At 42.2% G+C, this 144,179-nt stretch overlaps 1 protein-coding gene across 6 annotated transcripts; it reads right to left on the reverse strand.

Moving 5' to 3' along the window:
• Window positions 1-29,419: 29,419 nt before the first annotated feature.
• On the reverse strand, window positions 29,420-108,666 carry Tnrc6a (trinucleotide repeat containing adaptor 6A). 6 transcript variants are annotated; one of them, XR_004769087.1, is made up of 25 exons: window positions 108,320-108,662; window positions 107,940-107,987; window positions 89,701-89,788; window positions 82,367-82,388; window positions 67,357-67,749; window positions 54,417-56,999; window positions 53,025-53,201; window positions 51,901-52,076; window positions 50,780-50,812; window positions 49,252-49,332; window positions 48,686-48,737; window positions 45,040-45,182; window positions 44,225-44,362; window positions 43,449-43,577; window positions 42,908-42,988; window positions 42,413-42,620; window positions 40,411-40,542; window positions 37,196-37,354; window positions 36,586-36,726; window positions 35,234-35,341; window positions 33,867-34,088; window positions 32,639-32,709; window positions 31,981-32,120; window positions 29,778-31,679; window positions 29,420-29,630 (listed from the first exon to the last, which is right to left on the reverse strand). XR_004769087.1 is itself a non-coding variant. In XM_027410289.2 (25 exons), exons 1-25 carry the CDS (start codon window positions 108,322-108,324, stop codon window positions 31,304-31,306), a joined length of 5,853 nt encoding a protein of 1,950 aa, XP_027266090.1. In that variant the 5' UTR covers window positions 108,325-108,666; the 3' UTR covers window positions 29,660-31,303. The 6 variants fall into 6 exon arrangements, 5 of the variants coding, with proteins under 5 accessions (XP_027266090.1, XP_035298136.1, XP_035298134.1 ...); XM_027410289.2 differs by lacking the exon at window positions 29,420-29,630 and adding an exon at window positions 44,518-44,664 and having other exon boundaries at window positions 29,660-31,679; window positions 108,320-108,666; XM_035442245.1 differs by lacking the exon at window positions 29,420-29,630 and having other exon boundaries at window positions 29,660-31,403; window positions 31,445-31,679; window positions 108,320-108,663.
• Between the last annotated feature and the right edge of the window lie 35,513 nt (window positions 108,667-144,179).

Genomic DNA, 144,179 nt, shown 5'->3' on the forward strand with positions numbered 1-144,179 from the left:
CCACCCTCACCTCTCCTCTTCTTTCCCTCAACTTTCCCCTTTCAGTTTGCCTGTCACATATAAAAATCTTGATTCCTTATGAAAGAAAAGGTGTGACATCTGCCTTTCTTCCCCCATTACCCTCTCTTGTTTTCTTCCCCCTTTTGCCAGGATACCCCTAGGCAAATGCTAGTCTATCAGCTGTCCTAGAAGATGAAAATCCCCTCACCCCAACCCCTGCTATGATAAAAACTCCACCTCAACTGGGCTCGGTGTTCTCTGATTGAACTGCTGTGTCAGAATGGACAGAGAGAGAGCCCAAACTTGAGCTTAAATAAAGGCTTTTTCCTTTTGCATATGGATTCCTGGTAGTCTTTGTGGGAAATCTGGACTTGGGTGTAACACTCTCTAGTGGTTTTCTTTGCTTTGCAGAAGCTTTTTAGTTTCACACAGCCCCACTCATGACTCCTGCTGTATAATCTCACAGTTCACTCACTGACTCCTGCTATACAGCCTGCTCTGTGGAGTGCTTTTGAAGCTGCCTGCTCCTACCTCTTGGGGTGTTTTCCAACAGCACAGTCAGAGCTTCATGCCTTACAATCATGTCTTTGACCCATTATTAAACTGATTTTTTTGTCTAAGGTAAGAAATAGATAAGGCTCTTGTTTGACCATGAAGTTATTTTGGATGTCATAGGTATTATGGGATGCTGAGCAGCATCTCTGGTCTGTATGCCCTACACTCCAGGAGCAACCCCCAAGGTGTGAGAACCAAAATGGTCCCTCAATCATAGGCTCATCTTTGAGAACCTGGCGTGGACCACATGGGGACCATTGCTGTTTGACAAAGTTCCAGCATTTCAACATTGCAAACCACACTTCTCCAGCACCTTTTTGCTTTCATTTTTAATGATTCTCACTATTAAGGCCTTTCCCTTTGGGAAATTTTGTGTAGGATTTGGTAAAGGATAAAAATGTGTACAATGGTAGCTTCTCTAAACAAAATAATTCTTTGGGGGGGAAAATTGCCACCACTATGGAACCAGGAATCGCACTGTGCCCTCCTAATTACAACAAGAACAGGGAAGTTAAAAGATTTACTAGACACACCTGATCCCAAGGATGAAATGCCTACAATTCAGATCCAGAGCCTGAGGCCATTAAGGGCAAGCATTCAATTACTAAGTGTAGAGAAATCAGAATGGTACGGTCTGATGGAAAAGAGTAAGACATCAGGACCTTCCCCTTTGGGAGCATTATGAGGGGAGCAGGCCTGTGTAGTAAGACTAAGAAACTGTAGTATGGTGTCTGCTGCCCAGAAGTCATTTTCCCAAGGTCAAGCATTTAGATAAGGGTCTCTATTCCCTTGGGGGCTTGTGGGAAGTTTGTGCTGATAAAAACAGGTATTCTTCTTATCTCTAGCAATAGGAATTTGTGGCCCTCCATTAACACACTACTGGTGCCTATTGTCAAGGTCAATGCTGGATTCTTCAACTCCTGATCTCAAGCTACACCCCAGCTCACATGACCCTTGTCTCCCTCCTGTTCAATGCTCTATGTGCAACTAGAGAGCATAAAAGGTGTAGTCTTTTCAACTAAACGCTACTGGCAGCCATCCTAGTTCTCCCTCAGATCATGTCCTCTGTCTCCTCCTCCTCCTGAACCACCGACTTCACATATCCTCTTTAGGACTTGAACCCCCAACCTCCCTACCTCCCCACCACCACCAAAGCAGGTCTCAGGCAAGAATCCATAGAGGAGATGCTCTCTCCAGAGTGTTCTAGGCCCTGCAAGGCCCTCTTCACCAGCCTTGACTGTTGACTTTGCTTTTAGTTCTGATGCAGTGATGTTCCCAGCTTTCCAGACCAGCAACTGGAGGCCCTCTCCAAGTAAGAAAACAGGGCCTGCTGGGTGTTGGTGGTGCACGCCTTTAATTCCAGCAGAGGCAGAGGCAGGCGGACCTCTGTGAGTTTGAGGCCAGCCTGGTCTCCAGAGCGAGTGCCAGGATAGGCTCCAAAGCTACACAGAGAGAGAGAAGACAGGGTCAAGCACTGATATAAGGTCTGTGGTGAAGATGGAAGCAAAGAGGGGAGGAAGAAAGGCCACTGGAAAGAGGGGCATTGTGTCTCATGTCCTAACACAGAAAGAGTAGGTAAACATCGAGCCAGCTCTGCCCTCACCAGAGGCCCAGCCAGGTCAGGAATTTATGATTCCTGGCTGCTGTAGAATGGGATGATGATACCTGGGCTGCTGTATTATGTGATCCAGGGACAGGTTTAGAGTTGGGGTGGAGTTTGTAGGTTCCAGCTCTTAAAGACTGGAGGCTTAGGGAGGAGGGAACTAGCTCCATGGACTTTGGGTGCTGTCTCAAGGGTTAAAACCCCACTGGGGAAAATGTTCTCATTGCCTTTAAAGGTGAGGAAGTTGTGGGTCCTGTAGTATCCTGTCTGAAGTCACACAGCCAATAAGTGGACCTGGACCAGCTCGCCTGACCCACTGCTTCAGAAACAGGGAACCCTGGGTAAGCACAGGATGCAACTTCAGGTAGGGATAGTTGCTGTACCTGAGAAAAGTATAGATGGATCTAGAAAATCAAAGGTCTGGAAAAGAAGGGAAGCAAGAAGTAAGGAGAGACAGCAGGCTTCTGCTCTGGGCCCTCAAGGCCATCAGTGTCTCCAGCCCCACCCCCCAGGCCCCTTCCTGCCCCATTGCCTGCCAGGCACTGAGGGGGCCTGCAGATAAACAAGTCTTTCATCACTGCAGGGGAGGCTGGCACAGTGTCTATGTGATTCAGAGACCTTGGAGCTAGGAGGCTGCATCTTCATGGTTGGGACGGGTGATGGACCACAGAGCCTGCTTCTCTACACCTTTCTTGACATTGGACACACAGTACAGCTGTAACCTCACTGTGACTAGCATAGGTGCAAAGTATGTTGTGCACTCTCTGTCATCTCATTTCATCCTCCCGGTCACACCTTCAGCTCACAGGTGAGAAACAAGACATCACAACGCCAAAGGAAGCTGGATCAGACCCTGGGTGTGCCACAGTGATAGGATGGAAGGTCATTGGGTCTCCATGCAGCTGTCTGTCTTGCTCTCCCCACACCCACCTTTCTCTCCTCTCCCCCCCTTCCCTCCCTTTAACTCTGCTCCTTTCCCACAAACACTCATTAGGTACCACTGTGTCTCTTATTTGTGTTAGGACTTGAGACTCAGTAAAATATTTATTAGACACCAGCTATGTGGCAAGCTCCATGCTATGCCCTGGACATGCAGTAAGACATTTAAAGTGGCTGGGCGGTGGTGGCGCACGCCTTTAATCCCAGCACTCGGGAGGCAGAGGCAGGCGGATCTCTGTTAGTTTGAGACCAGCCTGGTCTACAAGAGCTAGTTCCAGGACAGCCTCCAAAGCCACAGAGAAACCCTGTCTCGGAAAAAAGAAAAAAAAAAGACATTTAAAGGTTTTTATTTACTTTATTTTTGTGTGTGTGCATGCCTGTATGTATGTGCATATGTGTACCATGTATGTGCATGAAGTCAGAAAAGAGTGCTGGATCCTCTGGCACTAGGGATGTTATGAGCTGCTGTGAGGCACCAGGAACCAAACCCATGACCTCTGGAAGAGCAGCAAGTACTCTTAACCACTACACCATCTCTCCAGCCCCTCGGTAAGACTTCTTGTGGGTACCAGCTGTGTGCCAGGCTCTGTGCTAGGCCCTGCAAGTTCAATGGAGCATTCATTAGATATTATCTGTGTGCCAGGCTCTACATAGGGAGCTCTATCAGACTTGGGGGTGCAGCAGAACAAGTAGTTATTAGGTACTAGCTGTGTGCCAAGTAACTCTCAACATTTAGGGAGGCAGCCTTGCTCCCATCCCTGTGGGTTTTACCGCAGTCCCTTGCCATGCTGTGGTTACCCAGAACCTCTGAGTAAACTGACCTCCACCCAGCACCTTCTGCCCAGAGCATCATGGCTATTTGATCCCAGCCTGCCTTAGGGGGCCAAGTGATGGTTGGGCCCTGAGGTCCTCTTCTCAGAGCCCCTGCCAGCTCACTTCCTGAGGGTGGGGTGAGGGCAGTGAGTCCTGACAAAGGCTTTCTTTGCAAGCAGAACAGGCTGCCCTTGAGGTTGCCTAGGGGCCAGAGCACAAAAGGAAGCTCAGTTAAACAGGGACAGCTCTCACCCTTCCCTTCAGGCCTTTTACACAGTGTGCTATGGGAGATGTGAAAATTTTCCACACCGCAGTGCAAGAGCAAACAAAACCAAACCAGGAAACCAGGCTAACAGGTCAGGCCACAGCTAGCCAACTGTTTTCGCTCCTTTTTTTTTTTTTTTTTTTTTTTTTTTTTTTTTTTTTTTTTTGGTCTTAGCCTGCCCTCTCTGTGTGCCTGCTGAGGAGGGGAGGAGTGTCACACTTTTTAAATTTATAACTTGTGTGTGTTTCAAACTTTAAAAAAATGGGTGGAAAAGAACTGTTACCCATGTCCCAGTGCTCAAAGCCTTCCCTCTATGTCAGAGACACGCCTGACATGAAGTGTCAAGCTTGATACTTTTGCCAAGATACTGGCAAGATTCCCAGAAAGAAAGGGAAAAAAAAGCACAAACAAAAACATGAGGCAAGCCAGAAAGTGGTTCCCTTGCATCAAGGAAAAAAAAAAAAAAAAAAAGATGACAACTACCATCTAATTACAAATGGGCAATGAAGTCCCTGGGAAATAGATGTGTCATTGTAAACCAATTGTGCAGACTTCTGAACCTCAGTCCCTGGCTCAGATCTCACCTCTGCCTCCTCTAACTGTGATCTAGAGCAATAAACTCTCCAAGGCTATTTCCCCAACTATAAAATGGGAACAACAGTCAGGTGTCCATCACAGTAAACAAGTGAGCTGTGCCACATGGTTTGGAAGAGGATGTCTGATTGCTCACAGCCTTCACATACAAGCAGTAGGGAAGAAAGAAGAGTGTGGACTTTGTGGTCAGGGAGACCTGGCCACTTATGAGTGAATCTCATTTGCAACTCAGCATTACAAGGTCAGGCCCCCGATTAACCCCCACTGACCAGGTAGAGCCAAGGGTTGACCCATGGCCATGCCGCTGGAAAATGACTGAACTAGGATCCAGCCTGGATTTAACTCCTCACTCCTACCCACCATAAGACAGGAACCCATGGCAGGAGAATCCCAGATGTGACACCAAGCCTCGATCTGAAGTCATTCACACCCTCCCTCACTGGCCTTTGTAGCTTCTGGCCTCTTGATGCTTGGCATAGGAGTATAGAAAGGGCTGATGGGTAGAGTCTGAGACATTTCTTGTCATGAGGGAAGAATTTCTAAGCATGGCAGAGCAAGACAATTTTTCCTAATGGGCCTCAGAGGATAATAGATGGGAGTGTAGGGGAACTAGATGAGTCTTCTCCATCCACCTATCCCATTAAGGAATGGCCCTATCCTGAAATAACCAGAGTAGAAGTCACAAGATTATCTATTTAAGCCAGATGTGTTCATTCAAATGCCAACATGGCATCTCTCACAGATGCCTACAGATATCCAAAGTTAGCATGTACAGGCCAAAGACCAAACTCTTCATCACGGATGCAGATGCCTCAGCTACTCTGGCCATGTCACTAACACCTGAAGCCCAAAGCATCCCTAAGCCATGTCCACCCATGGATCCAGCCATCCACCCATCTATTCATCCATCTTTCATGTGTCTACCCACCCAAGAATCTGACCATCCATCCAATCACACACGCACCCACCTACCCATCCATCCATCTGTCCACACATCCATGGCAGAACATACAACAACAAACCAAGAACAAGCCAATGCAGACTCACAATGTCAGCAGTGAATTTCAAAAACAAAAGAGCACACACCTGATATCCCAATGACAGTGATACCCCATGCATCATCCATCTATACATCTAGCCAGCCATCCAACAAGTGACTTATGAGTATCTTGGTATGCCAAGAACTGTGTAAAGAACCAAAGAGGTCATTGCATACAAATACCCATCAAATAATTTATCATGCCTTTCTCAACTTCTGAAATCTATTCAACTCTAGCTTTATTCTCTTCTACTTCCAAAACATACCTTGAATCTGTTGTTTCCCTTAAATTACTATCATCCCAGCCACCTTCACTCATGTCCAGCCCAGAGAAAGGAATTACTCTTTTCCTACCCATGCTAATTTAGGTTCCTTTCTCCCTTCTATGGAATCCAAAGAGGTATTTGAACACAAATCAGATCACTTGCTTTCTTCTGTCTATTCCTTGAAAGCTATCTATGACCTCAGGGTCCTTGGCTTCCATTCTCTGTCTTCCATTCCCCAAACACTCAATGTTATTTAGGTGCCAACTGACATATATCCCATCTACTTTCTTCTGGCCTCAGCCTCTGTCAGGTCCCCAAGTCATTTCCTTTCATATTAAATGTGATTTTGCTCTGTGGTTTAATGAAGCCTGGCATACTATTTGTAGAACTCTACAATAGAAACTCCTTATCTCACAACACCAGGAAAGCAGGGGTAATTTGTCTCTCTCATCTTGTGCCCCCAAAGCAGATACTTCATAAACTCTGGTCTTGCAAACAAATATCCCAACAAGGGCAGCGTTTCTCAAAGTCGGAGGTCCAGATTTGCCTGTCAGCCATTCCCCATAGCTGATGAGCTCATAACCATCAGCTGGGACTGGGCTGGGACTCAGCTTTTCCCTATGCTCTGTTAACTTTAGCATGTTATTCAATAGCCTTAGGGTACGTCTTTGTACACTCACACACACCCCCCCCCCGCAGCTGTGCAGCTGGACGAGATCCCAGAAGTGCAGGTGGGCCATGCAGGTGGGCCATGCAGGTGGGCCATGCAGGTAGGCCATGGCTTTGCCTTGCTCATTAGCAGCAGTAGTGCATCCTTCCAGCTTCCTGTGGCCCCAGCAGCTCCTTTCCCCTTCCTTAGTTCTGAGGAGCCTGATCTGCCACACCTGGGGGCTGGGCCAGGCTGACCTCCAAATCCTCATCTGACAGATAAGGAACCAGAGGCTGCCGTCCCTCAATGTCCCTGAACTGAGACCCTCTGGCTTGTGCTATTAGCTGCTGACACCCCCAGACCACACTCTAGACCAGGAGCAAATGAACGTTCTCTGACTCCCATGAAGTTCACAGATGGGACCTCTGTCAGAGTGGTTGTCCAGTCCTTGGACCCAAAAGGCTTCCTAGTGTGGAGAGTGGGTATCTTGGAGAGGAGGGATCTTACCTTCTTCTGGATGCAGATTCTATCGCCCTAGGCTCTCGGGGACTTCAGAGGCAGAAGGCGGTGGCTGTGAGAAGGGAGACCCCTGGGATTTCCTGTCCTTTGCGGCAGAGGAGAGCAGTGGCCCTGCCTCCTTGCCTGCTGCTGAGAAAGGTTTCACACAGGTCAAACTCCAAACTCCAGCCTCAGCTGCCCCAGCAGTTTAAAGGAAGCCTGGATGATCTCCCCAGAACCCTTGAACTCTGAGCAGGCCCCTGCGAGGAAAGGGGCCTGCCCTGCTCTCACTGGGCCTTGGCCAGTGCCCTCACCTGGCAGGGGGCCCATGACCTGAAAAGGCAGGGGAGACTAGAGCCTGGGCACTGGGCTGCCTTTTTCATCCACTCTCCCGCCTCCGGTCCACTCTGGGAGTAGGCAGCTGGAGGAGCAGGGGGAGGAGGGGGGTGCAGGAGATAAAAGGGACATGCCCAGAAGGACTTTTCCAGCCCCAACCACTGACAGTAGCAGCCAGTGCAGCAGTAACTGCGCCTTTTCATCTCTTCAGACAAAAGCAGGGCAGACACGCGGCATCCAGACAGACCATCAGGAGGTACTGAGCATGGACAAGCTCACATAGCAGGCAGTACTCCAGGGTAGTCAGGGGAAGAGACTCAGGGCTTCCAGCTGCTCAGGGCTGCAAACACTTTCATTTTGATTACTGGCATTTGCAGACTGCTATGCTTAATCTCACAGTCAGTGTTCCCTGGATTAAAAACCACCTAGGAGACACCTGTCAGTGTGTCTGCCTGGATGTTTGCAGACAGGTGTAACCAGGGAAACCTAGCCTGAATGTGGGCAGCACCATCCTATGGGATGATTTCAAAAGAAAGCAGGAGAGGAGGGCCACGCAAGCACACAGACCTGAGTTTGGATCCCCAGTTTCCAAGTAAAGAACTGGAATCCCGGCCTGGGTTGGTGGCACACGCCTTTAATCCCAGCACTCGGGAGGCAGAGGCAGGCGGATCTCTGTGAGTTCGAGGCCAACCTGGTCTCCAGAGTGAGTGCCAAGATAGGCTCCAAAGCTACACAGAGAAACCCTGTCTCAAAAAAAAAAAAAGAACTGGAATTCCTGACTTCAACCTCTGGCTTCCACACTTGTACAAAAGTGAGTGCACCCACATGCATTGCACAACACACACATACACAAGTGAACTGAGCACATTCATTCATCCCTCTTTGCCTCCTGACTGTGTGCAACATGACTAGTGCCTCGTGCTAGTGCTGCTTTGTAGCTAGACTTACTTCACCTGCTTTTGTCACTGCAACCCAAAACAAAACACAGCTGGAGACTCCATCCTGAGTTTCCCACCTTTCTAGAGTAATACAAAGAGCTGGCCACAGCAGGCATACATCGCAAGACAGCCACAGCTGGAGTGTAGTTGTGGTTACATTCTCTCTCTGACCCTGCCTCAGATTGGAGTAGCCTGCAGGCAAGAGAATCACAAGTGACACTCAAGCCTGTGTCTGTCTGCACCAGGTTCTGTTCTGAGGGCTTGCTGTGTATGTGCACGCACGCGCACATTTAAATCTATGTTCTACATATAAGAAGAAACCTGTGTGCGGTACCTGTCTTTCTTTGCCTCCATCACCCACTCTTGCTCTTCCTTACCACTTGTCTGTAGAATGTCTGTGTCCATACCCCTGATGGCACCTTCTACTTCCTTGTCATATACATAGGCTCATATATGTTTTCAATCTGAATTCCACTTACGGAAAAAAAAATAAGCTATTTTTCTTTCTGAGTCTGGCTTATTATACTTAACATAATGTCCAGGTATGTTGCCTACAGAACTGTCCAGATGTCCTTCACAGGTGAACTTATCGTCTGTGATACAGCCATTCCACCCCAGATACCCAAGAGGAATGAAAACTAGCCTCCCGAAAACAGTCACACACAACAGTCCCAAAGCAGAAATAGAGACAAATGTCCTGGGAGGGGGATCCAGCTGGGCTGGGTGGAGCCCATGTACCAGGAACTGCACTCCATCCCCAGCACAGCAAAACAAACACAAGGAACAAGATCAAGCCATTGCAGACTTACAGCGTCAGCATTGAGTTTCAAAAACAAAGGAGCACACACCTGATACCCCAGTGACAGGAAGTTGAGTGGCTAGACAGACCACACTGCAGTGGGATGGAAGATGACAGGAGAATGGGAGTGGCTGAAAGCAGAACTCAGTGCACTTTCTCCACTGATGGAGGAGACAGAGGGTGTGACACTGTGCGTGTTTGTGTGTCTGTGTGTGTGTGTGTGTGTGTGTGTGTTCCTCACGTGTTTTCCTCAGTTATTCTCCATCTTACTTTTGAGACAGGGTCTGTATTAGTTGAGTTCTCTAGAGTCACAGAACTTCTGGATATAAGAGATAGATAGATAGATAGATAGATAGATAGATAGATACATACATACATACATACATACATACATACATAGATTCATTCCATAAGTTGTATGACTTTTCTGAAGGAAATATTAGATAAATAGATAGATAGATAGATAGATAGATAGATAGATAGATAGATAGATAGATAGATAGATAGGAATTTATTGTATTTATTGGAATGACTTACAGTCTGCAGTCCAACAATGGCTAGTTGTGAATGGAAAGTCCAAGGATCTGTAGTTGCTCAGTCCCACGAGGCTGGGTGTCTCAGCTGGAATGGATGTTCTGTTCTGACAAAGTGAAGGCAAGCAGGTAAAGAACAAACCCTTCCTTCTACCACTGTCCTTATATATGCTTCCAGCAGAAGGTGTGGCCCCTCCCCTGATCCCCGCCTCAAGGTCTTTTTAAAGGTGTGTGTCATCCAGCCTCAAGATCAAGATCAAAGGTATGTTGTCTTCTTGTCTCAAGATCCAGGTCACAAGTGTGCCCTCCATTTCTGGATTATAGTTCATTCCAGATATAGTCAAGTTGACAACCAAGAATAGCCATCACAGGGTCTCCCTCAGTGAGCCAGGAACTTACCAGTTTGGCTGGCTGGCTGGCCATCAAACTCCAGGGATCCACCTATTCCTGGGCCTCACCCCACCGAGGGTTCAGATGCATTCCACCATTAAAAACCATTGAATAGTCGGGCAGTGGTGGCACACGCCTTTAATCCCAGCACTTGGGAGGCAGAGGCAGGCAGATCTCTGATCGACAAGAGCTAGTTCCAGGGCAGCCTCCAAAGCCACAAAGGAAAACAAAAATGGGAGCAAGGCTGGAGAGATGACTCAGTGCTTAAGAGCATAGACTGCTTTTCTAGAGGACCAGAGTTTGGTTCTCAGCACCCACCTCAAGCTTCCCACAACCACCTGGAACCCTGGCTCCATGAGGATCTGATCCCTTGGTCTCTGTGGTAACCTGCCTATACACATGCATGGGCACAGACACACATCACTAAAGACATTACAAGTTTTTGGGTGGAAACAACTGTGTGAATAAGCTAGGCCAGTGTGATTCTGTTACCAGGAAGGTGACAGCTCAGGTCCTTTTCCAGCTATTTCTTCCCAAGTTGTGATGATATTTTGATCACCACACCAAGTATTTGTTACAACCTAAGAACATGGGTCTCGAGTGACCAGAGTTCCTGATTTTTCAAGAGAAATCCCAAAGTCTAGATCAGTGGTTCTCAAACTTCTTACTGCTTCGCCCCTTTATTTATTTTTTTATTTATTTACTTCTTTTGGTTTTTCGAGACAGGGTTTCTCTGTGTAGCTTTGGAGCCTATCCTGGCACTTGCTCTGGAGACCAGGCTGGCCTCAAACTCACAGAGATCCGCCTGCCTCTGCCTCCCAAGTGCTGGGAATAAAGGCGTGCGCCACCAACGCTCGGCCCTGCTGCGACCCTTTAATACAGTTATCTCATTGCTACTTCATAACTGTAACTTTGCTCTTGCTATGAATTGTAATGTAAATATCTGATATGTGATTCCAGTGGGGTCGAGAGCCACAGGTTGAGAACCATTGGTCTGGGTTTTGTTTGTTTTTTTCTTTTTTTCTATGGACTCTCTTCATTGATTAGGTTTGGTGTCTAATTCAAAGTTAAAACAATGTGCTTGTCACGGGTATGCTGGCTTTCCCTGAGCTCTGCATAAGCTTGTGTTTCCTTCCCAAAATATCTGAAGCTTCCATGTCATCTTCTTTCTCTGCTTCTTCTTCTGATGCTGAGGTGATGGGGGAATGTCCTTCTGTATGAATATATGTTTCTCCTATTGGTTTAGTAAAATGCTGTTGGCTAGTAGCCAGCCAGGCAGTATAGATGGAGCTACCAGACTAGGAGAACTCTGGGAAGAGGAATGCAAAGAGTGAGTCACCAGAGAAATGCCAGATAGCTACTGGGAAGGTAGGACACCCGGGCATTCTCTGGTAAGCTAAGACCACACGGAGAAACATAGATGAATAGAAATGAGTTAATAATTAAGAGAGAGCTAGCCAATAAGAAACCTGAGCCATGGGCTGGAGAGATGGCTCAGAGGTTAAGAGCACTGACTGCTCTTCCAGAGGTCCTGAGTTCAATTCCCAGCAACCACAAGGTGGCTCGCAACCATCCGTTATGAGATCTGGTGCCCTCTTCTGGTGTGCAGATATACATGGAAGCAGAATGTTGAATACATAATAAATAAATAAAATCTTTAAACAAAGAAACCTGAGCCATTGGCCAAACAGTTTACAATTAATATAAATCTCTATGTCTTTATTTGGGACTAAAAGGCTGCAGAACTGGGAGGCAGAAACTCAGTCTACATTGGGGATAGAACCCAGGACCACGTGCACGCTGAGAAAGCATTCTATTCATAGCATCCTGGGCTATGGAAATGGCCCATCTACAATCTTTAAAAATAGTTTCACTGGGCTGAGAGATGGTTCAATGTGTACAGTTGCTTACGGTGCAAGTATGAGGGCCGAGTTCAAATCCCCAACACCTATGTCAAAGCTGGGCATAGCTGCATGTATCTGTAATTCCAGGTGGATCCCGAGAGCACATTAGCCATCCAGGCTAGTGGAAATGGTGACTTTCCAGTTTAATGAGAGACTCTGTCTCAAGGGATTAAGGTGAAGAGCAGTGGAGAAAGATTTCCACATCTTCCTCTGCACCTCCACGTGTGCACACTCAGGTGCAGGCAAGTATACACACATACACGAGAAAGAAAGAAAAATCCACTGTCAACCATTCCACAGTACTTTCTCTAAACATTGCTGTCTCTTGCAGCTGGAAGAGCCAGCCAATTTGAAACAGATCAACTTCCCTAGATATCAGGCAAACCTGAGAGAAAGAGACCCAGATGGAAGTAAAAATGGGACATTTTTCAGCTTAGTAACCATGAGCTCCACTGACCAGTTTCATGGAACACATGCTCAGGACTTTACAGGTACAGTCTCCTAAACACCCCCTTGCAAACAGGTGTCCACAGCTCAGCAGGTGTCCAAAGGAAAGATAATGGTTTAAAAGATGCTACATGTGAAGAGCTAGACTGTCAAAGGGCGAGCCTTTGCTCTCTCATTCTCCTGAATGGCCAGGAGATGCCTGTGCACCAAGAATTCCAAGCCTTGTTCTTTCTCTTTACAATGGCATCAAAGACAGAAGACCACACTCTTCTCTTTCAGATTTTTAAAAAATGACTTATTTATTTGCATTGGTGCATCTGTGTAAAGGGTGTTGGATCACCTGGAACTAAAGTTACAGACAATTGTGAGCTGCCGTGTGGGTGCTTTCAAGGTCTCACAGACCTGGTGCCTTCATCTATAATGACTACAGGTGAATACAGAGCTTAAGAGCAAATGCCTTAAGCAGTGTTTTCTCATATGAAAGCTGTATGATAATAATACCTAGATGTTTCATCAGGTAGACTCCATGAGATGCTGCCTATAACATTCTTCCCAGCCCCAAGGGGTCATTTCCTTTTTATCTAATTAGCCCGGGAGTATTCCATGGAGTTCTGTAAGTGAAGTTTTCCACAGCCACAGTCAAATAATCACTCAGAGACTCAATATCAATTACAAATGCTCAGCCAATAACTCAGGTTCTTAAAGGATCCCTGCCTCTGCTGGTCACCAGCAAACAGAGCCCACCTGAGAAAATGCTGCTACCAAGAAACTGTTCTTGCCTCTGTTCTTTTGTGTATTTAAAATCCTTTTTTAAACTCTCTCGGGTTTTGTGTGGATATACATGGCCCCAGGCTGGGCACCATATGTAGGCAGAATTTCCTGTCTTTCAGTCACTCTCAAACAATCACTCCGAGTTATAATATTAATTACAAATGCTCAGCCAGTAGCTCAGGCTTATTATTAGATAACGCTTACATTTAAATTAACCCATATTTCTTATCTGTGCTCTGCCACACGGTTCAAGGCTTGTTACCTCATTTTCCACATGTCCTCGGCAGATGGCTGGAGTCTCCCTGGCTCCACCCTTCTTCCTCCCATCATTCTCCTAGTTTGGTTGTCCTGCCTATAATTCCTGCCTGGCTACCAGCCAATCGGCTTTTTATTAAACCCATCCAGGCGAAAAATCTTCACAGTGTACAGAAAGATTATTCCACAGCAGAGTTCTCCAGTGGCAGACAGAGCACAGAAGAAGCTATGAGAATGCAGGTATCACATGGTGGCTCACAACCATCTGTAATGAGATCTGGTGCCCCTCTTCTTGCATGCACTGTATACATGATAAATAAATAAATCTTTAAAGGTCGGGCGTTGGTGGCACATGTCTTTAATCCCAGCACTTGGGAGGCAGAGGCAGTCGGATCTCTGTGAGTTCGAGGCTAGCCTGGTCTCCAGAGCGAGTGCCAGGATAGGCTCCAAAGCTACACACAGAGAGACCCTGTCTCGAAAAACCAGAGAGAGAGAGAAAGAGAGAGAGAGAGAGAGAGAGAGAGAGAGAGAGAGAGAGAGAGAGAGAGAGAGAGAGAATGCAGGTATCTTCTATGAAGTCAAGCCTTAAGGAAATTTACAGAGTTCAATGTTGTTGTCACTCTTGTTATTGCACTATGAGGGGTGCTGGGGGCGGGGGGGCTTCAGATGTTCAAAGCCAGTTTGGGTTACATAATAACATAAAAGCAAAAAAGGAAAGAAAGATAGATAGAAAATTTGCAAACACTAAGGACAGACAGTAACACTTTCTTTGTTGAGACTTTGGGGAAACAGAACTGATTTGAACAAACATGCAGGGAGTTTACTGTTCTCTTAGGATCAATAAATATTTGAAATGCTTTCTCTCTCTTTCTTTTCTTTTTTTTTCTTTTTTTTTCTTTTTTCTTTTTTTTTTTTTTTTTTTTTTTTTTTTTTTTTTTTTTTTTTTTTTTCAAGACAGGGTTTTTCTCTGTAGCTTTGGAGGCTGTCCTGGAACTCACTCTGTAGACCAGGCTAGCCTTGAATTTACAGGGATCCGCCTGCCTCTGTCTCCTGCATGCTGGGATCAAAGACGTGTGCCACCACTGCCTGGCTTGAAATGACTTTTTAAGTGTCTAATAAACTCTGGAAATAGTCTACCTAACAAAACCTCTGTATATAAGGGTCACTCAGGACTAGAACATTTGAATGCAAAAGCTCTTTGATGTCTTTCCAAGTGAGGTGTTCCCCAGGCCAAAAGGTCTGAGAACCACTGCACCCATGTAACTGGCCCAAGCCTGCACCTGTCCTGCGCATATGGAGAAGCATCCTGCCTAAACCCAGAACTACGTGGTAAGTGTGCAAAAGTGGTGCAGCTCAGTCTGTGAAGTACTTGCCATGTGAGTACCAGAAAGAACTTGCTCACCAGCACCCACATACTGCCAGTGGCAGTAGTGAGCGCTTATAATTCCTGTACTGGAGGGCGGGACAGAGACCGAAGGATGCAGGGTTCTTGCTTGCTAGCCAGTGTATCCAAATTGGCAAGCTCCTGGTCTAGCGGGAGACCCTGTCTCAAAGAGTAAGGTGAAAGCCGGGCGGTGGTGGTGCATGCCTTTAATCCCAGCACTTGGGAGGCAGAGGCAGGTGGATCTCTATGAGTTCGAGATCAGCCTGGTCTACAAGAGCGAATTCCAAGACAGACAGGGATACACAGAGAAACCTGTCTTGAAAAAAAAAAAAAACAAGAAGAAAGAAAAATGAAAAGGAAAAGAAATACGGTGGCACTCACGTACACACAAACAAGTGTCTTTTGACAAGGGCAGAACACTTGTAAAGGTTGTAGGCGCTGCATCAATAAAAGTGTTGGTATCTCAGTAAACCAGGAAGGCCTGTGCAGAGACAGTCTCTGTTGAAAAACCCCTGTGACTCAGCTTATGTATGGCCTGAAGAAGTCATTTCACCCTCTGAGACTTGCTGCACATCTGTAAAAGCAGGATATACCAACACATGAGGGGCTGAGGCTTCAAGAGAATCAAAGCCAATTGCTGAGCTTTGCTCTGTGAGAAACAAACTTGTTTTTTGTTGTTGTTGTTTATTAAATTACTTTCATGACCATTTTTAGTGCTATTGGTGTTCTTGGCTCATAACTAGGTTCCTCCCCCGAACCTCTCAGGTACAATCGTAACAACTCAAAACATTAGGCTCCAGGCCTGTTTCCACACCCCATAGGAAGTTGGGTTCAGGCTGAGAAAGCAGCTATGGGATTCTCAACCACACTCTGGGAGCGTCACTTGCCTGGTGGTGCCTGTTGACACGACAGTCATACAGTGTGTGCCTTCTCTACCCTTGGCTGGAAGAAGCAGATTGTTGCAAATATTCGTAGGTCATAAGTTATACCATAGCCCTCTAATGTTAGTTTTATGACAGTCTCATTAAGTTGCCCAGTCCAGCCTGGAGCTTGCAATGTTGCCTAAGCTGACCTTGATCATGTCATCCTCCTGGCTTAGCCTCCTGATGACAAGTGTACATCACCACACCAGTGCCAGTGCCCTCTGAATGCTACAATCCTCACCATTGCAACAGCCTACATCTATAACAAGCAGTAAGAAGTAGATTCTCAATGGCTCTCCCCTTGCTGACAGCAGAAGGCAGGGCCACCCTGGCTTTCATTCTGCCTCCCCAAGTTCTGCTAGTGGCTTTAGTCCTCTGTGGTTGCAGCTTCCCCAGACTCCAACAAACTACTTCTTTCTGAAAATGCCAAGCTGTAGGTGGGTCACTAGCCATTGGCTAACCCTTCTTGGACCTCAGTGGAGAGGGCCCATCTGTGCATATACTCCATCTCTCCCCCACCCTACCCCCAGAAAAAAAAAATCATTACTGGAGTTCTTTGGTGTGTGACACCACTTTTTTGCTGGAATTTGTCTCAAGTGGTCTCCTGCTTCCTGCAGGAGGAACCACACATGGCCACGCTGTGAGGTTACTCTCCCACAGGTACAATTCTACTTTTGAGCAGTAAAAAGTTAATGTATTTCTAAGATAAAAGAGTACTGGGTCTAGCAGTCTGCTCTTTCAAAAAAGTTTAAAAAAAAAAAAAACAACAGTAGCATTGTTTTGCCCCCAGTCACCAGGGGTATTGCAGCAGTGTCCTAAGTGTCTTTATTAGTTGGCACAGGCGAGTGAGCCAGTCCGTTCAAACTAGTTTGAGCAAAAGAGGCTGGCTCATGCATCTCCAAATCCAAAGCTTCAGGTCTGGCAGACTCCAATCACTCACATGGCCTCCTCGGTGTCATTTCTCAGGCTGAGCTTCGTCTTATCTTTACTTTCTAGCAAACATCAGGATCTTGAAAAGCTGGGGAGACTTCTTCAAAAGTTCAAGGACAATAGGGAGCAGAGATTCCTTAACAGAGTTGACCACAGGCCTAACTTCCTTGGCCAGACTTTCATTGGTTCCCATTGGGACATACGCTCAATTATGCACTAATCAAAGTGAAGGAACTGACCGTGCATTTGTTGTTCCTAGAAGGAAACCAATTTGAAGTTTCTAGAAATGGGAGAGTGTGCTATATAGACAAGTCAACAGACCCACAGCCTCTCCTCATTGCCTTGGATAAGCATTAGCTGGAAAGAGCGTGGTTGGGTGTGGCTTTAACCTGCTCCCCATGTGGATCCCTCCTTCTGACCCCTGACATCAGATACCCTGAGTCCCTTCTGAAGCAGGCACTGCAGTTTGTCCCTTATCATCTTACCTGGATCCCTTTCCAACTACACAACCCTGCCCGAAGACCAAACTGCACCTGTCAGCACCCCTCCCCCTGCACCCCCAGTATGCTTTCTAAGATTCTGTCATTGGAGGGACAGTGTGACTCATTGATAATACTTCCCCCCCCCAAATACAAAATAGAACTTTACTGTCATCTCCATAGATGTACTTTACTGGTGGCTGAGCATTCCAGTTTCTGGCAGCAAGCTGTGCTGGAATGATTCTTTGGGCAGTGCCCTCTTCTCCAGTAACAGAGCTAGGGACATGGTAGTCACAACAAGGACAGTAAGGCATAGCCTCACTGTTTGTGGGACACTTTGCCCAGTGGAATGCAGTCACAATTGGTGTGGGCTTTGGAGCCAAGGCTATACAGCACCCCAGTGACTCCCTCCCAACCCCTGGTTGTGATGGGGAGTGACAAAGTGATACCTTGGTCCCAGTAGATGAAGCAAACCCTCTAGAATGGAGAGTGAGTTTCCAACGGATCTCATTGTGGACCACTTACAATGGGCAACCAGAGACAGAGTTGCAGCAGTCCAGGTTGCTGTGGTTGAATCCACTCCTCTTGAAGATTCCGATGGTGACCTACACCCTAAGCTTGTGCTCCAGCCCATAGCGGTGACATCCTCTGGCCATATGAGTCCATGGACATTAAAGGAGAGAGGTGAACCGCTTTCTTGAGCTACAGTGTGTGTCAGCTGGGTCAAAGATGTGAGATTGTTGTGCTCTCCAGTGTGGCAATTTATGAGTGTCGTCAAATTGGGTCACGTGGGAAAGCCCACACATCTCTCTCTCCTCCTCCGCAAGGTTGCTGGGTTTTTTCCTCCTGAAAAACAGCATCTCGGTGCGCCCCCCAGTGGCTGCTTCCTCTACTTACAGGCAATGCGGGTCCCAGAGGGAAAAATTTTGCTACTGTTTCCTTAGTCACAGGAGAGCACACCACCACACTTCACGCACTTCACGACAGAAAGAGCCACCTGCATTCACCCATGCTCACACACATATCCATCAGTGAGTACACCATTTCAAGGTAAAACAATAAAAATGAAGGCTCCTGCCACCAAGCCTGATGAGCTGAGCTCCATCCCCTAACCCTATGTGGAAGCAGAAGACTGATTTGCTCAAGCCGTCCCAAGTCACTCAGACACAATAAATAGATAAATAAATAAGTTAATTAATTAACTGGCTAATTAAGAGTGCTAAATGAAATAATAAATACATGGTTCTCTGGAGGCTGACAATGACACACACTGAAAATTCAAGTCTGGAGGATTCATGTACTTACAAAACCATCATCACCACAAGATAACAGCCATTGAACCTTCTAGTGTCCGAATGCTGGCCTCCTTCCCAAGCCTCACCCCCCAGACAACCCCTGATCCACAAGCACAAAGCAGAGAGAGCTTTGGGATAGTGTGGGCTTTTGAAACTTCAATTCTGCCCCAGTGACACTCCTCTTCCAACAAGGCCATACCTCCTAGTCTTTCCAAATAGTTCCAACTGGAGACCAAGTATTCAAATAAATGAGCCTATGGGGAGAAACTTAATGTGATTCCCCTTAAATCAGGAACAAGACAAGGCTGTCCACTCCCTCCATACCTCTTCAATATTGTCCTTGAAGGTCTAGCTAGAACAATAAGACAACAAAAGGAGATCAAGGGGATACAAATTGGAAAGGAAGAAGTCAAGCTTTCACTATTTGCAGATGATATGATAGTCTACATAAGTGACCCGAAAAACTCTACCAGGGAACTCCTACAGCTGACAAACACCCTCAGCAAAGTGGCAGGATACAAGATTAACTAAAAAAAAAATCAGTAGTCCTACTATATACATATGATAAACTCGCTAAGAAAGAAATCAGAGAAACATCACCCTTTACAATTGCCACAAACAACATAAAATACCTTGGAGTAATGCTAACCAAGAAAGTGTAAGACCTGTATCATAAGAATTTTGAGTCTTTAAAGAAAGAAATTAAAGAAGATACCAGAAAATGGAAAGATCTTCCATGTTCTTGGATAGGTAGGATCAACATGGTAAAAATGGCAATCTTGCCAAAAGCAATCTACAGATTCAATGCAATCCCCATCAAAATCCCAGCACAATTCTTCACAAACCTTGAAAGAATAATTCTCAACTTTATATGGAAAAACAAAAGACGCAGGATAGCCAAAACAACCCTGTATAATAAAAGAATGTCTGGAGACTTTACCATCCTTGACTTCAAGTTCTATTACAGAGCTATAGCCTAAAAACAGCTTGGTATTTGCACAAAAATAGGCAAGTAGACCAATGGAATCAAATTAAAAACCCTGATACTAACCCACACACCTATGAACACCTGATTTTCGACAAAGAAGCTAAAGTTATACAATGGAATAAGAAAGTATCTTCAACAAATGGTGCTGGCATAACTGGATGCTGGCATGTAGAAGACTGCAGATAGACCCATATCTATTGCCATGCACAAAACTTAAGTCCAAATGGATCAAAGACCTCAACATAAATCATTAAAGCATTTTTAATGTTGTGTATCTAATATGTACAAGTATGCATCCTTGGGCCCGTGCACATGTCTTCCACAAGGTGTCTCACTGAACCTGGAGTTTGATGTTATCAACAAGGCTGGTGGCCACTGAATCTGGTCAGCCTCCTATCTCCATGCCCTGTGGCACTGGGGTTCCAGTTGCATGTGGTCATGCCTGGCTTTGTTTACAGAGTTTCTGGGGATTTGAATGTGGGTCCTCATGCTTGCACAGCAAGCTCTCTTCCCCACTGTTGGGCTGTGGTTTGGTGATAGAATTCAGCATGTGTAAAGCCCTGAGCTACACCCTCAGCACCTAAAAAAATAACAATACCTTCACAGACACTCTACCAAGTCAATTTTCTACCCCATGGGTTGAACACAAATTTATCAAAAAGCCTTTGGTTCAGAGCTTTAGAATGGTACACAAGTGGGCTCACACCACATATCTCCGGTGGAAGAAGCAGAGACTTAGAACAATGGAGTGACCACCACAATGTCACACACGTGCTGTGCCTCTGTTTGCAATCGCAGGTACTGGGAGGTGGGGTGAAGAACAGACCCCTGCCCTTCTCTTGGAAAGCTGATGTTTCACACAAAACTACACGCGAATATTTACAGAAGCTCCTCCTTAACAGCTCCTTAACAGCTCCAGAGGGGAAGGAACTGAAATGCCAACACGGATGGATGGATGGATGGATGGATGACTGTATTGTGCTGAAGAGTACTAGTAGGGCATGAAAAAGAATGGGGTACCAGTGCTGCAACTGGATGAACTCCTTGAAAGAAGCCAGACCTAGCCACCTACATACTAGAAGATTCCAGTTATAGAAACATCCAGAGTAGGCAGGCGAAGTGACCCACCCCTGACAACACTCAGTAGGGAGAGTCAGGAGGATCAAGCCCAGGACACACAGTGACACCTTTGTCTGAAGAAGGAGAATGTTGGGGTGGGTCAGTGCTACATCACTTACTGACCTGCATGCTCATGGCTCAGGGTCCTGCTCCAGCCCTACACCCAGCCAAATGGTGGTTGCCTAGAGCTGGGAAGGACCATTTGTGGGGGAAATGGGGAGATCTGCTGAATCGGCTATAAACTTGTCAGTGATGCCAGCTGGATTTGGAGCACACTCAACGCTTTGTTTTTACGGTGCTGGCAATCAAACCTGGAAGCTGGCGCCACTGGGCACAATCAGCAGCCTCTGACCTGTGCATGGTAAGCAGATGAATTATGGGACATAAACTCTGCCACAGCAATGGTTAGGGTGTTTTGATTTATTTGTTTGTTTGTTTGTTTGTTTGTTTATCGAGACGGGGCTTCTCTGTGTAGCTTTGGAGCCTATCCTGGAACTCTGTAGACCATGCTGGCCTCGAACTCACAGAGATCCTCCTGCCTCTGTATCCCAAGTGCTGCAGTTAAAGGCATGCACTACCACAGTCCAGTTAAGGTCTTTCTAATAAGTAAATGTTCTTGGAGTAGGGTGCTGGGCTTTTTGTTTGTTGTTATTGTTTGTTTGTTTTGGATTTTTGAGACAGGGTTTCTTTGTGTAGCCCTGAATGTCCTGGAACTAGCTCTATAGACCAGGCTGGCCTCAAACTCAAAGAAATCTACCTGCTCCTGTCTCCCCAGTGCTGGGATTAAAGGCATGCACCACCACCACCCAGCTAGGCTTCTTTTTTTTTTAATACCTCAATCTTTTTTGTAAGCTTGTGTTATTTATTGATTGGTTTCTTTTACTTTTCTTTCTTTCTTTCTTTTCTTTCTTTCTTTTTTTTTTTCAAGACAGGTTTTCTCTGTGTAGCTTTGGAGCCTGTCCTGGCACTCACTCAATCTGGAGATCAGGCTGGCCTCAAACTCACAGAGATCCGCCTGCCTCTGCCTCCCAAGTGCTGGGATTAAAGGCATGTGCCACCAATGCCTGGCTGTGATTGGTTTCTTTTGTTAAATTTCTCTCTCTCTCTCTCTCTCTCTCTCTCTCTCTCTCTCTCTCTCTGTGTCTCTCTCTCTGTGTGTGTGTGTGTGTGTGTGTGTGTGTGTGTGTGTGTGCGCGCGCGCGCGCGTGTATGTATGTTGGGGATTGGGAGGGAGGTGTCTTCCTGTTGGCCTTGAGGAATAGGCTGATGTGCTCATAGAGGTTGGTAAGTGTGAAATTTGCAGGTAGACTATGGGCAGGCTGGTGATCCTGGGAAAGCTGATTGCCATTAAGGATTTTGTGACGCCCACCCACATTGTGGAGCACACTCCTCAGTTTTAAATGTTCATCAGACCCAAGCATAGCCTCACAGAAGCATCCAGAATAATGATCAAGTATTTGCATACCATAATCCCACCCAGTTGACATACAAAATTAGCCTTGGAAAATTCTCTCCGTGACTTTCAAATTCCTTTTCCTTGACAGGAAGCTTCCTGCCTCCACCTCCTTCCCTTGACTTTGGCCTTTCAGAACTCTGGTCTGGTCTTTTCCCAGCCCAGCTACTCTGCTCCTGTTGGAGGGTGGGCTCTGAATGGTCTAGCTGCTTCTTTCAGGGCATGCAGGAGCACTGGTGCAGTTTCTGGCCCCGACTCTTTCCCTACTGTCTTCATTCACACAGTCCATTGCCCTCCCACCTAGCTTCCTCATGTAACTCCACCCCAGAGCTCACAACAGAAGGGAGGCTTTCTGCCCTTGCGTGGCATAGTCCAGCCTCCCAGCTCTTCTCGTTCCCTGTCTCTCCCTGCTTGTCGGCTGCATTCGTCTATTTTCTGTTGCTGCCACAAAATATCTGAAGCTGTGTAATTTATAAAGAAATAGAGGTTTATTTAGCTCATGGTTCTGGAGTCTGAGAATTCCAAGAGCATGGTGCTGACTTGTATTTAGCATCTGACAAGGGTCTTCTTGCTGTGTCTTAACACAGTGGAGACAGAGAAAGCTTTCTGGAGAGAGCTTGCATTTATAACATAGCCACCCTCCACAGCCCATTAATCCATTAGTCCATGGATGGATTGGTTTTCTTCACCATCCAAAGGAACTTTCTCCAAGTACCATTAACAAGGATCAAGTTTCTAACATGTGAATTGGAAGGAACAAGAGGTACCCCAGCAGAGGTGGGTACCCACCTTTTTATACCCAGTTCATTGAGTGGTCTCTAACCAGAGCAGTGGTGCATTCCCGTAATCCCAGCACTGAGGTTAGCCTGGGACTACACAGTAAGAACCTTTCTTAAAAGTACAAAAGGAAAACAAACAAACAAAAGTCTCTGACCTTCTCCCTTTAATTTCCTGTCTCCTGTGTCCTTTCTGGAATGTGCATGCAGGTTACCTTGTGAGTGGGTACCTCTAAAATCTTGCTGGCTGTAGCTCCCCCAGGTTTCTTACACAGGGAGCTGTGTTGGGGCCAGGAAAGTTGCCAGGAAACCTGAAGCCAAACAGAGACAGAAAAAAGGGCTAGGAGGCCTGAGGGCATGAACACGTGGCCAAGCAGTCAGTGGTCCACTATAGGAGCAGATCGCACAGGACCTCCATGCCATGGTAAAATCAGGGCACATCTGGAAGGCTTGGCAGCTGGGAGTCCCACGCCCATTCTCATTGCATTTGGAGCTGATGGATGTCATAGTGGCCTGTCAGGGATGCAGAGAGCTGGTGATGGCTGGGCCGCTGCTGCCGTCCTCAACACTGTGGGCTGTCTTGGAGGCTGCCTGATGCATGCTAAGTTTAGCAACATTTAGGTTCTCATTGTTGGTGGGGAAGGGGACTCACTCCTCTCCATTAACAGGGTCTACACATGTGGCCAAATGTCCCAGAAAGATGGGGACAAAACTACTCTAGTTGAGAGGAATATTGCACTGGAGTCCCACGAAGGGTTCCCTAAGGAAGCACCTGGGCCTGTGGTGGGGTCAGGAGGCAGCCAGCTGTGCGTTTGGGATTAGAGTGGTCCAGGCAAGAAAAGCAATGTCCTGTGGCAGGAGGGAGAGATTGCTGTAGATGCCAGGAGACAACCTCGGGAGGTCTGGCTTCTGAGCTGGAGTGAGGGATGGGTTCTCCCCCTTTGCCGAAGAAAGTCAGATGCCATCTTGACTGGTGGCAGCTCTGTGGGCAAGGGAGCAAGCCTCTATGTCTGAATCCATGTCCTTAGTTCTGGCAACTTACTGTATATGAAAATTGTTTATAAAAATGCAAGAAGCTGAGTGTTAACACAGAAACAGAGGGTTGTTGTGTCAGAGGATTGGTGGCACAGGGGCAGAGAGGATGTTGTAGGGTGGGCATGGTGGGATGCTGACATGGCCCTGTCAGAAACTCAAGAGAGGAAAACAGGATTTACGATGCTGCAAAAGGGCCAGGGCTGAGTTGTGCAAGTGGCCTGCTGAGATTGTCACCCCAGGTAGTTTCATCTCCAGAGCCTCATTGGCCAAGAGCCAGAGGCAGCTCCCAAGACCAGGAACTGGTGTATGGTGAGAGCTCCTCCCTGGCCTCCTCCCTCACTATGGAGACTCAGAGTTGTACCTAAGAGCTTTTATTTATTTTTAAGATTTACTCTTATTTATGGGTGTGTGTGTGTGAGAGTGCCTGTGTGTATGTACATGCACCATGTGCTCGCCTGCTGCCCTCAGAGGCCAGAAGTGAATGTGTGTTCCCCTGGGACTGTCGTCACAGATGGTTGTGAGCTGCCAGGTGGGTGTTGGGAACTGATCCTGGCTGGGTCTTTCGCCAGAGCAGTCAATTCTCTTAACTGCTAAGCCATTGCTCCAGCCCTACTTAAGAGGTTTCTAAAATTTGGTTTGCCTCAAAAGCAAGACCTAATTTAAGAATATTTATTTGGGGGCTGAAGAGATGGGTCAGTGGTTAAGAACACTTGCTGTTTTTCCAAAGGACCTAGGTTCAATTACCAGCATCCTCATGGCAGCTCCTAGGCACCTGTGACTTTAGTCCCCTCTTTTGGCCTCCTTGGGCACTGCTTGCATGTGTTGCATATGCACACAGGCAGGCAAAACACCCATATATATTAAATTAAAATAATGTTACAGAGCAGAGAGAGTGAGGAGGCTGTGTCTGGCTCCTGTTCTCACAGACATTGCAGTACATTGAGCTCCATAGAGACAGTGCCAGGGCAAAGTCGAGCCCAACAGGCACTGGGCAACTGTGTCTCGCAGATGAAAATCAATTAAACATAGGCAAAGGAGATCCTAAGAAGACAAGAGGCAAAATGTCCTCATATGCATTTTTTGTGCAAACTTGCTGGGAGGAACCCAAGAAGAAGCACCTGGATGCTTCTGTCAACTTCTCAGAGTTTTCCAAGGAGTGCTCAGAAAGGTGGAAGACCATGTCTGCTAAAGATAAGGGGAAATCTGAAGGCATGGCAAAGGCTGACAAGGCTCGTTATGAAAGAGAAATGAAAACCTACATCTCCCCCACAAAGAGGATACCAAAAAGAAGTTCAAGGGCCCCAATGCACCCAAGAGGCCTCCTTGTTCTGTTCCAAGTATCACCCAAAAATCAAAGGAGAATACCCAGGCTTGTCCATTAGTGATTTTGCAAAGAAACTGGGAGTGTGTGTGTGTGTGTGTGTGTGTGTGTGTGTGTGTGTGGTGTGAATGTGTGGTTGGTGATGTGTGTGTGTGTTGTATGAGTGTGTGTGTTGTATGAGTGTGTGGTATATGTGTGGGGTGTATGAGTATGTGTGTGTGGGTGTATGAGTGTGTGGTATATGTGTGGGGTGTATGAGTATGTGTGTGTGGGTGTATGAGTGTGTGTGGTGTATGTGTGTTTTTGGTGTATGAATGTGTGTTATAAGAGTGTGTGGGGTGTATGAGTGTGTGTGTGTGGGGGGGGGCTCTGAAGCTGAGGTTAACTTTTGGTGTCTCCCTCCATCATTAGCTTCTTTCATCTATTATTTTTTGTGTGTGGATAAGGTGGGGGTGGGGCACTTGTGTGGAGGTCAGAAAACTGCATTGTGGCCTTGGTTGCCTCCTTACATCTTTATGTGGTCTCCAAAAACTGAACAACTCAGGCCATCAGGTTTTGTAAGAGCTTTTCTTTTACTTGATATATATATATATATATATATATATATATATATATATATATATATATATATATAGAGAGAGAGAGAGAGAGAGAGAGAGAGAGAGAACCATTTGCCAGCCTCCTTTCTCCTATTTCTTGAGAAAGTCTCTCACTGATCTGGAGCTTACTAATTCTGCTAGACTGGATGACTGGCCAAGTTCCTAGGATCCCCTGTCTGTCAATCAGTGCTGGGATTACTGGAGCTCACAGACCCAGCCAAGTTTTTAGGTGGGTGCTGGGGAACTGAACTAAGCTCTTCATGACTACACAGCAAGCAACTTACCCACTAAGCCATCTCTCATTCCCAGTTTACACTTGTTAAAAAGTATTTATTTATTATATATACAGTATTCTTTCTGCATGATCTCTGCATGCCAGAAGAGGGCACCAGATCTCATTACAGATGGTTTTGAGTCACCTTGTGGTTGCTGGGAATTGAACTCAGGACCTCTGGAAGAGCAGTCAGTCAGTGCTCTTAACCTCTGAGCCATCTCTCCAGCCCTCTAGTTTACATTTTTAATTGAAATTTTTATCTGTAGGTCCACATGCAGCTGGAAAAAATAAAGAATCTTAATGACTCTCAAGTTTTCCTCGATGGTGACATCCATAACTCTACAATGTCACTAGAAGTTGCATCCAGCCAGTCTGCTGACCTTATCCAAATGTTTAAAGGTGTGCGTGTACATCCCCACAGTTGATGTGACCATCTCATTTGTGTACACTGTATTATCAACTAAAGCACTCAAGACATCAAGCATTCTATTACTACCAGGATCTGTCATGTACCAACAATCGGGCAGCTGATGGCATGCCAGTAATATGGGGATTAAGGCTGGGCCTGGGGAATACACCTGCAGGAAGCAGCAGACAGAAAGCTGGAACCTAGGTGACTAGCCTGTAGAGCTAATAAGAGCTTTGAAACCTTGTGCCCTATGAAATGAGACATGGGAATAGCACACAGGTGCTTCTTACAGGAAGGCAGGACAGAGAAGTATGGCTCCTGCCTCAGAGCCCTGGCCCAGTCAGGTATCATCAGTTTATCAGTTTTCCTTTGCAAAGAAGTTTTTTTTTTTTTTTTTTTTTTTTTTTTTTTTTTTTTTTTTTTTTTTTTTTCTCAAATTCATTAAAACCTAGGTGACTGGGACTGGAACTGTGTGGCTCAACAGTTAAGAGAACTGACTCTTGTAGAGGACCTCGTTTCAATCCCCAGAACCCACACACCCAGCACCCACCCGGTGTCTCCGAACCATGTTTTAACTCCAGTTCCAAGAGATCCAACACTCTCTTCTAGACTCCGCAGGCACCAGAGATGTGTGCACATACGTGGTGCACACATACACATACAGGCAAAACACCTACACACAAAATAGTACGTTTAAAAACCAAGCAAAACCAAAAACCTGGATGAGTTGGGGAAACAACGCAGAGGTCCACACACAGCAAGCATGGCTACACGTCTCCATCCAAGCCCATCTGGATAGGGTTGTAAGCAAAATTTGCCTTTCCTGTCCTGAGTGTCTCTTCACATGGCCACCCTGCCTGTGGATCAGCTCCACTAGCTAGAACAAGACATCCTGGGCTTGGGCAGAGCAGCAAGCACAAGGCTGTCAGCCCCTGAACTGTCCTGGCAGTTTTGGTTTTTTTCTGAGGGTCTCCCTAGGTAGCCCTGGCTATCCTCTATGTAGATCTGGCTGACCTCACTCAGAAATCCACCTGCCTTTGCCTCCCAAGTGGGATTAAAGGTGTGTATCACCACTCCCAGTCAGCCTCTTAAAGTGAGGCATAAGGGACCCGGCAGCACCCCTGCTCGGGACCTTTGAAAGAAAGTAGCGTTAACTGCCTACTTAAAGTGGTATTTTCAGATGGGAACACCAGCAGAATTCCACATCTATATGCAGGTGAACTAAAATTAAAGCTTAACTGGGGCTGGGGTAGATAAGCACATGCTGTGCACCCAACAGGACTTGAGGCCAGTTGCCTCGTGCCCATGTGAAAGACAGGCATGTCTTGTGAGGATAACATGGGGAGTGATGGAGGAACACACCCAACATCTTCCTCAGGCGTCCACGTGAAAGCATGGGCGAGTGCATACACATTAATTAAATAAAAGCTTAAGAAGTCAGTGGAGCCTGGACCCAGAACACAGTGGAACTGGGAAGTGGTGCATTCTTCCTCTACCTAACTGCGGAGACAATCTACTGGAGGACAATCTGAGAAACACAGCTCTTTAGGGCAGAGGTGCTTTGAGGCTGAGCAGCTGCTCTCAGAAGTGAGAGCACACGTATACAGTGCCTTACATGGAGAGAATCCCCCATATATGGCGACCCTTCCACTGAATCTTTTAAATGCTACCCAGAATCCCATTGGGGTCCAGATCCTAGTCATGTCAGGGCCTCTCAGATTTTTTTGGGTTCTAGATCTAAGAAGCACTCTCTGTAATGTCCCAGGATTTAGCAATCAGCAAGAACATAGTGGAACTTTGCTGAAAGTCACCAGTCTTGCCCTGCACCACCGCCATTAATCATCAGAGGCACAACCCCATCTTCATATTGCATGCCTACATGCGGTCTGACTTGCCAAGGTCTCAGATATCTGGGCTTCCGTTGCCTTCCAATGTCAACAAGTACTGACATCTGATAAGGTAAGTCAGAGGTGAGCTCAGTGGATGCTTTGGGGTCTGATCTGGTATCTGCACAATGATCAATGACACATTTTGGTCCTGTAGCAAGCAGACACATGAGGGGACTGCTTTACTGGGGACAAATAAGCACTGGGAAGATGGCCTGGTCTGAGGAAGCATAGGGCAGCTCAGGATGGTTGGGGCTGAGAGCACAGCTGGATAGGCAGGAGCACACTCCACAAGGCCTGAGCATGCTGACTCCCAAAGGCCACAAGGAGCTTGAGGTCATCTGTCAGCCAGGTCTGTGGGAAGTGTTGGCCAAGAATAAGGTACTGGTAACTTGTGAGGGATTCAGAAAGATTCAAGAATGACAAGGGAATAGAGCAGTTGTTAAGAATGAGGTAAATATCAAAACCACTGAATTTTTTTTTTTAAAATCAAACACTTTATTTCCACATAACAAGCGCAAAAAACTCCCAAACACTTTTAACAATACAATTAACGAAGTTATGAAGTCAGTTATATACTACTCAAAGCCCCAAAAGGTCACTCAGCTTAATGTTCCAAACATCTCCACACATGGTTTTTCAAAGCTACCTTTGGTTTTTGGAAAAACCAGTATGGACGTCAATACACACCGAATGCACTGAACATTTGCTTAGGTTACGGTGTCCGACATGAGCTTACAGCTGGCAAGCTGGAGCGTGATTTGAAGTCATACACTGGAATACAGACACAGTTCTGCCCTAGAGCTCCTGCAGTGAGGAGCGAGGGGCACGGCGGTGGCATCCCCACTGTGTGAGAGGTATGAGGTTAACACTAGGATGCTGTCAAGTCACTAAGCTTCATGTTCCGAATGGTCCCGCTGAGGCTTGAGATGGGCACAGATGGTGGGGGAGGTGAAGCCACAGAAGAGCTTTGAGCAACAAGATCCCAAAGATGCTCGGGGGAGGAGGGAGCAAGCTACAGCTTCCACTGTTCTCACATTATCTCAGGGTGCTTGTGGAGAAGTTCAGGTAAATGTTCAAACATTTGCTTACATTTTTAATCTGCTGCTCTATGAGAAGAATGCTCATGTGCAGCAACTTTGTAACTTTCATTATAAAAAAGAGCCTACAAATAAATTCACAAAAAAGAGACAATTAATGTTGAGCAGCCAAAAAAGTCATGGTTTATTATCTGAAGATTTCATAATTCAAACACAACCAAACTGTACATTTACAATCACATCCTATTTGTAAACAGTTAAAAGCCACTGACCTCTTTTGCATCTTAGGACACAAACAGTTAGAATCAAGGCAATGAAATGATGGCATATTCTGTACTGTTAAAAGTTTACCCTTGTTTAGTCTCTCTTCTTTGACTAAGCAAGCATTATAATACCATTTGTGGGCAAAAAAACAGGAGCTGGGGAGGAAAGAAATTTTAAAATGGTGTAACTCGTTAGTTTGCAACAACATTTAAAATTTTTTTTTTTTATACAACAAACAACTCTGTAAGCCCAATGTCTTGGTTACAGTATGCATAGTTACTGATCTCGGCTTTAAGGTACAACAGTTAAACATGAACACGGTCACAAGAGAGCAGAGACATGAGAGCCACTGATGGGGTTACAAAAAGTCACCTAGCGATCGATTATCAGCAAACCATCATCACTCACTAATAAAGGACAGCATCTGAAAGCAGACGGCAACTCCAGCTCAAAGCGTTTTTTTTTTTTTCTTCTTTTTTTCTTTTTTTTCTTTTTTTTGGCAGAGAAAATTCTTGAACAGAGCAATACGTAATATCAGTGCTAAAAGTTGGGGTTTTCTTTTTCCTATAAGAAACTACAAGATTTTTTTTGACGGGGAACTGGTTTCCTGAGAACCATGCTCTTTGATTTAGGACAGGGGTAGAAAACAGAAGAACATGGCCAAATGCTGCTCTTTTTCCCAGAGATAGAAAGCTTCTTTTAAACCACCCTCCTCTTTTTTTTTTGTCTTTTAAATTTTTTTTAAATGATGGAAGAGTAAACATTTTTTTTTTCTCAAAAAACAAACAAAAAATCTGTAAACAAGAAGGTTCACCGTGGGAACCTCCAAAACAACATGGAAAGCCTGTTCAAAGTGCAGGGCCCGTCCTGGGCAGCAGGCGGGCTGCAGGTCACAGCGGTGGCCACAGTTTCTCAAACTGTAGAGCGAAAATTCTTTAGTTTTACAACATGAAAAAACTGGTGCAATACTTTCATTAAGAATCCTACGTCAGTATCTTAACTTGATCTTTTAAACTCCACGATACCACAATAAGGTAGGCAACATGAGGCATAGTAGAGAGTGCTCGCCTTTAAGAACATCCTTGAGTAAACATTTACACTGGAACAGCTGCCCCCCCCATATTGCCGATTAGACGGAGAGAACATCACTCAGTGCAAAGGTAAAAGCTCATACATCAGCCCAAAAACTGGTTTTGCAAAAAAATACAAATAAAAATAAAAGGTGGGGATGGGGGATGGAAATGAAGGAAAGAAGGAATCCGAAGGCTAAACATGATGAATACACAAGTGAGCTCATTCCACACGGTTAGCTGTATGGCGCTATTTGGGAGTGTAAATAGATAGATACCCTTTCACATTATAATATTGGCCTGCATGATTCAAGTATTCAAACTGATATGTTCTGGGGAAAACAAAGTGGAAAATGTGCAGAAATAGCTGTTCCCACAGGTGGCCCTGCTGCAGGCGGCGAGCCCAACTTAGTGCTCCTTTCCTTCTCATCTTGAGGTCACAGTTTGCGTCTATACCTATGTGGTTACATGGACTCTCCACCCCCACCCAGGTGGTCAACAGAAAGAAAAGCATTAATAGGGGATGGGCTGCTAATTCCCCGGGGGTCGCTGCTGCTTGGGGGACCCCACAGGCTTGTGGAATAATGTGGGGTCCCCCAGAGGGAAGTGCCGTGAAGGTCTCCACAGTTAGTTCCCGACAGCCCAGCACCATTCCAGTGATTGAGATCGGTCCGGCTGGAGAATGAGTGGGAACAGTCAAGGGAGCCTAGCCGGCTCTGGCTGGTCCCAAGAGACTGCCAGCCAGGAGAAGGGGTCAGAGACTGACTTTGTGCAAAGAAGCGACTGATCTCCTCTTCACTGGCAAACTCAGCGAGAATAGTAGTGTTCCCCAGCACACACCTAGAGGAAGAGGGCACAACATGAGAAGGCCTTCTGGCTGCATGGCTTCACAGCTCAATTAGCAGTGGGACCTGCTCTGAGAAGAAACCAAGGAGGTGCAGAAGGAACCTGGCCTACCCCATGCCCACAGTGAAGGTCCCAGAAAGAGTCATGGGGTGTCTAGACCACAGGGTCTTGTTGTATTTCTTGGACTGGCCTCCAGCTCCTGGGCTCAAGTGATCCCTCCATCTAAGTGTCTCCAGGGCCATGCTTCTACTCACAGCTCCCCCAGACCTCCCCAAAGGAGTCTTGGGCAACTTACATGTGCAGAGACTTTTGTGCCTTCACTACCTCTTCTTTTGAACTGTAACGGACCAGAGCATTTCCATGTTGGAGGTTCAGATGGAATGTAATCAGTGGGCCATGCTGCATGCACAGGGTGCGCAGAGTTGAGCCATCAATCTAGACAGAGAAGGCCGAGGTTAGGGACTCCATTGTAAGGGCCATCAGGGTACCTACTGGTCCTTCTCATGCCAAGTTCGGTATCCCTTTCTTACATCCACTGGGCCTCGAGCTATGTGACAAGCCACCACACACTGTGATTTCATGTCTTTTCTTCCCCTGCTCCAGAACAGGACCTGAAGGCACTGCTCCATAGGGAGTGGGAAGTCTGCCCGAGAGCCAAGAAAATGCTCAGATATAAAAGGGCAGGCCAAGGTTTTTGGAGGTGCAGCACAATCCCACAAACATGCCTGCAAAACCCAGGCCAGCACTACTCAGTCAGCATTTTGTGAGATGGAGGCATCTACATTTTTGTGGCTCCCCTAAATATAACATCATGAGAACCATGGGATCAACCCCAAAGCACTGAGTATCATCCTCTGCCCAGCCTTGATGACCACTGACAGGCCCTGTCTTGGAACAACAAAGTGTTCCATGCTCCCTTGCTCACCATGTACATGAAGGAGGCACCACCTTACCTGAGGTGTGAGGTTTTTCAAAACAAGCCAATTCGTTATTCTCCCTGAGCTGCTCTCTCCCCAGCTGGAACCTAAACAAAGAAAAAGGACAGTCCAAATTCTATCATTGTGACTTGAATGACTGTTTAGGACAAAGACGGTCCAATCAAATGACAGTTAATTCCTGTTTAGGACAAAGACAGTCCAATCAAATGACAGTTAATTCCAGTCATGAGGAATCAGGACTCCCATCCCCTTTGCCTACTTTCCCCTAGTCTAACAAATAGGTGTGGGACATCAGCTCACTCCAGTCTGGACCAGGCACTGACCCCTACTGCAGGTGGCTCTGTTTGGGACACAGATAAACCATAATGTTCCACTTCTCTGGCATCTTTTCTTCCAAATGTTGCCCCTAGGGGCAGGCCTCAGGGAACTCCCTGCACGTACCCTAAGATGTGAAGTTTTAGGGGGACTGAACCCTTTAGCATCAACCAGACATCCTTTGATTCTGTCTGGGGTACCATGTGAGTCCCCACCTAGCCTTCCTGGTGGCCCCATGGCAATCAATTTCCTTCTAGCAAAGGAACTTTTGAACACAATCAAGAACACCTGTCCCCCATGATTATTTACAGGTATTTCACAACTATGTCACTGTAGTTTTCCTGGGATATCTGACCCACGTCTGCTTGAGCTTAAGGATCAATGGCATCCCTTCCGCTCTCAAACGTTTGCTTAAACAGTAAACTTCACGGCCAGTCATTCTTGGAATAGGCCAAGCCATGATGACCCAAATAAGCCCACTCTCCAAGGCTCAGCTGGGCTGTCCTCCACACATTGCCTCCAGCCTCATGTTCTACATGCAGCCTTGCTCTGCAAGCCTGCCACAGTAGGAAACCAGCAGACTCTTAAGATGCCTTTCCAAGGAACTTCTGAAAAGAGACCACTCCACTAACATTACTACTGACGGAAGTATCCTTGGATAAGCCTTATTTAGACAGGGTCTCATATACAGATGATACCAACTTCTTCATACTTAATGTTCCTGTCCTCACTTCCCTGGGGCTAAGATTTCTGACATGCACCACCATACAAGTTTGGGTAAACATTCTTAAGGAAACCAGTCAAGACTCCTAACCAGGAATCCTGTTCAAGCTCATTCTACCTTTCCAGGTAACAGTGTTGGCCATGCTAACCTGGTCAGAACTCAGCAAACAGCTCATAATAAAGCACCATAGATACTGTGTCCTACCTGGGGTATATCTGGCATCAGAATTTCCCCATCCTCCACCTACACGAAGGGGAGAATTATCCCACGTAGACAAGGGTGGCTTCTGACCAGTCAGCCCTGGAGGTGGGCGGGACGGAGCAGTGATGTTTTTAGGTGGCAAAGGGACTTTCCACAGCTCATGAGCCAGAGAGGTGTTTGTAACTGAACCAGGAGACCACGTCAATTTGGAATCACTATTTCTGGCTATTCAGGGAAGAAAGGGGGAAAAAATAAGAAAAACTGAAGAAGGTAGGATAATGTTAGAAAGAGAAAATTTACACAATAATAGCCACTGTCCCAGAAAAGTGAGTCAAACAAATGGAAACTATCAAAAACCCTAAATGCAACTAAAGGCCTAAAGGAAAAAAACAAAAAGCCCAAAGGCATAGATTTCTCCCTCAGGACCTATGCCCTCATTTGTTACTGTCTTGAGACTGTGCAAGCACAGAACTACTCTCTGAGATCATAACATAGACTAGAAAAGTCCACATCTGTGAGCTCCTAGACCAACAGGTCTACTCAAGAGAGATACAAGGCAGAAGATACATTTTAAGCTCATCATTTACTCATAAGAGAAAAGCTATAGCAGTTACACCAATTCAGGAAGGTGGTATGGCAAATACTCAGTGGCTGCTTGCAGGGTGCCAGGCTCTTAGTGTCCTATCCTGACAACATAGCCAACATCAGAAAGGTAAACCATTTACACAGCTAGGATGCAAATGTAGGCCCTTTCTAGCTTAAAACAGAATGAGGAGGGGCGATTGATTCTTGCCCCACTCTTATTGGCTCAGAGCAGTGATGGGACAGAGAGATAATTATGCCAAACACAACACTAAAAGACAGGAATGGGAAAAACTTCAACAACTGTTGAGAATTCAGACCTGAGTTATTACAAAGTGCATGGCCATTAGGCCAAGGCTCCTCTAAGTATGGTGACAGGAAGCATGGCCACAGCACAGTTTACTTGAGCAGTAGCAGATGCATCTGAAAACCCAGAGCCACAGCTATTTAGCTCAATGCAGAGCCTAATTCTCCAGGGCACAGGCATTCTGGCAGTGCCTATAAATTCCTGCTTCCTGCATTTTGCACAACTGTCAGCCTGTGAAGGACTGAAAATGAAATAAATGAATGCAGATGGCTTTCAGTAGTACTTTACCACAAGGCTGAGGTGACTCAGATGGTAGAGCTGTGGGGTAGACACAGACTGTTTTACTTGACTGCTGAATGCATACTTAAAAGGGGAGAAATGACAGTTGTAACACACTCCCCTAGGATCACAAACACTCCCTAACTACCCGAGAGGACAACAGAAGACAAGCAACAATCTGGCTGTTCCTGATAGAACCCACCTGAAGTGCTTTGTGCTGTACTGCTGAGGGGAACATTGTAGTTGGAGGCACGAATGGATGACCAGGCACTAGTTGAAGGCAGCGTGGTGTTCAAGGATGAGGATGACCCTACAGAAAAGAGTCCAATTAGCTACCAGAGCAGAGTATGGTGTCTGGGAAGTGGCAGGGTCACAGCACATCCCAAGACAGGATTTAAGAAGATAGGGCCCAAGGCAGAAGCTTCCTTCCTGCTGATTGTTTCAGTCCTGGCTCAAAGTAGGCATTTCCTTCTTGTTTCCTAAGAACAGAGCAGTGGCTAGGAGACCCAGGCTCTCCTCCAGCACTGGAACTGTGAAGAGGCTGTTCTTGTTGCTCCTAGGCCCTGACTCTGAAGGGCAATGACTTTCTACTGGAAAGACAGGCCACCAGCCTGCTCCACATCTGGGCTCTGTAGTCTTTCTTCCCCATGTTCAACATAGCCTCTTCCTCTAGTTTAGCTCTTGATCTGACCATCACCTGGTCACTAGGACAGTCCCCTGACCAACCTCCCACAGAGTCCCTGCCACACCCCATTTAGATACACAGACCCTATACTTTTAGTGGTGGCTCTTCCTTTAATACCAAATTTAGTCTTTCCTCTCCACTTTTGGAACACTCTACTCACAAAGAAACAGTTTCTATAAGTAACCAATTCTTTTGTAACTCCCTCTAAACCCAGCCTTGTGTTTCACTATCTTCTGCTGAACTGGCTCTTGCTACCTCTACACAGCTGTTTGGTAGAGTCTGCCATTTCAGAATGATAGGATTCTTCACTTAGCACTATGATGTGGCAAATACTTACTACCTTTATAAACTACATATCAGAATAAACTGTTGGCTCTTTTGTTTTCTTTGTAAATTACTAAAAGGGATAGAAATGATTTTAGTGCTTCATTAACTCATTTCATTATTTTTCCTTCTAGTGCAAAAATAATGGACAAAATATTCATATATACCTAACGTGAAAAACAGCCCTGTGATAGTTACAGGGTAATTTCACCTGACAACCATTTAGAAAATACATGAGTTCCACTGTTTGAAGCCTTGAAAGCTCAGGCTGTTTCTCCTGCGGAAAGCATGTCAACATTGTTAAGTATAAATTAACTGTGTGCCTGGCAGTTGCTGACAGCATTATCAGAAAGTAAATGTTTGCATGTCCTTGGTGCTCACTTACTCAAGCCACAAATCCTCATTATTTTAAAAGTGGCCACAGTTAATTCCCATAGATGTGAGGAATGGAAGGAATCCTGCGTAAGGTCTCACCAGCCACCCTGAGATGTTCTTATCCTAAGCTGTTGCACAACATTCTCACACCAACTCATGCAGGTACGTACCACTGTTCCTGTCCCTGAGGTGATCAACTTCCCGCACAGTATTAATTGAAAGACTGTTTATGACACTGCCAGGAGTGACGTAAGGGTCAGTTTCAGGGTCAATGTTTGGATAACCTTTCCATGGTTCACCAGGGCGAAATTCTGAAAACAGACATTCAAAAGTAATGCATGGCTTTAAAATCCAAACTAAATATCCAAACATGCATTCCTAAATCCTGTGTGACAACACCTTCTAAAAGGGCAGGATGCTAATAGGAATATACACCCCTATATAAACTTGTGTTTTTATATAACTGAAACCATTTCTCTAAGTTTCTATCTTTACAGCAACTCAGGTAGGCCAGAGATGCACTTCCAGTGAGCCTCAGTGCCAAGTGAATCCTTGGACACAGCCAGAGAGCAACCACTGACTACGAAGGAGTTCGTATGACTCCCACACAGGTCAGTGAACTTATCCCATGATCACTACTTGGAGCAGAGGAAGTGGAGCATACAGACCATGACCCAACTTCATGCTTGCCTTTTCACTGCACCACATCTACTTCTGATTACAGGACCAAGTTAAACTCTGGTGAGGCCAGACATCACAGACAGATTATGAGCTCCTTACCTGGTGGCCAGTTAACACTGCTAGAGCCGTTAGGCGATTTGGCACGTGGCCAGCCATCTCCTATTGAACCTGGAGGACTGGCTGGTGAAGTACTGCTATTCATAAAGTCATAGGGAACAAATGGAGTTTCTTCCAGCCTAAAACCACTTGAAATAGCACCTACAATGAAAAATATGATAGTGAAATGTAAGCAAGCTACATTATCACAGTCACTTCTTACTGTCTCAAATAAAGTAAAGCTTTTCATTAGGGATGTAGGTGAAGATGCAAGACAAAAGGAGCACTCTGTGCTCTATGACAAACAGCATGCCAGGATTTTGACACAGCACAAGAGTGTGTGGAAAAAACCTTAGTGGCTCCAGGATTTTTCCTGTTGTTTCCTTTTTCTGTGCTCCTCTGCTTACGACTTCATTCTAATGAAGACAAAAATCTTTCTCCGGAGTGCTAGATCTTTTTTTTTTTTTAAAAGATTTATTTATTTATTTGTTTATTTAGTATGCAATGTTCTGTCTGCATGCCAGAAGAGGGCACCATACCTCATTACATGGTTGTAAGCCACCATGTGGTTGCTGGGAATTGAACTCAGGACCTCTGGAAAAGCAGCCAGTGCTCTGAGCCATCTCTCCAGCCCCTCTACTAATTTTTTTTTTTCCAAGTTTTTATTTTTATTTGTGTGAAAATCTGTGTATGTATGTGTTCATGGAGGCCAGAACAGAGTGTCTGATTTCCTTGGGCTGGAGTTAAAGTTAACTGTGAATTTTCCAACCTGATGCTGGAAACTAAACTGAGGTCCTCTTCACCAAATGGAAAACTGATCTTGACCACTGTACTGTCTCTCCAGCCCCACCCCATTATGGCCTAAAAGTTTTCCTCCATATCTACTACCCTGCCTTCTGCCTCCTCTCTGGCTTGAGCCAGGCTTTATCAGGCTGTTCTCTTCAGCTGCCCTTCCTGCAGCCGAGTAGTAGTTATCAGTTTAAGATTTGATGTTTGACTCTTCATATGGCCTCTTCAGACTCAGCACACCCAGGCATTCCTGTGGAGCACTGTCTCAGACTTCTAAAATAGCTCCACGTGCCACCAATGCCTATTATACTGTACTGATGGTGTCCAAGTGTTTACTTCAACTAACAATGACCTTCTCTAGGGCAAGTGTGTGCAGAGACATCTATAATACACAGGTTCAATTGTGTGTCCACCAGTACTTATTCATCTGTGTATTCTAGGTGATGAGAAAAGTCCCAGGAAGGCACAAGAAATTCCATTAACTTTTGGAAACAAATGAGCAATAATCCTAAGATAAATCTGATTATTTCTAAAAGAACTTCAAGTAGCTGCTAAAAAAATAATTACTAAACCTAAAATTTTTATATTGCAAGAAGGTATATGTATATACATCAATATATACCTATAAAAACTTTGAGTTCAAAGTCATCCTGGACTACAAAAAGTAAGATTCAACAGAAAATTGCAGTATTGGCATTTAATGCCACACTATGAACAAACCAAGTTAAACTCGGTGAATATTCAAAAATAGACTATAAGGACAATACAATCACTTGGAGGGGGATATCTCCTGAATGATCATCAAAAAGGGAATCAATGCTAGATGTGGTAGTGTACTCCTTTAACCCCAGCACTTGGCAAGCGGAGGTAGGTAAATCTCTATGCATTCCAGGTCAGTTGGTCTACATAGCAAGACCCTATCTTTGAAAGCGGGAAGGGGGATGAGTGGAAAGAGAAGGCTTGAGAATATTATTCTGGAAATAGATAGAGAAACAAATAGACTCCTAATGACATTTTGCTATACTCATAGGTCAGTATACCGCTCAGTTCTCATTACAGAAGCTTCTTGCAGTAGCTGGCGATTAACACAAAGACCCATAACTGGTCAATATGCAGAGATTACTACACACCTGAATGTCCAGCTAGTCCTACATGGATGTCTATATCATATCCTGCCCCAAGGCTCAGGGATCTATGCAGAAGAAAGCGCAGAAAGATTGTAAGAGCCAGAAGCAGTAGATAATGTCAAGGAAATGATATTTTCATGACACAACAGGGCAGAGGCAAATATAAATTCAGAGACTGTGAGAGTGAGCATGCACAAGACCTGTGCACATTCAAGTCAGATAAAATCCCAGCATCAAAGGAAGGGACAAGGACACAAAGTCTCATGCCTAGCCAAGGAACAACTGGCACTGACTGCTTCTGGGAGAAGGGTGAGTCAGTTTTCTTCAATGGAGTGACATGACATCAACCACTCCAGGGCAGGTCCCAGGAATACTCTGTCAACACAAACTGGCCTCTAGTTTGGTTGTTGTTTGTACACACACACACACACACACACACACACACACACACACACACACACACACACACACACACCACTAGGGGTGGGAGGAGGAGGAGAATGAACGTAAAGTTGGGTGGGTAGAGAGATAGGGGAAGATCTGGGAGGAGTTGGATAGCTATCATAAAAATACATTACAGGAAATTCTCATAGAATAGACAAAAACATTGAAGAGAAACTGGGATGTTTAAAAAATATGCATCTGTGTCATGCATCTTCAGATTGCTCTTCTGTGTCGTCTGTAGCACAGCACAATTGAAGTAAATTTGCATTCTACTTCAAAGTCTCTTAAATAAGAAGATAAAGCTCCACTTTTGTGGCTATGGTTGGTTGTATGTTTTTTTTTCAGACAAGAGCTCATATGCAGAGGAGGCTGGTCACTATAAGTTCATTACACAGCTGAGTGCCCTTGAACTGAGCGTTCCATCTTCACCTCAAGTTCAGAGATTGCATGTGTGTGTCACAATGCCTGGCTATTTTTACAAAAAAAAATTTAAGAGTAAAAGATTTGTTTTGGTTCACCGGAAGCATATTTTTGCAATGGTCTAAGATTAACTTGGCTTTCAAATATATACACAAAAGATGACAAAGGGCAAAATTCAGTGTTACTCAGGTTGTTTACTTCGTTCATTTTATGTGTATGTGTCTCTCTGTGTGTATACAATCATGTTTATGTACAATGTATATGAAGGTCAGAGGACAAGTTGGAGGAGTAGGTAGGCTCTCTTCTTATCATGTGGTCTTAGATTTGAACTTTGGCTGTCCAACTTGGTGGTAAACACACTCAACCAATAAGCAAACTTACCTCCATACCCACCCCACATTTTTTTTTTCAAGAGAAACCAAAGAGTATAATTGATACCATGTTTGCTGGAGTTTTGATCCAAAGATGTGTTCACAGAAATGCTGTCCACTGTAGTCCACTTCCTTAGTCTTGACTGTGGCTCTTTAATACTGTTCATGTCCATATTTACATTCAAGTTTGAGTTCAAGCCTTGAAAATAAAATTTAAATCTTATAAAACAGGACATTTTCCTTCTATTAGCAAATTTCTACTTTCCAAAAATCATATGAAGCTACTGTTTTCAATGCTACCTAATGTCCCTCAACAAAGGCAAATATGTAGTCAGATCATAGGTGCCTGACTTGGTAGGTACTCTAATGCTTCACAGTAGTATGTTTTCAAACCAGAAGGGCTAGTGCTGTTACAGGTGGAAAACAAACTTAGTCATTTAAAAACCCCACACAATAGGAGAAAAAGTTTTAAGGGGACCATATAAAATTTGTGATTCTACCCCAAGTTTAGCCATTTTCCCAGAGTGCCAGGTGTAATGTATGATTACTCTCAATTGCCATTTCTTGATTTCAAGTTGATTAAAATATGTTATATAAAAGTAACAGCTGAGTAGCCAAAAGATGTTATTTAAAAGTAACAGCTCCTAACTCCAACAATGACACCTTAGAGAAAGACTCCCATATCTGAAGGCACATTTATTTGAGTCTTACTGACCAAGCATGTCATCAGATATTCTCTTGAACTAAGAACAGATGATTCTGTTTTATATACTGCTGTTAGAAAATGATAACAAGACAGTGCTTTTAAAGCACGATCCTGGCACTATCAGCACTAGAATGACTTCAAATATTTGTCATGAAACGAAAGTCTGAACATTCTGGTATTTAAATCATTCTTAGTTCCATTTTTGCAGAAAACAAACAAATTTTTGCTCTCAGACCTATCAATGAGACCAAGAATTTGTAATATTCTGTATAAAGTTTCAAAAGGTAGCTTGGAGAATATACGGGCAACATAGCCTTCCCTATGTCACTATGCAATAGAAGCCACAGACAATATGTTAAAGAAATAACATAGTTCTGTTCTGATAAATCTTTGTGAAACTGGACAGTGGGCCAAATTTTGCTCACAGGCTATCATATCATGTAGTATCTACATAGATGAAACAGAATGGAAAGGCCATCTGGGGAGGGCACCCTGCATTGCAACTTGCTTTCCACAACTCCCTATTTGCCAAGTGCAATCACTTCCCTTCATCATCAGTGCCTTCTGGAGTATTTAGCCACATTGATAACTGACATGGAAATTCTTTCTGCTAACAATCCCAAGGACTTGTGCCCTAGCATAGAGTCTATATGTAATATTAGAAGAAAAAAAATAGAAACCTCCCAATCAGAGACAATTACCAGCAGGACCAACACATATTCCAATCACTCTCTATAGCTCAGAATATGCTAGGAGAACTAAGGTCTTCAACAGAGCTGAGGTAACAACCACATGGCTCATTTACATGAAACTATTGTTCAACTGGGGGAAGAGATTTAAAAAAAAAAAAAAAAAAAGAATGAGGTATGCTTAACTAAGAATCAAAACATAATCAGGAACCTGGGAAAGAGAAAACATAGAAGCCTTGAATTTCCTTGGTGAGTTTAAAGAGCCTAAAGAGTTTAAAGGAGGAAAATAAGACACAATTCTTCCTCATATCCATTTTCTTAACCCAAGTGCAAACCTAATGAGGCCCAGTCCCAGTATTTTCCACAAGTAGCACCTGCTTACTACCTACTCTTCCCAATAACACCATCATCAGCCTTTCTGCCCCTGCACATCCTACAGAGGGAATCTGAAAACAAGTGTGTCCTTTATCTATGCCTCTCTCAACAGGTGTACAGCTTTCTGAAATATTGTGGTTTTTGAGAGCAGACAGACACCATTCCTAAAGCATGAAGATGGGCACAGGAGAAAGCAGTCACTCTGCAATAAGTAGCATCGTAAAGCCAGCACTGTGCTGAAGAACAGAGCTGCAAAGGCAGTGGAGGTGCATGTGTGTAGAGGCCAAGCAGGTACTCACCTATAGGAAAGTTGCTGAAAGCATTTACTGGCGATGGCCCTTTCTGCAGCTCGGGTGTAGTGTGGGGCATGACATTATCAAGGAAGGACTTCATGGCTGGCTGATGAAGCGGCTGCTGAGAAGGCGGAGTCTGCTGCTTCACCAGCAGGCTTGGATCAAGTTGACGAGACTGTTGCATCATCTGCTGCTGTACACTAAGAGGTCGACCCTTCAAAGAAAATGATGGAGGAAGATTGTGAGGGTATGTCTTTACATGTACACACTCTTCATTTCTGAACTCACCCCCTTCTCAGAAGGAAGGACACCAAACAAAGTTCTATAGTTACTATGACTTCTGGACAAACAGCAGACTAAAAAGCATACTTCATTCGATTTTATGTTTTTGGTTGTGAGCCTAGCCTTTAACGGCTGAGCCATCTCTCCAGCCCATATTTCATTCAATTTTAATGAAAATCTTTCATTAACCAGTGGCGGTTTTTTTTTTTTTTTTTTTACCTGCTGATCTTGCTGCTGTCTGTTAGCAGAAGGCACACTTCTCTGACTCTGCTGCACCCTCTGCTGCTGAGCTAACAATCGCTGAAAGAATATGGAAAAAGGTTGTCACTGTTTAGCTGTTACAGATTAGAATGCTTAAGAATGACTATGGTCAGTGGACCTATAGAACTATACTACATACCCAAGTCCTGCCTCATGCAGTAAAACCTCTTCCTTGGAATGTTGATCTAGTTACCAAAAATTCTGCAAAAACCTGTCTTTAGTTCAATCTAACTTTTGCAATGCTGTGAATAAAACATGACTTTACATATGTTAAACTCTACCAATGAAACACCCCTGCAACCCCCAGATTTCACTTTAACAGCAACCCCCCAATCATGCTTCCCTTCCAATATTCCTTTCCTGGATCTCCCCTGAAAACATCTTAAACTACATGTAGGCTCACTCTTCATCTTTCCTGACAGGCTATGCAATACCTCTGTTTACTGCAGTGCCTGATGTAGAACCCCCACTGTATACCAAGCAGATAATAAATACTTACCTGTAACTGGGAGATCTGAGAAAGCTGGTTTAGTTGGGATAGCTGGTTCAGCATGGCTACCTGTTGAGGGCCAAAGAGCGGGTTCAGGCCACCGTTGTTTGGTGCATACTTCAGCAATGAAACTGGAACCTTAAGATCACAATGGTAAGTTAATAATGTTGCTGTAATATCCCAGACTAGCTAAGCATACTATGCAATTTAATTATCAATTGGGAAGTAAAAAGCAGTGGGCTGTTCCATGAGAGGTCACAGCCACTCAAAGTGTGTATTCCTTACTAAGAAACAGTTCACATACACTCCTTCTTAGAGTAGGTCAAAACGACAAAGATAAATCCTAATCATCCTATTTGCCTTTGTTGCTGCTCTCCTAAAGATGTTTTACAGGAAAAAAAAAGTACATTTTAGATTTAAATAACCATTCTTTATCCTTCTCTTATACTTTTGCAATAATAGCTAATCAGCCTTTGCAGTATCTCAAGATGTCAATAATTATTATGATGCCTACTAGTCATCTCAAACATAAATATTTAATTTATTTGTATAAATGTTTTGCCTGCGTGTTTTTGGTAAACCATATGTATGCCTGATTCCCAAAGAGGCCAGAAGAGGGCATCAGATTCCCCAGGAATAGAGTTACAGAGAGTTGGGAGCTGCCATGTAGGTGAGAATCAAACTGGGTCTTCTGGAGGAGCAGCCATCTATTGCTCCAGGTCCCCCCAAAAAACCTATTCAAGGTTTTTCCCCAGGAAAGTGGAGAGAAGCAGGAGCTTGTTTACCTGAGGGGAGAGTAATGGAGGAGGCACTTGAGCACGGAGATTAGGCTGAGATGAACTGAGAGGTTGTGCTGGAGGCTGCTGCATGCCCCGGGGTTGTGCTGCTGTGTTTCCAACACCAAACATACTAGGATTGCCATTCTAGAAAACAACCAACAAAATAAAAGTGATTCTTCAGGGAAAGACACTCATTGCCATATGATACTACTGTTTAAACACAGTAACTACAACAAGAGAGACATTACTACTAAGACAGTTCATTCAAGAGAAAGCCTACAATGCACATCTGGACTTACCTGTCTAACAGAATTCAAGTTTTGCGTACCCAGCCCTGCTATGGAGCCAAGGGCCTGGTTAGGTAGTGCACTATTTGAAGGGGGAAGCTTCATGCTTTGACTGGACATAAACTGCATGTTTTGGGATTCATCTGCTACAATGCCATCCTGATTGGACAGACAGAAAGATGTGTAACACCAGCCAAGCAAACAAGTAGAAGGGAGAAATCATTGCAGGAACAGAGGAGAAGTCACATGACATTCCAGCACCAACAGGAAACAGGTAGAAAACAGAAGAGATCAGATTAGTGTTAATTCTAGAGCACATAAAAAGAGCCAAACACATATTTCAGGGACTAAGGAAAATATACACATAACCTCTATCCTAAACTGAGATATAAATGAAACAATAAACTAAAAACCCATTAATAGGAGAGGCACTTGATTATATTTTTTATGTTACAGACAATTTTTCCTAAATACTATGCTATTAAGGGTACGGCTGATTAGTCTCAGAGATTAAAAAACAAAGAAAGATTGTACCTTATCAAAGTAAGGATTGCGCTCCATGGAAGACTCTTTGGAAATCTGAGGCCGAGAACCAGGACCTTTCCCGACCGTGCGATTGTAATCACCAATATTTAGGCTATGTTTATCTATCTCCATTCGCTTGTCTTGTAACATTCCTAATAAATGCAAGAAACTATTATTAGTAGGAAGAGAACAATTTACTTCATTGAGAAAAATTTACATAGAAAGCAAAATGCCCACTTTCCAAAATGAAACAATTCCTGATTCAACAAACACATGTAAAAACTACATTTCTATTGCATAAATTCTGCACCTCACATGTAACATTTTAAACAGACAGTACTATCTTAGGAACCATTTAACTTGAAAAGGGGCTGGTAAGCAGGAGGAAGCTAACAATCTCATCTTAAAGACTTCTTAAGCAACCTAAGACATCTTACATCATCTCTAATCTACTTAACACTTACTTTCATTCAAGACCTTGGACTCTGTCTTGCTATCAAACCTCTATTACAGCACTGTTAGTAATGGCCAGCTACTGGCATGCTCTTTCATTGTTCCAAATTCACTTTTTTTGATTGTTCTATGAAAGCATATCTAGATCTATTTATCCATTTCTTTTGACAGTCAGCACTGGGGCTTTGCCAGAAGATGTTCCTAGGTCAGTGAGGAGTGAAAAGTGTGGCTTAAAGGGGTCCATCGTTGGTCGGCAAAACTCCCTGGTCAGCTCCTCATATACCTTTAAACAGCACTGTAACAGTATTTGGTGAACTTCCTGTGTATTTGTAGCATTACTCAGCAAGTTCCACAACTATGACATCATAACTTTCCTGCCTTTCAGCAAGCCATGGTGGTGGCAGATTTGCCTTCATGGGGATAGACACAGCTTCTGCATATGAGTTGTTCTTGTCTACAAAGCTTCTTTCTGCTATCAAGTCACAGAGAATACCTTCTTCACTGTTGTGGAATACCTCACTGAACTGTGCCATGCCATCAGTTCCTTCAGAGCAAAAGAGGTGTGGTGACAGGCTCAGGATACAGAATTATCTGTTATTGCCACACAGGATATCACCTGAAAGTTATCAGCCAACTGGGTAGAAAAGCTTATTGAAGATTTCAGAAATAATGCCAGTTGGGAGACAAGATCCCAAATATAAATTCTGTTCTCCAGGACATGGCCTATGGGGCTCAACACACAGGACAGCACAGGTCTGAGGTAGTGGCTCTCAGTGGTGCTTTCAGGCCACCTCCAGAACTCCTGGTTCTGCTCCAGTAACTCTGCTGTTTAGACCTTGGTCCTGGGCAAGGCTTCCAAAAAGACAAATCTGGTTCCAATGATATGCACAATGAAGCCAGCCACCTGAAGAGTCTGTGCCCCCAATGATGTAAGCAAACAGGCAGGCACATAACCAGTTTTTGGGCTGGAGGAAACAGCTTTGCATATGGAGTGGGAAATGGTGTTCTGACAATGAGTGAAGGCAGTTTCTATATTCAGGAACCCAGGAAATTCTCTTGCTACTTCTCTGCTTAATAAAGGGCCATGAAAACTTACAATAGTAAAAACAGGCATTATTTCTGAGGATGAAAATCTCTGGGATATAGGTTTGAATGAGCCCACTAGTTAACCCAGGATAGCTGTGGTTCAGTTAAAGGGTAGGAAAAGAGTAAGAAATGCAAGAAGGAACCACCAATGCAAACGATGAGCTGTGACCAACTAGAGAAAAAAACGAGGCACAGGCTTGGCAGCCCCAGCTTGAAAACCCGAAACTTTCTGTGTACTTAGAGTATAGGTTTTGGGTTATAGATGTTCAACTGGTGGTCTGTACAAATATTCTCAAATCCAAAATTTCAATATTTGAAATGCTTCTTGTCCCACCTGAAACCACCTGCAGTGTGTCTCATGTTTACAATTGGTTGTTCAAAGTGTGTTCATTTGTATGGGCCAATCATTTCCTTTCTCTTTCCCATTCTGCTTTATTCAAAAGTTATTGATAGTTAACTCTAATTTAGTCTTTAGACAAGAACCTGGCTTGAGGGTCATTTCTTCAGTGACACAATGGCTCTTGCAGATAGTACACCCTGTCTTCCTCACAAGCTGTTGGGCAATGAGTCTGAGATGAGAATGGAGTCGTTTTACCACTATGCTCAAGTTCAAGGGTCAAAGGGTTGGGGTGAATGGTACTGTTTCATTTACTGCCTCTCAGTATCCACCCCCTACAGCCAACATTTTGGGCTGGCTCTCTCTATAAGGCAAGGGGGGTGGGAGAGACGATGCATTTTTGTCCTTTATATTATTGTTCTCTTTGCTAGCTGGCACCAAAGCTACATTGAGTAAATAGTGCAGGAGAAACACTGCAAGAAGAAATGGCTGGCCCCCAGTTCTGGTATGCTGTCACTTTCTTCTGTAGCCCAGGATGCAGGGCTCACCTATCAGAAGCTAGCAGCTACCAACTGGCCCTGCACAGCAGTGCAGTGTGTTTCTAGCATAACATTTTTCATGAGTGGTCCTTCCTCTTTTCCTGAGGGAGGAATTCACGCAATCACACTGGGGTGCTACCACAGCACACCTGCTGGTACAAGGCCAAGATCTCTGTACAAGGTATGGGTGCTCTTCTGGGCACCATTCCAGTCTCTTTGCCACTTACAGGGAATCTACTGCTACTCTAATTCCTTGTTAGTTAATGATAAGCTCATCTTTCCTTATGCATTTTACTGTACTCTCTTCTCTGACTGTACTACCATCTAGTAACCTGTAAGGGCAAAGCAGACTCAAATTTTATCACAATATCTCCTTTGCCTCCCAGAGCCAACTGTTTATAATTATCAATTTCTCCTAAGCCTAATCCTACTCTCCACTGAATCAATCTAATCATTCCATTGTCTTTCTCATTGTATGGGGGTGGGGTGGGGGGTGGGAGGTGGGGAAAGCAGAGGGGCACTATTTGAGGAAAGGACCAGTGGGAAGGGGGAAAAAGAACAGAAGCAACAGGAAATCATAGATATTTGTGAAAATACTACAATACACATTTACAAGAAGCCCTCTTTAACCCCTTATTTCAGAGAGAAGTAAAAATACCCAGACTCTTAATTAGCACCAACTACCCCAAACCAGCCTTCCTTCAACTACCATCTTTACATTTTTTTTTCCCTCTCAGTCATGGACAGCTTGGTATTTCTAACTATGGCTTGGGATGAATCTTTCATTTACTTTATTTGTTTGTTACTTCATTTATTTTCTCAGTGTAACAAGCCCTGGCTGTCCCAGAACTCACTCTGTAGACCAGGCTAGCCTTGACCTCACAGAGATCCACCTGACTCTGCCTCCTGAGTGCAAGTGCTGGGATTAAAGGTGTGCACCACTACTGTCGGAGGACTAAATCTTCCACCTGAACAACCCTCTCTTGATCGGACATTGAGACAACATAGACTGACAGACACTAGCACTACCTGAGAAGTGCAATGATGTGCCCCTTAAAGGAACATCAAAACTCACTTTACTCAAGTGTGCTCACACTGTGCAGCAACAAGGAGTCTGCAGTTAGGAGCCAGGGCTGCAGACTTGAACTGGGGGAGGGCTCTTCGAACAAGATCTTAACTACTCAGGTAGGCTTGTTTACCAGTGATAAACACCAACTCAAAATGATTTATTTTCTCTTACCTCCAGAAAGATCCATCTTATTGCTCTGTACATTTTCTTCTGGTGAGTCTCTCTGAAGTAGGAAAAAGCAATGTGTTAGCAGACTTTACCAAGGAAAATAAAAAGTGAAAAAATTTCCTATATTTCATCATCTGAAATGCAAGGAGATCACATATTTTTTTTCTCTTTTAAATTTGACTGTATTATGTGTGTTTGGCACATGTGTGCAAGTGCCTGCAGAGGCCAGAATAGAGTTTCAGATGCCCTGGATCTAGAGTAAAAGTAGTTGTAAATCACCCCCCAAGAAGTGATGGGAACAAAACCCTGGCGCTCTGAAGAGGAGCAAATGCTCTTAACCATGAAACTGTCTCTCCAGTCCCATGTTTTTTTTTTTTTTTTTTTTATGTTTTAGTATATTTTTAATGTGCAGGAAATTATAAAATTTCAGAATTAAAGTTTGGCTAACTTTACTCATATTTTAAAGACTACTTACTGATGAGGAATAATTTTTAAGAAAGATAATAAATCTGGGATAAATTATGAACCACCACTACAGAGGGTGGAGGCTGCTAAGAAAACATACTCACCGAAAAACTGATATTTGAAAACTGTTTAACAAATGGATTTATCCATGCGTCTTCTTGTTTGTTTCCACCTTTCATCATTGCCTTTGTAAAATAAAAGAGTAGAAAAGATGCCATGGCCATCTCTAATTATCTGAACATAGTGATGGACTAATTAACCTCAAGACAATTCCCAACTCTCATTTTTAGCCAATATTTTCTTCAATCAACTCTTACCAGAGTTGTTAGCAATTAAATAAATAAACTCATTTGATTTTCAACTTCCTTTGCTCCAGTCCTCTGGTATAGCTGTAATGTATAGAGAAATCTCTAAAGGCAAGCAGTCAGAAGGAAAAGACACTAGCAAAGGGCCTTACTGACCCGTGAAGAGAAAAACGGGCCTCTGTATAATGGAGGACTAAAGGGATGCTCCCACTTCACAAATGGACCATATATCATTTGGATTTTTGGAATTCTTATACCAAAGTAAAAAAATAGTAAGTAGGTTCTCAAGTTAGTCTTAACAAAACAATTTAATCCACAATTTAATCATGATATGAGCATTCTACCGAAAAAAATAAAAGACCCCCAAACAACCATTATACATGATAATGTCTTTAAAATTTTCAATTTGTGTTGCTAAGAACACAGTATTGTGAGCAGCAGCTAAGCTGCTTTGGTGGGCTGGACAGTACAGATATTACATTGAGAACCAAGGAGCTATGACTGGCAGCAGTCACAGAGGGAAGCTGGAAGCCACAGAGACCTAGGCCTCACACTGATGTGATGACCAAAGGGCCTTCTCTGTGTATTAAGGTCCCTTTCCCATTGCTACTACCTGTTCCTTCTGACTGTGAAACAGCACAGCTTCTTAACTCCCCACAAAGGCAGATCTCTAAAGCAAGCACCTAACTCTCTCCAAAGATTCTGAAGATATCTCTGGTCCCTGTTCCCCCTCCACTGCCTCCCATGGTCTGAACAATTGTCAGCCTCTGCCCCTTCCATTCTTAAATAAATGCATTTCTAACTGTTTCTCCTTTCTGGCTAGGATGTTGTAGTAGCCTCCTGAGATCCCTACAACTGGCACTCCAAATGGTATTACACACAAACATTACACAGCTCTTTTTAAAATAAGTTTTAAAAAAGCCACTGAAGTTGTTTTCTACAAAATTTCACTGGCTCCATACTTAGTAAAGAATGAAGTTCAAGTTTTTTGGAATTATAATACTTTAACTCTCTATCTTTCCTCTAACTACAGAGCCAGCTTTCTTTGTCACTTCTTTTTAGAAATCTACCTTTCAGTTCTATCAGGCCACCCCAGGAATCTTCCACATCCCAGCACACACTTGTGTGGAGCTCGATAGCCCATGAAGCTTGCCTGATGCCCCACCAGAGACTAGGGGCCCCTGAAGGGGATGCTCTTCAGTGTATTGGAACCCCAGCACCAAGCACAGTACCTGGCACACAGCAGAAGCTAAATAAGAGTTTGCAGTTGCTTTCTAAAGATTTTTACTAGTAGAGACAAAGGAGAAAGAGTAAAAAGGCTACACACCCTTTCCCTTCTCCTTTTTTTGCCACTCAGACCCTGTAAGGAAAGACAAAGTCACAAAACAGCATGGTCCAGTGGGAAGAACAAGGTTTTGAATCTCAAGACCTAAACTTAAGTCCTTGCTTTGTCACTTACTAGTTATGCAACTTTGGGCAAGTCACCACTTTTTCCAGTCTCAACTTCCTCCTCAGTATCCTATCTCAGAAGATTATGAGGATCAAATGACTCATGTAAAACATGTAAAAGCACATCATAAGCTACATGGCCAGGCATCAATAGGCAAATCCAGCCAAATGAGAAAAATTATAAAATGAAAATGGCAGGTCCTAGACTTTTGAATCCCAGGATTAAAAGGGAATAGCCTTGGCGTTGAGCTAGGCCAGTTACCCAGTATATGACTTATCAAGGTCCCCAAAAGATATTTTAGAGTCACTTCTGAGAATGGGCACTATTCTGAAAGATGTCCCAGGAGACTCTGCCTCCACCCAACCTCAATACTACTTCCCAGGACCCAATGGTTCTTAAACCTGGCTCTACATTAAACATATTTGGTGAGGTGGTACAATTTCCAAAACTTCAGAAGACCTTGGGATATAGTCTTGAACAAATACAATCATTTCTCATGTAAAGCCAGGTATAGGAACACAATCTGCAACTCGGCCCCTTCCTAGGGATTTTCATCACAGGACCTTGGGGGTGAGGAAGGGACAATGATTATCAATGAATAAAGAGAATGGTGAATCTGGGTAAGGGGAAAACTGGGACTCTGAGTGAGGAGGTAAAATGGAAGATGGACATGAACTGGCAATGAAATGGAGAGTCAACATGGAGATTTGCCCTTCTCTTCATCCTCACCACTGCTGGTATCACCTGGGGCTGGGGTTGCCCCAAGCAGTACTGGTGGAGCTGAGGAGGAGAGAAATCCCGAGCTGTAGCAGTGGGGAGAAAGGAAGTTCCCGTGGTCTTATGTTTTTCTAGGTAGCTGCCCATTCAAGAGGCTATACCTAAGTTGGGGGCTGCCTGGACTGTACTGACTGCCATAAATGGGCAGAATAGATTAATTTTCTGTGGGTAAACTACCTTTGAGATTAAAGTTTCAAGAGCAATGCTCTTGAAATGTTTACCTTTGATGACATTTTCTTGGTATATGGTGGCCAATTTAAAGATGAGTTAAGCTCTTGAGATGAGTTACTGTTCCACATTCCAATCTCCACATCCTCCTCCTCTTCCCAGCCAGTGGGGCGACTTCCAGGCAATGGCATATCATCACCACACCAGCCATCTTGCATAGATTTGGGCCCTGATTTGTAGATTTGTGATAAAAAGACAGACTTTAACAGAACAATTCTTCCAAGAGGTCAAGCATATAGCAAAGTACAGGGACATTGGAGCTAAACAAAACACACCTTTACTTCTCAAATACATGTAATAGAATAGGTATGCTCTATGCTGCATTGAAAGTTCACTGGAAAGAATTAAAACATCAAATGAAACTTTCCATGTTTTCACAAATCAGAGGGTTTCTTTTCTTTTCGTTCTTTGAGATAGGGTTTTTCTGGGTAGCTTTGGAGCCTGTCCTGGAACTTGCTCTGTAGACCAGATTGGCCATGAACTCACTGAGACCTGTCTACCTCTGCCTTGTGTGCTGGGACTAAAGGTGTGTGCCCTCCACCCCCACCTGGTCAATCAGAGGTTTACTAAACACAGGCAATGGTAGCTTCTTGTATGTACCCATTTGAATTTTAAAATAACACAAAAGACAGAGAGGACAAATGAGGCTCAAATGAATCAGTTTTATATATTTCTACAAAATTGGTCAAAGAATACTGAAGTCACAGGTAGCAAGCAATTAATCACTACAGACACACATACAGCCTTTGGGGTTGCTACAAGCTGTTCTGTGGTAAACAAACAACATTCATCTGCATCTCAGGGTCCTTCCCATTTAAGATTTGATGGTTTGAACATCTGCCCCATGTTATACTATTTAGTCTCTCACATTGAATAGCATGAGAGCTGTTCACAGTTTTAAATAATCCAATGAGGTGAGAGAGAAACTAGATTTAGTGGAGGATGTTAGTCATTAGTAGTTTTAAGGAAAATGTATTGAACCTCATATAGAATACTCGAGATCATATAGCTACATCAGTGACAATTTAGGAGCACTAGCTTATTCTTTAAATGTAGTGAAATGAGTTCATCATCAGCACCACTACAAAATGGCTACTAAAGATCAAGGATGACTTACCAGATTTGCTTAATGACTGTGGACCAACAGAGCTGGAGCCCCAGGTGGATGTGTTGGATGCCGCACTAATGGGTTCTCCCCAGCTGGGACCACTGTCTGTGGGTTTACCCCAGGCTGAAGTACCATTATCCACAGTCGTGGCAGGAGTAGAAGGCTCTCCCCAGGGCTCACCCCAGCCTTTAGGAAGTGTGGGAAAAGAAGTCATCAGCATGCATATAAGGAAACACAGCAAATAAGGAAGTATTTAGTAAACCAAATGAAGAACTTCACATTCATATACTGAATAATGACGCTGTGACAAGCATGAGGCATAAATTATTCTGCACTAATATAATTTAACTGTATAATGTTTAACCTTTTCTTTCAAAACTGCCTTCTGATGCTAGGGCAGATTCTTTTGAATAATTCAATTACTACGGCAAATTATCTTCCTTTGAGGATGAAGTTAGTATCTAAAAATACAAGTTCTTCTGAACCTGAGCAGGCGTGGGGTGAAGGGTTCTACTAGGCACACCTTACTGAAAGGACACCCTTCCCACAGCACTGTAATGGAGAACAACTGACTATACAACTACCAACAGGCAAGCAACCTACTCTATACACACTGGATAATGTTCATTTAAATGTACCCAGGAAAAAAGGTGTACACAATTACATTGAGGATGTCTAAACGTTCCCCCCACCATGCAAAAAGCCACAAAAAAATTTGTTTAAAGAATGAAAACAAAGATGCCTGCCCTAAAAGTTAAACATAAATCAACAGCCTAGACTCATATTTAAAAAACAAACCACAATTAAGTACCAAAAGAATTCATCAAAACATTGCCACTTCTCTGTCCAATGAAACATTACTCAACAAAACTCCCATTAACAAAGGAAATATTAGCCTGTAACATTTACAGAAAATGTTGTCGTATCAATTTACACAGAAAAGAATTTGCTCAGTATAGGAGAGGACTATACTGGAAAGATACAGTGCACTGTTTTAGGCACACACACTATATCCACTGTTATCTGAGTAGATGTGGACTTCTAATCTAGAATTTAGATGTCTAATTTAGAAAAATCCTCTAAAGTCAAAGACCAAATATCTACCAGTACTGTATTCAGGCACTTGGCTTCACTGTATTTCAGTAATAAAACCAAACAGTTAAGTCTTGACTCAGAATAACTGAAAGACGTATGTAATATTGCCACCTAACCCCGTCTACATTCCTAACAGAGTACTAAGATTCACAGCAACACTGCCTGGTGAAAACAACCGACTCTCGGAGCACAGCTGAAAGGCCTCCATGTGCATATCCAAGTGCTCTGCTAAACAAATCCTATGACAGCATGTCAACACAAAGCTTGCTTCCAGAGTACTACTGGACTCCAAAGATGAACACTTACCAGAGCCACTGCTTGCCTCCTTGCTTGAGACAGTGTTTGCAGATGGCAGCAACCGATGCATCTGTGCTTGCTGGTCTGAGCGGCTGCTGCCATCTGGGATGTTTTTATTCCACATGTTCACATTTTTGTAGTTGTATTTGCTCGGATCTCCCCAAGCTGAAGTTCCATCGTCAATCTCCATTTTTCGTCGTATAGATTCTGGGGATGGCTCCTCCCAGCCTGTGGGTTCTTCCTCCTTTGTTGGAGCTGGAATAGGTCCTCCTAGCCAGCCTGTACCAGGAGGCTTGCCAGTGGCTGGTGGGATTCCCCACGATCCAACAATGTCTTGTTGCTTGTTCCAATCTGGAGAACTAACTGGTTTTGATGAATCTCCCCAACCGAGAGACTGATTACACTTTGGAGGGTCTCCCCATCCCTGGGAAGAATTAGGTTTAGAAGAGTCATCCCATCCTGATGAATTATTTGGATTTATATTATTTCCCCAAGTAAAAGAACTAGTTTTACCAAGTTCATTCCAACCAGAAATGGACCTGTCACTGTCACTACCTCCTGAGCTGGATTTCTTATTAGTCTCACCCCAATGGTTACTCCTGGAAGTTTCTCCCCAGTTATCACTGGCAGAAATGGACCAACCTTGGTTTGACTTTTGTCCATCACCCCACCCTTGTTTGTTCTTTTGCGAATCATTCCATGCAGACTTCTCTTCTTTGCAATTCCCCCACTGATTGCTCTTGATCATTCCTGTAGCAGCAGAATCATCTTCCCACCCCCCCTGGCAGTTTGAGCCTTTGGAATCTCCCCACCTCAGAGTAGGTTTGGGATCACCCCACCCTGATACAGATGAGGTATCATTACTATTAGGGCTAGTCTTATCTATACATGCCCCTGAGTTAAAAGTCTGTGTTGCAGAGCTTCCCCAGGCCTCTGTCCCATTGTCAGTCTTTCTTTCCCCTCTTGGTGATGTCTCTGTATCCCAGGCAGTATTCTGCTTAATAGGAGTCTGTCCCCAACCAGAGTTGGATAGGACACGTGGATCTAAGTCAGTTCTGTTTACAATGCTTTGGAGTAATGTGTGCTGATCAATTTTTCTTCTATCTCTACTCTGACTTTCCCCAGTTACTTTTTCATCAAGGCGTCCAGTGCTCTCGGTACTACCATCACTCTCCACTGTGCCTCCTGTTTTGGCCCACACACTGTTTTGCTCATTTGTCTGAGACGTGGCAGAACCCTGATCCTCTTCCTCAGTAGATTTCCATCCATTTGTAAACTTCTTACCATTGCCATTTGCACTATCATTGGAATGCTGATTGCTAGGCAGTTTGTTCCATTCAACACTGGGTAGACTAGTGCCAGTGTTCTGTGCAGGACTTCCCCATCCTCTTCGACTTCCTCCAGAATTCGCACCATTTCCACTTCCCCATGGTGAACTCTGGGAATTTGTTGTCCCAGGCTCCCATACACCTCCCCCTTTATTTGTGTTAATTTGAAAGTTAGTGCCCATAGGCCCATTTATGCCAGGCTGCATTAGAGTTGCATTCACAGTGTCACCATTGGCTTGGCCATTAGGGCCTGCACATTTGTCGCCAGAGTAATTAGAACCATAGGCACCCCATGTAGTACCGTAGGAGCCTCCAGTTTTTGACTCTCCATTGCTAAGGTGAGAAAGGGAAGTGCCATTCATAACTGACGGAGCCTGTATCTGAGGATGATTCATTGTGCTCACACGCCAGGCCCCTGGATTACTAGTAGGCAGTTCATTATTCTGTACTGAACCGGAGTTTGGTAAACTAGAGGTCATAAAGTTAGTAGTGTTATTTGGTCCAGTTGTTTCAGTGGTGATATTCTGAGGTTGACCACTGAACGAAACCTTCTGTGTACCACTTACTTCAGGGTCACAAGTTTCCTGAAGGCTGCCCCAGGTACCATGGGTAGAAGAGCCACTGACTTTAGAGTTGATACTCTGATTGTTAGGCATCTGGCCTATGGTACTACACTGAATATTGATGCCAGAACTCCCACTCCCTACAGGCCCTTTTAGGGCAAGTCCATTGTTTTCTAATACTGGCCAGGCACCATGGTTGCTAGCTGAATTCAAAGTGCTTGGATTTAACCCTCCATTTGATGAAGAACTTACAGTGCCCCAAGCATTCATTCTATTGTTACTACTTTCTGATTTGCTTTCAGGAGCATCCACAGAGACCTGACATGTGCTTATTATGGCTCCATGGGGGAAGCCCCATGGCCCAGTACTACTTCCATGGCCTACATTATTGCTGCTGCTACCAACCACAAACTTGCTTTGAGAACTGAGTCCAGTGCTATTCCGAAGGCCATCTTTTTCACCACCTGTGTTCCCTGAAGCCATGACAGTGATGTTTCTCTCTGACTCAGAACTGGAGGCAGAATCAGCATCCATACATTCTGAAGCCAACTCAGGGTCACTGCCAGGGACTGAGGGCCATGCTTCTTTTTCCAACAAGTCCTTTACAGCATTCTTACAGCTTGTGCTACAGTCACTTGTAGAAGACACAGGTCCCCGCTGGCAATTTTCATAATGGGATCCTGAAGTATTATGATTTATATCTAGAATAAAGGAGAAATACAACACTTTATAAATTGTTAACCATTTCCAAAAAATACTATGTAGGCTGAGAAAAGTGAGGATCCATTACAAATACATGTAGCTCCTCAACATTAGCAGGATGCTCCACAGTATGGCTGAGGTACTGGTTATCTTCCGGCCACCAACTCTCCATGTTCAGTAATTTCACAGGCAGAATTACGTTGCTTTGTTCAACACCCTACAGTACTGAGAGGAACTGAAAGCCCCATAGGCATAACTGATAAATGTATGAATTGGTAAAATCCCAACAAATCAAGAATTTTGAAGTAAGGAAGACTGGGCAGTAGTGATGAATTACAGCAATCCAGGCTCAGAGACTTGACTTGGGAGAAAATGAACTAGGGAGTAAAGAGCCCAAAACGATCTAGTTTCCTAAAATAGCTTTCTACACAACTTTGGGTGTTATTAACAATTCTGTAAAACTCCCAAAGACTTTGCACTGTATTTCTATTTTATTAGTGTATACATTCAAATACAGTGTTACAAGCAAGAATAGTAATTTTTAGGAAAAATTACTAATCTACTTTCAAGGTCATGTTTATTAAGGGACAACAGGGAAAAATTATGATTAGTAACTCAGCAGCTGATACTGTAGGCCATAAGGGAACAATCATACAACCCAGTCTTAGACTTACTGCCATATAACTAACATCTTTTTTTTTTTTTTTTTTTTTTTTTCCTCTACAGACTGTTGCTGTGTGTTTTTGCTAGTTCTTGGTCTATCTTGTTTGGTTTAAGGGTCTGGTGGGTAGAAATGTATCTGCCACAATAGCTTCATAAGGTATCTGCATTTAGGATGTCTTGAGGAGTAACTTACAATACACTTCTCAGTGGTGCAAGTCTAGAAATAAATCAAAGTCACACTGGTAGTATGATTTGCTACTATGGAAAATGATTCTGCTTTTACTACTTTCAAAGCACAGATGCTAAGGAGCAAATGATGAAACAGTTACAAATGGTAAGAAAAGTAACTAGAGATTACCTGCAAGTGAGCATAATTCAAGTAAGTACCACAGAGTTCACAGACTACTGCTCCATTTTAGAATTATTTTATCAAAAAGCTTTCGGAAGCTGGGTGTGGTGACACCTTTAGTCCTTTTGTCTTCTAGTCTCCCTGAGAAGAAATAATTCTGCACTGCAACACACAGCAGCGGCACCACCAACCCATGGCCAGCATTTATTGCTACACAGCAGCAGCTCTGCAAAAATTTGCACAAAGTTCTTGAGACAATTATAGAGCACAGCTATTGCCCTCACTTTGCAGGAGAGAAATCAAGGGACAGAAGTTAGAAAACTTATAGAAACTGAATGAATGAAGAAATATGTGCTGGATAGTTCCATGTCAACTTGACACAAGCTAAGTCATGAGAGAAGGCAACTTCAAATAAGAAAATGCCTCTAAGCAGGGTGTGGTGGTACAAGCCTTTAATCCCAGACTCAGGCCAGCCTTGTCTACACATAGAAACCCTTTCTAGAACAGCACCAAACAACAACAAAAATGCCTCCATAAAGTTAGGCTGTAGGCAAGTCTGTAGGGCATTTTCTTACTTAATGACTGATAGGAGAGGGCCTACCCCATTGTGGATGGTGTCATCCCTGTGCTGGTGGTCCTAAGCTCTATAAGAAGGCAGGCTGAGCAAGCCATCGAGGGCAAGTCAGTAAGCAGCTCCCCTCCATGGCCATTGCATCAGCTCCTACTTCCAGGTTCCTGCCCTTGTTTGAGTTCCTGTCCTGACTTCCTTTGATGATAAATAGCGATACGGAAGTGTAAGCCAAATAAACCCTTTTCTCCCCAACTTGATTTTGTTTCATTACAGCAATGACAACCCTAACTAAGACACAAGGCAAGTTAGAGTCCTCCAAAAAAGCAAAGTAGCTAAGAATCTGTGACTGGCATACCAGCAACAACAGGACTCAAACTTGGATTCTTCAGAGTGGCTAGAGGACAACAACCTGAGGTTATGTCATTTTCATTTGAGGGTAGCAAGTGCTGGAAACTGAACCCTTTTCATATTGGGCAAGTGTTTTACCACTGAACTTTGCTTCTGTTCCTTTGTTGAGATTTCTGTGTAGCCCAGGCTGGCCTCAAATTTGTGAACAATCATTCAGCATTAGCCATAAGAATGTTGAGATTACAAGCATGTGCTACCAGAACCAGAAAGAGAGGGTATTTTTTAATAAATTTGGTTGTTTGATTAACCACAGCTACTTTACACAAAGTGTTCAATTACTGCTGTCAGTAGTAGTTGAGAATTGAATTAAAGGTTGGGCATAGTAGCCATGTCTTTAATCCCAGCACTTAGGAGGCAGAGGCAGGAGGCTCTGAGTCTGAGGCCAGCTTAGTCTACACAGTTCCAGAATAACCAACATTATGTAGAGGAACCCTGTCTCCAACCAACCAAACAAAAACCCACCAAATAAACCAAAAAACATTGTACCACTTTATCCAGCTTATGAGACCAGACAGAACCTTCTCTTCCAATGCCCTAGATTCTTCATCTAGATAATAGGGAGTTAATCTTAGACAACTGCTATAAGGATTAAATAATTAACAACTAAAGGTACTTTGAACTGTATCTGATCCATGTAAGGCACTAAATACAGGGCATCACCATCATAAATGAATGCACACTCATAATTATTCTTCTATTCTATCCCCCAAACATATTTTCATTTATCATAACACCCTAATTAAGAACAAAATGACAACACATACTAAAGCTAGTGTAGTCTCTGCTTTATTGTAAATAAATGTTAACTGCTACACTCACACACCTACAATGCCTCCTTCTGGGAAATATGTGAGGTGAAGCATAAAACTTCTTTACTAATTTCCCACAACTCAGTATTTTTCCTATTTAAAAAAAAATTTATTTGTATTTACATGTCTATGTATTTGTGATTGGTGTGTGTGTGTGTGTGTGTGTGTGTGTGTGTGTGTGTGTGTGTGTGTGTGTGTGTTTTCCTGGAGGCCAGAAGAGGGCACTGGATTCTCTGGAGTTGGAGTCACAGGCAGCTGTGCCTGACCTGATTTGGGTGTTGTGAAGACACTTGGTCTTCTCAAAGAGCAGCAAGACTTCTAACTGCTAGCTAAGACCCATGCCTCAGCCCTTACTCTTCCCTGTACACAATAAACCAAAACCATCATCCATTGCTAGTTGCAAACCTTCCCTCCAAATCTAGAGCATGAATCAATTTTCATCACTATCCCGCACCTTGAATCACTGCATTATGTCTCTGCTACCATTACCTGCATGCATGCATTGTCACGTTCATAAGCAGGAATAAGAAAAAAACACTGGGCATCTACAACAAAACTACCCACATCGAAAATAAGAGAATAGACTTGGAATTTAACAATGAAGATAGCCAAAGCATTCCCACTGCAAACTGAACAAAAGAACACAAGTTAACAACACTACTATTCAATCCTGTGCTGGAAGGACTACTTGAGAAATTACAACCCAAAGATAAATAAACAAGGACACAAAAAGATCAACATCAAGATCAAAAACAAAAACAAAACCACCAACCAATCAAGACATAGTTAGTTGGTGGAGTACTTGTCTAGCATACACAAAGCCCTGGGTTCAGTTCCTAGCACTGCAGAAACTGGGCTTGGTAATACAAGTCTCTGATCCCAGCAGTGGAGAGATGTGGTGGTAGAGGTAGGAGGATCAGAAGTTCAAGGCATCCTCAGCTGCTAGATGCCAGACTGAGCTATACAACAGATCCTGTCAAAAAGAAAACTTACCAAGAAAAATTATTTTTCTATATAACAGGAATCTCAATTCCCCCCCCCCATCTCTATCTCAATGGGGGTAAAAGATCTCGATGTTCAAAAGTCATAAAATCACTTACAAAATAACTAACAAAAATACTTAGATGTCCTATATAATTATAATTAGCCTTTCTTGCAGTCCATGCGGGGAGGCGGGGAGAGACTTGCTACAGAAACTCAATCCTGGATGAAATGAAGCAGCAAGACTCTAGGCCTAACCAGAGTATATAACAGGATTAAAAGTGACTTAGACATGCTTGTGTAAGAGGTGCAAGAACTGCCCCAGTCTCAAACAGAGGGTGCTTGCAGGATTCACAACTGACAACAGCAGTGCACCGAAGGACTGAATAAGCACTACAGCTAAAACTGAAGCCAACTTAGGTACTGACCAAGTATATGCCAAAGATAGAGCAAAGGTAAACATTTTAAATTTCCAGGAGAAAAGGAATATTCAGTACTTGGGGAAAAAGTTTTTTAAGAGACAATAAATCAAAATCACCAAATAATTAAAATTGTAAGAATAAGGAGGAGGGCTGAAGAGATGGCCCAGAGGTTAAGAGCACTGGCTGCTCTTCCAGAGGTCTTGAGTTCAATTCCCAGGAACCACATGATGGCTCAACCATCTGTTATGAGATCTGGTGCCCTCTTCTGGCCTGCAGGGATACATGCAGACAGGATACTGTATCCAAAATAAATAAATAAATATTAAAAAAGAAAAAGGAGGAAAACAAGATGCCAACAAAGAGAATTTATTATTCAAAAAAGAAAAAAGCCAGGTAGTAGTGGTACACGCCTGTAATCCCAGCACTTGGGAAGCAGAGGCAGGCAGGTCTTGTGAGTTCGAGGCCAGCCTGGTCTGCAGAGCGAGTTCCAGGATAGCCAGGGCTATTACGCAGAGAAAGCCTGTCTTGGAAAAAAGAGAGACAGCTATAGAGAGATAGAGATAGAGATAGAGATAGAGATAGAGAGATAGATAGATAGATAGATAGATAGATAGATAGATAGATAGATAGATAGAAAGAACCAGGATGGCCATTGGTGAATCTCTGTGAGTTTGAAGCTAACCTGATCTACAGAACAAGTTCCAGGACAACTGGATATACATAGAGAGACCCCTATCTCAAAAGAAAGGAACAAGGAAAAGCCAGAAGTACTAATACTGCAGCTGTGATCCCAGCACTCAGGAGGCTGGTACAGGAGCATGGAGTTCCAGGCCAGACTGGGTCACAAAATGAGCCTTTGTCTAAACCTCCCACCCTCACCCCCACCAAAAAAGAAAAAAAAATCGTAAAACCATAATATCAATTATTTGATCTCTTACAAAGCATGAAAAATAGCAGCAGCAGGATGACACCTGCTACCAAAAGTGTTCTCCGATTCTGGCCTTGACATCTGGAGATGTTAATGGTAATCGAATGGCTTGCTGTTGTTGTATTGTTTTCTTACTTAGGTTAGGAAAATAGGGAGAAGTATCTTCAGTAATTATGACCTAAAACTCCATTTTAAAACTGTAACATACTTGATACCTTCAATAAATCCTAACAGAGAAATTGTTTTAAAGTGGGTTATTACAGGTAACTCTCAAGGCATTTTTGATCATGAAAATGCTACAGTGTAGAGGGAAATGGTGGAAAAAGGAAATGGCAACTCAGGAATCAGAGTCAGAGTCAGAGGCTGATCAGACATGAAAGTCCAGTAGAACAAAGAAGCCAAAACCCATTATCTAGGCAATGTGGAGGCCAAACATTCAGGCTTCTTTTGGGGGGAGGGGCAGTTTTGAGGCAGGGTTTCTTTGTGGCTTTGGAGGCTGTCCTGGAACTAACTCTTATTATAGACCAGACTGGTCTCAAACTCACAGAGATCTGCCTGCCTCTGCCTCCCGAATGCTGGGATTAACGGGCCACCACTGCCCAGCCAAGAAACTTTTGAAGTTTAAAAAAAAAAAAAAAAGGAGCCCACATTTTAATATTTTCAATAGCCTGCATCCGACATCCTGGTATCAATGGCTCTCATTAGTGGGCAAAAGCAGATTACAGAGAACTATAGCAGTGTATGAAAAGACAGTAAACAAGCCATTCCTTTAAGATCTCTAAAACTAGGAGGACAAAAGTTCTCTAAGCGTCTCAGGGTATAGAGGCTTAGGGGAATTCAAAGCAAGTAGAGATTACAGTGTGTTTACAGGTGAAAGGAAGGACAAGTGAATGCTAGCATAAGTTATACAAGCTACCTTGGAAGAGACCAATGGAAGGGCAGGATGCATTTCAATCTACAAACATTTTCAGAAATCTTTTGTTTTTCGAGACAGGGATTCTCTGTAGCTTTGGAGGTTGTCCTGGAACTTGCTTAGTACACCAGGCTGGCCTCAAACCCACAGAGATCCACCTGCCTCTGTCTCCCAAGTGCTGGCATTAAAGGTGTGTGCCACCACCACCTGGCAATTTTGAACTTCCTTTAAAAAAGAAAAGGTGGGGGGGGGGAGGAAATGTTTCAAATATAGGAAAGTTGATAAAGAATAATTTAAGAATGCTCTGCCACACTGCCTTAATAAATATACTACAGTAAAGCACTGGGGGAAGACTCCTTGTATTCTTTCCCTATTTTATGTCTACTTTGCCAGTACATAAATAAAACCTTTACATCTTACGTTTGAATTCATCCCTGAACAATATGGTATTGTCTTACAAGCTTTTTAAAAATATTTTATACCACGAACAAACAATCCAAGATACCTTGAAATGCCTAATACATCAAGTATTAGAAGACACTGCTGAATTGTTGATAGTCCTGCAGACAGGGGTAATAAATGACAGTGTCAAAACTGGAGAAAAGACTACCCTTAGCTTCAGAGCACTAAACATGAAATACCATGAGGTTCCCCATTTCACTTTCAAGTGGTTTAACCATGATGAACATGTGCATAAACATGTACCTATGTGTGTGATAGAAAAAAACCAAAACAAAAGAGTGAGTCAACTAAGAATGCTGTCAGCCCTTGGGCTTGAGGGGATGGACATTCATTGTTCTAGTCTTTACAACTGTATCATGTGGATTATGTCACATGGAAGGACAGATCAGAGCATTTTGGCCACAAGAACAGTAGTTTGTCAGGGCTGTTATTATCACCACTAGTCTTCCAAGGGCTTCTGAGCAAGAGCAGGAACTGTCCCAGCTATAGGAATCAAGTGCAAAGAAGCACTCTGAAACTTTGTGTGTTTACTATTCCTACTGTGTGAATTATGCAAGTGTGCACAACTTTATGGTGTCAGTTCTTGCCTATCAACTTTACATGGATTCTCAAGATTAAACTCATTAGGCTTTTCATTGTAAGTGTTTTTACCTGATGAGTCACCTTGCCAGCCCTCATCAATCACAAAGACCGGATAATGACAGGCCAGGCCTTAAAGGTATGGCACAGGATCCTAACATAAATGGAAGTGCAGAGCTGCTTGAGGAGAGAACCCAATATTATTTATATCCCATACCTGCTAGCCCAAGGGTGATTTCCCATCTCATCTAAGTATTCTTTTTACTCTTTGCACAGAATATACTAGGATAAGGGAACCACCCTTTTCTTCTTGATCATGAAAATTATATTTGAATTTCCAGGTATTGTATCATGCCAAATCTACTCCCTAACCTAAAAAAGGCTAAAAACAGACAATTCTAAACCTCATTTACACAACCAGAGTGCCTCTGAGTGACTGACTGACCATGCTACTTACGTTGCCCAATACCCTGTCATCACTAACTAGCTGGCTGTTTCCCAATGTGTAAAACATATATGATACTACCTGATATGTGAAAGGAGAATAAGCTCCCTCACTAGTGTACAGTCATGACACACACCCTGTGAAGAGCAGTCCTGCAATTGTCACACCATTGTCATTAGCACTGCAGGATCTGATTCTTAAAAGGAGCCTTTTCTGGCTCACTGACTACCCATGTCTGTTTTATAGCTAAAGTTTCAGCTACCACTATAAACAGAAAACAGAGATACACTAATGTAAGTACATGAAATGTGCTTGCAAGAGGAGATTCACAAATACCTTTTAAAGACAAAAGGTACCAGGGCTAGAAAGCTGGTTGAGTGTTTAAGAGCACTTACTGTTCTTGCAGGGGACCCAGACTCACTCAGTTCCTAGCATCTATATGGGGCTTATAGCTGCCTGGATCTCCAGTTTCAGGAGATAAGATACCCTCTTCTGGCCTCTGTGGGTTCCTGCACACACATAGTACATATATACCCATGCATGAGCACATATAAACATGTATTAAAAAAATTTGAAATAAATCTTTAAAGGCAAAAGTGCCAAGCTTATTCTTCAGAGTGTTTCAGTTCCATAGTGTACACTCCCTAAAGGCTTTGGGATTTAATACTTCCAAATAAATGTGGTTCCCTGCTTGTCAAGCTCTTCTAAAATAGGCAGGGGGATCTTCATCACTTTCTTTGAAGGCTTTTTCTTATACTTACACATGATAACTTCTCATCAGAATGAGCATCTACAAAACTTGTCTCCAATCTTATTTTTTTCAGACAAGGTCTGTCATAGAACCCAGAGAGGGCCAATTTGGCTAGATTGACTAGCCAGTAAGTCCCAAGGATCCTCCCTTACTCTGTCTTCCCTGTGCTGGGATTACAAAGTCACTCTATTTGACTTTCTTTTTTAAATAGGGATGCTGAAAATCTGAACTTGGTCCTCATATTTGTACAGTAAGCACTTTATTGAGTGAACCATCTTTCCAGTCCCACGCTTATTTTTGAGATACACTACTTTTACTCTACTGTTGTCTCCATTTAAAAATAGCTTTGTTCTTTCCTTTCCCAAATGGAAGAGGCATACTTGAACTTTTCTAAATATACTATGTCACTTCACTGTCTGGCTCATAGTAGGCACTCAGGCATTTGTTGGATAAGGAATACTCTTCTAAGACTTTAGTAACAGATTGCTCATGCTGATGATGAATACATTTTCTTCTAACCAGGTTTCCCAAATGAAATTCAACTTCTTAATTACCTACAACCTGGTCTATATTCAATGTCATACTGTTTTTGAAAGTGTAGGACTTTCTATAAATGTTAGGGTATCCTAGCTAGTTTTATTTCAATTTGAAACAAACTAGAGTTATCTGAAAGGAGGGAACTTTAATTGAGAAAATGCCTCTGTAAGATCCAGCTGCAAGGTATCCAGCTTTTTATTTTGAGACAAGGCTTCTCTGTGTAAACAGCCCTGGTTGGGCTAGAACTTACTTTGTATACTAGGCTGGCCTCAAACTCATAGAGATCCAACAGCCTCTTAAATTCTGGGATTAAAGGCATGTACCACCACAGTGGCTAGGCATTTTCTTAATTAGTGATTGATGTGGGAGGGCCCAGGGCATTATGGGTGGTGCCATCCCTGGGCTAGTGGTCCTGGTTCTATAAGAAAGCAGATTGAGTAGACCATGGAGAGCAAGTGAGTAAGGAGCATCCCTCCATGGCCTTTGCATCAGGCCCTGCCTCCAGGTTCCTGCCCTTTTTGAGTTCCTGTTCTGATTTCCCTTAATGATGAACAGTGATATGGAAGTATAAACATTTACTTTTTAATTATGGTGTTTTGTTGCAGCAATAGAAACCTCAAAGACAAAGGGATAAAACAATTTATTCAGCATTTAAACAACAGGTACTGAGCTGAATACTTTAATGTCACATACACAATTTAGGCTTCCAAGCACCCTTTTAAGGTTGGGTACTATTGTCTATACGATTGATTAAGAAATGAAGTCCCTGGGGGCACACACCTTTATTCTCAGCACTTGGGAGGCAGAGGCAGGTGGATTTCTCAGAGTCCAAGGCCAGTTAGAGTTCCAAGGTGAGACTCTGGCTCAAAACAAAACAACCCAAAATCAAAACCCAAAAGAAGATTCCATGAATTAGTCTCTTGACCAATCTGACACAGGAAAGAAGTGGTTTTGGAACACGGGAAGCAAGTCTTAATCAGAATGACAATATGTGTACTTCTAATAATGTGCTGCTCTAGCCACCTGGATTAGACTTCCTTTTCCTTTCCTATCACACCCAATATATTGCCAGAGAACACAAAGGTAGTTGTAAGCATGGCTCTGGAGTCAGATAGAAACTGAGTCCAAAATGTGTTATATCTTAACACACAGAGAGTAGTGCTTGGTATACATGAAAGAGCATCCAGGTAGCAAGTGAGTAGTTACCAGCGATGGTCGGGGACAAAAAGATAGCTACCTTGTGAAGGGTTTCTAAAGAGTAAATGTATGTAACTGCATAACACAAGGAGTAGGGAGGGCTCAATTTTAACTATAAACTTATTAAATATGGGACCTGACAGAAGATGAAAGCAATCACAACATTAACTTTCTAAATAAGTATGAAACTGACAGTAAAGGATTCTCCACTCAAGCTCCCTATTCCTAATTCTTAAAGCTCAGCTCTTGAGCTCTTGTCACACAAAACATATCACGAAAAATTATAGATTATAAACATTACTACACTGCCAATGAGTCCTGTAAGAAATATCTTTTCTCACCTGACTGGTTTTTGCTGTTCTGCACCTCTCCGTTATTTTGTGGCTGTTGATTTGTTACAGCACTGCTTTCTGATTGGCTGTTTAACACCTTAACAGCAGATCCCAGGTTTGCTGCTATGACTGGAAAATGCTGACCCCTCTTTAGAAGCTGTTTGTGTTCCTGGTGGCGAAATCGTGGAGGTACTTCACGAGGATACCGAGGCAAGGCCTGTGGCTGCTGTTGCTGCTCCTGCTGCTGCTGCTGCTGCTGCTGCTGCTGTTGCTGCGGCGGCGGCTGCTGATTGCTGGCTGTAGCTCGCTTGGCATTATTATTAGTGCTGGTTGCTGTGGAAGTGCCGTTATCAGAGTTGGCAGGCTGAGGCTGGCTTACACTGGGCTTTATCTGTTCTGGCACTGATTCCAACAAAAGAACAGAGATGGAAAGGGTTAGCCAGTCAAGTATACCTTAACTTCAAACTCAAAGGCACTACGAAAACAACCTAGACAGAAGCTTTGAGCATCACAACATTTTTTCCTCAGAGGCTCAAGTTCTGAAGAGATGCCACTGCAAGGAATCAAACTTTACTTCTACCGACAGGCTACTCAAGTGTACACAAGGGTAGACCTTCTTGACCAGAATGACACTCATGCTCAACGTCTCTTTATCATGTTACACTATGGCCAGAGAATAAACATTTGTTACTTTACTATGAACCAAAAGAACGAGTGGGACAAATTCACTGATGTCCTAAAACAGTAGCTCTCAACTCATAGGTCATATAAGATATTTACATTATGACTCATAACAGTAGTAAAGTTAGTTATACAGTAGCAATAAAAATAATTTTATGGTTGTGAGGGTCACCACAGCTATATTAAAGGGTCACGGCCTTAGGAAGGGTTGAGAACTACTAAAGGAATCTTCAATTCTCTAACTGTTCTTGTTCTGTTTTCACATTATTTAAATATGTATGTATGTATGTGTGTTCTGCCTGCATGTGTGTGTGCAAGACATATGTACAGTGCCAGAGGAAACCACAGGCATCAGATCCCCTAGGACTGGAGTTACAGACAGTTGTGAGCCACAACCTGGGTGCTGGGACTCTAGCCCAGATCTTCCAGATGAGCAATTAGTGTTCTTAACCACTGAGCCATGTTTCCAGCACCTCTGTTTTTGGTTTCTACCTTATTATCTGAGACATGAATTCACTGTGTAACCTGGGTGCTCTGAAAAATTGATTATATAACTCAGGCTGCCCCAAAACTTGCAATTCTCCTGCCTTACCCTGTGCTGGGGTTACAAATGTATACAAGTATGTCGGACATGGTCTCTACTTTAAGTATTTAGAAGACAGAGGTGGAAAAGCCTTCATTTCCACACAAAGGGGCAAAGCTGTCAATTTTCCACTGGTGAATATAAATCCAAGCAAAAGACCAGCTCAGAATAGGAAGCAAATGCAACTACCAAGAGTGAGAAATGACTTGGCAAGCACCTTAGACAAATCTAAGAAATACTTGTGTGGTGTATGAGTAACTGGAAACTGATGGGTGAATCTGACTGCACGAATGTCTGTAAACAAACTAACTGATGGAAGTACCTTAAAACTGCAAAAATAGACCTCACCTCTGAAACCACAATGGGCACTGTGTCTGGGCTTAGGCTTCAATTCCAGCCCCAATGTACCTGTTGTCTCCTTTCTAAGACCTCCCAGTATCAAAGGCTTTAGTCATTACAAAGCACAGGACATATGCCTGTTTATGTACTGGCTGTTCTTTAATGGCTGGTATGTTGGTTTGAAAGAAAGTGGCCCCCAAAGGAAGTGGCACTATTAAGAGGTGTGGCCTTATTGGAGTATATGTGGAAGTATGTTACAGGAAATGTGTCACTGTGAAGGACAGCTTTGATGTTTCATATATGCTAAAGCCACACCTAGTGAGGCAGACCACTTCCTGTTGCCTGCTAGTCAAGATGTAGAACTCTAAGCTACCTCTTTAGCACATGTCTGCCTATGTGAAGTCATGTCCTACCATGACAATGGACTAATCCTCTGAAACTGTAAGCAGGTCACCAAAATGAAACATTTTCCTTTATGGGAGTTGCTGTGGTCATGGTGTCTCTTCACAGCAATGGAAACCCTAACTGAGACAGCTAGCACACCATTCTATACACCTGCAATAGTTCAATCCCACTACAGAACAAAATAAAGCTCTGACACTGGTGAGGACACTTAAGGGAATTCTGGCAAAGGCTTAAGCGCTCTAGTGCAGCAGTGTGAAACATCCTTGTTTGTTTCTCTTCCATAAAGCAGGACAGCCTTAGCCGATTACCCAGCAAGCTGTAACCAGTCAATAATAGATGCTATTGTTGTTGGGGCTTCTACTGTAAAGAAACTGTGACTGGGGCTTTAGTCAGTGTGCTGTTAAGAGTATGCAGCCCAGCTTCCTCCTGCACCATCAGTTCCAGGGCTGCTTTTCACTCAAAAATCCAAACTAATCTCCCTTTTGTAAAGATTTCCTGAGTTTAACTGATTATCTCTCACACTAATATTTTCTAATATATAATCATGGCCTCCCTTTTTTCCTCAAGGTTACTTTATTTTTTATAGTACTCAAGCAAACTGCAGTCTGAAAAATTACAGTGACAAATATTCTATCTATTGTTTGGAACTTTCAGTCTTTATTATTATTAATTAATATTATTATTATTAATATTATTAATTAGTGTGTGTCAGCTTGGCACAAGTTAGAGTCATTAAAAAAGAGGGAGCCTCATTGAGAAAATGCCTCCTACATAAGATTAGGCTGTAGGCAAGCCTTTGGGGCATTTTCTTAATTAGTAACTGATGGGGGAAGGCCCAGCCCACTGTGGGTGGGGCTACCCTTGGGCTGGTAGTCTTGGGTTTTGGAAGAAAGCAGGATGAGCAAGCCAATAAGCAGCCCACCTCCATGGCATCTGCATTAGTTTCTGTCTCCAGATTCCTGCCCTCACTGCTTTCAAGGATATGAAACTATGAGAGAAATAAACCCTTTCCTCCCCAAGCTGCTTTTGGTCATAGTGTTTCACCACAGCAATAGTAACCCTAAGACAGTGTGTGTGTGTGTGTGTGTGTGTGTGTGTGTGTGTGTGTACACTCGAACCCCTCTTGAGTCAGAGGATAACTTTCAGTGTCAGGTCCCACCTTCCACTGTGTAGATCTTGGGGACCAGACTTAGGGTGTCAGTTTTGGCCACAAACCATGTCACTGGGCCCATCATTTTCATCCTTTAAAAATAATATTTTTATTTTGTATGTTTAAGTGTTTGCCTGTATGTATGTATGTATGTATGTATGTATGTATGTGCATCATATGCATGCTTGGAACTGTTTCACAGTATTAAAACATACATCAAATGAAAAAAAAAATACTAAAAATACTACTGTATTTTTTTGTTTGTATGCCTTATACTACTTTAAGAAATGTGCATCTCTCTGTGTTTTTATGGTTCTAGAGCACAGTAAAAAATAGAATACCAATACAATGTTACCATAAGTCAAGGCAGTAGTGGTTTCAGCCAGAAGTGATAGCACACACCTGCAGTTGAAATACTTTTTGGAAAGGGGAAGACAGTACACGTTTCAGGTTTTGTGAACCATAGAATCTGACACCACTATTCAACTCTGCCACTGCAACACAAAAGCAGCCATAGATAACAGGTCAATCAACAACCTCTAATAAAATTTCCCATGCAGAAGCAGGTAGTTAAGTGTATTTGGGTGATGAGCTGTACTTTTCCAGTTGCTGCCCTACAAAAATATAGTTCAAAAGATCCTACTACTATAGAACATCAAAAAGAGCTTCCAACCAGGCCCACATTGGGCCAAGATGACTTCAAAGGCAAACCAACAGATGAAGGCCCCAAACATACTCATTCTAGTGTATGTGGCACAAGAATGTGGGGTGGGGGATAAGGCTGGAAAGGTGTGACTAGCCATTAAGAGCACTGGCTGCTCTTGCAGAAGGCCTGGGTTATTTCTCACATGGTGGCTTGCAAAGTCTGTAACTCTAGTTCCAAAGGATCTGACGTGATATTTCACCTTACATAACCTCTGGGTAACTTTACTATACAGTCATGAAAGACTATGAGTGAAAAGAGCAAAAAAGTTTTTATCTTAAAAAGAATTTTGATCCTACAGATCTCAAGGTGTTAGGGCACCTCTGAGGGCTCCTATACTCACTTCAATTTTGAACGCCACCACTATAGAAAATCCATGCACGCAATGTAACTGAATACATGGTTCTAGAATTCAAAACAGCCTGAACTAAAAATATAGATTCAAGGTTCAACATACAGACAGAAAAAAAAGAAGTCCTAAAGAGTTATAAAATGAAAACAGTATGATACAAAAACCAGGTTTAAGAATCAGAGAAGAGGGGAGAAGGGACTAGAGAGATGACTCAGAGGTTAAGACCACTGGCTGCTCTTCCAGAGACATTGTGTTCAACTCCTAGTAACCACATGGACTCACAACTTTTAAAGGAAAAATTTCATTCTGTGTGTTTGCCTAACAAGACCACTCATGATCTAGATCTGCATAGCTGTCAAGGAGACAGTCTTATGTATAGCCCTAGCTCATCTAAAACTAGCCATGTAAAACAGGCCAGCTTACATCTCAGAAATGCACCTGCCTCTGCCTCTCAAGTGTAGAGATTAAAGGCCTGCAATAGCAGGCCCAGTCCAAGACCAGGAGCTTTAAGGCAAAACCAATTACATAGTTTGTGGTCTACACGGCCAGCTCTGGCTGTGAGAAAACCTGTTTCCAAGATAAAAAATTTAGAAATAATAAAATAAATTTCTACCTATCAAATAACTAAATTAAACTCCAAATGCATTTGCTTAAAGCAGGTCCAGTTCCCAGTGCTAACAGACCCAAGCTGCTCTCAACAAGGGAAGCTTCTTCCTGCAGTGTCAGCAGTAAACAAAGATACATAACTGCTTACAGCGCTGACAACAAGAGACAGAGTGTTCAGCTCTACGTGAAACATCTGTATCAATACCACCATCATCAAGGCTCAGCAAATATTATGGAAGAGGAGATGGAGAGAATTCAGGAGCCAGAGGATGGGGAGGGGTTCTGTGAGATGATATCCTCTGGTCAGGGCATGGCTGCTACAATCAGGAACTCACAGTTCAGGTAGCAACTGTGGCTACCTGAACAAGACCTTCCTAAAAATCAAGCCACTCCAGCATACAAGGACTAGATGATGGAGCTCCAGGCCCCACCCCTAGCAGGAGCTACTCACACTGGATAGTTGCTGGGGTAGGAAGAATTATTCTTTTTGGAGGATATGACCACTGTACATGAGCAGTACTAACTGGAAAGTGAGTTATCAAAATAAATTAAAAAAAAAGACATGAAGTTAAAATATATGTTAGGGATGGACATGGAAGGAGTTAGAGGAAAATGGGGGTTAGTTGACATGATCATTTTATTGTATGCATGTATAAAATTACTGGAAATTTAAGAAACCTTAAAATATAATTGTTCAAATGATATTTTTTTACATACATTTGTAAACATTCTTTAAAAGTTTCATACAGAATAGGGGCTCAGTTGGCAGAGTGATTGTCTAACAAACATGAAGCCCTCCCTGGGTTTGATTCCTAGCACAGTATAAACTAACTGGACTGGATGTAGGTGGCTCACATCTGTAATCCCAACACTGAAGAAGTGGAGGCAAGAGAATCAAAAGTTCAAGGGCATTCTCAGCCACATAGTTTAAGGCCATCCTGGGCTTTGTGAAACTGTCTCAGAGGGGGACAAAAAGGTCACAAAATAAAATCGCTATAGATAGAAAAAAGTTAACATGGAGCAAAATAACACATCTGAAATTTACCTGTCAAGACAATACCACCTGGGGTCTTCCTTAGTGTTAAATTAATTCCAATAGAAAACAATTATGACCTTAAAATCCTAAACATTCAAAGCCAATAATTCTAGCTGTTCTAGAATTATTCTATATTCTTCGCAAAGAGAAGCTGTTCTTCCCCCTCATCTCTCCAACCTCTACCTCATCAAAGACTTTCAAAAGACACATACCCAATGAGAATATCAACACTTATCAGACAGTTGTCCACATCAAAACATTTCAGTAGGGGGCTGGAGAGATGGCTCAGAGGTTAAGAGCATTGGCTGTTTTTCAGAGGCCCTGAGTTCAATTCCCAGCCACCACATGATGACTCCCGGCCATCTATAATGAGATTTGGTGCCCTCTTCTGGCATACAGGCATACATGTAGGCAGTACATTGTATGCATAATAAATAAATAAATCTTTAAGAAAAACATTTCATTAAAAAGGGGTTCCAACTTCTGTTGCTTTTCCATGTCATAGCTTTCAGTAGTCTATGGAGGAAAAGCGTCTGATCAGTTACTGCCTCAGAAGTACTACAGTATCTTAAGTTTCATCTCCTTGCATTTTTGAGGCAATAAGAGGGAAATAAGCCAACTAGCTGACCAATTAGAATAAATCGTTTTTTAATCAACACAAATGAGTTTATAAATCAAATTTATCAAAAGCATGAAAAACACTGCACTGGCATAAACAACACTGTCTTGCAGATGCTTCCCCAGCATAATGAAAATCCCATATTCTGCAGTAACCAGTCAGCTCTGAAATGCTGAGTACAAAAGAAGCAGTCTGTTTTTAAACTGCAAAGCCTTAAGATAAAATGCTAAAATTTTTACTGATTAATAGAGTTTTAAGGTGCTGGGAATAAGTCTAGGAAATAATTGCTTGTCAATCCACTAACTCCTGCTAGTTCTTACTAAGTATCATAACTTGAATGGCGGTTTAAAAATATTTTAAATAGTGTATTTTATGCAGGCATGAGTCAATCTTTACATTTCTGTTGAGAAGTCCCTAGGGGCCCCAGGCAGTGATGGCATAGGCCTTAAATCCTAACACTTGGGAGGCAGAGATAGGTAGATCTCTGAGTTTAAGGCTAGCCTGGTGTAGAGTTTCAGGGCAGTCAGGGATACACAGAGAAACCCTGTCTCAAAAAACTGAAGGAATAAGAACAGAAAGAAAATTCCCTAAGGAAAAACAGCAATATACCATAAACTACCAGTTCAAAATTAAATAGCAAATAAAAATATTAAATTGAGCTCACTTAGTTTTAATTTATCTCACAAATTCTAGAATAGCTCCGCTCCCTAAAAGGACTCTCTACCTTCCTACTCAAGGCCTCTCCTCCCCACCCCTTACACAACAGATTCCTCTCCTTGACAGCTATGCAGATCTAGATCATGAGTGGTCTTGTTAGGCAAACACACAGAATGAAACTTTTCTTTTAAAAAAGGCTAGCTCTGACCAGGCAGTGGTGGCACACACCTTTAATGCCAACACTTAGGAGGCAGAAGCAGGAGGATGTCTGTGAGTTCGAGACCAGCCTGATCTATAGAGTGAGTTCCAGGGACAGCCAAAGCTACAAAAGAGAAACCCTGTCTCAAAGGGGGGGGGGGGCACTAGCTCTGTCTACTCTAAACCACAGGGGTTTCTTTGGGCATGAAACTTGTTTACAGTGTTCACAATATAGACTATCGCTGAATCTTGTCCAAATATTTAAGAGTCAGAAAAGAGATGATAAAGATCTACTTTTCACCTAGAGGCATACCCTACAAGAAAAGGGCAGGACCATCCTTCTGAGGTTCCAAATCTGCTAGAATTAATTTAATTAAAGGATGTTCTCAGCCTCAAAGGCCTACTTCTTATCAGAATCTATGCTTCAGAACCAGGGTTAACATAAAGGTCCACATGCCCAAGTCTGGAAAACTCTTCTAAAAAACACTAGAGGCCAATACCTACAGAGCTCTAGTTTTGTTTGTAACTCAAAAATAAAGTGGCAATACCTAAAAATTCAGCTGGAAGTTAACAGAAAATACCCAGTGAGCAGATAACACTACAAAATGCTTCAGTTTCTACAGTCTTTAGGATTATAAGCAAAATTTTCTAACAGACCATCAGATCTAGCAGATCTAACAGATCAACAGTAGGTTATCCAAGCATAAAAATAAGACAAATAAGGTCTAAAAACTTGTGATTTAACCAAATAAAAGTGTTCTGGTTTTAAAATATACACATATTTCAAATTAAAAGGATCTGCTTTCTCCTCCTACATCTTTCACCCCACCTTCCCTATTATAAGAAAAGATGAATGCACTGTTTCAGTTTAATGAGGTCTAATTTAAGAAAACATTCAACATTCAACTTAGCTTAGAACTGAAAGTCAAAGATAACATTATAGAAGCTACCTGATTTTGTGTTTCCCTCTGAGTATATATCTTACTTTTCTGTGTATGTGTGTCCATGGGGCCTGGTGCTCCTAATCAGGTATCCCCCAACTGCAGAATGACTTCAGACATGGCTTGGTTCCTAATACATGGAGTTTCCCCCTCATGGCCACAATCCCGTTATCTCAGACTAGGAATCCATGTAACATGAGAAATACAACAAGCACTAACCAGAAAATAACTAATAAGCATGTACTTGCTAATAAAAATTCAAAGTTAAACAGGTAAACAAAAATGTATAAATCATTAAAATTAGTACAGTAAATAAAGGGGCTGGAGAGATGGCTCAGGGGTTATGAGTACCGACTTCCAGAGGACCAGGGTTGAATTCCCAGCACCTACATGGTAGCTCACAACTTTCTGTAACTCCAAGATCTGACACCCTCACATAGACATACATGCAAGCAAAGTACCAATGCACATAAAATAAAAATAATTATAAAAAAATCAAGAAAATTCCAATCTTAACCTACCAATCTTAAAGATTTACTCTTTTACTTTGTATGTATGCTTGTGCACGAGTCCCCAGAGGCCAGAAGATGTCAGATCACGTGGAACTAGAGTTGCTGGCAGTATGGGTGCTAGAAAATTAACTGCAGTTCTCTGCAAGAACAGTTAGCATCTTAACCTAACTATCTCCCTAACCTGCCTGTCTTACCCTCCCACAATGCACTATGATTCACCTTGACTGGACTGGCCTCTACTTTAATGGAAGAAAAAAGCAAATTACTATTTGGGTGTGGAGGTCCTGAAGTGCTGTAGAAACTCCTAGTGTATTATTTCAAAAAGCTGAAAGACTGGTAGAATATTGTAAAGCTACAGTGGTGGAAACTTAAATTTCACTTGGATGCCAGGTGTATTTGTTATCTTTCATCATGATTCCATACTGTTGAGGTATTATTTCCATTTTACAGATTAAGTGACAGACACAGAAGAAAGCTGCTCATGCAAAAGCACCTAGTAAATAGCAAAGCTAAAAGGTTAAATCAGTGCGATCCTGAAACAACTGCCCTGTTTAGTGTACATTAACTTTCATCGTAATTTGAAATTAAGAGTAAAGTCAAACCCTCTAACAATAGGGGAATGGCTAATAAAGGATTAACCACTTTAAAAATGATTTCATGTCAGTTAAAATAAGGCATTTAATGTGGGCTCAATGAGTTAACATTAATGGGAAAAAGAAAGGAAACAAGCCAAGATCTGTATTCTGTGGTGCTATCTTGCTTGTACAAATAAAGCCTGTCTGATAGTCAGAAAATGGAGCTTACCACTAGCTAACCATAGAGGTCTGGAGGTCTGTACAGACAGACAGGAAGTGACGTAGCTAGGTAGAAACAGGATATAAACAGGGAGAAACAGGAACTCGCTCTCTGGTCTGCTGAGATGCTAAGGAGGTAAGGTGTGGCTGTGGCTGGCTCCTTCTGTCTGATCTCTCAGCTCTTCCTCTATCTGACTCTGGGTTTTTATTAATTAGACCAATTAAGAACTCCATTTACATTATGATGCCCAACATGGGGCATGAACCCATGATCCTGAGATTAAAGAGTCTCAGGTGCTACAGACTGAGCTAGCCAGGCCTTTTTTTTTTTTTAAATGAGCCAGATAATTAATTAATTAATTAATTAATTTGCAATTGAAGTACTCTTCAATAACCTCCTTGGCCTGAGATTTTTTTGTCATAGTCCTTAATCACTATACAATTGCAACCAGCCACTTTCCGTGGCTTCCCCTCTTGATCAATTTCATAGAGGCCTACTTGTAGATTCTCAATTAAAGTGCTGCTCTCTAAAAACTCAGATTTTCTACCCACATACTTGCACAATACCTACACAATATTCTGCCTCGAGGCCCCACAGCTTTATATTCTACAACACAGACATGGGCTGGATTATCTCCCATTTGAGTGTGTAAGTTAAGAAACTTGTCCAAAACCATAGAAATAATGACTGCAAACGTGACAGTCATTCCCAGCTACTGTCTCTAGCAGTGACTCAAAGCTTTCAGCCTCTGGCCATCCCAGCAACATTTCCCTTAAGACATCAAAGAACAAAGGCTCTTGTTCAGAATGTACTGAGACCTACATGCTACTCTTATCAGAATTAAAGGACTGTAAGTGTACATTAACACAGGTGAAATGTTTTTGTGTGTGCTGTCTTTTTGGAGGATTGTTAGTGGGTGTTAACTGATACAACTACTCCTACTAACTCATCTTAATTCTTCTCCAAAAGCTTAAAAGAGAGATCCCTGGGTTGTTTATTTTGAAATGAAATTATTGTTTCATTAATTAATAATTCTACTAATTATTGTTTTAGTAGAATCTTAGACTCTCAACTCAGGACACACAATTCTGGGATACTCTTACAACATTCCCAAAAACTATGGGCTCTTCTCCTTAATTCCTGAACCTAGTTATTGACTATAGCTCACTGCTAAACTACTTTCTCCTACCCCCTATTTCCTTTTCAGAATCACCACACATAATTGAAACACACTCTTTCACTTCCATCAATTTAAACATTTACTGGTGACTGTTTCTAAAACAAAATGGAGTCCTCAGCATTTTCTGTGAATTTACCATGTGAATTCCCCTTCTTATTAGTAAGGGGAAAGGAAAAATGGTGATTCTAATAACCAAACAAAATTTTTTCTTAACTATTTCCCATGAAAGTAGACAGCTATTTCCCCGCTTCTTGTTAGCATAGAATTACAAATCTTACTTGTTACACAGCTCAAAGTATCTCTCACAGGAAGAAAACAATCTGCTTTTAGGAAGTCCTTAATAATCAATCATCTCTGTTCCGTTTCAAACATCAGCAGGCATTGGCCTCCAAATCATCTCACAAAGCAAAAGAACCATAGTGGTACACTGAATAATAAGCCAGACTAATTTCAACACCACCCTAATTCTCCTAGTGGTTAATCTCCCACCTTTGTGACAGAATGAGCTATGGCTACCCACCTCAGAGCATGGGTACCAAATTCTCTGGGGTATCACATCAGCTGTGAACAGCTTCTTCCATACACCTAACAGCCTCAGTCATCTACACCGTATCACATGCCTGAAGCTATAGCTTTCTGATGTCTCAGTTTTCTACTCTGAAGCTCTGTGAGGACACTTAAGATGCTGAACTTTGTTCAGCATGAGGTTTGATCATTGAGAAATAAGAACTAATGCCATTTCAGAAATGAAAACTGTAATTGCATCATATGGCACAGCAGTACCTCTTCAAGTACATACCACAAAGAGATAAAGGGAGCACCTTGACTCTAGGCCCATTGCAGACTTATTTACAATAGCAAAGGTGACAAAACATGAATGTGTCAGCAGATGAAGAAACTGTAGCATACACCTTCGAATGAGCACACACAGACAAACGGATGGACACAAACACGGACACCCCTCCCCCAACACCATGGAATGTTCTTCAGCATAAAAAAGGGGTTTCTTTAGAAAAGAAAAGGGGGGGAGGTCTTGATATTCAGAATGACTGAGGTAACCTGAAGCCAAAATACTACATAATCTCACTTAAATGTGGGATTAAAAAAAAGTAAATCATAGAGATTTTAGCTTTAACCAGGTGCTTAAATGCTTGCTTACCATGTAAGGCCCTTGGCACAATCCCCAATGCTGTCAAAACAAAATGAAACCCAAATCCCTCAGAACTGATTACTTAATCACTAGGGACAGAGATGAGGCTGAATGGATTAAAGGGTGCAAAGTTGGGGGCTGGGAAGAGAGCTCAGCAGGTAAAGGCCCTTGCCCTCAAACAAAAGGAAGATAGACTTAAGTTCTGTTGTAACCAAAAATCAGAACAAATTAAAACAAGATACAGCATCGGGGTAACAGATGAGTCAGTTTACTCGACAATAGTGCTTAGTTCACTTTGTGCATCAGAACAATTCAACATAGGCCAAACCTGACTGTCCTCTCTAATTCACAATCTCTACCAACTATAAACCCCTATCATCACAGACACATACACACCATAAAAATAAAATGCCATTTATGAATAAAAAATTGTGATCAGTTATGAAGAGAGCTGACAGTAAATCATTGATGAAATGAAATAATAGCAAACAGCACACTGCATCCTAAGAGACTTTCCTATAGTCAGTTTAATATTCTTAGACTTGTGGAAAATCTAGAAACCAGAAAGTAGTTTAAGCAAGGAAGTAAAAGGATGATTTACATTTGGAAAAGACATTAAACAGTAGGTACTCAAAGATCACATTGAAGAAGAAATATCTGTAGATCAATCAACAATCTAAGACAAAATATAATCAAGTGTCCAAAATCATAGATATAATAAAATTCTGAAAAATGGAAATGGGTAGAGACCAAAAGCAAATGGAGCAAGGCACAGTGAAGAACCTGGACCAAAAAGCAAACAGAAAATAACATGAAAAAGACAAATGCTGTAAAAACTGTATAAAATGTTGGTTGGGGCAAATGGGTTGGCTAGAGCATAAAAGGCCACATTAAAAGAACCATGAAAGAACAGAGGAGTTTGGTTATGAAAAGAGAAAACAAAAACAACAAACAGGCTAGTGGAGTAAGGGCAAATGTAGTTGTAGGAGAGATAATGGTAACTGTCTCAGAACTCTGATCAGTCATAATCTCAATTTCAACTCCTCTTCTGACTGTAGGATCTCAACAATGTAGCCCTGGCTTGCCTCAAACTCACTATATAAACCAGGTTGGCCTTGATCTCAGAGATCCTCCTGTTTCTGTCTCTGTCTCTGTCTCTGTCTCTGTGATTAAAGGTATATACCACTACAGAGCAGCTCTGTAACTCTTATCTATTACACCTGGCATCTCATCTATTTACGCTGTATTCTTTCTCTTCCCTCTCTGGTCTTGCTTCTCCATGATCACTAAGTCTCTAGGCCTGCATTTTGTCAATCCCAATACCCCTAATGCAGAGACAAATGTTCCATCCTTATTCTGTCTACCCATCTCCTCTGTCCAGAAATATATTTATATAATATATTAGCACTATTAAATCTCCACTCATGTTTCAGCCAGTTTTTTTCCATTCACAGAGGTTAACACCTTTAAAATATGAAAAAAAAAAATTATCTACCATTCAGAATATCCTAGCCTGGGATACAGAAGCAACCCTGTCTCAAAACAAAATAAATAAACCATGCCACTCTTTTGCTTAAGCTCTTTATTAGAGGCTCCTAGCTGCCTATAAAAGTCTAAGCTCCTTAGTATGTTTATATATGAACATATAACATTTACATAAATTCATAAAGCTCACTTTGACTGGATTCTCACCTATTTCTTCAGCCTCAACTCTCTCCATTCCAGACTCTGTGTTGAAGGCTCTTGGATTGCTACCACTGCACATAATACCACACCGTTTTTTCTCTGGGATCTGAACTAACTCATCCTTCCTGCATTTCATTCTTTGGCCATTGAATCCTAATCTGAAGACTTTCCTTCATTCCTGCCAGGTGAAACAGCACTCCCTATTGCTTAAGGACAACTTAAACAATTAATCAGCCAAGCTACATTGTATTATGTTCTGTTTGAGAATACCTCCAATGTCCACTATGCAATAGGGACCTTAAGGATTAAAATTTCTTTTTTTTATGCAGACACCCGTGTTCTTGTATGCACCACTTTTTGAGTGTCATCCTCAGAAATGCCATCCATCTTCTTCAGGACACGGTCTCTCACTGGCCTGGAGTTCACAAATTGCTCCAGGTATTATCCTGCATCCATTTCCAGCACTGGGATTGTAACAGCAAGCTGTCATGCTCAGCACTTTACATGGCTCCTTGAGGTTAAATTCATGGCTGACTTACCTCCCCAGAGATTAGAAGTTCTCCAGAAACTACCAGGTGGGGTGAAGACAGGCCACTCATGGGAGCCCTGAAGCCAGAAATCAACACTGGTATCGCCAAAGTGGAGAGACTGGGTACTTCTCTCCAGCCTTGGTCAGAACTGTAAATCAATCCACTTACACCCTCAAATTCCTGTCTCTCAGTTTCTCCTTAGGTTCATTCATGTAAACATTTTCTTCAGTAAAATATAGGCTTTATCTGTTCTTATTTACTCTAATAGATGCCACCTTAACTAATGTCAATCTCATAACCAAAGGTTGTACTACTGAGTACACATACTAATGAGATAGAGAACGTATTTCTGACATGGCTAAAACCCCAATTAAGTTCAGCCTCTGGGCTGTATAACTTTCACTACTAAGTATTCAAGGGCTGTGAAGTTTAGGATTTAGGAGGGATTAAGCTCTAAGTCTTCAGCCCAGGGTCCACTAGGTAACCTGGTTCAATGACTGTGGGGTTAGCAATTTATTACTTAGATGATAATACAAGAATAGGTGCCACTACTGTGCCTTTGTAAAGGACAGAGAACAAGGAGCAAAGCAGGCAGGAATCTCACCTTACCCCACCTCGCCCCTGCATACAAGATTTTAGAATGAAAGACCAAAAGGAAGGCTTGTACCCAAGACTCTCATCAGACAGCATCAGAAAACAGCTTTAGGGCAGTATCTTCTCCATGTGGTGATATTCACCATAAATAAGCCCCAAAGGAAGACACCAAGGTGACCTCAAAGTAGTCTGCCCCACCCCAGTTTTCTTCATAAACTTCTCTCCCATCCCAAAGTGAATAAAAATGCACATAAACAACTTTGTTTTAATGAAATAAGAAGAAATAGCTTTAAATAACGTACCTTTGATTTTTTGTTCAGTGGCCTAAAATGAAAACAAACAAACAAAAAACAATGTAAATATGAAACTGAAAGAAATGAATTGTTATGATAAAATGCTCATATATTACTATTATATAAGATATACATTTTTATTAAAGAAATTATCTTTAGATGAACTGTACAGGAAAAGACATGCAAAGCATTCTTTTCCCACAGATGTGCCCCATTGTTCTTCATATTATGTTTACTAATAAAAAATTCTGTAATGATTTGTTAGACATAAAGCATAGAAGACATTTTATGGTGGCTTATAATTTTTCAAAGGTGAGCTGCATTTTTCTCATGTTATACTTAAAATAGTTTCATAATTATCACCTTTGTATAAATAGGTTTTTAAACAAATTTTGCATGTCTGAGTGGCTTCAAATAATCACAGATGAATTATACTTTCTGCAAAAGTTATAAATAATCACTTTGGCCAAATTCGTAATAAATTTAACTTCTGGAGACCAACTTAATATACTATCAACTATATGTTATACATAGATATCTATATTACATATATAGTACATAAATTTCATCATATATTAATATAGTTAACTTAATTATAGTTAAATTAATAGTCAACTTTTCAGTATTGCTAAATGGGAAAACTTTTTTAAACTAACTTGTAGCTTCTGACAAATCTCATGAAAATGACTGATGAGCAGCTGATCTGATAACCCTGCTTCCCAAGGCCTGTGCCTATGCTTACTAGCTAGCTCTCTGACACCAACACTGAGAAGAAGACTGGAGGACAGTGGAGTTGACTTAGGCACCCAGTTCAAACTGCAAGGGCCTTGGCAAGAACTGTGAAATGCAAGAGAAGTCCCCAAGCACAATCACCTTCTCATCATAATTGCTGTACAGAGACCTGAAAGTAAAAGATTCAAAAAGATTCAGGCTGACTAAAAAGGGATGAATATTATGTAACTGAATAACAAAGAATTATTTCTTAATTATGATAGTTTTACTTAACTGCCTCAAAGCATAATTCATTTTGCCTAATCAAATAAAATTACTAAGCTACCAAAAATTCCATTATAAATTATACCATTATAAATATATATAATAAAAACTACAGCAGTTACTCTACTTTTGAAGCCACACCAAATGTTCATCTTCCACTATGGTGCTTTGTCCAGTTTTAGAGCACTAGAGATACACAAAATAATGGAGGCCCATCTTGTATCTTATGGATCAAAATTAAAAGGAAAACAGTGATGGAAGGGTAATGCTAAAAGGCCTGTCAGCTGGCTAGACAATAGTTATTTATTTTAGGGAGAAGTAATTTTGAAAATCAAGATTATAGAAAAAAATTCTTACAGAGAACTTAGAAGTCTATGAAGTGTTACAAGTACCATGTTATTTATATGTTTAATAATCTTATAAAGCCAGAGTCAGAATATGAATTACTTTGTAAGCCCAAAGCCTTTCTTAAAAAACAAAACAAACTCTATATTTTTTCAAAGAAACATAAATTGCAAGATGCAGAAATTATGACATTATTAAAACCAAAGGCATACAGTGATACTTTTCCAGGCTTTAAAAGACCATGCGGGTGTGATAAAGCAGTTTTATTTGTTCTAGAACAATGATTCTTAAACTTCCTAATGTTGTAACCATTTAATACAATTCTTCATGCTGTGGTGACTATCCCCCCAAACATAAAATTAGATCCGTTGCTGCTTCATAACTGTAATTTTGCTAGTGTTATGAATCATAATGTAATTAATTACCTGTGTTTTCCAATGGTCTTAAGTGACCCTTAGTCGTTTGATCCCCATCCCCCAAAGGCTGCAGCTCACAGGTTAAAAGCAGCTGTTCTGAAACAATGGACAGCCTCACCAGTATTGTCACCTGCAGGAGGTAATCTGAGGTATCTCACCCTGAGCACTGACCTACCAGGGTGAAGGCATAAAGGCAATAGAAATCAACCGATGAGAAGCAAGTGGAAGTGGCTGAATTTTGCTTCTTTAAAAGCAGGTTTCTGGAGGCCAGTCCAAGACTCTAGTATGATCATCAAATTATTATAATGAAAATTTCCATGTGGGCCCAGTATTTTAATAGTAATTGTCTCCACTGCCCCCAAACCATAGCCATTAGTCATACATATGACTACTGACAACTGAAATGAGGTCAGTTTAAACGGAGATCTGTAAAATATATACCAGATTTCTAATAGTGAGCATTTTTCAAATAACTACTTCACTAACAATATTTTATATTGGTTGTGTGTTAAATAAAACAGCACTATCTGGGCTCTACCAAATGACATAAATATATTAGAATTGTCCTTAATGTTTTCTTGAGTTGTTTTTAAAATAGGGTCTCAATACGTAGGCCTGGCTGGCCTTTGACTAATAGAGATAGATGTTTCTGTCTCTGCCTCCCAAGTGCTGGGATTAAAAACTGTTTCTTTTTTACTTTTAAATGATCTTGCCCTTTCAACTCTGCCCTTTTCTGAATAGAAACAGAGGGGTGGATGGGACATGTGGGAGGCAGGGTACTGACTGAAGAAGAGAGGGGAAACTTTGGTCAGGATGTTTAAAAAAAAAAAATTAAGACACAAAGGAATAAAGAATTAATCTAGCTCCTCTCTCTCTCTCTCTCTCTCTCTCTCTCTCTCTCTCTCTCTCTCTCTCTCTCTCTCTCTCTCTCTCTCTGTGTGTGTGTGTGTGTGTGTGTGTGTGTGTGTGTGTATACTTCTGGCTGTCCTGGAACTCTGTAGACCAGGCTGGCCTCAGACTCAAGAATTCCACCTGCCTTCGCCTCCCAAATGCTGGGATTAAAGGCCTCAACCCAACTTTTTAAAAATGATAACTACTACTCAACAGTATTTCCTAGGAATTAACAAATGACATCTAGTCTAAAACCCTGGTCTGCTGAATACTAATCTTCAGAACTGAGGCAGAGTGAGGAGTGTGAAAGGACAGAACATCTCACTGCCCTCAATCAGTGCCTCCTCAATCTGGCCATGTTATCACCAAGGTTACAGAGAAACACACTCATGAGACTAAATAAGCAGCATTTCCAAAAGGGAAGGAAACAGACATTTCCACAGCCTCTTTTAGGCTTTAATAATTCACATTCATAAAACCTGTAAAAGTCTCTTCAATTCAAACAGCAACTAAAATAGCATGAATGATGAAATAAAAGTTTATACCAGGAAATTCCAATTTGTATTGTTTTCCCCAACCCTTCACTATTATATGCTTTCTAGGAACTACAAACACATGTTTAAATGAAGAATATTCTAAATTACCCCTCTATAATTAACCTATTTCTCAACTTCCCTTTTCTTCACTACAGTTCCCTGAAGATTCCTTTTGAAATTTTTCTTCTGAAAATGGAACCTGGGGAGAAGTTCGTGTGAACCCTGTGTTGCTGCTATTGCCCTAGCCCCTCTTTATGGTTAAAACTATGCCTGTACTTCATTGAATTAGTTTCTAGGTCTAAGAACCAGAAGATTCTTCATTATATAAAAGTATTGTACATATATAGCCAGATTTTTAGAACAGAAAAAAAATGTCAAAATGAAGTCATCAGCTCACTGAGCTCCATGTTCATTTACTAGGATGGGGAATATCATTTTTAAAAAGTACCCCCATTTTTATATAGAATTTCTCTTGAGAAAGACTAAATATTTATATATATAACTTAAGTAATAAAATAAGAAACATTTACAGTTAAAAAATACTACAATGAGCCTGGCGGTGGTGGCGCACGCCTTTAATCCCAGCACTCGGGAGGCAGAGGCAGGCGGATCTCTGTGAGTTCGAGGCCAGCCTGGTCTCCAGAGTGATTGCCAGGATAGGCTCCAAAACTATACAGAGAAACCCTTTCTCGAAAAACAAAACAAAACACTACAATGAGTTCTGAGGTGTGTCAAGGGGGAGGGGCATAGGAATCTGGTTCAGTGTAGAGAGCTTGCTTAGCATGCTCAATGCTCTGTGTTTAATATCCAGTACTCAAAGAAACTGTGTTACTTGGTTCTTTATTTGAAGCAGAAAATAGCTCATGGTATGAACTTAGATTTCAAAGGCACACAGGTGCTCTTAGGGAGTTAAATCTAAATGTTTTCTGTATTCACAGCATGAAAACCTACACTTTATGTTCCTTAATATATTATATCTCAATTTAAAAATTCACCTGTATATGGTGAAAATAAAGCAGAAACACAAGATAATACTGCATGGAAAGCAGAGCGCTGTGATAGTTTTGAATAGACACCCAATAAGAAAACAATGTTTCAATTTTACTTCTGCTTCTGTTGCCATGATGAAACCAAGGTTAGCCACCTTACACTGAACAAACACATTAGAACAGGTAACAGCTGAAGTCTTCTTTAGAAGTGAAAGTGCATGGTTCATACATACAGCAGGCAGATTATGATGAGTTAATGTTCAAACACTCATGTAAATGAGCCTGCCCACCTGAATTATGTTTGTCTCCTACCACCTACTGGGATTTACTTGTTGGCTCCTACAAGAAACAAAAAGAAAGCTCCACAAAGCTTGTCTTAACAGTTTGTGACTCACAGTCTTTCATATGGGCCAATCTGGGAGTTTCTTTTTTTTAAGGAGCTATTTGGTAGCTGTGTAGGGAAATACCAGCTGTCCTTATTTTGCCAACAGGTTGCATTCAAATTCAGTTATAAGCTGGTTTTCTGCAACTTGGAGAAGCTGTTTTTACAGTGGCAGTCTAGACAACGAAATTTTACAATAACTGAGGGCTTTTTAACTTTCCTTTAGACTGTTTAGTGGACTGATAGGATACACAGCAATACTCTACTCATGTGGAAGGTCTGGGAAAAGCAAACACTTATATCTCTCAGCCTCTAATGAATGGTTCTAGTGGGACATCATCAGAGTGTGATGGTGGAACCACTAGCTGAGGCAGGGAAAAAGTGGGAAAAAGAGTAAAAAGCAGCGTTGGTGGCGCATGCCTTTAATCCCAGCACTCGGGAGGCAGAGGCAGGTGGATCTGTGAGTTCGAGGCCAGCCTGGTCTCCAGAGCGAGTCCCAGGATAGGCTCCAAAGCTACATAGAGAAACCCTGTCTCGAAAGAACAAAAACAAAACAAAACAAAAAGTAAAAAGCAGTCACTGAAGATTTGATGAGATGCCAAATAACAGGATAAATGCTGTTCAAGTGCTATATGTAAATTTATGCACACATAAGGAAGTAGCTTTGCTGACTTGGTGATTTAGAGAGTTGATTGTGAGGAAAGTTAAAAATGAACTTTCACAATCGAGTCATTATTATATGCTATGACTTAAAATTATACCACAAAATAGTGTTTACAGAAATTATTCTACTAAGTGTCTTCCTTTTGCAGAATTTCCTCAGTGAACATGGCAAATTCTAAACACATATGCTTAAGTATTACTTTAGGCTTAAATATTATTTTAGGCTCTTTCCCAAACATGCTGTACTATAACTTACTACCTAAATCTTGAACTACTTAGCACCAACAAGGCATAAGGCAACATTCAGATGCTAGCCAAACAAGATTCTACATTAAGCACACCAAGAAGCCTCCTCACCAATCTCTAGTTTATCCCAGGAGTTCTTTTATGGGCAAATGACACCATATGGCTCAAGGGTACTGTAAGCTTTTCCCAACTTTAGACTCATAAATAGCAAATAAAGATGGACCAAATTGCATCCAATATCAAAAAGCCTCTGGTGGAGGCCTGAGGAATCAGCCAACACAAGACTCTATACTAGAGCTCTATCCAAAATCATACAATGCATATACTATGTATTCTTTTCAGCTTCCCCTGAGAGCAGTCAGACTAGTGTCACCTACCATTTCTCCTCACAGTCCTTCAAAAGGCTCTGTACTCCACCCTTCTCCATAAAACCTGCTAATGGGGCACAAAGTTTAGCATACCTAGAACTGATTCATTTATCACTTCTTTTTCTGTACTCTAAGCAGTTTAACTGTTCCCAAACATACTTAACCACTCAATATGGAATCCAGTCAAGCTAGGATGTTATATCTTCATAGTCACTAACAAATTCTACGGATTACATAGTCCCTTAAGCCTGTCAAATCCCTTTCTGGTCCAACTCAACACTTTCCTAAGGTAAAAATACAAACTTTCATGTCACTCTTACTAAAATATTTTCAATAATTTCCTCAACACTCAAAGCCTGAAGAAGAGAATTTATCTACCATTAACTGCCTTCTGAGACTTCTCCTGATATTCCTACACCACCTTCGCCAAAAGCTTCTACATTTTAGGACACACAGTCTTCAAATTCCCGGTTCTGAGTTTACTGTGCTTTGGGTACTTTTCTGCTCTTTAATCACCTGACTCATTTCTATCCTAAGAAAATGTCCTGTCCGACTTGCTCCATGTCAGGCTAAGGTATTTTCCTCTGTGCTTCAATAGTTTCCCAAAAAGACATGCTTCGTGTCTGTATGCCTTATGTATGCTGCCTCTTAGTGAATGGTGATAAGGGAAGTGCTGTGCTGTAGTTACACCCAGTTCCTAGCACAATGCCTTACCTAAGAGGGGGACATATTGTAAAAACACAGTAGGACATGTCATTAAAATAAATGGAATAGTAACTTGCTGGGCCTTTTAGAACATTTTAAGGTCTGTGAAGATTGATAGAGAAGACTGAGGGTAAACTCCTTAGCATGCTCTGCTTTGAGGCCAGTCTCTGATCCTGATTGTGCCTGGAGTTCTTCTCCAGCAAGTGCCTTAGGCTTGTTTTAAAGTATCTTAATTTAAACCAAAAATTTATAAAGTCAGGACAGGTATCAAATAAAAAGGGACTTTTATTCTTTATCATGTCAAAACTTGCTTAAATATAGTTTATTTCCTGCTTTGCACATGTATTTTATTACCTCATTTAACTCAACTCTTGTTTTACAAAATGTAAAGAAATTGAGGCCCACGAAGGCTACATAAAATTGATGGACATATCGTTCTATGATTATATGAGCAAATAAAGCTTCAAAACCCAGTCTGTCTTTATAGCCATTAAACTACATATAGCTGTATAGCTACAAATCCTGTGCTCTTTCCACTTATAAAATTATAATGAAATAGACAGGAATCACTAATCGAAAGAAAAAGACCTATGAGATGTACTTACCTTAAAGAACTCACCAGTGGCAAGATTATCCATGCATTGAATTACACATTCAGCAAACTACTATATATGTACATTCAAAGACATTAAATATTAAAATGAATCTTCAATGAAGTTAAACTTAAGCAGACGCTTTAAAAAAGCCATGAGTAACTTTCTTTTATTCTATGTTCAAACTGCTTAACAAAGTTTATCATATACTACCTTCTTTTGAGCAGCTTCCTTCTTTTTCTTGTCGTCTTTTTTCTTTTTCTTTTCTTCCATCAACTGTTCTTCTTCTTGCACTAAATCCCTGAACCACACAGTTGCAATTAACTTTCCCAAAATGGATTTAGAAATATAAATAATGTTGCACACAGATTCATTTTCACTTATAAGAAATACAGCAAATTTGTTTTTATTCAACACAACTTGCAACCTAACCACATAGCTACCATATAGTACAATTTTCTTTAACTGACATAGCTTTCCTTCACAAGTATGAAAGTTTTCATCTTAATGTCATTTCAAGGAAGGCAACAAAAAATTGACAAGTTTTATTTACACTGGGAAACTGTAAGTTCCTTCCAATTATAGAATGTAAACTTTACTGGGTAAGTTGTACCTTGCTAGGGGTCCCAATGATCAAGCAGTACCTAATGGTGATGGATTAGTATGGCACTTCCGGCTTTCCCCGCTCTCTTCCACATGCATGTGTGTGTGCACATGCATGCACACATGCACTTTGTGCTGACAGATCAAACCCAGAGCTCTGCACATGTTAGACAAGAGCTGTGTCACTGAGCTACATACCCAGCCATACACATTTTTCGAGTACAAACTATTCATAAATAGGTAACATGCATTTTAGCATTACAATAATCTCAAACTATTTGCATTTAAGTTTAACTCTTCGGAAACTAAAAAGTTCAAAGTTGCCAACAGAAAGATCCTCTTGTTCAGGGTATCATGACTAGAGAAATGGTTCTTCCTCTTTCTCCCTCTACCTCACTGAAATTCAGGAGAAAGCAACAACTACTCAAAATTAACAGTGTACTACAACAAAGGGAATCATATCCAGTAATAAACACAGAAGTCTTAGGTAGACAAATGTACCTACCACTCCTCTAGTAGAGCTCTAGAAAACATTTAAGACGAGAACAATGATAACAGAAAGACATTGGGGGGGAAGGGGGAGTAGCATAAGGAATAGTAAAGTGATATCCACTCTAGACACAACCACCCCAACCATAATCCCTGAGTCCTTCCCGCCTGCTTGGTTACAGGAAGCATCCACTTAAAAAAAAAAAAAAAAAAAAAAAAAAAAAAAAAAAAAAAACAAAACCCACAACTTAAAACTGAAAGAATGTTCTCTCATGAAACTAAAACTTCCAAAGGAGGCTCCCAGAGCACACAGCTCTCCTGGCTACTGGTTCTCTATCCATCACTCAAGTGGGGCCTGTCCATTTACATGGTGCTCTGGATTAGTCTTGTCATTCAAGCAGTCTACTGAGAAAGAAATCTATGAAAATATGGAGGAAACTGTCCAGCTACCCTCTTTAGTCAGTCTAGAGTCTAAGTTTCATAACAGGAATAAGTAAATGTTCTGCATATTGAAGAAAAGCATCATACACAAAAATAGTATCTACTTTGTTCTAAATAAGCTTTCTAGAGAACACACACTATAAACAACAAGCATAACCATTTCTTAAGGCTGAATGGCAATGGGGATGTAACCAAATAAAACCAGTAAGAAAGGAAAGTATGTAGGAAACTGGAAGAGGCTATAATGTACTGCAGAGAGCTTAAATCTGGTCTTTCTAATGGAAGAAATGGAGGAATGTAAGTAGACTGAGAAAATAGAAATGAGTGGCATCACACACAATTGAAATAACAGATTCAAGCTAAATGCATGATTAGACTCCTTTATCGTCAATGTAAGGACCATCGCAACAAAGTCAAAGGCCAAGATGACTACAGTATTCAAGAATGGCAAATTGAATGTCACAAAGAAAGATGGTAAGGGTATGTTCACAGGAATATAGAGAAAACTTAAAAGCAAAAGCTCTAATTACTTAGTTTTCATCAGCCTCATTATCACCATGTTAGAACTGAGATACAGCCATATGTGGTGGCACATTCCTGTAAGTACCAGCATGCACAGGCAAGAGCATAAATTTGAGGCTAGCCTATGCTACATAGTGAGATTCTGTATCAAAACAAACAAACAAACAAACAAACATGGTTGCATCACAATATTTCCCGGGCTGAGATAAGGAGTATTTATTTAATACAATGGTCCCCGTCCCCATTGGCATCCGAAAGACTGTCTACCTACCCTATTTCTGTCAAGACATCACTCTTACTAGCATTTGTCTTCATGGGCTCCTGCCACTACAGGCTCACCCTTTTCTTATTTTTCTCCTTTCTCAAACTTTATTTAGTGCTTGTTTCATAAAGTTAGCAAGTATCTTCTCCTTAGTACTTAAGACACATGCACACATTATGCAGATCTCAAAATGTAATGGGCTGACATTCAAAGAATAGGAAAAAAGTTATTCAATTCTGTCATTACAGTCAACCGCCCATGCTTTCCCCACAGAGAAACATACAGACTCCCTCACTCACACATTCTGTCTGTCTGTCTGTCTGTCTGTCTGTCTGTCTATCTATCTATCTATCTCTAGGTTTTCACATGTCCGTCCCACAGTTCCAATGTTTTAGCCATACTCCCCTTCAAGGCTAGTGGCAAGATATTTCAAAACTGTAATTCTATGAATCTACATGGTACTTAACAGGAACTGGGCTCCTTCTCCAGGGCTTTCCTTCTCTGAGAATTTAGTAATTTTACTAATAGCCTGTACCACATATAAACCCTTTGAACGCCCAGAGAGAATTTTCTAACAGATATAAGTGCTCTGACTGGAGTGGAGTTATATAGTTGTATACATCTGCTACATCTATTACCTATAATCAAAATGTAAATGCCATTGTATATAAACTGGATTCTCCATGTGATTTTTTAAAAGATATTTATTTTTATGTGCATGCTGCTGAGCAGCACTGAGGACCTTAAATAAACTTTCAGGGGCCAGCAAGATGAATCAGTAGGTGTCACCAAGATTGACAACAGGAGTTTCATCCTCAGGACCCACACAGTAGAAGAAAAGAAGTGATTCCTGCAGATGCTCCTCTGACCTCCACCCTCGTGCTAAGGCACCTTTCCACTTGCCTCACCCCCATCAGACAATAAATAAAATTTTTTAAAGAAATTCCATTCTTTCTCCTGTGAATGTATAAGAGACAATGATAAGGGGAAAACTAGACTATAACAAAGAAAGACTGTAAAGTATGAACCTAAGCAGCTGAGAGAAATGAGCTAGTGAGAGTTAGCTCCTCAGATAAAGGTGCCTACCACCAAACCTGACTGACAACTGGAGTTTGATCCCCAGGATTCTCATGTGAAAAGAGAGAGAAATGGTCCCTTCTGGTTGTCCTCTGACTTGCATATACATTATGACATACACATGTACTCACAGTAAATAAAAATAACAAGATAAAAATTAAAAAACACCACAAAGCATAAAACTTTTTGGAAAGTATAACAGAAATACAGCAATTTATAATATGGACAAGACAGGTGGATATTCACTCTACCCGTCACACCATCCTTCAGGATGATCTTACTGTAGTGAAGCACGAGGCAATAAGATGTATGCATATGAAAGTTCACTGCAAGTCTCTCAAGGGGGCTAAAAGCAAACACTGGATGCCCATCAATAAAGAAATGGCTGCTGCATGAATAGCATAATGAAAAGGAGCCTGTCTCCTTACTCACTGAAAGGAATGTCCCTAACATAGTAAAAGGAGAAGAGCAAGTTGTAGATTCACAAACAGTACTATTCCTGTTTTATTTTTTTTTTAAGTAGTGTGTCAGTGTTATGTTACAATTCAAAATGAATGTGTAACTGTCACCCTCAGGTGTTTTGGATTATCCCAAGCCTCTAGAAAGGAATGATACATAGGTGACTACTACAAAATAGTAGCAGCAGGCCAAGCCAGAGGAAAACATTAAACCATAGCACAGGCATGCCAGATAAATGTGGATGGGAGTAGGCTTGCATGGTGTGCTGAAATGAATTAATAAAATCAGCACAGCAGGTGTTAACTACAAGCTGATCCTTGGCCTGTAAACAAAGTTGGATTTCAATAGCTTTCATTCCCTAATTAGTGAGAGTAGGTAGGTAGGTACCCAGTGCCTCAACTGCACAAGCACTACAATTCACCTTAGCACACAAGCACTACAATTCACCTTAGCACTTTACTTTCTCCCCAAAGTATGATATAGGACCAGACTCCAAAAGAAGCCTTGGACAATAAATCTCTTTTTTAAAAAAATCGATTTATGTTGGGCAATGGTGGTACACACGTTTAATCCCAGCACTGGGGAGGCAGAGGCAGGCGGGTCTCTGTGAGTTTGAGGCCAGCCTGGTCTACAGAGTGAGTTTCAGGACAGGACATGTCCCAAAGCTACACACAGAAACCCTGTCTCAAAAAAACAAACAAAAATCTATTTATATTTATTTTACGTGTACGGATGTTTTGCTTGCATGTGTGCCTGTGCACCATGTGTGTGCCTGATGCCCGAGGAAGTCAGAAGAGCATCTTATCCTCTGGAACTTGAGTTATAGGTGGTGGGAATCGAATCCAAGTACTCTACAAGAACAACAAGTGCTCTTAACTGCTGACCCATCACTCCAGCCCAAGGACAATAAACTTCTAACAAGCCCTGCTTCTGGCAAATATCTTAAACATGTTTCCCTTTGAAGCTGGAAAATTTAAGCATACCTTCTGTGACTGCATGGAGTGGAACTCTGGAAGCAGACACCTAGTTTCCTTGGTGATTTAATCTATATACCTGTTTCCTTTGTTAATTTTTTTTTTTCAATCTCCTTTCATTATGAGGAACCTGGAGTTAGACGTACTCGGATAGGTAGAAAGACAGGGAGGGGGACCATCCATGACTAATTAATGAAGATGATGAACTTTCAAGATGGCTGGCTTCTTCCTCACCCTCCTAACCTAAGACAAAAGCCTGGCAGTTTAAAATAAAGGCCTTATGGGCATTCCCTCCCTCCACTAGTGTCCCCTGCTGAGGGCCAATCAGCCATCCTGTCTTTCTTCAAACTGACCAACCCTAAATTAGGGGAAGAAAATCCTTCAAAAACTTTAAATATTCCCACCACTCAAGGAGAGGGTGAGCTTCAGCTTCCAAAGTCCCTAGTTTTTGCTTTGCAGAGACATTTTTGTGTGCTTGCTCGGTGTATATGTGCATGTGCTCACACGTGTGTTTCCTCCCCCCAGTGAAAGCCTTTATTGGCTGAGTCTGTGTTTAAAAATTTCCCCACTTCTACTTGTCATACTTGAGTTTTTTTTTCCTGCCTTTTAATTATTTAACTGGAAAAGAAAGCAAACCTGATCAAGATCCCTGGACAGTAACTATTGCACAAAATCACAAACATTCCACACAATTACATGCTGAGTTCTGTAGGTCTTCCTCCTGAAGAGGCAGGATTTCTACAGACAGACAGAGAGAGAGAGAGAGAGAGAGAGAGAGAGAGAGAGAGAGAGAGAGAGAGAGAGAAAGAGAGAGAGAGAGAGGGAGCGAGAGCACTTTTCCAGTCAAGAGAGCACAGAGTGACATGGACCTTGAGGAGCATAAAGACTGGTTAACCTCACTGACACAATGGAACGTAGAAAAGAAATAAAAGTGTTGGGTAAAAATATGCAATACATTATACAGTGAGATATAATCCAAGTGAATGTATAATGCCCAAACCACAAGGCAAAGGGAAAGAAAGAGGACAGCAAACAGCAGGAAGAAACATACTGATAGTAACTAGACTTTAAAGCTCAAGTTTTAAAATGTGGCTCAGTTGTCAGAAAAACAACAATGAGACAAAGATGGGTAGTTCTAGTTGCTTTAGGAATGGAAACAGGAGGTGACTTTCTTGATGGCCCAGTCAGCATGTAGCCCTCACACACAAATCAACTGCATGCTCAAGCTCGTTATAAAATCCCATCACATCTGTCAGAAAATCATCTGCTCTCCTTTTTCCTTACACATCCCACCCATTCCTCTTGGTTTTCCTGTTTTCTTCTTCACATTTTCCTCAGTCTTGACTTCTTTGTTAACCAATAAACTAGTCAGTACTACGCAGTAAGTCACTGGTAACCTAACTAACATCAGCAGATAGTAGGGCAGAAGCCCAATCACAGTGCAACTGGTAAGGGAATGAGCCAGCTGGATCAGCTTCTCCTATAACTCCTAGGATAAAATGAATAGAACAGAATAAAATGGAGTTTCTGATTGCTTTTTGAAACAAAGAAAACTAATGTGAATACAGGTAGCAATAAAAATAATTATGTACAAGAGAACGTGACAGATCATTTTCAATCACAATAGTAAAGATTTACAAGTACAGAAGTAGTTAATGGTAAAATGATATGAAAGGAGAAGGAACTATATACAATTTGGAGGTGGAAGGGGATCAGCAAGAAGGAAGAACAAATGGGGAAGACACCGAAGGAGAAAGATGAAGAACAATAGAGTAGACTGACATATATGCATGAAAACACCATAAACAAATTACTTTTCATGCAAATTTCAAAGTACTAACTTAAAAAAAAGTCAAACAAGGTACCATGTGCCTGTAATCCTAGCAGTTGGGAGGTATAAACAGGAGGATCAGGAGTTCAAGGTCAGCGTCAGCTGCACTGAGATTTCAAGACAATAGTCTGAGGTACAGGATACCCTCTTTTAAACTACATAAGGTAAGAAAAGGAGTCAATAGGCAAACAGATAGCAATGAGGCTCCAGGTGATACATAATCTGTGTCTCACAGGAAGCTCCCATTACTCCCAGATTTTGAGCAATAAATAAATACATTAATAAAGGATTATAAGCCTTTGAAAAGGTAGAATCCATGATTCCACATTGACGTGGATGGACAAACAAGTGAATAAGGAATGAAAACAGAGATCTTCACTGTAAAATACACACTGATGAAAAAGAATACGTACATGTTCTCAAAGTATGACGAAACCTGATAAACGGTTAACATACGCGGCAATGAGACGAAGTAACTTCATGCATTTCCCCACACCAAGAAAAGCACCTCAGTCCCCTATGCTGCTCCTGAACAAAACACAGCTCTGGACCTAATGAAAAGCTCCAGGCAAACAGAGACAGAGAGGCAACCTACAAAACAGCTTCAATCTTTACACACCAAGAAACTGCAGAACAAAAACTGCCACCCAGTTCCAGAGTACAGAAAGCTAAACCAAATATAACCTGTGACCTTGCATTGACTCTCCAACCAGAAAAAAAAAAACAAAAAACTTTTCTTTTTGCTTTGCTATGACAAACATTACTGAGACAATACATAAAATGTGAATAAGGTCTTCTCATTAGCAATTATGAATGTCAGAGGGTTGTTTCCCCAACTATGAAAATGGCCTTGAAAAGAAAATACTTTTGATTTCAGAAAATACACGTTTTTAGGGGTGGAAGGGCATCTTGTTATATGCAAGTTGCTCTCAAACAGTAAAAATATTATGCATATCAAAAGGGGGAATAATAATGAAAGTTTAGGCTAAGCAAAGTTAGTCAAAATAGATATCCCACCATGAGGAAAGCAGCACTTTGTGGTCTACAATGTCTGAAATACGTATTTCGGACCTACAACCCTGAAATATAGCATTAGTACCATTCCCATCGGCTGTTAAAAGACACTCTTCCACAGCTTGTCAGGTACAAGGGTATAGTAAAGCTTACTCAAACTCTATGCTAAATCCCACTCCCGGTTTGAAGCTTAACTTAATTACTACTTCCTTCACATTTCTTTCCAACCAAAACAAACCTCACCCTTGACCTTCAATTAAACAATATACACGGTCTAATTATTTTAGATGTTAATCTCACTGTTCTAGAAAGGACTAATTACTGGTCCAGGGACAAAACCAGTTCTACTTGAACTGTACTCCCTGGCACAGAGGGCTCTTAATTAGACATCAATTCCTGATTCCTCCCCTTTACTAAAACTCCCTAACTGTACTCTTTTCCCTTATTCCCACCCACACACTACTTCCTGAAAGACCAGATCAAAGCAGCCCTTTCTAAGCAGAGTTTGCAGTGCTGAGTTCTGGGGTGGGGCCCATGTCAAGAAGAGGAAAACTTAAACCTCAACTCAGTGGCCTTACAAAAGTGTTTGACATCTCACAAACCTCTATCTATCCCTAATTAATGAGGTCCAACTGTACCTCCCTGAAAAGGTTGTTGTGAAGATTAGGCAATACAGATAAAGTGCTAGCTGAAGGCATATAGTTAGTAGGTGTACACTAATCATTAGCTACATGAAACTCACTGCAAGATATTGGGAGTGACAGCTAGAATAGAAAGAAGGCTGAGCAAGAATATAGAGAAAATGGAATTGAATACATTAAAAATAACTCAAAGCACAATGCAGCATGTTATACACCCCAAAGCAACAGCTAACACCCCAGATTCCGAGTCAGATACCACATAACACTATTACAGGAGTATAGATTTATCATTAGAAACATGAACACACAGGGTGTGATGGCACACACCTTTAACCTCAGCACTCTGGAGGCAGAGGCAGGGAGATCTCTGAGTTCAAGGCCAGCTTGGACTACAGGACAGCTGGGGCTATACAGAGAAACCCAGTCTCTGCAAAGGGAGGGAGAGGAAAGAGACAAACACAAAAAGAGTCTAACACATCAAGGGATTCATCCCAAGAATGCAAAATTGTTTTAACATACAAAGATCAATATACTATGATGTTAACAGAATGAAGACAGCCACATGGTGGTATCAGTATACAAGTGCAGCAGTCATGAAAATTCAAAAGGAACTTTGAATTTCACCAAGAAAGGCAATCCAACAGGGTTTAGAAGAAAACTTTATTAAATTGACGGAGAAAAGTCCACAGCTTACATCAGTAGTAACAGCTGATTAACATAACCAATCTTGACACTTGTCTTTCAACACTATATGAAACAGACAAACAAAAACAACAGGGGCTGGAGATATGGCACAATAGTTAAGAACACTGGCTATTGCTTCAGAGAACTCTGGTTTGGTGGCAGCTCACAACCATCTGTAACTCCAGTTCTGAGGGATCCAACACCCTCTTTTGGCCTTCACAGGCACAAACATAAATGCAGGCAAAGCACATAAAATTACAATAGATAATAATAAATTTAAAAAGCTCAAGGGAAAGGGAAGGAGGACTCACTCAGGCAAACACACAGCAAGATCAGAATGGAAGATGTACATCTATCTCTTTTCACAGACAGTGCGGGCTGTGGCTGTAGCTGTAGCTGTGATGGAGTACACGCTTAGCATGCTTAGTTTTAAGGTCCTAGTGTCGAGCCCTAGTACCAAGTGATAGCATCAAAAATATAAAATACTTAGTAATAAATTTCACAGAAGAAGTACAAATTGTATACTTAAAACACAGCAAATCTTTGAAAAAATAAAGGCCTAAATAACTGGAAAGACCCTATATTTATGAACAACTATAAGTTATTAAAATGGTAATACTGTCTAAGCTGATCTAAAAACTGTTCTTACCAAAAACACAACTTTTTCATTAAAATTGACAAACTGTTCCTAAAATTCACACAGAAACACAAGAGGAACCAATGCAATCATGAGGAGAGAATGGATTTCAAGCCTGCTAATTATAAAGCTACAGTAACCAAGAGAGTGGAAATTGGCTAAGGATAGCTGACAGACCAAACGGTACAGAATCCTGAGACAACACCCTTCATAATGAGCAACTGACCTTCAAGACACCAGAGAAACCATCTTTTTAACAAATTGTGCCAAACAACTGGAAAATTGTAAGAATGAAATTGGAGCACTCATAACATGCACAAAAAATAACTCAAAAATACAATGACAGACCTAAAAGTAAAAACCATAAAACTGGTGGAAAACAAAAATAATTTTTGCAACCTTAGAATGAGTACCAATAGCACACAAGCAACAGATCTATTATAGGTAAGTAGACCTAACTATTTGTGCTTCAAGAGGTGAAAATAACATAGGAGAAAATACTTGTAAATTGTAATATAAATATATAAATAAAATATAGATATAAATATAATACAAATCTATATTAAGAACTCTCAAACTCAACAATACAAAATACAACCCCCAAAATGATGTGGTGATGCATGCTTATACACCCAGCATTTGGAGGAAAGGAAGCAAGAAGGTCAAGGCGTTCAAAGTCATCCTCAGCTACAAATCAGGTTTTAGACTAGCCTGTACTACATGAAACCCTGTTTCAAAAACCAAAAACCAATTCATTTAAAAATGTAAAAACAAGCCCAGCATGGTGGTAGGTAGATACCTTTAAGCCCAGAAATTAGGAAGCAGAGCGGGTGAATCTCTATCTAAATAGCCTGGTCTAAATAGCAAGTTCCAGGCCAGTCAGAGTAGCAGTGAGACCCTGTCTCAAAAGGAGGGGAGTGGGGAGAATCAAAGCTGGAATTTAAAAGCAGACAAGAGACTATAAATAGACATTTCTCCAAGTCAAACAGCCAATAAAGGCCATGAAAAGAAACTCAACTTCATTAGTCATCAGGGAAATGCAAATCAAAACCACAACGAGATGCCTTAGTCCAAAAAGATGCCTGCTTACCAATTAAAAAGGACAAGTGTCAGCAAGGGTGTGTACAAGTGGCTTGACTGCACTGTACACAGCCTGGCAGTCCCTCAAAAGGTTACAGCTATCATATGACCCAGCAATTCCACTCTTAGGTAGATATTCAACAGAAATAAAACATCCATACAAATACTAGCACACAAACATTAATGGCAACACATGCTTGGCATTTATGAGGCACTGAGTTTGATTCCTACCAATACAAACAAACAAAAAACCCACATACTTATGTAAGTAAAAGATAAATGGAATCTGCACAGGGAGATGGTATTTTTCACCCATTAAAAGGAATGAAGTGCTGACAATGATATACCAGGGATAAAACTTGAAAACATACTAAGTAAGACACACAAACACTGAGGAATTCTAGTGTATGATTCCATATTTATGAAATGCCCAGAACAGGAAATCCACTAGTGGATGGCAGGACTGGGAGGCATATTAAATGAGGAGTGACTGCTAAATATTTGGGGTTTGGGGAGAGGGAGTGTGGTACAAACATGTTCTGGAATCACAGAGGTGATGAATGTATAACCCCACACACTTCACATGCATGGAAATTTGATCTTAATAGATCTACCATTAAAAAGCTGAGAGTCTGTGCCCACAGTCACAGACTCAGGCAGGGACAATGAGTTCAAGGCCAATGGGGACTACATGATTCGGGGAGGAACAGAGAATGTTACCTTCAGAGGAATTTAAGGATAGATCAAAAGCAGGACAGCACTAAACAATTTTAGCACTGAACAGGAGTTGGCTCTGATTCTATAGCTACTGAAGAACCAGAAGTTTCCAATGGTTGGTTTACAACTGTGGCTTGAAACACTAACCTGCAGTAATGTCCCTTTCCATTTTTATACTTTGTTTGTGACAAGGTCATGTAGCCCAGATGGCCTGAACTTGGGTTCCCCCTGCCTCTACCTCAGAAGAACTGAGATTACAGATGCACCCCACTAGGAATGGTACCCAGAAGGGCCTTATTCAAATAAACAAGCAACTTGCTACTGCTCACTAAGACCTGCTTGAGGATTCACAATGAGAAGGCATTTCTCTCCCACCCTCTGCAGCAGTTAACAACAGACAAAGTGATGCTAGAATGCTCTTAAAATCAGAGTTTATTTAGGCACCAGGCAGCACCACTTCCTCCTGCTAGCTTACATATTCATTTTTCAGGGGACAGAGACACAGGAGAAAAAGGGACTAAAGTCAACAAAATACAGATGCCATCACTATAAAAACATCCAGTATTACTGCAAACTGCCCAATAAATGCTATCCGATTGCAATTCACTAAGAAGTGACAGCAAAAGAAGTGAACTGGCTCAGTATTGTTTGCTGTTATACAAAATCCAATCAATTGCTGTTTGCAGAAAATATCTTTTAAGGTTCAAAGTATAAAATTCTTCAACTAGGTTTCAATCTGTTTTGAACATTCCATTTAAAATGGGAAGCTGAGTCATTGTCACATAACACTACTGCCTAAATGCCGAAATTCAGTAGTTTCTCCCTGGTTACAAGAAAGGAAATGCTAGGATTTCTGTTGCCTAGCCAACTCAACAGAGTATGCAAACGATGTTTAAAGTAAAACATCTTAAATAGAACTTTTACCTCTATTTATGTCCAAGGAACTCCTCCCAAGACTGGAAGTCTGCCTCAGTTACATTTTACTCTCTCATCAATCTCAGTTTAGCTCTCTGACAGCACGCTACTGCATACCAAATCTTTGAAAGTCTGATAAATACTAAGAACCATATCCTGTTTGGTTCTGGGGGGTTTTGTTTTGTTGCCTTGTTCAAACACATATTCAATTTTCCAAAGTACTTCTCTTCACCTGCCATACCTTTTACACTCAGCATGAGTACCTTGTCTAGGGCCACAATGCCAAGCTAACTTAAATACCAGGCATGATGGTTCAGATTCATAATCTCTGAGCTGAGAAGTATATGCATAAGGCAAGAGGATTCCAAATTTCAGGTCAAGCTGGGCTTCCTAGTGAGAATTTGTCTCAAAAACAAAATAAACAAAAATATAATATACATCACAAACCTAACTAATATTTCATTTTCTTACTAAGTTTATCAAACTATCACTGGTTAAAGTTGAAAACAACTTTTATGTCTACCAATAAGGAAGCTATCATCAAAAACTCTTTAAAAGGTAGCAATCACAACCACTAGTTAATTTAAAGTAGACTTGTAATTTCTATACTCTTAATACTTGGATTTCAGTTTAAACTAAATAGCATTCCTTATAGTGAAAGAAATACTAACTAGGCTAGCATAAAGGTTAAGAGCTGAAAAATGCTACAAAAAATTCCTTTGAGATGATCAAGGAGAACACCTGCAGGGATGTGCTGAGAAGACATCCATCACCACTGATGGGACACTTCAGCCAAGAAGATTTAACCTCTATCTGATTGTTCAGAAGAGATCAGACAAACCCAATCTGAATTATGCAAAACAACTAGTCAAAAAATTGCACTGTCACAAAAAGGGTAGCAAGGTAGCTTCAGAGACAAAACAGCTAATGCTACCCTGGATCAAGAAATCGTGGAAAATAGGAGATCGGGAGAAGAGGGAGGCGGAAACTGTGGTCAGTATGTAAAATTAACAACAACAAATGTTATTTAAATAAAATAATTTTAAAAATTGGTGGAAAGAAAAATCCTCCATGACAATTGAAAATAAGTGAATATGAACCAAACTATAGTATAAAGTTAAACATTCTATGTTTGATCATTTGACTGTTATGTACAAGATCCTCTTTAATGTATAAGACATAATGCTGTATTTTGGGGATAGAGTGTAATGACAAAATAATTATGAAAAGTGGAAGTATCTGCTACCCTAGTTTTGGTACTTTGCTTAAGGTTACAAATGACTTTTTGCTAAGATTAACTTTATTTTTAATTATGTGTGTATGTGCAATTATCTATGGAATCTAGAAGAGGCTAGCAGATCCCCCAGAGCTGGAGTTACAAGTGATTGTGAGTAAGCCAACTCAGGTTCTAAGAACTGAACTTGAATGGAATTTGGATCTTCTGGGAGAGCAACAAGAGCTCTTAATTGCCTAGTCATCTCTCTAGTCCTCAAATGACTTCTTTAATGAAAACTAGGTGGACTTTATTCCATTTGGAGAAGATTAGTCCAGCCTGAATGAAATGCATGTAACACATGCCATTTTACTATTTCCAATCATGGGCAATACTTTGGGGTTGTCATAAAATGAAATTGTAAAAGACTTTATGCCTTTCAAATTATACTTTCAGACATATTTGACATACCAAAATTCAAAAGACATTATAAACTATTCTTTTTATGATGTTCATGTGCAAATTTTCAGTTTTAAGCTAAGCCCACCATCTGTATTCATTTATTCCAGCAACTAGTTTACCACGTAATCTCCAAATTAAGCTAGAAAGAGGCCTAGCCTACCATCCACATCAGAGCAAGCAACAGAAAAGCCTAACTAAACCAGAATGATTTTTCACCTAAACAATGGAAAAATCAGTGGCAACAATAGATAACCTCTAGAGAGAGGTATACCCTGGCTTAGTCGTGTTGTCTTGGGCTCTGTGACATAGCATCTGTTCCAGATATTCATGGTTCAACTGAAAGTGTCCCAGGTCAGACGCTATGTGGTTTATGGCACCTTTAATATTTGCTATACAATGGCTGTTCATGGTTGGTTTGGAAGCAGGGATCACATTCACAAATTATGTTAACTTCTACTTACACAATACACATAAATTACAGAAACCACTAGAATGGGCATGAGATACACTGAGATAAATGTTTTGAGGTTTTTTCTGTCCAAAAAGCAGAAATGTATATTTTATCTAATGTTCAGTGAAAATACTAGAATGGAGTGAGAAGGCCTGTTAGAAGCCCAGCTCTGTCATTGGAGACTGTCTCTCAATCAGAATTTTCTCACTTGAAAAGTAACAGATACCAGCTGATACCTTAAGATCCAGCTCTGAATATTCACTAACTCTGTAACTGTAGCCTCCAAATATACTTTCAAAATTACAACTGTTGGGGACTGGAAGAATAGATAGCTCAGTATTTAAGAGTACCGGCTACTTTTCTAGAGGACCCAGGTTTGATTCCCAGCACCCACACAGCAGCTCACAACCATTTCTAACATCATTTTCAGGGGATCCGATTACCTCTTCTGGTTTCCATGGGTACCAGGGATCAATGTGTGCAGACATCCATGCAAGCAAAACACCCATACACACACACACACACACACACCCCAAAAAAAACCAAAAACAACAACAAAAAACTTTTTAAATTGTCTTGCATCAACTGAGTTGTATTAATTAATGGAGGATTTGTTTCCCCTCTAAACTGGTGATTATAACTTACCATTGTTTCTCCTCACATAAATTTCTATTTCACTTGGAGGCTGGATCAATCTCTCATTTACCCTAAATGGAGAATTCCCCTCACAACTAACCTACTTTGAAATCCCAGGTTCCACTTCCTTGGTATCTCATCCTCTCATCTCTCTCTACCACAACTTACATGCAGATCTTCATCAACTCTTACCTAGAGAACTACTGCCCATAATCATACCTGATCACAATTCCCCGGCTGGAAGAGTTTCCTATAACATTGGTATCCTATCAGAAGGTAGGCAGTGGCCCCTTAGACCATCTAAAGATTATGTAGAAGTCCTCAGCCTGACATTCAAAGCCCTCCACATCACATGCCTTAAGACAGTTTGATTAGCTGGTTGCTATTTCTACTAGACCAAATTCCTGTGTGCTTACTGGATTCCGAGTCTTCACATCTACTGTTCTAATATCCTCTCTGCAGGCCAAAATGGATTTGATTCCTAAATCCCACTCTAGTAGTAGTCACCCTTGTCTAGACATTACAGCTCCCTCTTTTGAATGCACATGGTACTGACAGAGTAAGACAATTCTCAAAACCAAAAATGAATTTTAAAAACTAGCTAACCTAATGATCTAAATTTATTCCTTGTGCCATTTTTTGCTTAACTGCCACTGAACACCTGGCATGTCTTGGTTAGGATTTGCCACTTATCCCAGGAAAGCAGAATGACAACATAACCCTGACACACACACGGAACAGAGCTTCCACCCTGGAGACACACATACTAGGTTTACTGAGCTTCCATCATACAAAAAAGATGCTTATATGAATGCACCATTTATATACTTGGGACTTTTCATGTTCAAAACCTGAACCAAGATCTCCAAACATTGATGCCCACCCCCCCATCCCCACCTTCCATTTCTATGGATCTTTGTCAGAATCTGAAGACACTCTGATCATTACAGAGTAGGGAGTACTCCTGGTAGATGCTGGACATCTTACACTACAAAGGACAGTCCTCAAATAATTAATTAGCTGGTACAAAATATAAGAAGGGTCCATAGTGAGAAATTCCAAGATAAACATATTGCATGCAGTTATGGGTTCTACTTTTAAAAAAAAAATCCCAATTTTTCAGAGGGAAGCGCCTTACCTTCAGCATGAAGGCTGATGATTCTTGCAGTGACTAGTGGTAAGACCTCCTGTAGTTACTTAACCTCTTTCTACCTCAAACTCTTATATGTACAGCTAAGAACACCTAATTTACCCAACCTCTCAAGGGTGAAGAGGCATGCAAAGTCTTTGGATGGGTACAGCAGGCAGATGATGAACAGTTGGTACATTCCCCTCACTGGTTCCTAGAAAATGCTCAGAGTTTACTAGGGTGAATACTACCTGCCATGACTTCCTGAGCAGGGTACTAATGGGCAAAGACTGATACTTTTTTTTCTTGGGGAAAAAAAGGAGCATGTGCCCATCTAATCTAATCACCTGTCTCCCTACTCAAAGTACCTTAACTGGTCCCTTCTTACTGACACTCTGTTTTAAAATCACATTATTTTTCTTTTTCATATCTATAATCAACTGAAGTGCCTCAAGCACATGAGTGGAATGCCATCCCCTTTTGACTCCTACACCAACTACCCTGAATTACCATTATTTATGTACATATTATATAGTTTCCCTACCAGATTGTACATGCCCTCTTTGGACACTGACAGCACTGGATTCCTTTTTATGTAACCCAAGGGGCCTAACAGACCTTAGTAACTGGATGGACCAAGCCTCTCATTTCATAGATTAGACACAGAAAGGCCAAATGACTTGCCAAGAGTCAAGGTCATTTTAAATGGCAGGGCTGGAATTCAAATTCTGATACAAGGCCAACAGGCCAATAGCAGAGATTCCAAGTTCTGCCCAATCATAACGAAGTGAAAATTATGCTTGTATTTCAATATTCACCTAAGTTTTAGGTACCCTCATGGACACAAGACCTATGTGGATGCCTGACAAAACAAAACCAGAAGGAGAAAAAGATCCAAAACCTACACTGTTATTAAAATCACACCTTAATAATTCAATCTATTTTGTTTGGCTCTGTATCTTATTTCTTTCCCAGTTTTTGACAACATAACTTGTTTAAGCATCCAGCTGACAGTTATTTAGTCACCGATAGCAGCTTTAATGTCCCTTTAAATGATTCCATAATTATTTAGAGTTCCAAAAAACCTCTCACTGGATAAGCCAATACTGTTCCTTTGCCAACAGAACAGATTCTTTAACAGTCACCCCAACAGATTAACATAAATTCAAAGAGCTAGAAATTTGGAACAATTCTACATGGTAAAAAGTATTTGTGCAATTACAAGTGTGTTAATAACCACAACATAAGCCTAGAACTTCCAATAAACAAGCATAAGCCAGATTAAGACCTAAAACAAATGAAGCTGTTTAATCTCGAAGTTTCTGTGAGTTCAAAAATGATGCAAAAAAAGTGAATAGAAAAGAAAAAGCCTGTTTTAAAATGGATCTGAAAAAGGCTTTAAGTATCGTGCGATTCCCTGATGTTGAAGCAATTACAGCTCAATAAAACTAAACGTTTTCCAGAAATGCATCACTTCGGGGTGGGGGACAAGAAACAACCCTTGTCTTGGAGATAGTATTTGAGGCTTCAGGTACCAGTGCAAAAGCACTCAGGCCCAACAGAAGTGATCATCACTTACTGAAAACAATTTTTAATTACTTTCCCAGCTGATAAAAAGAACACACACCGAACACAGACTAAAATGTTTCAAAGGACAACAAAACGCAGTTTATGCTTGATGAAGTTCAAGGACAAAACTGTTTCCAATGCAACAGAATCCGCCTGACTACAATGTGCAGAGACAGAGAGCAAAAAATGCGAGCACATAGTATCTTTTTATAAAGGCAACAATTTAGCTACAAAGTAATAACGGGGAAGCCAAAACAGTTTGACAGCCCGCCATAAGGGCCGCCTCAATCATGAGTCACACAATGCCTGCAACCATTTACAATAGTAATTAATGCACAAGTCCCCTAATTAAATTCTAAAAGGGTGAGAATGCTTTAACTAAGTTTACAAGAACTGCCTTTTGCTTTTCTTTTTAAGAACGAACACACTCGTAATTACGCGTCTCCCCTGCAATGCCCCCCCCCCATGCAAATATTCCCTGAGGCCGTTTCTACCGAATGTCTGTTCCCTGCGTGCGAAAGCAAATGACACGGGATGGGGTGGGGGGAGGTGGGGGGGAAGAGGTCTGTAAACCCAGGAAGGGCGAAGCAGAGTGGAAACACACGATTATAAAGGGGGCGGGAGACTGAAGGCTCGCCCATCTTACCTGCTAAGATTTCTCTCTACGTCTTTGGTAGCTTTAGCTTCCAATTCTCTGAAATAGGAAACAAAAACAAAAACAAACAAAAAAAAAAAACGGGGGGAGGGGATGCGCGTGAAAACCGAGCTTCTGCGGCAGAGCGCCCGCGCGGTGGGGGAGGGGCGGGGCTGCGGGCTGCAGCGCTGCGGGCCTCCGAGCCCAGGACGGTCGAGCCCAGAGCCGCAGCCCGCGCGGGGCCGAAGCTTCCCGGGCCTCCCGTGGCCTCCCACCCAGGCCCGCGCTCCCGGGGGCTGCCCCGTGCCGCCGCCCCGCAGCCCGACGGGTCCTGCGGCAGCGCCTCCGGCTGCCTCCCGGCCCCGAGCGAGACTCCCCTCCGGTCCGCTCACCTCATGTGTGTAAAGTGCACGAGCGCGTGGGGCGCGGGGAACGAGGCTCGCGAGCCTCAGGCCCTCCGCAGCGCCGCGGGGACAGGCCCGAGCCGCTGCACCAGCGCCATTTTCTACACCGACCCGCTGCCGCCGCCGCCGCCGCCACCGCTGCTGCCGCAGGCCCCAGACCGGAAGTGAATGCCCCACTCGCAACCCCTTCCGGGGGCGCGGTAGCCCTGGGGCCCCCAAGATGGAGGCCCTAGCAACTAGGCCTGCTGGACAGGGCCGACGCTTGGCAACCGCCCGGCACGGCCGGGACCTCGCCGGAGCTGTCGGGGAACTCCGAGGCTCCCCGCGAGCGTCTTCCGGGCCTGGCGAGCGCAGACCTTTGTCGCCTAGGCGGGCCTGGGTTTGACTCCGGTCCCCCCCTCCTCCTCCTTTACTGCGACACAAGTTTCCTTCCCCTCTGCCCGGCCCCTCCCTCACAGAAACACGCCTTGAAAAAAAAAAAAATCCACCAAACCGCAAATTCCACCCTTGCCGCTGCCGGAGGAGCCCGCGCCGTTTTTAAATTCACCCACATCTAATTACTTTTGACCTTGAGCCAGATTATTTAACCTCTCTGCTTGTGCCTGGCCTCCTCAGGTGAAGAATGCATACCTGAGGCCGGCTGTGCGGTTTCAGTACGATTTTATGCCTCAAAATTTTACACACCCTTGACTCAGCAATTCCACTTTCACTCAATTTCTGCTCAAGAAATAATCATTTTGGGTATCATTTTTTAAGTATTTCATCATCAAGATTAATAACTCAAGGCACTGGGAAAGGTTGAAAATTGTAACCGACTGCAAAGTCCAACGATATGAGATGGCATTAAAAGCAGCCACTGGCAAGAGCATGAAAAGATGGAGTGGGAAATACCGGCCTAGGGACTTCGTTACAATAAAAGAATGAAAAGGCAGATACCAGACTAGTTCTCAGAAAAATACGTGAACATCCAATTGCGGGTACTGTAAGATAAATACCTGTAAAGTATATAAATCTACATATAGATACAATAAGATGCAGCAATATAACACAAGAAGATGCAATCATAATAATTGTAAAAAAAAATTATAGTGTAGACACATACCTGAATGTAAATACAATAAGATACATACCTGCAGGTAGATGAAGCATTATAATACACTAAGGACATAATTATAATGCACATATATATACAGAGCTTCACATAGTCTGCAAATTTCTCCTTTACTTAATGTTCCCTTTTACTTTCTCAGAAAACTCACTCTGCAGATTACTTCCTTTTGCTCTTTTCTATCCTAAGTCCCTCTACTAGCGTAGAACTGCTCCAGTCTCTCTCGTGATATAAGCTATGTGACTAATTCTGCTCTGAGAGAAGTGTGTATTATAATAAGCTATGAATAAGTGAATGCCCAGGAAGGAATTAAAATATGAACCAAAATGTCAAAATGTTAATTACTGGTATACAATTTTCTTCTTTTAGCATTTTTAATTTTATGAGCCTATGAACATTTTTGAAAAAAATTTACAAAATATAAAGTGAAGTAATTTTTACATATTATATTATTATTATTATTATTATTATTTGGAGATGTAGCCTGGCTACCTAGAACTCTCTATGTAGGCCACACTGGCCTCAAACTCACAGAGATCTGCCTGTCTCTGTGTCCTGAATGTTAGTATTCTACTATATATCCCCAGCTTCAAATTTAAGTAGGTCTTATCCTGGTTAGTTCCTTTGTTAAACTGATACAAGCTAGAGTCTTCTGGGAAGAGGAGCACCAACAGAGAAAATGCCCCCATCAAATTGCCTGTAGGCAGGTCTGTAGGCATTTTCTTTCTTTTTTTCCTTTTTTTTTTTTTAATTTTCTGTAGGCATTTCCTATAGGCATTTTCTTGATTAATGATTGATATGGAGGGGCTCAGCTCACTGCTGGTGGTACCACCCCTGGGCAGGCTATCCCAGGTTATATAAAAATATAAGCTGGGGCAGGGTTGGGGGGTTGTAACACACCTTTAACCCCAGCACTTGGGAGGCAGAGGCAGGAAGAACTCTGAGTTCGAGGCCAGCCTGATCTACAAAGTGAGTTCCTGGACAGCCAGGGCTATTATTCAGAGAAACCCTGTGTGGAGGGAGCGGGGAGTGTAGGTTACAAGCCATGGGAGCAAGCCAGTAAGCAGTACTCTTCTATGTCTCTGCTTCAGTTCCTGCCTCCATGTTCCTGCCTTGAGTTCCTGTTCTGACTTCCCTATATGGTGGACTATAAACTGTAAGCTGAAATAAACCCTCTCCTCCCCAAGTTGCTTGTCATTACGGTGTTCATCACAGTAATAGAAAGCAAACTAAGACAGGGCCTTTCCTGTATATATTTGCTTTAGTTTCTGTTCAGTTCCTGTGGTTGCTTCAACATGAATTTTCTCCAATTTCTCTTCCTTGCCTTACTGAGAAGGCTAATTGACTAGACTAATAACTCACAAATTATTTATTTGGCAGATAAGGATTAATTTTACCTCTTTATCAAAAACCACAATGGGGGCTGCAGAAACAGATCAATAGTTAAGAGCACTTGGTGCTCTTCCCAAGTTCAGCTCCCAGCACCCACATGGTGGTTCACAACTGTCTGTAGTTACAGTTCCAGGATACCCAATATCCTCTTCTGGCCTTCTTCACAGACAAAACATTTATACACATAAATTACTTTTTGCAATGCTGAACATAGCAAAAATATACACTAAGTAGCAATAATACCACTGAGCTAGATCCCCAATAATGTTTTTAAATTTAGAAAGGCTCCACAGTAATAAATAGAAAGAACTTGGATGCATGAACATGGATAAACTTTCCTGGTAAGAGTATATTTATATCACTTCATTATAATTTCTTCAGTACTTAATGTATGCTATCCCAAACTGTTCTAAGTACTTTACAAATACTAATTAGTCACTAATTGTTGTCTTCGTACAGCCTAATGAAGTAGGAGTATTACACCCCCTTGGCCAACAGGCATGATAAACTTTCCCAAAATCATGTAAGTAATGGATGATTAAGATTTTATATATATAAATTATATATATATATTATATATATTAAGTTTGGCTCCAAAGCCCCCTCTTAACCACTATATTGCAGACCTCAACTATATTAGACCTTGCATCCTATCTGATGATAAATGCTTTATAAAATGCTGATCATAGGTAATTTAATCTACTGTATATAATCAGTCTACTAAATATAATCATTTAAATATATACATATATGTATACATACAATGTTGTAAAAGAGAAACAGAGTAACTGAAAGGAAATGAAATGTCACTCTGTGTGCAAATGCTCCGAAGACTCCATGTAGGAACTATGTCCCACACAAAGACTAACATAGCAGGGTCTAGTCAATTACACCTCTAAAACTGAAATTACACTGCACACACCATTGCTCTAGAATAGACAACTTCTGAGCAAACAAAAAATAAATTCGCTTAAATAGTTTGATTTTGCTTTTTAGGGTCTCACTATGTAGACAAGGCTAGCCTCCAACTCACCAAGATCCTCCTGCCTCTGCTTCCTGGGAGCTGAGATTCAAGGCATGTTCCACCATGCCTGGATTCCTTATGAACTTTAAATCACCTTTGAAGTATTTATAATACCCAGTAAAAAAGTAAATGTCCACAGTTACTAAACTGTATTACTAAGTAAATAATGACCAAAAGTCTGTGGGCACCCAGCACTGATGCAATGTTGTCATAAATATTTTCTATATGTAGCTCACTGAAGCTGAAGATGTGGACCCCAGTTATACACTTCATTAGCAAACATTGCTACGATATCATAAAAAAGCCAAGGAGTGCACTCTGAGGAAGCCTGATACTCCAATGATGAAATCATCAAGATGGGAGGGGAAAACAGGGTAAGCCTCTTGTAATGGGGCCAAGTGACGGACCAATAACAAGAGGATCAGTACCTAAGATGTTCCAACTAAAAATTAGTTTTAACATAACCACCACCATGACCCCCCACCACCACCTCCGTCTTTCAACACAACTGCAGGACATTTTATTTTGAAAATATCTTCTTAGTTTTTTCTTCCTCTCTTTTCTCACTGACACTCCCTAGCACACCCTGAAAATTCCAGGGTTCCTTTCTCAACCCCTTTCTTTCTTCTTTTTCCTTACGATGCTATACTTTACACTAAACATGATCCACCCATTTAAAGTGAAAAACCTTATGCATTATGACAAATAAATTCATGTAACCACAACCACAATCAATATAAATGAGTTCTATCACTCAAGAATATCCCCTTATGCCTCCTCTCAGTCACTTTCCACAATCCTCTCCCCTATACCAGTCCCCTAAAACTACGTCTCCAGTTTATATCACTGGAAGTCAGCACACTCGTTCTAAAAGAGCAAATAAATGGAACCACATAGTATATACCCTTTTCTCTCTGGCTTCTCTAGCTGAACAAATCTAAGATTCATTTATATTGTTGAATTACCAAATTTGTTTCTTTTTGTGGGTACTATTCCATTGAATAGATATACCACAGCTTCTTGTCCATCTTCCTATTGATCAGTTATCATTTTTTAGTTGGGGGGCTATTATTATTCAGTGGACTTTTTTTTCTTTTGGTTTTTTGAGACAGGGGGTTTCACTGTGCAGCTCCTGGCTGTACTGGAACTCACTCTGTAGACTAGGCTGGCCTCAAACTCACAGAGAACCACCTGCCTCTGACTCCTGAATGATAGGATTAAAGGTGTGCACCACCACCAAATGCCCTGCATTGGTGGACATTTGTGGGGCAATTTCATCTGAATTGAAACATTACCTCCTGAAGGGAGGAAGGAAACTCCTCACAAGTTTGGGAAAGCTCACAAGGTTCCTTTCCAAGGTTCTAGCAGCAATAAACAATTGATGGGAAAAAAAGACTCTAACCAAAGGAGTTTCTTGTGGTCATTCTGGGAGCTTCCAAGTGCAGCTTTCCTGAGTGGTTGTCCAGGCTGGGGTGAGCTTTTCAGTGATATTACCCCTGCTCCTGTAACTCCTCACCCATATTCCTGTAAGTAACCCAGTAAACTGGGTTCATTAAGTTGGCCTTTTGTGGCACTATGACTTTGGTCTGTGGTATATGCCCCATCTGAGATGAGTAGACATGTATCTGTATCTCCCCGGGAAAAGTTACCAACAACAATGGGCATGTTTTCATTTCTCTTACATAAATACCTCATGCTATAGTTTAAGTTATAAATTCCCTCAGAAGGCCACATGGTAAAGATTTTCCCCAGCATGGCACTCCTGGGAGGTAGTGTAGTTTTTAGGAACATAGCAAGAGCTCCTCAATTGTTTGTGGGTGTGTCCTTGGCAGGAATAGTGGGAACCCCTGTTCCTTTTTTTCTTTGCCTTCTCAGCCACAAGGTGTTTCTGTTCTGCCTTGTACTCTGCAGTAGTATACTCTGAACCACAAGCTCCAAGCAATGGGATCAACTGATCATGGACTCAACCCTCCAAAATGGTGAACTGGAAAAAACAAACAAGCAACAAAACCCTTTTCATATTCTAAGTAAATTATCTCAAGTATTTGTTACAGTAAGAAGAGAGCTGACTACCACACCTCTAGATCAGAATTGTTGCATCCCAGAATACATGCACATTTAACTGTGTGAGAAACAACCAAACGTTACTAAAATAATCTGTGCCCACTTGCATTCCCAAGTGGGTGAAGGGTCATGGTTTCTCTGTCTTCAGCAGTGCCCATACTGGTTCTTTTTGCAGTGTGTTGGGACAATTCCCACACAGCAGCCTGGATGTTCTTACTTTGAATAAAAGCACCATCATCATCTTACTATCATCTTAAAATAATGCAAAGGCAGTTGGGCAGCAGTGGTGCAGGCCTTTGATCCCAGCACTTGGGAGGCAGAGGTAGACGGATCTCTGGGAGTTCTACAGAGTGAGTCCCAGAGAAACCCTGTTTCAAAATAAAATAATAATAATATAATGCAAAGGTGTTGAGGGCTCTTGGATCCATGTCTAATATCTTTATCATCCTCCAATGCTACCTGTAGCCATGATCTTTCATCACCTCCCTTGTTCATCTTGTTTCAAGCATTCAGTCTTTCATTTTCTAAAAGGCTCCTGTCTCTTTGTTCAAGAAAGCCTTTCATTCTCTCTATCTCTCCACTTTCCTTCACTCACTTTGAAGCTCCCAAGCTATTCTGGACTTTCCATAGCATTAATCACATTTGTAATGAAACAGGTATGCCACCTTTTTATTCCTTGAGTCTCCTGATTCTCTGTAAAGTTTGGGAGAGCAAGGCACACATCTACCCTGTCCCTCAATCTCCATACATAGCAGAATGCCTACATATTAGGCCCTTTGTAATGTTTGGTAATAAATGAATGATTTTCCTACCCTCTGCTTATCTCTTCCATCTAAATATCCTTATTGCTGCCAAAGAGGTTTCCCTAGCAAGTAAATCTGATGAGCTCTCACTGCTGTTAAATGCTCTTGAATGGCTTGAAGGCTAAAAATTCTTGAATAGCTCCATTCTATACAACTCCATCTGAAATCCATCATATAACATAAAATGCCTTCAAGAGCCCACCCTGTCCCATTTCTCAGAGTCTCTAATTCATGATCAGTGACATTGAACTTCAGCCAGTTTATTGTGTCTTTCAGGGGCTCTGCGACTTGAACACGCTGTTCCGTGTGAATGGGAGTCCTTTCCTCCCCATTGTGTCTACCTCACAAATTCCACTTCAAAGCCGAGTTCAAATGCAGTCTGTTTTACAAACCTTCCCTGAGGTTCTCTGACTCTCATCAGAACACAGACATTCTGATTCTCATCAGAATACAGACACGAGTCGAGTGCGAAGAGTCATTGGCACCATTTAGTTCTCTGTTACTGAAGTGGGAGCCCAGCCCTCTAAAGAACTGGAGCATCCAGGGTTGGAACTTCACGTGTTTTCATGAGACAACTTATTGTATCTAGCCACTGATGACATGCCAGGTCCCAGAGGGTAGAGCATGTCCACTGTGCTTGCTGTATTGCCACTACCTAGCTTAGTGCTTGGGAGGCTCAAACATTTAACCGAAGGTATTTGTAGACTAAAGAAGAACAAATGGCACCTTCCCTTCTCTGGCATTTCCTTAATGTGTGTCAAGGAGCATCATCCTGCCAGTCAGTTGTCTGTCACCATCAGGGCTACTGGCAGGAACAGGATTCCTCTAGACAACCCCTTGATCTCCTCAACTGCTATTTTGCTTTGTATTACAACTGCCAACAGTATTTTTTCAATAATTCTATGGCTTGCCACCAGACCCACCAGGCATCTTCTTGGCTGTAGTGAGGATCAAATGGGTACGTCCTCTTTTGACTAGGTCCCTCAGACAGTTACAACCATAGCAATAGTGTTGCTCCCTCCTTTCTCTGATAAAGTCCTTTGTCTTGTCATCCAGGCTACCCTCCTCTGCTCCCAATATACAGGTTTTATCAGAGAAGTGCTGTGTTAAGTATTTTATATTAGTGATGCTTTTGCCTCCTACCAAGTTGAAGATAATTTGAACATTAAAATGCATTATGATAGTAAAGGATTATAGCAACATAATGGGAAATTGTATGTCTATAAATAGATGAGTTTATTAATAAAATCCATTCACGTATTCCAAGTTTGATGTTTCCAACCAAGTGGATTAAAATGATATTTCCCCTCCCTCCAAAAACAAGGAAAAAATATCCGACAAAATTATGAGATAATGGTTTTAAAAACACTAGACATCAAGCAATGGAGACAGTGATCTGTGAGAGATGGGAAAGAAATGACACAAATTCTACAACCACTCTAGAGTAGCCTTGGAGGATCAGCCACACTGTGCTAGTGGTGCAAGAAGGGGACCCAATTAGATTGGCCTCTGAGTCCAGAGTCCAGAGTCTGTGGAAGCAATACAACTAGTGATACAGGTTAGAACTGTGGTTCTCAACCTTCCTAATGCTGCGACCCTTTAATACAGTTCCTCATGTTGTGGTGACCCCCAACCATAAAATTATTCTCGTTGCTACTTCATAACTATAATTGTGTTACTGTTGTGAATCATAATGTAAATATCTGTGTTTTCCCATGGTCTTAGGTGATGCCTATGAAGGTCCTTCGGTCTCCAGAGGGGTCATGACCCACATGTTGAGAACCCCTGGGCTAGAGTACAGGTAAGAGAGAACTAGATAGATGCTCCACAGACTTGATGGATCGTCATGCTTAGAACCAAGCAGCACATGTATGCCAGGAGATGTCTTGAAAATTGGGGGTAAAAACCACTCAAAGGCCAGAACAAAAAGGATGTAGGCTTACAGAGTGTGTGGAATATTCAGGGAAGAATATACTAATTGGCCCAGGGAAAACTGCAATGGAGAACTAGCAAGAGGGCTCTGCAGATAAGTGTGCTGAACTCCCACGGATGCTGAGATGTGTATGTTCTCCCTCCCCAAACAAGTAAACAAATAAACAAAATAATCTAATGGGTGGCCAGATGGCACAGTAGGTTAAGTCTGATGCCTAGAGTTTGATCTGGCTGAGTATTCTTCAGGCTTCCATATGTATGCTATGGCACATGAGGTGGTGGTGGTGGGGCTTACAGTCACACTCATAGTACATAAGTAAATAAACCCATACATGTAACAAGAATTTTTAAATACATAATGGAGCAGATCCTCAGTGCACTATGGAAGAACTTCACATGTGTGGCTTGGGGGAGACTGAAGGACAAAGGAATAGATGAAATAGTTGAAGATGCAACAGCATTTTTTCGCCTAATTTGAGGAAACACATAGCCGTAGTCCCTGCCTCCTTCAGTTCCCTGCAATGGCAGACGGTAACCTGGAATTGTTCTGGTTTTTTGTTAATTAACAAGGATGAAGAAGGTTCCAACAGTTTCCTGCTTCCAGGAAATGGCAAAAAGGTGGCACCTAGGAATGCAGGAAGCAACCCTAGCCAAACATTCAGTCATCTTGATCTTGAACTTTCCAAGCTCCAGAACTATGAGAAATAAAATTGTGCCTCTTACAAAGAAAAAAAATTGAATCAATGAATCAATGAAATCCAACCAAGGCATAGAAACTGTGAGTTTTACATAAAAGGGTGGTGTGCATCAGCAAGGAGTGGACTGCACTGCTGGTAGCACAGCATGGAGGGATTGGGGGATTATCATAGTGACAGAATCCAGGATACAGTGCAGGGAGGGTTCGACAAAGACTGGATGATTCAACGCATAAAGTTTCAGAAAACAAAAATTATTCTGTAGTGACAGAAAAGCCGTCAGTGGTTGCCTACAGATAGGAAGAGTGTGAGGAAGGATGACAGGAAAGAAAAGGGGGAAATGCTGGGAGATGACAGATAGGTTTGCTACCGTGATTGTGGTGATGGTTTCACAGCTGTAGACACATGTCAAAACTCATCAAATTATGCACTTTAAATATGTGAATCAATAAAGCTGTTTCAAAAAGACTCTGATGAGAAACAGGGTGTTTACATAATTTTAAAATGCCTCCCACAAATTGCTTATAAATTAAAAGGGGGAAAAAAGATTCCCTCTCAATGAACTGATCAAAGTTAATATCACTGGGTCCAGCACACATGAGTCTAGCATCTCTTCGGGGAGGATGCAAAGAGAAAAATGTAGCATCACTTCTGTGTCTTTCACTATGTACAAGTTGAATCGGATCATGAAGAACTCACACAAATCTCACATAAATTAAACTTTCCAAGAGCAAGTTGGTGGTTTTTAGGGTGCCAAGATTTTAAATAGTAGATAAAGGAACTGTAGCTGAGTGAAGAAGATCAAAGCTAGGCTTGGTGAAGCAAGCCTAAAATCCTAACGACTTGGGAGATTGCTACAAAGGAGGATAGAATATTCAATCAAGGCCAGCAATTTAGGGATTTTTTTTTTCAAAGTAGGGCTTCTCTGTCCTGGAACTCACTTTATAGGCCAGGGTGTCCTCGAACTCACAGAGATCTGCCTCCCTTTGCTTCTCAAGTATTGGGATTAAAGGCATGTGCTACCACCACCCAGCTAGGGAAATTTTTTAAGGTTGGGGTTGTAACTCAGTGGTAGAGCATTTGCCTAACATGAGTAAAGCCCTTGGTTTCTACAGTCAGTACAAGGGAGTAGGAGGTGGAGAGGACAAAGGAAACATTAAAATGCAACGTTTGATTGTAAACTGGGTCCTCTGTATGAACATAATCATAAGACTAAAAGAGGTGTTAATTTCTTGACTTTGGTGGTTGTAGTGAGACCAACTAGAACTTTCCAGCTCTCAGGAAATAAGATGTGACTCTATCCCAAGCAATGAGGCATGCATTTGGATATATTTCTAGACGGTCAGCAAATTATTTCCTTTGATTAGGGGAGAAAAAAGCTCTTTGTGATACTTGAAACTTTTCTGTTAGCTTACAATTATTCTAAAATTCCTTCTGCTTACATATTTGTTGATGTATTTGAAACATTGGTGGAAGAGACTCATAGAAATAGAATATTTGGACAAACATAGTGAGTATTACCGGCTTATCAAGGGGATTGTACCATCTCAGATACTCTCCAGCCACTAGAAACACACCTTTCTTCTTTCTTCTTTCCCATTGTAGGGAGTGCTTGTCAATCCATTCTCTTACTTTAATTAGCTTGGTTGTCAGTCTCTCCTTACCCCCTTTCTTCCTTCCTTCTGTGTGTGTGTGTGTGTGTGTGTGTGTGTGTGTGTGTGTGTGTGTGTGTGTGTGTGTGCACATGTGTGCACAGGTTGATAACAGGATATCTTCAACCTTAGTTTTTGAGGCAAGGTCTCTCACTATACCTGATGCTTGCTGTTTGGGGTAGTCTGGCTGGGCAGGGCCCCGTGTAATCCACCTGTTTCTATGCCCCAATGCTAGGGTTATGTTTTGCTCTGCTACAACCAGATTCTACATTGGTGCTGGGGATCCAAACTCAGATTTTCATGCCTTCACAGTAAGCTCTTTACTCAACTTATATTGTGTGTGTGTTTATAAATAATCTAAATTTCCCTATTTCTTCTTTATAATTATGAGAGCTTTTGTATATTAAAGCAGTTGTCTCTTTGTCTATGTTATGGATTGTAAACTTTATTTATTTATTTATTTTTACTTTTTTATTTAGTAAAATTTATTTTTAAGTAAACTTTAAAACATTTTTTTTCAACGTTTTAAATGATTGTGCTGGGGATTGAACCCTAGATGTTAGGCATGCTAAGCATATACTCAGTCACTGAGCTATGTATAGCCAATGTTTTTAACCTTTGTGTTGTCTGCCTTTTAACTTGGTCTCAGATACTTTAATATTCTATAGCTATTTTAAGTTGTGCATTCACTTTTGCTTGTGTGTGTGTGTGCGTGCGTGCGTGCGTGCGTGCGTGCATGCGTGTGTGTGTGTGTGTGTGTGTGTGTGTGTGTGTGTGTGTGTGTGTGTGAGAGAGAGTGTGTTTTGAGATCTTATTTTTAAAGCTATGCCCCAATTCAAGATGGTAGGGAGGCTATCTCTTTTTGTTTTCTTTTTGTTCCCATGGCATTACTTGCATTTCACCTTATTTTCTGTCAGTTTTATAGTTTAGATCTTCAGTGTTCCCTCAAAGATTACTCCCCAGGTTGGTACCATTGAATTGTGGAAACTTTCTTTAAACAACATAAACACACTTGCCCTATTTTTTTTTTTTTTTTAGTAAATAGAACTGATGATAGCTTTATTACAAGAATAATAACCCATGTATAAAACATGTTTTTTTCTGGGAGTTTACAGATAGCTTAATTATAAATGTTTGTAATTTATAAATTACAAAAGTGTATTAATTATAAAAGTTTAATTAAAATAAAACAAGAAATAAACAATAAAGACATAAATAGATTACACAGGAAAATGTGTATTAAATATAAAAGGAATAATCACTTTAATTACTTTTCAAGAAAATATAAATAAAAATATTTTCTTATCCAATTTTCCCCAGGATGTTAGCCATGATTTTGTTTGTGTGTGTTGGGGGTAGGTAGGAGGGCATTGGTGACAGCAAAGATGCTGGAATTTTGGCTTTCTTTTACTCAACATGTGAAATTATTATTTATAACCTATTGAGAAAACAATTTGAAAATATTTCTTAAGAGTAATAAAAACAATTATAACCTTTGACTTAAATGATAGTTTGGATGAGAATGCCCCCATAGACGCCTATATTTGCATGCTTAGATCCCATTTGATGAACTGTTTGGAAAGATTAGGAGGTGTGTCCTTGTTGGAAGATGTGTGTCAAAGGGGGATGGGAGTTGAAGTTTCAAAAGCCTAAACCAGCACTTGCCCTATTTTTAGTTATATTTATTTGCATGTGACTGTGTATGAGTGTGTGCATGTGTGTATAAGTGCCCACAGAGGGCAGAAAGGCCATCAGATTTCCTAGAGCTGGAATTACAGGTGGTTATGAGCCACTGGATGTTGGTGCTTGGAGCTGAGCTCTGTCTACCACAGGAGCAGTACACACTCTTAACTGCTGAGCCATCTTTCTAGTCCTAGGTGTGAAAACTTTAAGACCTGGGGCTTCATGGGAGTTCAGCTGGTCACTGGGATGAGTCTCCAAAGGAGATTATGGGATCCTTATCCTTCACTCTTTTGTTTTGTGTATGTATGTGTGAGCATGTGTGCTTGTTCTTGTGAGTGTGGGTATACAAGAATATATTTGTGCATGTATGTTGTTAAGATAAAACTTAAATGTGGTGACACAAACATGAGGCACGAGGATCTCTGAGAGTTCAAGACCAGCCTGGTCTACAGAGCCAGTTCCAAGTCTAAAAAAAAGATGATAAAACTCCACAAGTGTATTTATTTGGTTCCATCTATATTGGAATCATAGCTGGATTCTTTGTGAAAATCAATAGGCTGATCTTAAGTTGATGGAGAAATTCAATGTATAAACATTAACTCAAGTTGAATCAGAGATGTAAACTAATAACTACAAACTCCTAGAAGAAAACATAGACCTTTACCATCCTGGGCTCATAAATCTTTATGATCCCAGACTTGGCAATAATTCCTTAGCTGTGACACTAAAAAGCATGAGTAGCAACACTGAAAAGGTAAATTGGACTTCATCCAAAGTAGACAGTGAATGTATCAAAGGAAGTACTAATAAAGTGAAAACATAACATTTTATTATGGGAGAAAATATTTGCAAATCACACTTTTAGTAAGGGACTAAAATGTGGAAAACATAAGAGGAATTTGTACAACACAGTAACAAAAAGACACATAACTCCCAAGTTTTAAATGTGCAAAGAAGCTATGTGGTGTTTCTGCAGGGAAGATGTACCATAGGCCAATGAACATCAAAAGATATTCAGTATCTTGGGCAAAGACTGAAGGCATAAGAGTCATCCTGCAAATAGAGACCAAAGCCACAGTAGTATTTCGTTTTACATCACTAGGAAGATAGTAATGAAAAAAGATGGTTAATAGCAAGTGGTGACAAGAATGTGAGGAAATTAGGATCTTCCTGCCTACCAATGGGAATGGCAGGTCTATAAAAAGCCCAAACTGAACTTTCATTGGAGCTACCAATGCCAGGTGTGTGCCCAAGAGAAAGAAAAATGTGTGCCAACTAAAAAACATACACACAAATGTGTATTGCACTTTTCTTCTTAGCAGTTAGAAAGGAGTACTGAAAATTCAAATGTCCATTAGCTGAGGAACACAGACAAATGTGCAGCATATCTGCTCAATAAGGTTATCTGTCATAAAAACCAGTGGACCACTGGCCCATGCCATCATGAGGATAAAACTTGGGAACATTTTGCTAAGTGAAAGAAAGCCAAACAGGAAAGAGCACATTGCTATTACTTGATTCCATTTACACGGATTGTTCTGAACAGGCAAATCCATAGAGACAGGAAGCAAATTAATGGTTACCTAGGACTGGGGTAGGAGATTAGAAGATTATGGGGTGATAGCAGTGACAATGTTCTCAATATTGTGCTTATGATTCTATGAATATCTCTAAGCCCATTACATTGCATACTTTTAAATGTGTGAGTTTTTAGGGTCTCTGGATTATATTTCAATAAAGCTATTGCCAGAAATGGCAACCAAACATTGCTGCATTGTTTAGTGGGATGCTGAGTTACTGTGGTATGATCTGAGGGATGTAACAGAGCTGTGTTGATAAGAAGGCAGAAAGATTGCTTGAATGGAGACAGGCATGATGGCATATGCCGCTAGTCTCTGCACCTAGAAGCCTAAAGCAGGAAGATTTCAAGTTTCAAGCCAGCCTGAGCTATGTGTGAGACCTATCTCAAAACAAACAAACAAACAAACAAACAAACAAAACCACATGCACATACTTTCACTAATCATAGGCAACTAGGCTAACAGAGGAGTGGGAGAGAGGCTGTTGCTAGAGGACAGAAAAGATTTAAGCTTCTTACCTGTTTTTTACATTTATTCTTTTATTTTGTATGTATGAGTGTGGGCACACATACGCCATGGTGCATGTGTAGAGGTCAGAGGACATTTCTGAGAGATGGCTTCTCTCTTTCTACCACATGGATTAATCCCAGGTTTAATCGCTGGTCATTCAGACTATGAGCCGGTACCCTGACTCCTCAACTAAACCATCATATCAGCTCAAGATTGGAGCTTCCTTATAGAAGAGTGGGAGAGTGGGCAGGGGTAGATGAATGTTGGATGATGATGATGCAGGCAGAAGCAGTGCCATTTTCTATAAGCTCAGACAGATGGACAAACAATGGACAGGAGGATCTGTTTAGATACCAATTACTCAGTGCACAGCAGTTTGTTTCTTCTTGTTTGTCTCAGTAAGGAAGGAAAGCAGCAAATGAGACAGCAGGGCCCTGGCTTTGAAAGAGGAAAGTTAGGAGAGCTGGGCAGGCTTGAGAGAGATGCACTGAAGCCTCAGCTGCAAGTAAGGAAATGGATTGTGTGGGGGCCAGTGAGCAAGAGCCGTCCAGAGCGAGCTGCTCCTGAGTCATCTGAGTCAGGCCAGACAACCCCAAATGCTTTCAGTGTTACTCATTCGTTTTGGCTTTGAGCCTTTCACTCTCTGGACACCCTCCACTGGACTGACTGCCTTTGGCATCCTTCCTCCCAGAACTGAATGTTCTTCCCTAGTGGGGGCTGACTCAAGTCCACTTCCCTGGTTCTATACCATATGCATTTATTAATTCAACCTGAGATGGCTGCAGCACATCTCAAGATTCCTTGCATCAGGACAGTGAAAGATCAAAAGAAAAACAAAACCAGAGAAATCTGAGCCCAGGGATGATAGGGGACAGTGGTTTGTTTAGAAACATTACACCAAGATGTTTAGCATGATAGCTGGTAGACAGTGGACAACATACAGAGGAATAGAGTCAGGGACCCAGGGCTGGCTTCCTTGGATATGATATTTGCTGGCTTCTTACTGGTTTAAGCCAGCCAGATAGGCAAGGGGAGCAGCCACTCACCCTGGATCTACTTACTGAGCACAGGCACAGAGCACCCTCACTATGATGATCCAGACCAACTGGAGCTCCAAACATCAAGAGAAAGAGGAGAATGCAAAGGAACCCTCAGGGCTATGGCTGCCATCCAACACTGGCATTGTTGCTAGGCCAAGTATCTAGGCACAGTTAGCTCAGGGTGCCTGTCAGCAAGGGGCGGGGTGGCATGTGGAAGGAACAACATAGCCTTTGCCTCAGATCTGGATTTAGAACCTGCTTCAGCTGCTGAATTTCCTGGGCCTCACTAGCTTCCAACTTGTGCCTAAGCCTCTCCAATCTTCAGTTCCCTCGCCTGAAAAATGGAAGATCATAAAACCCACCCCTGAGGGCTGGCTGTAAGAAACAGGGCTGGCTCTTCAGGCCACCCCTGAGCTTTTATAATTGTTAGCACCCCCCTCTGCAAGTCCCCAGCACTGTGGCACACCAGGTACAGTGGAATGTCTCCTGGCCATCCTCTGGTCTCTTCCAGTATCTTTTTTTCTTGGAAACACCCAGGATTAGTGTCCCTTGTCTGTGTGTCCATGGATTTTCTCGACTCTACATGCTTCTTCCTAGGACTCACTCGTCACATATGAACTCTTCACCTGACCTGGTCACCTGCCCACTTGTCTGAGAAGACAAGAGAAAGCTCCTGCTTGTGTAGTCCCCAGTTCACAGCACATTCCCACTAGGTGCTCAACAAAAACATGTTGATGGGATGAGGTTTTAAACCGAGTAATGTCTAACTCTCACTTTCCAAGCCTCACTGACTTTGGAGGTGAGAATGAAACATGAACTCTTATCTGGCCTGTACTCTCTCTGCCAGATCCTAGGTGCTTTTAAACTCTCCCTAGAGACTGAGGTGAGTTCAAGGAAGACAGCACAGACTCTGCAGAGATGGTATGGCTTCTATAGTCTTGGCTCTGTAACTTGCCCTTTCAGTGCCTCAGCTTACTCATCTATGGAATGAGTCATACGGTTGCCATGGAGATTAAATAAGCGGCTGGCACAGTGCTTCTAACAGCTCCTGGAACATAGTAAACACTGTATAGGAACTTACTCTCTGCACATTACTCTGGCTATGGTGAGTTAGCCCAATTATATATTAGTTACTTTTCCCATTGCTGTGACAAAGTACCTGACACAAGCAACTCAAAGGAGGAAGGGTCTACTTTGTCTCACATTTTAGGTGACTTCAGTCCAGGACGTTGGGGAAAGTGAGGTAATTGGAGAGTCTGGGGCAACTTCTTCAGTGCAGTGTGGAAGGGAGGTTGTAGCTGATTACATTGTGGTGGCACACAGGAAGCAGAGAGCTCAGGTAAGAAGCAGGCTAGCCTCTACTCTTTAAAGGTCTATCCTAGTGACACATCTCTGTCAGACATATCTCCTGCTCCCAAAGTTTCCATGGCCTCCCCAAAGAGCACCAGCAGAGCAGAGCAAGCATTCAAATACCTGAGCATGGCACATTTCAGGCTCAAACTTTGAAGCTGATGGTACCACAAATGTCACTGAATCCAATCTAGTGGAGTCCAGACAATCTCTTTGTATCAGTTAGGTGGCCATCAGTCACAGTTTGCAACTACTAAAACCATGGGTCTTCATGTTTTAAAATTATTTTATTTTATACATAGCAAAAGTTGATTATAGAAAAGGCACACAATGAGCTGTGTGTATGCGTGATTGCATGGGTAGGCACATGTGTGTGTACACATGTATGGAAGCCAGAGATCAACAATGAATGTCCTCAGTCATTCTTTACACTGCTTTTGAGTCAGGGTCTCTCAGTGAGGCCTGAGGATTGCTAGCTAGTTCCAGGGACACAACAGTGCTGAGATTACAGGTACACCAGGCAGTTTTACATGGGTAATGGGGTCCAACTCAGGTCCTCATGCTTGAGCAGCAAACACTGTTACCTGTAGAGCTGCTCCCTGAACTTCCCACCCTTTGCACTTCAATGTAACCATGAGGTCAATGAGGAACTTGTGGGTTCTGTTTGGGATCTGGGGACAGGCCCAAAGCTGTATCTCAGTCTAGATCCCAGGTGCTGCTGTTGTGGGTCCATGGACCATGCTTCGCCTTATAAGATCCTAAACAATGGGGTTTTCTCTTTCTCACAAATCTGTGTAATGAGGCAAAGAGACAAACAAGTACACTAATACAGGATCCAAAGAAGGTTAGTAAGAAGGAATGTAGGGCTGGCAAGATGGCTCCCAGGGATAAAGGCTGTCCAAGCCTAATGACCTGAGTTCTATCCATGGAAAGATGTTGGAAGGAGAGAACAGACTCCTAAAAGTTGTCCTCTGGCTTCTACACACATACAGTGGCAAGTGCATATTTAGATTCACACACAAATATCATATGTGAACACACATATGGAATAATACATTCTAAAACACTTTTTAAAAGAGATACATAAAGTTGCCCAGGCATAAGTCATTTTCCACCATCATTTTAACATTTTATATGTTATCAGGGCCTAGATATCTGTGATCTCCATGGCTTCAGAATGACTGCTTAAGCTCCAGCCATCAAGCCCATGACTAGGGCAGAAAGAAGAGATGGGTAAAAGCAAGAACAAGTTCTGAGTGTTCCATCCATTTAATACCACAGTGCACTTTATGCCCGGGTACATGAAACAAAGCCTGCTCACATCCCAATGCTCAAAGAAGGACAAGCGAATGTTTAACTTGGCTCAGTTTGCCCCAAACACAATGACAAAGCATAAGAAAAATGGACGTTAGGCAAGCAACTATTAAAATCAGGCACAGCCTGTGCTCATGCCTAGAACCAAGCACATACCACCTGCCACCCTCAAGATGATAGGGTCATTACTACTGCATTGCCCCCACTTCTAACACTCAGGCTCCAGTGCTGGAGTGGTAGAGGATTATTTGAACACTGGTCTCAGAATCAGCCCTCATTTCTGGCCCATCATATTCAAGCTAAGTAAGCACTGTTGTCATGTCACAAATTCTTCTTCAGGAAGCCTCTCAAACCCTGCTGCACGAGAGTAGTGCATTTCTTCCCTCCCTCCCTCACCAGCTGCCACCCTGCTAGGGAAGGTACTCTGGGACAAAGCTGCTTAATCAAAAAAAGTCAAGGGGTGGAGATTTGTGATATGACCAAGTCAACCTGTCAGCTCAATCACCAGAGGCAGAGGAAGGTAGATCTCTGTGAGTTCCAGGCCAGGCTGGGCAACACAGGAGAGACTTTTTTTGTTATTTAAAGATGGGGGCTCAACAAGTGCTTTTGCTTGAGGCACCAGAGAAGCAGGCTTGCATATACACAATGATAGCTGTAGCTGCAGAAGCTTCTGGAATCCTTTTTGAATAACACAAACATTACTGAAAGCACAGCCTTACCATGAAAAGACGGAATGGAGAAAATGAATGAACAAGTTGCCCATGCCATGTAACCCATGCTCAAGCCATCGGTTTGGAATTCTGATTTCCTCAATTGGATAGATTGAGTTACACTGGGCTTCTGCAATTTGAAGCCCCAGCTTCATGGGTGAAAACCCTTGGTGTGGAAAGTACCCCACCCTAGGCATCTTATTACTGAGCTCACATCCAAGAGCCTCAGTTTCCTTATCTACAAAAATGGAAAGACAGTTGCTCTGAGGAAGAGATTGAACAGGATGCCTATAAAGGGTTCACCACAGGATCCCATGCAGTCAAGGGCAAGGGGTAGTGTGTGTTGGGGTTGGGGTGGGTGTGGAGTGCTGCCAGATAGGTCTACTCAGCCATCATTGAACTCAATGAACTAATTGTCCTTGAGGAAAGTCATAGCTTCAGGCTTGGATGGGGGGAAGCTCTCAGGTCTTATGCGTGATCACTACATTTCAGATCACTATCTGGATCCATGTGTTGGTATTTGGAAGATAAGTGGTTTGGCTGCTGTTGTGCCCACCTGGGCAAGAAGCCAAGGCTAAACTGTGAGCCTCCGGCCGCAGTCCAAATGCCCAACATGAGATCATTTCTCTGTGAGGCTGCCTGCTTCCCAACAGAAGGTGGGGTAAAAGGTGGGGTGGGTCATTTGTTCTCCCTGGATCTGCCTGTTTCTACCCTTGAAGCTCTTCTCCCTCAGCTTTCCCCACCTCCCTCCAACCTCTGGCCCACCATAAATAATGTTTTGAAGACAAATCTGGAAATGAAGATTCTAGCTTTCTTTTCTCTCCCCTTCCTTCCTTTCCCGACTCCCTCCCTTCTTTTCTTACTATTTTGAGACAGAATCTCCATGTGTAGCCCTGGTTAGTCTGGAACTTGCTTGTAGCCCAGGCTTGATTTGAACTTCTAGTGGTTGTCCTGCCTCTGCCTCCCATGTACTAGGGGATTCCAGGCAGGTGACACCATGTTTGGCTGTTCACTCACTTCCACTTCCTGTCTTGTCAACAGAACCTCTCTAAGTGAGAAAACTTGAAGAGCCCCTTTACCTCTGGGATGATGGGAGGAATGAATCCACCAGGAATAAATTTACATATCCAGAGAAATGATGGTACCAAGTGGTGACTGTTTCTCTGAGTCTCTTCAGACAATCGTTACTCTATGAGAGCTACAGTTGGCAACGTTACCAGTTTGCCACAGGGTAAGTAAAGATTTGGCTCAAATCTGAGACCAAATCTAAGACATTTGACAAATAGTTTAACCCAACGCCTGCCACCTACAACAACCATGGTAAATATTAATTTTCTCCTGGGTTCTTTCTCAAACCAGCTCCTGGCTAGGTGTGAACTGTCTAGGGATAACATCATCTAAAACAAAGGGTGTCAATTTCAGTATCCTTAGTTAACATTTATTTTATTTTATTTTATTTTGGCTTTTCGAGACAGGGTTTCTCTGTGGCTTTGGAGGCTGTCCTGCAACTAGCTCTTGTAGACCAGGCTGGTCTCAAACTTACAGAGATCTGCCTGCCTCTGCCTCCCAAGTGCTGGGATTAAAGGCATGGACACCATCTCCTGGCTTTTTTTTTTTTTTTTAAGTTCATCAGGTGCATAGACTATAATTCAGCACAGATCCTAAAGGAAGAATTGATTAGAAGAACACATGCAAGGGTACAGGCTAAATTAATTCACTGACCAGGGACCAGGAAGAGAAGGCCAGGGATGGGGGAGGGCAATTAAAACAGACTTTAGTCTGAGCATGGTGGCATATGCCTTTAATCCCAGCACTTGGGAGACAGAGGGAAGCAGATCTTTACAGGTTCAAGGCCAGTCTGGTCTCTATAGTGAGTTCTCTTACAGTCAGGGCTACACAGAGAGACCCTGCCTCAAAAAAAAAAAAAAAAAAAAAAAAAAAGGACTTTAGTTTAACCATTATATTTTAAGCTTTTAAAGAAAAATATATGGATATGTTATATATGCAATTAAAGTAAATTTTCCTTTTATTTTCACATTTTATTTATTTGTATTTTTATACTTATTTATATTTATTATTTATATTTATTTATCTGTGTATATCAGTACATGAGCACATGTGTGCCAACCCTAAAATAGCTCACAAATTATTTTATTTAGCACTTTAAAGAATTTAACAAGTTTTTGTACAGTTTAAAAAAGGAAGAAGGTGGCAGGGAAGGGACTAGTCTGTCTGCGTTGCTTCTTTAGGGAAAGGTAGTGTGGGGGCTTAAACCCAGGCCTTCCTCCGCTGCATTGCATTCTCCAGCCTTCTTTACTTTTTGACTATTGGGACTCTACATGGATTCTTTTGCATGAGAAAGAGCCACAAGTCCTTCTTCTTCAATCTGGTTGTGACTCAAAGCTTAAAGTAGCTGAAATCTTCATCTTTCTAGTTCTATTCCAGGTGTGCTAGTCAGTTTTTTGTCAACTTGATACAAGCTGGGGTCATCTGGAAAGAGAGAACACTGATTGGCCACCAGGCAAATCTGTGGAGGCACTTTCTTAGTTCATGGTTGATATGCAAGGGTTCAGCCCACTGTGGGCAGTGCCACTCATGGGCAGGTGGTCCTGGGGTGTATAAAAAAACAGGCTGAGCAAGCTATGTAGAGCAAGTCACTAAGCAGCATTCCTCCATGGTTTCTGCTTCCATTTCTGCTTCCAGGTTCCTTCCCTGACTTCCTTCATGATGGACTGTGAGCAGGATATGTAAGCCAAATAAGGCTTTTTCTCCTCAAGTTGTTTTTGGTTAGTTTTGTCATAGCACTAGGAAACCAAACTAAAACACCCTAAAACACCAGGTCTCCAGTGAACTCCAGGCAGTCCCTTCTGGGAGACTGTAACTTTGGAATTAAAAAAATGGGAGCTATGCAGGCCACAGAATGGCCATTAATCAGGAAGAATGGCTCCAAGACTAGCTGGGTCTTGCAGTCAGGTTTAACTCACGTCATTTCCTAAGACCTTTTGGAACACACTGGAAAGATTTTATTTACCTAATCAAGCATAGCCTTCAAGGAAATCCATTTGGTTTGGGGCTTTGTACAGTTAAAACAGTAAGGAGCTTGGTAACATAGTTTAGTTGGTAGAATGCTTACCTAGCATATACAAAGCCCTGGATTTGATCTCTAAACACTGTATAAAAACAGGTGTGATGTCCCACACATTTCTGATCCCAAGACTCAGGAGATGGAAAGAGGAGAACAGAAGTTCAAGGTCATCCTTGATTATGCAGTGAGTTTCAGGCTTCATGAAGCCCTGTCTCAGGCAATAACCTCCCAAGGCTTTGGTGTGTTGAATAGATGGAAGTTCTGAAGTTCTGAGCTGCAGCCACTGTGATATTTTATTTTTTAAAGATAGCATCTCATTATGCAGTGAAGGACCTCCCCCAAGCCCGGTTTTAGAAGCCATGACAGGCTAACATGTGCTCTCCTGACCTTGCCCTCAGATGCCCTCCTCGTGGCAAGGAACCAATCAGAAGTTACCTGGTGGAGCTGTGCTTTATGGCTCTGGGTGTGCTTTACACACAAGTGCACAACAGTGATGTGCAGAGCATAGCAACCACCCTGGGAGAGCCTATGGGACATAACAACCAGTTGACCAATCAATACAGGATAGGGTGTCCAAGCCAGGAAGCACAACAATCCTGAGACTGTTGCTTACTCCTACACACTCCCCTTTTGCTGCTCTATAAGATCCCTACCTCGTGGTTTCTCATGGTCTTTCTCCAGCCATCCTCGAGGTGGATGGATGAAGGGCCCGAGCTAATGGGGTTAGCTCTTTAAACAACTGCAAAAAAAGACTCTCTGCTTTTGCATCAAAATGGGTCTCTTGGTGATTTGGGGGTTTCAGAATTTGGGCACAAGAGTAGTTCTGGATGTTCTGGAACTTTGTAGACTTGTGGAAGAGCACAGATCATGTCCCGCAGGAGGGGGAGTGGCCCAAGCTGACAACTGGCAGTGCCATTACAAGATGGCACTGAGAGGAGGCTCAGAAGTGAGGCTTACTAAGTATTTACTAATAAAAACAATTGGCTGCCCAAACTCACACCAGATAAGGTCATCACACACACAGACCATGCCCAAGAGGGAATAGGACACTAGATAAATAAATAGAATACCTTTAAAATCATTGGGTAATACTTCTCCCACCCTGCATTTTTTTTTTTTACTGTTTTTACAGAGGTCTTTACTATTAAAAAATAAATGAGATCTTGCTTGACTTGACTCCCTGTTGCATCTGATTGTCTCTGGGAGGCTGCAGGACAGGCAAAAAGCACACTCTACCCTCTCTGACCTCGACCGGGGGAGCTCCAGAGACCCCCACATAAACTAGGCTGGCTTTGAACTCACAGAGATCTCTGTTGTCTCTGCTTACCAACTACTGGGATTAAAGGCATGCTCCACTATGCACAGCTTACCACTGTGATGTCTTAATTGGTTAACAGTCCATCACAGACTTTTGATTCCTTTTTCCATAGAATGGAGATAAATACATGAATATTTAAACAAATTGGACCAAGCTTTGGTTTTTGTTTTGTTGGATTTTTGGAACGGGGGTTTCTCTGTGTAGTTCTAGTTATCCTGGAACTCACTCTGTAGGCTGGCCTTGAACTCAGAGAGAGTTGGCTGCTTCTGCCTCCCAAATGCTGGGATTAAAGGTGTACACCACTGGCCAATGCTTGGGCTTTTATATAGAAAGGTTATTTTAATCATAATGGTAATTTTTGAAAAAGTGGAACATGATGGTGCATGCCCAGGATCTCAGCACTAGGAAATTAGATGGAGGGAGATTGAGAGTTCAAGGTGAGCCTAGGGTTTGAATACTGAGGAAATGCTTCGGTTTAAAGGAAAAGTGTTTGTGACTGTGTTTCTTAGGACATGGGAAGTGACCATTCTTAGAAGATTTTGTTTGAAGGTCACAGATTGGAAACTTTTTGGCTAAATCATTTCCTATACTTGGCCATCTCCTCATTCTCCCCTCAAAGCTTTTTCTTCACAGCAGATCAGCATCTAGCCCACATTGCTCATCCTGTTCATTGTCTGCTCCTTCACTGATCTGTGAGCTTGGGAAAAGACAGATGTTTTATCTGTTCTGTTGATTGCTGTACACCCAACAACCAGTAGAGTATTACAAAGAAAAACCCTAAGTGAGTGAATGAATAAATAATACTAATTTTTCTCTGGGCCCCCAAAGAACATCTGGAGTGAGAGGGGGAATTTGCATCACTATATAGTTCTTATTCTAATCAATTAATTAATCACCTTTGTGTATGCACATACACACATGCCACAAGGATAATTTCAAATGTTGGTACCGGTCTTCTACTATCTTTGAGATAGGTCTCTCATTGTTCACTTTAACGTATGCCAGGCTAGCTGACCAGTGAGCTCCCAGGGATGCTCCTGTCTCCTTCCATCTTATAGAAGCACTTGGTACAGATGTATGCTATCATGTCTGGCTTTATGTGAGTTCTAGGGATCCCGATTCAGGTCCTTACATATGTGCAGCAAATACTTTAACTTCCAGCCCCCATTTTACATATTCTTAAGGGGAGAAATTGCTTTGGTGGTCAAGTTAGTCTTGAACTCCTTGGCTCAAGCAATTCTTCTGCCTCAGATGCAAGCCTCCTTGCTAGTCAGGGCAATGTGAATATTTTGTCTTCCAGATTCAGATGCCTCCTCTCACTACCTGCTCTGACCACATCTACACCATGGATCCACTCACAACATGGTCCTGACCCCCGTCCTAAAAACTGTTCACTTCTTCACTGCCACCAGAGGGCTTTTTGAAGTACCTCATCCTCATCTTGCCACTTAGGAATAACATTTGCCATCTCTTAAAAACTTGCTTGGATGCCAGTTCCCCATCGAGGCCTTATTCCCATGTTACATTTTTATACCATTTAAGATGTTCCTGGGCATTTTTAAGGCCAGAAGACTTACTTTCAACTGGCTTAGATACCATAAGGAACCCTGATATAGAGTTGACAACAAATCTCACTTGCTTCAGTGGCTCAGTTCTCCATAAATTGCTTTCTGAGGTTCACAGAGAAAAGGCAACCATAAGAGATTGGTGGCTTCACTTCTTCATTCAACAGTGTCCAAGGATATGGGATTAATATATCTTCTTTCTATACTTAGGATTGAACTCAAGGCCTTGGGAATGCTATGCAAATGCCCCATCACTGAGCTACACACCCAGGCCTCAAGGCCAATGCATCATGAAGCTCTGTTCAACATTTATCATAAGTCTTCACCTAACTTCCCTTTGGATCTTGTTGGATTTGAGTTTGTTCATTGCACGTGTGCAATGTGTAAGTTGATAGAAGCAACTCACAATTCCAGGACAGAGCACATCATGTTTGGTGAAGCCAGGGTGGCAGTGCTTGAGGCAGGTGGTGACCATTACATTCAAAGTCAGGCGGCAGAAGGAAACAGATGCTGGTACTAAGCTTGTTTTCTCCTTTTCATTCAGTCCGGAACCTGAATGAATGGGATGGTGCCACCACAATGGATGGCCTTCCCATCTCAGTTAACCTAATCAAGAAAACCCTTCACAGACATGCACAGAGGCTAATCTTTTAGGAGACTAGTTCAAGTGATAGTCTGATTACCATCACACCACCGTTAGCCCAATCTTTGTCTCAAGAATAGCATACTCTGGTTGTCCAAGGTCTGGATTTCTTAATCTGTCACTGATACAGACAATGAAACCTTATTGGATTTGTGTCAGGCTCCATAGTGTCCCTGTTTCCCTGGAGCTGAGGATCACTGAATGCCTCAAGTGGCTCTACAGTGATGGAGAGGTGGTAGGAAAGGTATTGAAGAAACAACAGCATGCCCCTCACACTTTCTCCTTAAACAGTTATTTGGAATATGTGTAAACTCATGTCTGAGAAAGGTGCTACTAGATAGAGGAGAAAAAAGATCTGTTCAAGAAAGCTGAATGGCCTGTAGTGTCATGGCTTCTTAGATTGCTGTGCCCAGAGCATAAGGTAAATAGGCAATGAGTCTTAACTGAAATTACACTAAAAAGATCATTGTCAAATGGTAAAAGAGTAAGTTTGACTTCCTCATTTTTTTGTTTTTGTGACAGGGTCTCACACTGTAGCCTAAGCTGGCCTGGGACTCATTATGTAGCCCAGCATGGCCTGAAACTATCAGCAATCCTCCTGCCTCAGCCTCTAAAATGTTGAGATACCAGGCATGAGCTGCCACATGGGGCTGGCTTCATCCTTCACTTATCCCATCATTCACTCTTCATTGATCTCTTTCTGCATCCATACTCTTGGAGGTAGAGATAAGACAGTAAATTGAGGCACTTGAGACCTCTTACATCAATCAGGGAGGAGGTGCAAGCATTAAACAGTTAGGGCTGGAGTATATGTCAGTGGTAGAGAGCTGACTTAGCTTACATGGGACTCAAGCTGGATCTCCAGCAAAACAAAACACCACATAACCCGGTCCTCAGCAGCACTAACGATAAAACCACAGTTAATAACATGAAAAGGTAATTGTGAGGACCAGGAGGATGGCTCAGCTGGTAATGCGCCTGCTACACAAGCATGAGGACTTGGGTTTGAGTCCGGAAGCCCAGTAAAAATGCCGGCTGTGGTGGTCCACACCTAGAATCTCAGTCTGTGGAGGTGCAGAGAGGCAGATTCCAGTTCAGCCTCCTTGGTGAGCTCCAGACTAAATAAGATTCCTGAAGATGACACCCAAGGTCGTTCTCTGGCCTACACACATTCATACATGTGTGAGTATACTCCACAACACACAGAGTACATGCACATGCATGCATACATTAAAATACAAACGAAGAAAGCTAATCACATAGATGCTCTAGCTTTTGGTGAGGATCTGCTCCCCATTGCCCTCCAGTACTTCAGGCAGAGCCAGGAGATCCCTTCTCTAGGCTAGCAGGAGGAAGTGGAACATGGAGCATGGAGCAGGGCTAAAAGCACCACACTAGGACAGGATGCCAAGTTTAGAAGGCAACTTCTGGCAGACAGGATAAGCAGCTCGCCACAAGACACAGAGCTGGTTCATGGAATGCTGAGAGCTGAGCCTGCTCATGAAAAAATGAAGACTGTTAATCACCATGCTGTATACTGCTTCCCTATGAGCACCCTATTGCTGTACCCATTTTGCAGATGAGAAGATGGAGACTCAGGGCAGAATCTTATTAAGGCTATTGAGCCTAGGAGCCAAATCAGAATGTAGGTAGATCTAAGAGATTTTGCTGCTTACTACAACTCCACACCACCTCAGCAGGGGCCTCCACCATAATGCAGTGTCTAGTAGTGTACCCCATCTCTAGTCACTAAGGCTACAGCTGCTTAAGAGAGAAGACCAGGTCTATTCAGCTCTGTTTCTTTGGTCCTAGAACAGTTTTGACGTTTAACACACGATGCAGATATTTGCTGCATGAACTAAATAACAGATAGCTGGACGAATGAATGACTGAATGACTGCTAGGGAAGCTTCCAGATCCAAAGTATGGCCTGCGGTTAGGAGGATTTGAAAATATTCTTAGCAAACTGGAGCTTGTGCCTGAGCCTGTCCTCAGGCTCAGTAACAAAGCCCTCCAAAAGGAAGAAAGAAAGAAAATGGGGCGTAGCAAGGATTCCAGACTGGATTCCATGACGTCACCCGAAGTTGGATGTCTGCACTCATAAACAAAGGCTCTTGTGACATGGCCCCTGGCCAGCCTAGCCACTCAGCTTACGTGGGGGAGGTGGTTGAAGAGAGCAGCCCCCATGTTGGCCTCCACCCTGTATTCAGCCTCTGTATTTAGCAGGTATCTCCTCCAAGGGAAAACCAGGACAGGAAATCATGTTGCCATGGAGACCAGAGAGGCCTTTCCAGACAGAGGGGAAAATAAACACACTCTGGTTGGACTTAACCCCCACCAAGCCACAGTGGCCTCATCTCCTAGCCAGTGAGGCCTTGGTTTTCTCCAGAAACGTCTAGTGGCCTCTCCTCCAAGTGCCCTCCACATCAAGGGCTGAGAGGTTACTTGGCCCAAGCAGTGTCCCTGGGGCAACATCAGTCTGGGGATGGAGGAAGAAGCCATTTTGTACTTCAAGTTCAGACCTCCTCAGACTCTCACAGCTGGCAACTGAATTCTGACAATGACTAAGCATTTATATCATGTCTGCTGTATGCCAGATTCTACCTACTTTAGATTTATTAACTCATTCAGTCCTCATAGCAATCATTATTATGATACTATTAATACATTATTATTATACATTATTATTTTACTAGTGAGGAAACAGACCCCCAGAGCCTGAGTGGTCCCCCTAAGATCATAAGATAGTTGGTAGTGGCACCAGAATCTAAGGTACTTTAACAACGTTCAAACTACAGATTCATCATGTAGTATGACTCCCATTGTTTGATGGTTCACTACCTTAAAAGATTGTCATGGGGTTAAATTCAATGTGCATTTATTGCACACCTACTGTATAACAGGCACTATATTGAGCATGGAACGTTATCAAAGGAAAGAGACAAAGATGATACCAGCTTTCAGTACAGAAAGAGGGGACCCTTCTGGAAATCTTCAGGTGGGAACAAGTTGACTCCTTGGGAAAAGAGAAGAAAAGCCAGAGGAGCCGAGCCGAAGAAACAAAGGTTTGATCACATAGGGAGCAGGGAGATTAATTTCTAATTGGCAGATTGTTCCATATCTGACTCAGTAAGCACAGAAGAAAGACAGGTTTGTGCACACTGCCAGTATGCCCACCGTGGACCAGGGGCTAGCCCCTTCAGGCTCAATGTCGAAATTTGCCCACCAGGTTATTTGTCTTCTTAAAAGTATTACCCTTTTGGTTAACACATAAAGCAATGGGTTTCCTCTTGGCTGGTGAAAGCAGTTCATTGGGGGCAGGCCCTTGGCATTATCCTCTCTGGCCCCTTCCTGTCTCACTTCCCGTTTCCTGGTCAACCAGCACATGAAACGCTTCCACTACAAGGTCCTGCTGCTGTGAGCTGAGTTCTTCCTTCATGCCTTCCCTGCCCTGATGGAGGTGTGGTGGTCTGAATGAGGGTGTCCCCATAGCCTCAGGCATTTGAACACTTCTTCCCCAGCTGGTGGTGCTATTTGGGAAGATTGTAGCCTTTCGGGAGGAAAAATGTCGTTGGGCATGGGCTTTGAGAGTTTAAAGACTAGCACCAATCCCTGTTCATTCTGCTTTGTGCTTGTGGTTCAAGATGTGAGCTTTCAGCATCTTGTGCATACCACCATGCCTGCTGCCTGCTGCCTGCTGCTGTGCTTCTCCATCATGATGGACTCTTCTCCCTCTGGGACTGTAAGTCCAAATAAACCCTTCCTTCATGGTGTTTTCTCATAGTAGTAGAAAAATAATTAATATAGGAGGTGGCAGAGCCAGGCAACGAACTGGAGCCTCTAGAAGCTTAGCTCTCAACACTTATGCACACCTTTTCTTTATTTTATGAGACAGGGTTTCTTAGTGTAACCGCCCTGGTGGTCCTAGAACTCACTCTGTAGTTCAGGCTGGCCTCAAACTCACCAAGATCTGCCTGCCTTTGCCTCCTGAGTGCTGGAATTAAAGGCACACACCACCACTGCCCTGATACTATACCCCTTTCTCGGGGTGAAGGTGTATGCTAGATGATGGAGAGATGGAAGAGTGACTCTCACATGGAACCTTACCCCAGCTGCTACTTCACTCAGCATAAAAGCTGCAGGTGGAGCTGGGAAATTCCACTACTTTATAGTGTCTGGGCTGGACACATAGACTCCTTGACCTCTGCTGTGTAGCAGTTTCCTCTGAGATTAAAACCTTCCATCTAAGGGGGAAGCTCATTAAGACAGAGTAGAGGTGGAACACTCCTTCTTGATGGGAAGCTTGTTAAAACTAGGAGTACACAATTCAAAATAGCTGCAGGAAGTCCCTGAAACTGACCAGATTAAGACCCTCGGTCCCTGAGTTTATATAACCTGTAATGAGGGCTGAGAGACACTCTAAGAGCAGCCAAGCATTCTGGAAGAGGCTCAGGAGTAACTGAGTTTTCTGGAAAGGATGCTTTCTGTGGTGGTTTGAATGAGAATGGCCCCCATAGGCTCATAGATTTGAATGCTTGGTCATCAGGGAGTGGCTCTACTTGAGAGGGATTAGGAGGTGTGGCCCTATTGGAGTAGGTGTGGCCTTGTTGGAGGAAGTACATCACTGGTGGTGAGCTTTGGGGTTTCAAAAGCCCAAGCCAGTCCCAGTGTCTCTCTCTTCCTCCTGCCTGAAGATCCAGATGTAGAATTCCCAACTACTACTCCAGCACTGTGTCTGCGTGTGTGCCACCATGCTCCCTGCCATGGTAATGGACTAAACTTCTAAAACTGTAAGCAAGCACCAATTCAACTATTTATTTATAAAAGTTTCCTTGGTCATGGTGTCTCTTAACAACAATAGAGCACTGACTAAGACACTTAAACAACTATAGAGCTATCTGCAGGTTGTGTGGTAGACTTCAGGTTTCTAGCTTTTGTAAGCTGTTATCCATGTTGGTGTGTGCTTTGATGATACAGTAGTCTTTGAGTCATTTATGCTCCTTTAAGTAACCCATCACCTATATTGCTGTAAATAATGCCAAGAAAACTTATTGGTCACCAAGTAAGTGTCTTGGTGGTATTGATACTTTGGTCTTTCAGCTGTTCCCCACCTGTCTCCCCAGGAATAGTACACATACAACAACCTCAGATCCAGGCCCCCACAGTACTTAAGAGCATAGAGCTTTGGAGCCTCCAAAAATCATAGCATGACTTCAGTCAAACTCATCAATGTCCCTGTGCCTCAGTTTCTATTTGGCATGTAAGGGTTATCAAGAGGGATTAAACTTAATGATACACATATGGACCACTCAGTGGATAGTATAATCCCTGAGCCTTGGGAATCTGAGAGGTCTGTTTAAAGGACTCTATGGTTTCCTATTGGTTTTGACAAATAGGAGCCTTAGAGGGGATGGTGTGAAGGAGAAGGGGCTCAGATTCGCCATACATTCTGCACCCTCATAACTGTGGGTACTACCCACTTTAAAGATGCCTCTGCTTGCCATGTGGTGGTGGTGGTGCACACATCGAATCCTAGCACTCAGGAAGCAGAGGCAAGCAGAGCTCTGTGAGTTTGAGGCCAACCTGGTCTACAAAGTGAGTTCCATGATAACCAAGTTTACACAGAGAATCCCTGACTTGAAAAACTTAAAAAAAAAAATGCCTTTGCTCTCTACATGGCTTTCTGCACCTTAGTTTACACCTCAGTCTTTTACAGACACCACTGCTCCTCCTCTTGGCTGCTATAGCCCAGGGCTGCTATAAGAGTCCAGTGTTCTTCATCTCAGGTCCTCTTGGCTTTCTGTCAGTTCATCCTTCTCAGGGAAAAACTTCTTCTACAGAATGCTCCTTACATGACCAAATCAGGACATGCCCCCTCTGTCCTGCTGGGGTCTGCCTGGAGTACTTTTCACTGGAATTAATTACCCAAGCACATCTGGGAGACTCCATGTGTTCTGCCCAGCCTCCCCAAACTACAACACAGCTCCTTTCCACAGCGTCTATAGTTGAGTGTCCCATCAAAACATGTCACTGTCCAATTCCCAAGAGATAGACAGAGGTACTTTCACACATAGTATAGTTCAGGTTAAATACAAAGGGATTTGGCAGTGTATTTCAAAATTTCAAAGGCTGGGTCCTTTTAACCCTAGTCTTTAGGAATTCATTTTAAGGATAATAATCCAATCAGTGATTGCTGGGGTGAAAACAGCTTTATGACAGTAATTGACTAGTTAAATTAATTCAACCATGGGCCTGGAGAAATGGATCAGTGCATAAGAATACCCAAGGTTCACAACCATCTGTTACTCCAGTTCCAGGAGATCCAATACCTTCTTTTGGCCACCAAGCATTTATATGTTACATATACATACAAACAAGCAAAATACTCAACACATAAAATAAAATTAATAAATGTAATAATAATGAATTCAACTGTCTTAAGGGCTGAGTGGGGATAGGGCTGTGAACCAAAACAAAGTCCTAACCCTCACTAGGCAAATGCTTTACCACCAAACAACATCCCAGTGTGTGTGTATGTCTGTCTGTATGTACTTATGTGTACATTCCATGGCAGGAGTATAGAGGTTAGAGGACAACGTGTGGGTATCTGTTCTCTCATCGTGTAGGTCCTGAGGACAGAACTAAAGTCCTTATGGTTGGTGGAAAGCACCTTTATCCACTGAGCCATGTCTCCAGCCTGGCAACTTGAATGTCAAGTAAGTTGCAAGCTTTGTTATCCCCAAAGATAAAGCAATACACAAGTCTAATACAGGCTCCTTCTCATCAGCTTCCATTTTAATAACTTGACAATTGATAACCAAAAAGATAATTGAAGGACATATACAGTGTGCATGCCTAAAACCCCCACACTTAGTGGGGGCTAGACAGGAGAATCATAAGTTTAGGGTCATCCTTGTCTATAAGGAGTTCCATAGTCTGAACTACCTAGTAAGATTCTGTACCCCAAAAGGAAGGGGAGAGGGGCAAGTTAAATATTTCCATATGCATACTAATAGAAGATAACCTGTCTCATTAATAGAAGAAAACTGCAGGTTCCAGAACAGGAAGCTAAAAATCCATTTATTTTCCCAGGTTCTGGGGAACAAACCCAGTGAGCTACACAAATGGCAATGGCACAGTATGAGCTTAGTGTGTGGGAATCTCAGGATTCATTCCCTAGCACCAAACACAGAACAGAGCTCCAGTGTCCTGAAGACCTGTTCACAATAGTGGTGTCTCTAAGTATCTTGCTGTATTTCATCTGGTGAATGAGCCACAGCTGGCCATGGAGTATTATGAAGCTTAGACTTTACAGCGGTAAATTGAGCTTTGGGTGACCTATTAATGAATCACTGCTATATAATGAATTACCCCAGAATTCAGTAGCTTAAGACATTAAACATGCATCATTCTACTTTCTCCCAAGGTGGCAGCTTTGGTCAGGCCTAGGGTCTCATCTAGCTCAGGTCAGGGAAGATCCTCTTCCAGTCTCGCTAAGGATCCTTGGCAGACCTACTTTCAGGCTACCAGTGGTAGGTTCTTCCTCTGCCCCTTGATGCATGGACCTCTCCATAGACTACAGAGAAACAGAAGATTTGACTCAGAGAGCCAGTAAGAGGGGGCACCCAAGGTGGAAGCCAGAGTCTTCTTATGACCAAATAGGAACATGGAATCTCATCATTTTGGCAGGTTCTATTTATGAGAAGTGTCTCACTCTCTCCCACATTCAAGGGGGAGAGACTGTAGGGGCATGGAGACCAGAAAGTAATCATTAGGGGAGACATGGGAGACATGCCAGATATGGTGGTATACACCAGCCTGGTCTACATAGTGAGTTCCAGGCCAGCCAAGGCGACATAGTGAGACTGACTAAAAAATGGACAAGCAAAAAAGTTGGGTATAGTGGTGCACACCTTTAATCCCAGCACTCAGGAGGCAGAGGCAGGTGGATCTCTGTGAGTTTGAGGCCAGCCCGGTCTATATAGCAACTTCCAGGACAGTCAGGGCTCTATAGAGAAATCCTGTCTCCAAAGGAAAAAAAAAACAAAAACAAACAACAACAACAAAAAAACACTCAAGGTTCCTGTCACAGAAAGCTAGTCACAAAGTGGATGTGAAGGGGGACAATGGAGGAGGAACCAGTAGTCTAAGGCAGGAGCTGATAGTAAGGTTTTCATTAACTCAACAAATGTGTGTGGAGTGGAGTACCTGCTTGCTACCCTGGCACCACGTCTGTGTATTAGCAATAACATGGTCAGCAACACAGAAAAGTCCCAAGCCCCTTTGATGTTGGCAGTCTGGCAGAGACAAGCTGATGCCACCAAAAAGCTAAAAGCATAAAAAACAAAGCAGCAGCCTCATAGTTAACAGGTGATTTACAGGTAGATCTCACAGTCTGTGATTATTGGATACTGGTGAGTGAGGGGAAGGGAGGATTTGAGGCAAGCTCCGAAGCTTAGGGTTGGGCAGCTGGTGGACTCTAGTGCTTTTCTTCTCAGAAAGGAATCTATAAAGAGACTAGATCTAGCGAAGGGTAATAAGCCCTGGTTCTGCTGTGTTGAATTTAAGGATGTACATGGGCACAGGCCCAGCATCCCAGTTACTTAGGAGGCAAAGGGAAAAGGACCACAAGTGTAAGACTTGCCTGACCTACAGAGAGAGATCAAGACCAGCCTGGATAACTCAGTGAGACCCTAATTTAAAAAAGAAAAAAACAAAACCCTCTGAAAAACAACAAATAAACAACCCCCAAGGCTGGGCATAGTATCATACACCTTTAATCCCAGCACTCAGAAGGTGGCAACAGGCAAATCTCTGTGAGTTCAAACCCATCCAGGTCTATGGAGTGAATTCTAGGTCAGCTAGGCTATACAGTAAGATCTTGTCTCAATAAACAAACAAACTACTAAACAAAGCTATTTGTTTCAGGGTCTGGAGATGTAGTTCAGTGTCAGGGTGCTTGCCTAGCATGTGCAACGTCCTGGGTTCAATTTTCAATATAGAAATAAAAAGAATTTAGAGATCCAATGGGCTACCAGGTAATATGCAGGAGCAGAATGGACAGCAATGGAAGATCTTGGAAGTGATGTCGCCTAACAGTAAGAAGTGAGTGGTGCGGTGGTCATATTTAAAGCCATTCCAGTGAATTCAGGGAGAAAGGGCTTGCGGAACCTAGAAACTGGGAATTTATAAGGGATGGGAAAGAGAAAACAGGAGAGAAAGAAAAAAGACCAAGGAAGACCCAGAGGGGGCTGGAAGGGAGTCATGGATTCTGTGAAAGACTTGGTGGAGAAAACAGTGACTGAGTAAGTAACACCGTCAGGAAACCAGTGTGTCTCCGTTGGTACAAAAAGGAGGTCATTGCCTGCTGAGAGGAGCTTCAGAATGGGAAGAAGAAAAGACCGATTGAGAGGCAAGGATGGAGAGGGGGAGTGCAGAGCACAGTTGAGTGTTTACATCCTGTGGACACATGCCCGGGATGGGGATAGGAGCCATTATCTAAATGAAATGTCCTTCCCGGAAGCATCCAGAGTCTGGGAGGCTGCCAGCCTTTCCTCTTTGCTCCTAATGCATAGTTTCATTAGGCCAGGTAAATGGGACTGCTCTCATGAGGAGAGGGGAGAGAGTGGCTGTCCTGGGCTCTGGGACAGGAAGTAGCATAACGCCTAGTGGACAGTGAGGCAGAGGCTCTCAGAGCACAAACAGCAGATGGTGTGAGTTCTCAGACTTAAAGTTCAGAATCAGACCCCCCTCTTCTTCCTCCCTTCTTTGTGTATGTGTAAAGCACGGGTTGACAATGGCTTTCTCGATTGGTCTCCACCTTGTTTTTTCTAAGTAATTTACAATTTTTAAGATAAACATAATTACATTATGCGTCCCTTCTGTTTCCTCCCCCACCCCCTCCTTTGCCCCGCACTCTCAATCTTGTTTCTTTTTATTCCTTATTGTTACATATGTATAAATCTAGAAATACAACCTGTTGGATCTGTTTAGTGCTGCTTGGATGTATATGATTTCGGGGCTGACCACATGATACTGGATAATTAATTAGGAGATTCATCCCTGAGGACCAATCCTCTCTCTCTCTCTCTCTCTCTCTCTCTCTCTCTCTCTCTCTCTCTCTCTCTCTGTCTGTCTCTCTCTCTCTCTCTCTCTCTGTCTGTCTCTCTCTCTCTCTCCTCTCTCTCTCTCGGCAGTCATTAGCTTCTGTAGTTCTTTGTCAAGAGGTGGGGCACCATGAGATTTCCCCCCTCCCACTTTATCTTGTCTATTGTTGTTGTCATTGTTCAGGACTTGTTTAGGCAGCCATATTGTTGTGGTATCATGAGGGGGTACAGCTTCCTGGTCATTTCTAAGACACATGATTCCACAGGAAACTTC

Source organism: Cricetulus griseus, chromosome 3 (assembly GCF_003668045.3).
Source record: "Cricetulus griseus strain 17A/GY chromosome 3, alternate assembly CriGri-PICRH-1.0, whole genome shotgun sequence".
NCBI classification, from domain to species: domain Eukaryota; kingdom Metazoa; phylum Chordata; class Mammalia; order Rodentia; family Cricetidae; genus Cricetulus; species Cricetulus griseus.

Bases quoted from the DNA above. Each gene is read 5' to 3' on its own strand.
- Tnrc6a (XM_027410289.2), bottom strand. The intron at 67,750-82,366 runs GTACGTTATTTA...TGTTGGAATCAG, and splicing joins CACTGAACAAAAAATCAAAG to TGCCAGAACAGATAAAGCCC. The intron at 35,342-36,585 runs GTACGTACCTGC...TCTTTTCTGTAG, and splicing joins CCTCAGGGACAGGAACAGTG to GGTCATCCTCATCCTTGAAC.